We start from the raw sequence: 143,533 nt of genomic DNA, 5'->3' as shown, positions 1-143,533 counted from the left end.
GTACTACTGGAGCCCTAGGATGGTACCTCCCCATTCCCTTCTCTGGAGGTACTCCCCACCCCTTGAAGTCCCAGCATCTCACTGTGTTCCAGGATGCTGCATCTTCTCTCCAGATGTCACAATGACCTAGTACTCACTGCAAACCTTCCTGGTCTCCATCACCTGATTTTCCTTCTCTTGTAATTCCTCTTCTTTCAACTCTCTACTCTCCTGGGTCCCTCTGACTTTTTTTTTCTACATCTTGCATCTCTCTGGCCTAGCATCCTTTGGTACTTCCCTTCCCCCAACGTGGACCTCATACCTGAGAACTTCTCATTCCCCAAATGATGACAGGTATAAGTACATCTGTACTTTAGCTATTATTCCTGGTCTCCTACTTGACTCTGGCTGGCCACTGTTACAGACATACTGCATTTCACGTGGAACAAGAAGACTGGCTGTGGCCTTTTATACAGTTCCCTTGTCATCCCAGGGCTCCTCCCCAGGGGCTCAGCCCCCCCCTCATTCCCAGTGTTATACATTAAGCCTTTGCAGTGTCCCCAAGAACAGAGGACAATTAGCTAGGCTAATCCATCCTATAGTAAGCATATATTTTACAACATCATGTTGCATACCTCAGGTATATATAGTTTTAGTCAGTTTTAAAAAAAATGATAAAAAAATTAGGTGGGGGGGGGACTGTAATGGTGAAAATGAGAGATGTCTCTGTTCCTGTCTGAGTCCAGAGATAAGCAGGCAAGGAATGGCCTCAGGGCACTCTGGAACCGATTCCAATTATCCAGGGCTAAGGGCAGCAGGCTCTTACAGTAAGGAGCCAGATAGAAATGGACTCTACATAGTAAAGGAAGATCTGTAGCCACTTTTGTGGGTCCCATGGTCTGTCATAACGATTTGACTCTAAAACTACAGTGTGAAAACAGGTACGTCCTTCCAAATTTGTTTGTTGAAGTCTTGTTTGAGTATTTCAGAATGTACCTATATGCAGACAGAGCCTTCAGTGAGGCAATTAAGTTGAAATGAGGTCACTATGCCAGACCCTAATCCAAAGTGACTGGTGTCCTTATGGGGAGAGGATGGTACTGTAGGCATGCACAGAAGTAGGACCATGTAAAGACACAGACAAGAAGAGAGACCTGGCGGGGGTGGAGGATGGGGAGGAACATTTCTGATGACATTTTAACCCTAGACTATCAGCCTCCAGAACTTTGAGGAAATACCTTTCTAGTCTTCCAACTTCTTAGCCTATAGCATTTTGTTATAGTAGCTCAAGTCTGTAAACAAGTGAGAACAGCTGTACTCATGAGCACTGAGATTTGAGTTTTGTATTATTTTTACATATCATCCATTCGAACACTTAAAAATGCACACGAAACAAAAAAGCAGACCCACCCACCCCCAAAGAGCTAGTGAATGCTGTGACAGAAAAAAAAAAAAAAAAAAAAAAAAAAAAGAGTTCCAGGGCAAAGCTCACTGTTGCTACTGGAGTCAGGGGCTTAGCTTCTGCTCCTGTTTCCCTTCAGAAGCTGCAGAGCTGTGGGTGCAGCTGAAATTGTGAATGTTTTCCTCAGATATCTCAGTGTTTCTCCCGGCCAGAACACCTTGCAATCGTATCACGAGACTCTTGTCTCCAGGAATTGCGACTCCTTGGTCACTGACTATCTCTCCTGTATGGACACAGGACTGGAGCCCTTTTCTCTAAATGCCTAGAAATTAGGCTTCCTGATGTCTGCTGCTACCTCTTCGGGGTGCGTAGAACTCTAAGACCCCATCTGTCCCTGGATGATGCCATTCCCAAGATGTTCCTCTTGGTAGACAGAATGCAGCCTATGCAGGTTGCTGCATTTCTTAGCTCCTAATCATCTGGGCCTGAGGTTGTGAGTCCTGGGAAGAGAGAGGAGTCTGTTCCCTTTCTGGCCCTTACGTGTTTGAGTGCCCTTCCTAGGCCGGGCTTGGGGTCTGCATGAGGAAGCCCAGCTTTGCTTCTATGTCTTGAGGCCTGTGAAGGAAACCAGCATCCAGGACAGACCTTAGCCTCTTGAACCATTCATCTGGTCAGATAAAAAAGGCTTGTGGGAATCAGGGACCACATACATCCTTTCCCACTTTATGAAAGACAGGAAAACCTGACCAGAGAAGCCCACGATTCATTGGCTGCATAGTCAGAAGCTTGTGGTCCAACTTTGAGGCACGGTTGCTTGGTTGCCCAATGCCTTGCATCCTGAAGTGCTCTCAGGAGATCTTCCCACAGGAGGAAAGGCAGACTACACAGTCAGTCACAGCCTCCTGGGAGCACCAAGTGTCCATACCATTTCTTGGCTCTCTATTTTGGGCAGAAAAGGTTTACTTCTTGTTCCTAGACCTTTACAGATGCTATTCATGCTGCTTCTGGTGTTTCTTCTCTTCTTCCTTCTGGACATTGGGTAGTTGAGGCCCAATGTGAGTTCTGGTTCTCAGAGGCCTTTCTCACCACCACGTCTCTTCTTGGCCTCAGATTTTTTTATTTCCACACTTTTGGTCACTGCACGTGGTCTTACTGTATCTGATGAACATGTTTAACATCACATGGATCCCTGGGGAAGAGCACAGGGCAGGAGCTGTGGGGACTGTGTGGTGAGCTCTGCAGGCTGTCAGGACAGAGGGAAGGAGAGAAAGAAGGAAGGAAAGAAGGAAGAGGAAAAAGAGAGGTAAGAGGAAAGGAAGGAGGTGGGAAAGAATGGAAGGGGAAATAAGAAGGAAATGGAAAGCAGAAAGAGAAGGAAGGAAAAAAGGAAGTGGAAAGAAAGGAAAAGAAGAATAGAGGGGAGGAGAAGAAGGAGGAACAAAAGAGGGAAGGAAGGAAAGAGGGAAGGAAGGGAAGAGGAAGGAAGGAAAGAGGAAGGAAGGAAGAAAAGGGGAAAGAAGGAAAGGGGAAGTAAGAAAAGATAGAAGGAAGGAAGGAGGAAGGAAGAAAGGAAGGAAAGAGGAAAGATGGAAAAAGGGAAGGAAGAAAAGACATGTGAGGCAGGCAGAGGGCAAGAGAGAAAGGGAGGGCTCAATGCTAAGAGTTTATGTTTCTTAGCAGGGCATAAGTTTAGTCTCAGTGAGTAGCATGTGTGTGTGTGCGCGCGCGCGCACATGCGCGCGTGCGCGTGCGCGTGCGCGTGCGCGAACCTGTGTCGTGTGCAGCCTGAGGGACACTAGCTCTGGGCAGCTTGTCCTGGGAAGGCTAGTCCATTCTGGCAGTGCTGGCACTGGAGTATGTGTGATAGGTGAGGAAGGGCAGGGGAGTCAGCCTGTCCCCAGTCCCACTGCTGTCCTTCTCCCGTATTCTCCTGTGTCTCTCAGTGATGTTGAGTGGAGACTCTGGGGTAGGGTAGGTGATGGCAGGGCTGCTGTTGATGCCTGTGGTGACAGGAGATAAATGAAGCCATTGCAAAGAGCAGCTCCCTTTCTAGAGCCGGAGCTCTCAACTCTTGACTTCACTGCCTGGGGGTTTTAATTAAATGTCAAATATAATTTAGAGCTGGCGTGCTGATGGGTGTGTGAACACCGAGTCCACAGTCTTATCTTTGTGGGGTTCCCCTGTACTTGAGGAACTTGGGGAGGTTAGTTGGTGCCCCATGAGGCATTTGGTTTCCTCTCTCTCTCTCTTTATCCTTAGTTTTGAAGTGATAGTTGGAAGAGTTTTTTTTTTTTTTAATCGTAATTTACATGTCTGTTATATATAGAGAAAGAGCCAGATTGGGATCTAGGTAATTTGGGACATACAAAAGTGTGTATATTTATCTTCAGTTTTTCTTCCCATATCTGGCTTATGGTGGCAAGGCTATTGATTCATATTCTCTGCAGCACCTGCTCTTAGGGCCTGGGACCAAGCTGATCCATTCTCTAACTTCATGTTGGGCATTTTGTGGGACTGAAGAGGAGGGTGCCAGGACAACCTCTGAGGTGATGAGGGCAACCAGAGGCTGAGCTTCTATGGCTCACTGAGGCTGGTGACCAAGGGCACTGAGCTGAGGATATAAACTGCCCTGCCATTTTTTTCTGAGTGGTGGTTGATTGAAAAATTAATTGCAGCCCTCGTGAAAATAACAATGTGACTTCCTTTCAATTTAATCCAGTAACTCGTAAATAATGACTTTATTAGATGATGTAGATACTACAAAATAGCGTGAGGTCCTACTTACTGGACACTATTTAAATCATCAATGGGGTCTTCCAGTCTTTTCTTTATCTGATTGACACAATTATTTTCTAAATGGGAATAGGAACATATAACTTCCTTGCTGAAAACCTGGAAACTTCTCCTTTGAACTGCCTTCTGACTCTGCTCCTCTCTTCTGGGGAAATCCCTTTCCCTCTACTCTGAAGTGCATATTACAGCATCCCCTCTGTGGAACCTGGCATGGGCCACAGGCATGATGGTACCACGCAGCCATCACCTGTGTGGAACCTGGCATGGGCCACAGGCATGATGTATTGTGCAAACCTCTTTCTGCCTGAAATCCTCCCTGTGGGCTGGTCAGGACTGCACTAAGCTTCAAGGACAAGCCATTGTAGCAAACAGAGTTTAAACCTTACATGCCCTATGTGATAAGAAGGCAGAAGTATGTTTGGCTATTTGGGAATCTGTCAGAATTCAAAGTCTGCTCTGCCTTTGCAGGTCACAGTGCATTGGCTTTTCAGCCTTGTGTTCAGTACATGACGGTTGTGAGATGACTATCCTGACTTGAGGTCTCTTACATCTAATGCAGAAGCAAAGGAAAGGGTGGAGGTGGGATGGGAGAGGGAGGCATGGTGGGTGAAGGGGATAAAGTGAACCCATCAATGCTGCTTCAGAACTCCCCAGAAACAGGTCCCCTCTTAGTTCTCATAGGTTGGGCTACCATGTTCACTGCTAGGTTAAGAGTGGATAGAAAACTAACACTCTGGCAAATGGGCATAAGGATTCTATGATGGACACAGGCTGGCCCTGGAGAACCACTTGTACCCTAAGCAACTGTATGAGTTGCTTCTCTCACAGCTGTGATAACACTGTGGAAAAGAGCAACTTAAGGAGGGAATTTTATGTTGTTAGATTTTGAGGTAAGGTCTCATAGCCTAGGCTGGCCTTAAACTCCCCATGTGGTTGAGACTGGCCTTGAACTCTTGCTCTCCCCCTGCCTCTACCTCATAAGTACTGGAGTTCTAATTTTTTTTTCCCACAACACACTGGCCAAAGAAGTAATTCCGTATTCTGGCTTGTTATCCTAGAGCAGTGGCCCTCAGTCTTCCTAACACTGGACCTTTTAATATAGTTCCTCATGCTGGGGTAACCCCCAACCATGAAGTTATTTTTGTTGCTGCTTCACAATTGCAATTTTGCTACAGTTATGGATTATAATTTAAATATCTTTAATGCAAGATCTCTGATATGTGACCCTTGTGGAAAGGTCATTTGACTTCCCCCGTGTGTGTGTGTGTGTGTGTGTGTGTGTGTGTGTGTGTATGTACTCCTGATGTTGGTTGTGTCTATCAGCAGTCAGGAAGCAATGACTGACCTTCAGGATGCAGCCCTAGAGTGACTACAGTTACCCTGAGAACCTCTTTGAATCTTCCAGGGAACAAGGCTCCCCTTGCTCCATAGAAAGCAAGAGGAACACTCTCTTTCAAGCTCAGCGGCAGTGTTCTTATCTTGACGGACATTTCCCTGTGTGTTGGTTGCTTCCTTTTCCTGCCTGGTATCTAGAACTGATTGTCTGAGGGCAATCCATCAGTTCCTGTTGTTGCCCTCAGACCTTCCTCTCACTGCAAACTTTCCTCTGGGAGCTAGTCAGTCATGATTTGCATCTCTGTGTCGGAGTGAATTTTCTGGAAGCTTCCTCTGCCAGCATTAGCCAATGCTAATGAGAGTGGGTTGGTAAAGACTTCAGCTCCCTCAACTCTGTGGTGGAGGCCATTTCTAGGCATGCTTTACCCTGTTCCCCAGAGAGGCTCTATGAAAGTGTCTTTTAGACAGCCGCTGAAGTAGGTAGCTTGATAACACACATCTCTGAGACCCTTGTCCTTGTTTCTGGCTGGTGCTCCTTGTCTCTCCCACGTGAGTCCTGCACACTCTGACCTTTGGCTCATCTCTGTTTCTAGTGTGACCCCAACTGAGACAGGATCTCCGTCCCTTCTGTATCTACAGAGATCAGCATGGTGTCCTCTGTAGAGCAGACTCCCCCTACCTCCCAAAGCCCTATAGAACACTCATTCAAGTGGTTGGAAAGAAAAGACATGTGCAGAGTTTAAGAGAGCTAGGAGTGGTATTGAAGAAGTTGGTTCCCACTGACCAAACGCCAGCTTGAGCCCTTGAATTTGCTATTCTCCTCATAGGCAAGATTTAGATGAGTAGATCTGACTGGAGGCTGGGAGTTAAGAGTGACATATGTTATCATGGGCAGTTGCCACACTTCTCTTTCCTGCCACAGTTCATGTGACAGGATGCAAGCAGGCTAGATTTCTAAGCCCTTGCATGAAGGACAAGCGCTTTTTAAACATTATCAGATCGTCATGGACGTCATATGAGAGGAAAAATAAGTTGTGTAAGATGGCGATTGCTCTGTTATCACAGGGTGATCTATTGCAACCTGCAATAGATCTGCAGAGAAGTCACTGTTCCTGTGCTCTGCCCAGCACTGGGCAGTTCCGCTGCTGTGTAACCATTTTCTGTGTCTTCACCCAGGCAGCAGTGGCAGTTCCATTTTGGCTTCTCTCCTTTGGTGGAGCAGTTAAGCAGACTACAGGTTCATGATACTGTTTGGGGTGGAGGGCATCAAGATCAAAACCCTTTGTTTTTCAATACATAGTTATGAATATATTTTCCACTGCATTAGCATGCAACACACACATATATGAACATGGGCATGTTGCAATTAATATTTATCACTGGCAATATATTCTGGTATCTTGTACTTTGTTTTGTTAAAGAACACTCATTATGAGCCATTGAACTGATTTACATGACCCTCCAATGATATACACCCTCCAGTGATACATCCTCCACCTTGAAAAAAGCCAGTTCAGACATTAAATGCTTTAAGGAGTTAGAAAATGCAGGTAAATACTGTAGGCTATGGTAAAAGGTTTCCAGGAGGAAGGAGCCTTTGACCAGCATTCTGGAGGATGGGGAAGGACTGGATCCACTAGGAAAAGCCATTGTAGAAGAGAGGACCATGAACAGGCTTTAGAGGACATTCATAGATGTTTGAGTCTCTGTGTAGGAACAGCCAAATGAGGGGGTCATGGGAAATTCAGAGACAGGCAGGGGTGATATTTGAAATAGGCAACACCTAGAACAGCTTGTGTGTTTGGAAATAGAGTGGCTTCTGACTAATCAAAACACACACCCAAGTGACCCCCTAGAGCAGTAGACAGCATTAACAGCCTGACTTTGGAGAGCGGACAAGAAAGAGGAGAGGCTAATGTGTGACTAGAGGTGGGTATAGGGAGGGGAGGAGGAGAGAATGACATCGTTGGGTGAAGTCCATGGATGATGGGAACATTGCTCTGCTACATGCTCCTTTAAAGGTATAGCCATAGGCCGGTGGGATGGCTCAGTGGGTTAGGGCACTTTCCTTCAAGCCTGATGATCTGAGTTTGAGCCATGGAACCACATCAAGGAAGGAAATCAACTCCACAAGTTGTCCTTTGCCTTCCACACCCTCACTGTTGCCATATCAATGCACAGCTCGGGTCCCAGAAACTTGACTAGGAGCAGCAAGGAATGAAGAAAAGACAGTCACAGGGACAAAGCAAAGTTGAGATTAGGTGGACTGGGCTCTCTGATGGAGAAGTCTCAGCTTGGGAGCTGAGTGTGTTTGTGTGTGTTTGTTCTATACAGCTGAACAAGGAGGCGGGGCTATTACATACAGCTGAACAAGGAGGCGGGGCTATTACATACAGCTGAACAAGGAGGCGGGGCTATTACATACAGCTGAGCAAGGAGGAGAGGCTATTACATACAGCTGAGCAAGGAGGAGAGGCTATTACATACAGCTGAGCAAGGAAGCAGTTTTTTTTTTTTTTAAATGGATATTTTATTTACACTTCAGGTGCCATCCCCTTTCCCATCCCGCCCCCCCCTTAGAAAACTCCTATCCCATGCCCCCTTTTCTTTTTTGCACTTATACATTTTTTTTAAAAAAAATGTTAATCAAAGGCTTTATAAGTTTGGTATTGCTCAATCAGAGGTGTAACCCACTACCCAACCTAGATATATCAACTATCTTTGACTGGTGGAGATACATGAACATCTGCCTCCCTCTCTCCCCCCTCTTTCTCTTTCTCATCACCTAGCTTCTCCTCTCCTTCTTCTGGAGGCAGGATTATTACATACAGCTGAACAAGGAGGCAGGATACATATAAATATAAATATACATATGCATACAGTTAAAAAAGGAGCTGGGGTTGAACAAGGAGGCAGATTCAGCTAATCTTGGTAAGGAGTCTCTGTAGGGGAACAGTCTTTAGTCTCTCACTGTGCTGGTGGGAGAAAGCTACATAGGACATTTGCTTCACACACCATCAATAGTCACACTCAGACCTGAGGAAGGCTTTGAAGTCAGTCCCTCTGAGCCTCACCTGAGGAAGGCTTTGCCATTCCCTTGGGGCTGAGTCATTAGTTTTTGACATGGCCGTGCCCGTGTCAAACTTTATACATTAACTCAGGACTTTACCTGCTGCACACACTGCCAGTGAAATGTGATAAAAATGGCAAACCTACAGTCTATCACACACAGGCGTGCATGGCAAGACTTGTGGCCAACAATGAGTCTCATACACGGGGACAGTCTTACGAGATTATAGTAAGATTATAGTAAGGCTGGGGCATTTCCTTCACCAGGAAATGCCAGTCTTATATGTTGTAGCACAATCTGTTACATTCATGTTGGTGGTAATGCTGTATCAACAGATGTGTTGCCATTGAGACAGTCTCACAATTATGAACAACTCAGGATACTTGATCATGCTAACAAGTAGCTATGCTGCTGGCTTGTGCATTTACCACACTCCTCTTTTCATTGTAGCGATTTATTGTCGTACTCCTTATTTAAAAAGTTTACTGTTAAAAATAGCTTGTGGCCTTAAGCCAGCAGCAGCCCCACAGATCTTATGCTTACTGTGTCTTGATTGCCTCAAGAGGCAATGTAGAGAGATTGACCTGGGCCGTGCGGGTTTGTGTGTGCACTCTTGGCAATGCTCCCACAGGGATGAAATTGCTGAGTGACACACTTCTCAGAAGGCATCCTTGTTGGCAAGTGATACTTCGCTGTAATTTCCAGCTCCTTAAGATTCTGAACATCTCAGCCTCAGCTGAGGGTCCTGCCAACACAAGGCAGGAGAGAGATACAGTAGCCAGCAATGGGAAGTGATGGGTGACAGAGGACCCACTGTGTGTTCCAGGGAGCACACAGGCTGACAGCCTGCTTAGCCAGATATGCTCAGTGTTGGAGCAAGGGCTTTGAGGACAGTCAGGACCTGGGTCTTTGTATATTCCTACAGAGTTCTTTTTCTCTGTGTTTTAAAACCTAATGTAGTACTGGGCTGGGGAAGATAACTCAGTTGACAAAGTACCAAGCATGAGGACCCGGGTTCAATTCTCAGTGCCGTGTTTATATAAAAACAAGGTTGATGTGGTGGTGTACATGTGTAATCCCAGCGGTAGGAAGATGGAGCTCACTGGTCAGCTTGCCTAGCTTACTTGGTGAGTTCCAAGCTAGTGAGAGACAAAGGGCACATGAGGAATGATAGCTAAGGTTGTCTTCTACCCTCTAAACGCATGAGCACACATGTACACATGTGTACACACAGAAGCTAATGGAGGAGCTATAATGATGTCCTCTTCTGTCACAGTGGAATCACACCATAAGCTCAGGTTATGGGAGGAGGGATGTCTTCATTAGATGTCTACTGTTGTGATAAACGGCTTGGCCGAAATAAAGCTGGAGGAGAGTGTTCACTTGGCTCACAGACCACAGTACATCATCAGGGTGAGTCAGGCCTGGGACCTGGGGGCAGGAACTGAGGAAGAAGCCACAGTTTACTGGCTTGCTCCCCAAGCCAGCTTGCTCAGCTTGCTTATGTACACAACCCAGGACCACCTGCTGGAACTGGCACCACCCACAGTCAGTGAGAACCCACCTACTTCAATCGATTACCCAAGGAAATGCCCTGCAGACTTGTCTAGAGGCCAATCTTATGAAAGTGTTTTCTCAACTGGAATTCCCTCTTTCCACAGGAATCTAGATTGTGTCAAGTTGACAAAAACAAACAAACAAACAGCACCCCACTCCCCATCCTGCCTGCAAAACACAACAACAAAATAACCAGCACATAGTGAGCACCGCGTTGGCCTAGAAACTTGTACATGAGTGTGAGCACCATTTGGGGTACATTAGGGAATGTGTTTCTCCCATCTTTCCTAAGAAGGCACATTTTAATTTAAATAACACCAATATAATGGAACAGTCCGAAGGACATGATCTAAGCAATGAAATTTGTGGAATCTAACTCATAGCTCTCTCAGTTTTACAATAGTGTAAAAATAAAAATTTTCATCAAGTAGAAATAAAAACAATATAATTGTAACATTTACTGTGTGCTGATTACCTGCCAGAAACTCTTCGAGGTACTTCCCATCTCTTTTAATTCCCGCAAGCATCCCGTGTGTGGTGCATCCTATTATCATCCTCATTTTGCAGAGAAAAGTAATGAGAGAGTGAGCATAACTCAGCTGGCGATGACACTGCAATTGTTCCACCACACGGAAAGAGCAACTGTTATAATGGCACCCCTCCTCCCTGAAATCATGATTGTGTTATTCCCAAGTCCATAATAGCGAAGCATTATGGAACAGGGCAGCTCTGCTAGCCTTGTGTTGGTCAGCTTTTCATTACTATAACAGAATACTCGTGGCGAGATACTTAAGAAGCAAAGAGGCTTATCTAGCTTAGTTTTAGAGGTTTCAAAAATCAAGGTTTGGCTGCCCATTGGCTTGGTGTGGTTTCATATCATGGTCGGAGTATGTGCAGGAGCAAGTGGCTTAGTTTCAAACTAGGAAGCAGAAAGTAGAAAGGCAGGCTTACTTTTTAAAATAGCCACCCTTTCTTGAATACCAAGGGGTCATGTAAGAACTACCTTAATCCTTTTTAAGGGCCCAATGACCTAACTTCCTTTCAGCAGGCTCCTCCTTTTAAGGGACCCACTACCTCCCAACACTGTTATTCTGGGGATAAAGTGAACAGATAGGCCTTAGGGGAACACTCAAATTATATTTAAACCCTAGAAACACTAATCTCAATTGGTGGACGACCCTCTTCCCTACAAGTGCATATTTTCTTATCTTACTCCATACTCCTTTCCCCTGATTGGACTCTGCCAAAGCTTCCTACCACTTAAAAAGCCTTAGTAGAGGGACACTGAGTGAAGCTAGTATTTAGGAGTAAAATAATCCCATCACTTCCTGTCTTCACCCATTTTCCATTGCTATTACTGCATACTTGACACTACATGATCTATAAAGAAAAAAGGTTTATTTTGGCTTGTGGTCCTTGAGGCTGAATAATTCAAGTACTGACATCTGTTCAGTTTCATGAGGAGCTCACACTGTTTCACATCTTGACAGAAAAAATGAAAGGGCAAATGGGGCTTGTGAAGAAGAGAAAGGGGCTCAAAGTCCTGAGAGAGCTAATGTATTATCATAAGAAAACATTGAAGAGGCTGGAGAGATACTGTAGTCAGTAAGGTGCTTGCTGTGCAAGCATGAGGACCTGAGTTCCATCCCCAACACGAACATAAAGAAGCCAGGTATGATGCCATTCTCTTGTAATCCCAGCACTGGAGAGGTTAAGACAGGGTGTGCTAGCCAGTGGAGGCTAATCAGTGAGCCCTGGGTTCCAGTGAGAGACCCTATTCAATAAATAAGGTAGATGGCTCCCATGTAATGATATACCTGAGGGTGACTTCTGGTTTCCACAGGATCCTACACACACATGCACATGTTCCTTGCATGCACTTGTATGCATGAAAGCATGCACCCCACCCAACAACACACACACACACACACACACACACACACACACACACACAAGCAAATCACTGATATTCACAGGAGGACTCTTCCCAATGACCAAATGCTGCCCCCAAGGGCCCTAACACTACAGAGCAAATAAATGTTTACATAAGTTTGGAGGAGACGATAAACTTTGAAATTTAGTGTTCTTCTCTTAAGTCTGATCAATTCCCTCTTTGGTCCAGAACACAGATGGAAGATGGGAGAAGAATGTGGGCAGACATTAGGAGGCTGGAGTGGGCATCTGGGTTCTTTTTGTTCTCACATGAAGAGCCACCAGTACTCAAGGGAAGTTGTGATTTGAAGGAGAAGTGTCCCTGATAGTCCTAGGCATTTAAATCTTTAGTGCCTGGTTGGTGGTGGTATTTGGGGAGCTTCAGGAGGTGCCGCCTGCCTGGAAGAAGTCTATCACTTTGGACGAGCTTTCAGAGTGTTCTCGTTTGCTTTCTATTGCTGTAATAAAGGTCGTGACTGAAAGCATCTCGAGGAGAAAACAGTTTATTTTTGCTTATAGTTGCAATCTGTCAGGAAGGGCAGTCAGGGTAGGAACTCAAGGCAGGAACTGAAGCAGAGGGCATGGAAGAACATTGCTTACTGGCTTCTTCCCCCTGGCTTGCTCAGTTTGCTTTCTTATGTAACCCAGGACAACCTGCACATGGGTGGAACTGCTCACAGTGGGCTGGGCTGTTCCCACATCAATTATTAAGAAAATGCTAATTTAATGGAGGCATATTCTCAGTTAGAGTTTCCTCTTTCCAGATGATTCTGGTGTGTGTCAAATTGACAAAACCAACCAACCAACCAACCAACCAAACAAACAAACAAACAAACAAAAAATTAACCAGTACAGAGCCAACACAGCTTTGCCTCTCTCCAGTTTATTCCTGCTTGCAGGGGCATGCTTCCTTCTCTGGCCACCATGCCTGCCTGCTGCCATGCCTTCTTGCCATGGTGGTTGCTTATCCCTCTGGAATGGTAAGCTTTTAGTCATTGTGTTTTATCACAGCAACCTAAAAGTAACTAATGCAGAAGCTTATGTGTCTTGCTATCTTCACCTTGAGATTCTGTGAAAGCCAAGTCCTCCACGCCCCCACCAGCTTTTCTAGTCTCCCCTGCAGGCTCAGCTCAAGGCACTGCACTTGACGTTCCTTTCCTTCTCCGTCCTAGTTCGTTGATAGCTGTGCAAATCTGGACTTCACTCTGGATTGCACTCTTTTAATGGGATGTAATGATAGAGACCTCACTCGGGGCCCTTCCTGTCGGCAGCTTGAAGGGCCTCTCTAATGCAACATGTTCTCAAGACTCTACCTGTCTTACTTTCATATTGCTGTGAAGAGACACCACTAACAAGGCAACTCATAAAAGAAAACATTTAGTTGGGGGCTTGCTTACAGTTTCAGAGGGTGAGTTCCTGGCCATCATGAGAGGGAACACAGCACAGGCAGGCAGGTAGGCAGAGATGGTGCTAGAACAATAGCTTACATCTTATCTGGAAATTGGAGGTAGAGGTGAGGAGGGGGATTTCTGGGCCTGATGTGGGCTTTTGAAACTTCAAAATCCACTCCCAGTGATGTACCTCCTCCCACCAGGTCGCAATTCCTAATCCTTTCTAAACAGTTCCATCAACTAGGGACTAAGCATTCAAACATATGAGCCACGGGGGTGGGGGGGTGGGGGGGCATTCTCATTCAAACCACCCTAGCCACCAGTCTGGGATAGGTGCAAGTCCCTTATTGCCAGTTCTTGACCTGGTGCAAGTCCCTCCACTGTCTCAACCCAAACTGCAGATATTGATGTCTCAGACAATTGTTATGAAAATTAGACATGGTTTATGTAAAATGTATAGTACCACACCTGGCTTCAGTAAATGACCCTGCTGTAGTGCAATAAACATATGGACAGGAGAACTGAGTTCCTATCCTGACTTGGGACCTTTTGGCTGAAAGGAAGGTTCAACCTCATGTTGTCTGGAGTCTCAGTTTTCTCATACATGGAATTAGTAGATAGATCTGGATGGGATTTGAGTCCCAGGGCTGCTGTTGTCCCCACAAGTCTGGATGAAAACACTTCCTTGTACTCCGTCCCAGACTCAGATTGAAATGATAAGAACTAGAGTTCCCCAGTGCTCATGTTTCTAAGGGGCTCTAATGAGTAGGGCACTCCACATTTGCGAATGGGAAAACAAGAGCCCTGAGCTCTCTACGTCCAGAGAAGAAGAGGAGAAGGGGGGAAAGAGGGAGGCACATTAAAAGCAGGACAGAGTGACCTTGAAGTTGGACCTCCTCGGCTGCCAGCCTAGTAATGATGCCTGGCCCCGGTGTTCTGCTCTTCTCAATTTTAATTACTATAATTCTGAGAAGATTCAAGTCAAAGTTTTAGAATTCCTCCCTGAGGGGCTGTGTCTTCACTGCAGCCACAGGCAAGGACACTAGGAAACCAGCAGTCAACACTCCATCAACTCACCATGCAGGGAGGGCCACGCTGACAGATGGAGGTGTGTTCACTGCGTGACTCTGAGCCTACATGAGCACCTTCTCTAGTGCCAGGCTCCTCTTTGCTGCTTAGCCACAGTCACAATTGCATAGCTGTGGAGATGTCTATTACTGCTGTGGATGTGGGGAGAGCAGGAGGGAGGAGGGAAGGTTGATTTTGAAAGAGGCACAAAGAAGGCAGATTGGAAAATACTGGGGATGTTGGCTTTGGTCATTTCTGTGTCCATGTTAGAGGGGGCTTGGAAGTTGTCTGACTGTAATCTCTAGGGGTAGTGTGCATGTGTGTGTGTGTGTGTGTGTGTGTGTGTGTGTGTGTGTGACAGAGAGAGCATGACTTCAAGCAAGAGGGACAGGCAGGTCTCACTGGTAAGATCGAGAGATGCCTGGTGTGATGGCTTATCTTGGTTGTCAACTTGACATATCTTGGAAGACAGATCCTCAGTTGAAGATTTGCCTCCATTAGATTGGCCTGTGGACATGGCTGTTGAGGGTTCTTGACTGATGACTGGTGGTAGTGTGAGTACTAGGATCCCTAGGCAGGAGGACCTGGGCTGTAGAACAAAGGTATCTGAATGTGAGCCTGGAGCAAGTCAGTAAGTAGCATTCTGTTCCTTTGTAGTCTCTGCTTCAGTTTCCTGCCTCCAGGATTCCCCCTGAGCACCTGCCCTGGCTTCCCTGGATGCTGAACTGGAACACATAAGTTGAAATAAACCTTTCCTCCCTGGGTGTTTTTTGTCAGTGTTGTATCTCAGCAACGAAAAGCAAACTAGGGTATCTGGCTGCCACTTAATAAGACCCTTACCTACCCACTGGCCCAGATAGCCTGCTACCTCTTTGACTCTGCAAGTGATTATGCAGTAATTTCAATGTGGATTCTTGGCGAAATTCCAAACCAGGGTTGAAACGAATGATTTGTGAGTTCTTGGAAAAGAAAGATGATTGCTAGAAGCCAGCACGAGTTACTTAGAACAAAACAGATCAACCCAGTGCCTTTTCTTCCTTCTGATGGCTGCTTGATTGGTAAATCAGTGAGACAGGAACTTGTACTCTGCAGGGGCTGCTGCGGGTGGATGCTGAAGACTTGGCCGTCTCTGGCTGCTATCCATGTACTTCAGAATCACAGGTGGTCTTGTGGGCCATCCCTCCCTTATTTTTCTATTTTTATTCTGAACTTAGTTGGGAGCAGATGGGGGTCTCTGGAAAACAAGTAGGCTCTATCCTTACACTGGGCAACTACCATTTTAGTGGTTGTGGCTGAAGTTTTATAGCAGGAAAGAGCTGTGTCCTCCCTATAAGGTAGCTTAGAGTGGGAAGAGGGGAGTTGGTTCTTAGCACCAGGCAGAGAGAAATGTGACCCAGTGCTAATGTGGAACTCCACCTGGGTCTGAGGGTTGGGGGAAGGGAGCTATATATATCCAATTAAAAGCACATATAATATTTGGGTCCTGGGCAGACTTAATGTCCAAAGTTTCCCACCTTTGAAAGTCATTCTGATCCCCAAGTTGAGCAGGAATCTATAAAAAAGTCAAGCAGTGAGGCTGACCTCTGAACGTCTTCTTTCTCTGTGGCTAGGATTCAGGAAGTATTGAGGAACGGTGTACAACCCCGGGGATTCCTCAGAATATCTGTGAATCAGGTCATCAGTGAAACATGGCAACCCAAAGCCACTGTGACTTGGATATGAGAGGACAGGAGAGTTCCTTTGTAAGCTTCCCAAGCTTACAAAGCCTATCTGGGTTTGTCTGTCCATGAGCAGGCAGTGTAAAAATTACTCCTGGCAGCCTTGTGGATAAGTGAAAACGTGAAGCAAGTTGGCAGCATGTTCTAGTGGATAGAGAGCTACAGAGTAATTCTCTCTAAAGGTTGCACCTCAAACCTCAATCTCCTCCACCGAGAAGGGCCCATCGCCCTGTAGCTCTCTGCCCTGACCCTATTCAATTTCTTGATTTCATCTGTGACGTGGATGGAGGCACAGAGAGCAGGATTATTAAATTTTTAGATGACAGTTAGAAGGGATAATTGAAGTCCAGAGAGATAGCTGAGTGTTTGAAAACATCCTGACAAGCCGAAATGAAGCCTGAAACAAACAAGATGAAATTTAACAGGGACCAATATTAAGCCCTATATTTAGGTAATAAAAATGAATTATGTAGGTACACTATCGGGGGGGGGGGGGGGGGGAGTATGACTTGGGAGAATTTCAAATTAAAATTCTATGGCTGGGCTGTTTGTAGTGTAGATTGCCTGATGGGGGCACCAGAGAGAGTGAGCTGATTTCAGTAGTGCAGGATTGCTGGAATATGAGGAACGATACAGGACATCGAGGGACAAGGAATCTGAGTGGCACAGGTGATCTGACAGACCTGAGATGGGTAGGCAAGGACTGGGTTGTGGCACTTGAGTATGTGGGTGACTGCTTCCAAGTGAGACCAGGATCCCTACACTGTGGGTCACTCTGTTCCAGACAGCCTGGATTCACCCAGGCTGTGAGATCACTTTCGATGGCCACAAGCTCCATGGGGGCAGAAAATGATGCAGTGACAGAGGCAGGAAAAACAGATTGGGGAGGGTGGAAGGAAGGATGTGGGGAATCTTTGACAGTTTTGAATTTGATTCATGAATGAGCATGGGAAGTACGCTGGTGCAGACCTACACATATACATTGTATCATTGCTAATTCCTGGTTCTGATGCTATAGTTTAGTTATGTAAATTGTTTCTATTCCAGGAATGTGTTCAAAGGGTCCATGAGATGGCTTTGTACTATTTTTACAACTTCTTGGGGATCTGTATAGTTTTTAATGTTCAGTTTAAAAAGCTAAGCTCTCCTTTGCAATGAGTGTGGGGGTGGGGATGGGGACAGACTTCCATTCTCTCCTGGGGGAAACTAGCTATCAGGGCAGTCTGGAATCTGGGGGGAGGTTTGTATCCAGGGCCCCTGGCTCCTAAGTATTTGAAGTACTGTGAAAAGGGGTCCTGGGCCTAAGGACTCTGAAGGTTCACTAAGAAAGTTGGGCATGGTAGCCGATGTTTGTTAACTGCTAGTATTCTGGATACGGTGGGAGGTTTTCATGTACAAGCCCAGCCAGAGCACAGTGAGTTCCAAGTGATGTAGACTATAATGGTGAAACCTGCCACAAACAAACACCTCTTTTCAAGCTCCTGGTTTGAATAAAAATGGTCCCCATAGGATTATAGGGAGTGGCACTATTAGGAGGTGTGGCCTTGTTGGAGTGGGTGTGGCTTTGTTGGAGGAAATGCCATTGGGGTCCTGGCTCTGAGGTCTCAAATGCTCAAACCAGGTCTATGGTGACATTCACTTTCTGCTGCATAAAACTCTCAGCTAACGTCTCCAGCATCATGTCTGCCTGTATCCCTCCATGCTTTCTGCCAAAAAACCGATAGTGGACTAGACCTCTGAAACTGCAAGCCAGCCCCAATTAAATGCTTTTTTTCATAAGAGTTGCCAGCGGCCATGGTGTCTCTTCACAGCAATAAAAATCCTAACTAAGACACCCACTCCATCCTAAACCCAAGACAATGGTATCAGCAAACAAACAAACAAACAAACAACAAAGTAAGGAGGCAAGCACTGTTTTCAAAAAAGACCCGGCAGGTAGAACACATTCTTGGGCTTCTGGCTGCTGGTGGGTTTTGAAGAGGTGCTTTGAGAGCGATTCCTAGGAGTGATTGATTCAGTCTGGACAAACATTGCAGATATTCTCTAAGAGCTGTTAAGACAAAGCCCAAGTTTAGGCTTGGGAACCCAGGAGGGTTCAGTGTCCAGGCAAGCAGCTCCTGTCAGTCTTAGTCTCCACTGTATGGGCTGAGGTAAATCAGCTAGGAGGTCTCCCTGCAGGGAGGCCAGGCCTTGCTTCTGTTTCTGTTTGGCAGAAGATAGAAAGTATAGAGAGAGGCTGGCCATGAATGAATGAATGAACGAATGGTGCCTGTTTATGCTCGGACCCGGCTGGATGTGGGTTTCTATCTGCAGACAGTTGTTTCCCTTCTTTCCTCAGCCCTGGAAAGGAACATCTATAGGCCTGTTTGCCAAATGAGTACAATTAGAAAGTATGTTTCCTGGAGGGAACTGAAGTGCAAACTTCTGCAGGTGATGGAGAGGCGGCCCACCCCTAATGTCCTGGCTGTGAGCCAGGCTGCTTTCCAGTTCCTCTTCTCTCAGGGCTCGTTGGCTAGAGGACCAGAAGAGCGGCTTCTCCTGGGTGTTCTAGCTTTGGTCTGGGGCTAGAATCTTACTTATGTATCCCTCACCACATTTTGGGGGCCTTCACCCTGTCTATTTTTATCAAGTGAAGATACACCTATGTGTGCCTGTGCCTGTACACATGTGTGGGTATGAGTGTGTATGTCCCAGGCCGACTTTGGGATTCTTCCTCCACGAACCTCTCTCTCCACTTTATTCTTTGAGGTAGACTCTCTCAGTTGACCTAGAGCTTATGAATGCACTCTGTGCAGCCAGGCAGCTTACTTAAGGGCTCATTTGTTTCTGTCTCCTTAGCACTGGAATTAACACCAACCTGACATTTTCTTGGGCTCTGAAGGTCCAAATTCCAGTTCTTATACTTGTGTGGCAAGTGCTTTAACCATTGGGATATCTCTCCACAATTCACTGCCCGCCCGACCCCCCTCCCCCATTGTCCTTTGCTACAGAGTCCCTGAAAGTTCAGGTTCCACAGCTGACATCCCGGTTACCATGCTACCCTTCATGGTGAGTTCACGATCCACTCTGTAGTTGCATTCTCCTGGGCTTGCACTCTTCTTTCAATCATGCTGAGACTGAGTCCATGTGACAGTTCCCTTGACACTTCCATTTCTCTTAGTTCTAGCTGAGACCTGCTGTGTCCTATTGTCCCAGCTGTTTTGAATGCTCAGAATGCCAAGGAGCTGATCCCATGTGCTGGTATATTTTGATCTCTCCTGGCAGTGAATGTCCAGAAAGGATTCTGTCAGGGGAAAGGAGGGACTTGTTGGCAGATCAAGTATGTGGGTACCAATCCTGGGCATGACACAGAGGTCCTGGAAGGAACTGGGTGAGTGTGTGTCACCTGGAATTGTTCAGGAACAAATTGTTCCAAAACCTGGTGTCTTCCCAAAGAAGAACACATATAGATACAGCCTGCCTTCTTCTCCCGTGACCTTGAAGGAATCTCTCCTGGTCCAGGTCTTCAGGGTCCTTCTAGTCTCTGAATCTGGGAATGAAGAGGAAAGAATACGTTGAGCATCCCTGAATAGTGCTGGAGAAATACTGACTCCTCCCTGTCTCCTTTCACTCATCTGCCAAATGGGTATAATGTCTTCCTTAACCACTTTGAAGCTTCTCTCTGAGGGGGAAGCAAGATAGTGCCTTTTTAAAATTCATACACGGCTTCATTCCACAATGCATTTGAGGCAGCTTCTAAAAATACCTGTGATAGAAAGAGATAAAAATAAATACTATATGAAATCACCCACAATTGTACTCTAAGCACGTTTTTCTTATTGTCACTCATAGCCGTGTGGAAGCGATAACAGGAAGATACCCAAACTCATTTCCAACTTAACCTTGGCCTCTGGGGCTCTAACTGAAGAGCAGGCCTTTGGGAATCTCAGACCCCAAAGCTGACTAGCTATGAGGCCTGAGGTCTGGTGTTGCCTCCTAGAGGTTTGGGTGGCTGACTGGGGGGTGGTCAATTGTGACACTTAGCAGCTCTAGGTGAAAGCTTTCCTTCAGTTTCCGTTATCAGCAATGTCCAGTCTCTTCTGCCTATGACCTTTCTACCTGGCCCTGGGCTAGGCGCTTGTATGCTGATAATTAAAATGTCTGAGTCTCTTCTATAGGGGATCAAAGGAGTCTTGGGGGTGAAGGCCACTGACCAGACTTGGTTTGACTTGAGGAACTTCACTTGTCCCTTCTTGCTTCAATGCTTAGTTCATAAGATGGGCATAAAGATCCCAACTTTCCCCCCCTCCCTAGCAGAGCTGGAAGGATCTGCTCAGACAAATTGCTATGCAAATGCGTGGAATCACCAGCAAGCTTCAGCGCAATTGAAAAGTGATTTCTAAAATACCCAGGGCCATTAGGATTTGGAGTGGACATGACCCAGAGGCTTTTTCTTAAATACCCCACCAGGGGTTTTCAGTTTCTTTACAGAGACTGGAAATCCAGAGCACAATGTTTGGATCTTCTCTATGGAGAACATGGAGTGCCTGTCACTTTCAGAGCAAGGAATGAGCCTAGCACTGAGACTGACAGTATAGGCTAAGAGTCCATTACAGGCTGAATTATGCAACTCACATATAAGCAGAGAAGTTGGGCTATGACTGTGCTTGAAGATAAAAGCTTTAAAGATGTGGCTGAATGGAAATGAGAATGAAACTGGAGTTACAGGTGGGCCACTAAGTCAGTGTGGCTGTTGTCCTCACAAGATCAGAAATTTTGGATACATCAAGAGACAGCAGGACTCTATGTACATAGAGAAGGAGCATGTGAGACCAGGCGTGCTGACACATGCCTGTGATTCTAGCATCCAGGAGACAGAGTCAGGGATGCTTTTTTAATATTTCACGCAACAGGGGATCAAGAGTCGAAGGCCACCCTCTGCTTACAGACTGAGTTCCAGGCCAGCCTGAATTACACAGTGAGACCCTGTCTCCCAAGCAACTACTATAACTACTGCTACTGCTACAGCTGTGGCTGCTGCTGCTGCTGCTGCTGCTGCTGCTACTACGGAGCACATATGGATACAGAGAAGATGGCATTGAAAAGCCATGGAGAGAGATCTGAAGAAAAAGCAACTCTAGTCACACCTTACACTTCTAGCCTCCAAAAGTTCAAGAAAATAAATGCTTACTGTTAAAACTCTGCAGTTGGTGGTATTATTTTGTCTTGGCAGTTTGGGTAGACTAATACAGACATATGGGAAAGTATGAATGTCTCCTTTGCTCCTCTAATAACTAGTTAGGACACAGAAAAGTCAAGGGCATACAGAATGATGTGGTGTCTGCTCTCAGGAAGCCTGGAGTCCAGGGAAGACAGCAGTTTCCTTCCAGATGTGGGGCTGGGATTAATACCATAATGGAACAGGATAGCCCCTGATTATGTGTCCATGTGCAATACAAAATGACTTTATATTGCATAGAGTAGTATTGATGGAAGCTTAGGAAAAATATGAGGCAAAGACCATGGAAGGAGCAGAGCTGGTGAGAGAGGGTCAGAGGACTAGGAGAGACTCAGGCTTCAGGGCAGTGAAAGTCCGGTAAGCAGTGGCTTCAGGGAAGATGCCCACTCTAGGGCACTTGGCCATGCACCAGGAGACTGTCTTCAATGTACTTTCATTCTAGGGAGCAGCCACTCTGTGCTGTTGTGCAGTCACTGGGGCTTGGCTGGCCCTTCTGTGGTTATTTGCTGCTGTTTTTGCAGGCAGATGGGGACTGCTGGCTGTTCATCAAGTTAGCAATTAACAAGTAATTCATTAGACACCTAATAAACAAATTATTAACCTGGCAAGCCATGTCCAGCCTCTGACTGGGGAGAGAAATGGCTATTAATAAGGTCTTGGAGTGGCAGTTGTGGTTTAGTGGTTAAGGTACTGGGCAGGGCGACAGGCGATGTGGGTTCTGGTCTCTTGGGCCAAGAAGCTTTCCCTTTCCAGTTCTTATTTGACTGCTCATGCAGTAGGGCTAATAAAACTCAATTAGTGGGCAAATGAAGTGTCAGGAACAGTCTGTATGAATGTAGGACATTGGATTATATAAACCCAAAGTCCTCAGCCCACTGTATGCTATTTCTGAGCCATCTTCATATCTCCCCATCTTGCAAGCATAGTCAGACCTTTATGTCCTTGGTTTCCACAGCCACTGATTTTGAGAGACACATAAAATGTGTGCGTGTGATGCAATATGATGTGATGTATATGTGTGAGCATATGTGTATATGTGATGTGTGTATATGTGTGTATGTATGTGTGTTAATGTAAGTGCATGTGTGCACGGAGGCCATTGGGCCTTGAGTGTTATTCCTCAGGAGCCATTCCACTATATCTATATCTATATCTATATCTATATCTATATCTATATCTATATCTATATCTATATCTATATCTATATCTATATCTATATCATCTGCTTGTGTGTGTTTAATACAAGGTTTATTATATATATATGTTTAATACAGGTTTATATATATAAATATATATATGTTTAATAATATATATGTATATATATGTGTGTATATGTGTGTATATATGTATATATGTATATATGTATATATGTATATAATGTATGTGTATATGTATATATGTATGTGTATATATGTATATATGTATATATGTATATATGTGTATATGTGTATATGTATATATGTATATATGTATATATGTATATATGTATATATGTATATATGTATATATGTATGTATGTATGTATATATGTAATTTATATGTGTGCATGTGTGTATGTGTATATATATGTATATGTGTGTGTGTATCTGTGTGTGTCTGTGTGTATATGAATACAAGCATGTATGTACCATGGTATATGTGTAGAAGTCAGAGGACAACTTTTGGGAGTTGGCAATTTTCTTCCACCTTATAGGTTCTAGGGAATCAAACTTAGGTTGTCAGACTTGGTGGCATACACCTTTACCTGCTGCTCCATCCCAGCAGCCCTTGTTTGTTCTTTTGAGAAATGGTCTTTCACTGGCTGGCTGGTCAGTGAGCCTCTGCTTTCTTTCTCTCCTGAGCACTGGGATTACGAGTGTGTGTGTGCCAGTATGCCTGAGTTTGTGCTTTCTCAGTTTGTTTGTTTGTTTGTTTATTGTATGCATTCTGGTTACTGTCCCTCCACTCCCATCAGTCCCCTCTTCTGCCAACCTGTCTCTTTTCCAGATGTGTGACTTTTGTTGTGTGACCCATGGGTGTGACCACTAAGCTAAATCCATTGGTGCCTGGTAGAGTCACTGGTGGGTACACAACGGAAGGCAATGCCTCCTCTCCCTGCATCTATCACTAGTAAATAACCTAGGAGTGAGGGGTAGGACCCTTGAGCCCCTCCTCCATCCACTCCTGGCTAATAACAGCCCAATTCTTGTGAATACCAATCCAGGCCTCCACAGCTGTGTTCATGATTGTAAGGGCTGTATTCCTCTCTATCTTCCAGCTCTGACATCTTCTCCTCCCTCTCTTTCATAGCTTTCCTTGAGCCTTAGTGAGTGGTATAAATGTCTTCTTTAGGGATGGACACTCATCTGTCACTTATTCTTAGCATCTTGTTGCAGCCACTGCATCCAACACCATTCACTAGAAAGAGAAAGTCGGCTGATTAAGTCTGAGCGTAGCATTTGTCTGTGAGTATAAAGGTAAGCATTGAGAAGTCAGCTCAGTGCTGTCATTTTAGTTTAAAAACAAACAAACAAACAATGTTCAGTTGTTTGCCTTCTCAGGTCTGTGACTTCCAAACCATTGTTTTTTTTTTTTTTTTTTTTTTTTTTTTTTTTTGACTAGGTTTACAGTAGCAGGCATGGATTCTTACCTGTGGCCTCAGATCCAAACCACAGAGTGGTTGGTTACTCACGTAACAGCAGCACCGTTATTACAAGTGGGTACATCTTGCCTGGTAGACTGCTCTTGTTGGGTTTATAGCTGGATAAAATCGTTGCGTTTATCTCTTCAGCCCTGGAATAGCAAGTACATCCCACCACACCCCACTTGCTTTTAATGTGAGTTCTATGGATTGAACTCAAGTCTCACGCTTGCAAGACAAGTGTGTTACTGACTGAGCTATCTCCCTGGTCTCTTGCAAATAGTATTTTTTTTTCCAAAATAATTTGTTGTTGTTGTTGTTCCAGAATGTGCTATGAAGACTGCTGGGGGTGGGAGTAAAGACATTGTTTGATCACTTCCCATCTTGCTTTTTGATGGTCTCTCATTGAACCTGGAGTTCATTGATTTGGCAAGTCTAGTTGGCCTGTAAGACCCAGGGATCCCTTTGCTTTTGACTCCCTTGTTCCAGGACTGCAGCTATCTTTTAATGTGGACTTTGAGAGTTTGAACCCAAGTATTCATGTTTTCTTGAAAGCATTTTACTGATGAAATCATCTCCTCAGTCCCTCACAGTGTAAAGCAGTCAGTGATGGGGCTGGGAGTTTTAGCATTTCTCAATAGAAAGAGGACTGTCAGCTAGGATGGGGGAGAGGGGCCCACAGGAAGGCATGGACTTAAAGGGTGACTTTATTTTGTTTTTCTGATAATAGAAATAACATGTGCTCATCCCCCCAGTTCTGCAAAAAGATTGGAAAGATGAACATAGAGATAATCTATAATCCTATCACCCTCCGATAACTGCTGTTGACATTGTCATGTGTGCCTGGGGAGGGTTTTGATAGATACAGGTAATGGGAGGCTATTCTAGGTGGAATGGAGTCACAAGTGCAGCATTGTGGGAGCCTAAGGAAGGTGATGGTCACTTTGGGGCACAGATCTACAGACTAGGCAGACTGGGTTGAGGTTGTGCAGCAGAATGTGATTAAAAAACTGGAAGAAAAGAGAAAGTGCTGGAAGTGGTGCCAAGGGTCAGACCGCAGGAATAGGAGAGCAGAAGGGAATGAGAGAGACTGGGGGCCTCAGCCCCAGCCCCAGCCCCAGCCCCAGCCCCAGCCCCAGCCCCAGCCCCAGCCCCAGCCCCAGCCCCAGCCCCAGCCTCAGCCTCAGCCTCAGCCTACCCTCAGCCTCAGCCTCAGCCTCAGCCTCAGCACCAGCCTCAGCCTCAGCCTCAGCCTCAGCCTCAGCCTCAGCCTCAGCCTCAGCCTCAGCCTCAGCCTCAGCCTCAGCCTCAGCACCAGCCTCAGCCTCAGCCTCAGCCTCAACCTCAGCCTACCCTCAGCCTGGGCACTTCTCTCTTCAATAACACCCATGGTATGATGGAACTTATTGACATATAGCTGTCCCTCTGAGAGATGCTCTAAAAACCTTTTTAGGGAAAACAGACAGGTGGAGGCCAAGAGGGCAGGGGTCCATTCAGGTGTGTCTCAGGAGACCCGAGACCTGTCCTGCCTTGATTCCTACTTAATAGCTGTTAGATAGGCCTTCAGATCCGTGCTTCCTCTCTAGGGGATATGTGACCCACAGGCATTGCTTTTGTGTCATGTAATAAATAGCAGGGGAGTTTAAGCAACAAAACCTTTTTCCTTATAAGCCAGCAAAGGGAAGGAATAATAGACATTTCAAGTGCTCATGTTTAACGGATGAGGAAATTTAGGTTCAGGGGGGTAACATGACTTACACAAGGTCATGACTCTAGTGACAGATCCAGGTTGAGATCTTGGATTTGTAAACTGTGTGTAATTAGTGAACCAGTTCCATGGGGAATAGTATAGCTTGGGATATATGCATATGTTTTTGGGAACAGTATTTCTGTATAGAATCTCATGTATGTATGTATATATATGCTAATTGAAGACTATGAAGAACCTGACACTTGTCCTCTAGTATCTCCACAGATCAGATGACTTCCTATCTGCACAACATTGTTGGTCTCCCCAGGCTATTGTCAGGCTAAAAATGAACAAATGCAGGTGGTATGGATCTGTCACAGTAAATGTACAATTAGTGTTAGATATGATTCTGTGGTAACTCTCAGAAGTAACTGGAATCTGGTGGTTCCTCTTCAGTTCTTTGCCATAATCAGTTGCTCTGGAGTTAGCAAGAATGTATATTCAGTCCAAGGTCCTGGCAATTTTTTGGCTCCAAAAGAGTCAGACTCAGATGCCCTTAAATGTTCCTCTGCTTAACCAAATACCCAAGTTCTGCAGGCCATAGAATACCCTTCTCTGGTCCCCTGTGATGCTTCCCCCATCAGATATCCTCTAATATCCTCATATCTACTGGTGTTACTGGATGGGCCTATGTAGTGGGTCCTGACTGATGGTTTGTCAAGCATATGTACCACCTCTGACCTGCTATCTGTCCCCTAGGCTCTTCTCTGCCTCAGTGATTGAGGAGGCCATGTACTTCTGTAGACAAGCACTCATGACCATGCATAAGTCAGCCTAAATGTTTGAGTGACTACCTAGATCAGAGGTGTCTGCCAATATACACCGAACATGATACACATGCAGAAAACCCTGAGACTGCACGAATTTGCTATAACAAACCTAACCTAAATTAGTATAACCAACCTAACAACTTGGCCAGAGATAGATATTTTACATGAATACTGTCTTAGTTAGGGTTTTATTGCTGTGAAGAGACACCATGACCATGGCAACTCTTATAAAGAAAAACATTTGATTGGGGCTGGCTTCCAGTTTCAGAGATTTAGTCTATTATCATCATGGTGGGACACATGGCAGTTTACAGGCAGACACGGTTCTGGAGCTGAGAGTCCTTCATCTTGATCCATAGGCAGCAGAAGGGAAAGACTGTGTGCCACAAGCTGTGAGCATAGCTTGAGCATAGGAGACCTCAAAGCCTGCCTCCACAGGGACACACAGAAAGGCCACACCTCCTAATAGTGCTACTCCCTATGGCCACGCATCCAAGCACATGAGTCTATGGGGCCATATATATTTAAACCGCCACAAATACTTTGTTCTGTTATATCTCTCTTCAGCTTATTATAGAGTAGCTTCACACCTTTATCTTTTTCTGTGTTCAGAATAACTATTTTTAAAACCAAAATGTCCCCTAAGTGTAGAGATTAGTGAGGTTTGTTTGTTTATAAAAAGATGTCTCTAAAGCTCTCATTTCTATGTCTAGCCATTCTCTGGGCGGCTTCTTTCCTTGTTGGACCCTTGTTCAAGCATTGGAGCTTACACATTGGATTGCACTTGCTTATTTGTATATCTGCATCTCCTTTCCAAGCCTCTGCATCCTGTCATATTGAACACAGAGGCAATGTCTTCCAGGTTTTGTCTCTCAGTGTGTCTGGAGTTGAGCAAGTAGGCAGTACACTGCTCCATTGGATACACTTAGAGGAGAGGCAGCTGGGAGGGAGGCTTTAATTTGACCTCTGATGAGACTGAGAAGGATGAGGATGGCAGTGGAGAACACACTCAGGTCCCCTTCCTAAGGTCTGTGGATCTCCTGGGTCCTATTCTGTCTTGGAGCTCTTCAATAATAGTAAGGCTGGGCTGGCTACTAAACAGGTGATATTGTTCAGGGAGGCTTCTGGCACACCTGTGTCTCCTTAAGCACTCCCAGAGTACATATCAGGAGTATAGTATCAGCCAGCATGTCTTTCTGCCTCCCACTTCTGGCTGTTCCCTGTGGTCAGAGGGACCACAGATCTCGTTTCCTTATCTGAGTTCAACAGAATAGTGAATGAACTACCTGGTGTGGACGTTGTGACCAGAGCCCCGAGTGACAACCTTGTGAAGAAACAGCTGCTCCCTCAAACTTCTTAGCAGGGATTTCTTTTAATGAGTAGTGAGAATCCAATAGGGGTGGTCTCTGCCCACAAACCCCTTACCTCCTATCCCTAAAGGATGTGGGAGAGTGCCTCCCTTCTGAAATGCATTGTAGAACCCCACTGCTCTTTTATGTAGATGGGCAGGTATGATGCAGGCTAGCTTGAGTACCATTTGAACTGCTGTACGGTCACCTCACAGCAAGTCCCAGATGGATGGCGACTCAGGATTCATGGAACTGGCACTCAAACAAAGAAAGTGAAGGAAGAAAGCTCCAAGTGTCTAATGCAGCTGTTTTATGAGCTGCTATGAGCAGTCTCAGCTTGAGCAATGAACCTCAAGTGTGTGGTAAGGGAGGGAGTGGCTCAAGAAGGCTGTGCATTCGCTTCTTCCTCTCATACCAACCCTTTTCTTCTGGTGACTGACTTTGCCTGTTAGAGAGCCATTAGCTTGCATTAAGGCTCCGACTCTGTTAACATTTCTTCCAAGTGCGCATGTTTCAGGGAGAGAAGTAATAAGAAGGCATTGAGGAATCCAGTGATTGATTGCTATTGATGGCAAAAAAAAAAAAAAAAAAAAAAAAAAAAAAAAGGCCCAGATCAGCTTTGCAGGTTCTGGACCATATGCCGCATGGACAACTTGAACTAAATAGATTATCCCTTCACCCCTTCACTTAGGATCTGTTTACCAGACTCACTAGCAAAGCTGCAGCTGGCGGAGAAGAAACAGGCAGTGGTCAGTGTGACAGAAGGTGAGGAATACACTCAAGATGTCCCTGGCCAAGTTGTCTCTGCAATGGGGTCACCAGGGGGCTATCAGATGAATGAGATACTGATGCCATTAACTCTTGCTTTCTCTTATGCCCCATTGCTGTGGTCACTCAGCAATGTGTGTGGAAGGAGGGGAATTCTTTTATAGAAAACAATAGTTCTGTGCAATTTGCTTATTGCCAGTTTTTCGTGTCCTGTATCCTTCTCATCCATGTTGGTTGGTGGGGGGGTCTCTCGGGCCCAGAATTTACATTGCTGCTTCTTTTTCCTTCTTCCAACTTAAAAGAACAATTATTGAAGTCCCTGGGTCAGAGCACAGGGGCTGGAGGATTACACCCACTAACATGTAAGAAAGAGGAGGCTCACTGGGTCAAGCAGGAATTCTAAAGGGTTTGACTCCCATTAATGTGCTAAATCTTTATAGAATTAGACTTTAAAGTCAAGAGCATAAGCCAATCTAGTTGGAGTTAAAGGTATTTAAACAGTAAAAGGAAAAAATTTCTCTGGTTAGGTTTATCATTTTTTCCTATGAAAAACAGAACAGGGGGAAAGCAAATACATTTATTGTATGAGTCACTTAGATCCCAGAGACACCTAGGACAGGAAAGAGGAAGTAGTACCCGGCCCAGAAGAGGCGTCATATGTCCATCTATCTATCTGTCCATCTTTCTGTTGGACCATACATCGAGCACTTCTTGAATATTTATGTACCAGCCTCTGAAGGTATGGTGATGATGAAGATACAGGCCCTGCCTACGTTGAGCTTTGGGTTGAAGAGGTACAGACAAAACAGTGAACCGTTTCAACATGATGTAGGGTGTACTAAGAGGGTGTCACCCACGGTGGGACCAGAAAGCCTCTGTCTCTCCACCTATGAAAGGAGAATCTCTTCTTTTCTGCAGAGACCCACGTGCAGTGGGCATGGGAAACTCATTCCTGAAACAGATGCTGGAAGGTGAGCCCCAGGACTCACTGCTCAAAGATGTGGACTGCCTAAGCAGCCCCCCCCCTCCCCCAGCTGCTTGCCCCTGCAGGGTGTCTCATACACTTCAAAGTGATGTCTGCATTCAGCATCTCCCTTGATCATCCTGCCTTAGGTTGACAGGGTAGGCAACTGCAATCCCAGAGGACTTAAGGTCACATGATCAACTGGGACCAGAGCTGGCTGCTGATGTACTTTGCTGGCTCATTTCACAGGTGAATTAGATGGAAGGTGAGTGGAGGAACTCAAGTTGGAGCACAGATAGGCAAGAGGACAGAGGTCCTTTGTACACAAACCCTCCTCCATTGTTGTGACAGAAACAACTTGATTGGAACAAGAAAGGATTCCTTACAGCTCCTGGGTTTCAGGGCAGGGTATCAGTCCATTATGGCAGGGGAGGTGTGTTTGGGGTAGGTTTGGCTGTGGTGGCAGTTACTCGTGGTAAACGTTGTTTGCATCTTGCTGGGTCAAGAAGCAGAGGGTGCTGTGCTAGAATGACAGCTTCGTATCATCTCTGGAGCCCACCCCACACATTTCTTCTGGTTAGATCCACAGTCTCAAGGCTCCACAGCCTCCCAAATAGAGCTGCTAGTTGATAGGTACTCAAACATATAGACCCAAAGGGAACATTTCAGTCTCACCCTGTCCCTTTCCTGGGAAATTCTTCTGAGGACTCCCCATACTACTGTGCTGTGAGCATCGTGCTGCCCTTATACAGTACCAACATCCTCGCTGGGCTGGAAGCAAGGAAGAACTCAGGCCTTAATCTAGGAATTTTCCAACGATGCTACACCAGCTGGCTAGGTGTTGTCTCAGGAAGAGGAAGGGGCTGGAGCCAACTCAGCATAAAGCATTTTACTTGGAAGACTTCAGGATGCTGAGCTTCCATTGGTATCAGAGTGAAGGCCATGGCCCAGTCAGTCCCTTCTCCTTCCAGGAGTAGGGGGACATCAGGAGGACTTACAGTGCTGACATTGTCATCCTGGGGCCTACCTGACGAATGTGGTAACTTCCTTATAGTGACTACAGCCTGGAATGGGAGGTGATGAGGCAGCCTTTGTTGACAACAAATGGTATATACATCAGACAGGCACCAGGCAGCTGGCTGCCACAGGTGTGTACAATCTGAGGGATGCCTTCCATGTCTCCTGATCACAGAGGATGTTGTTATTGTTTCTTGTTATTGTTTCTAAGAGCCTTGGGCCTGAAAGCAGGTGGTGGCCATGATTCTGCTATTAATGATCCATTCTTTTGTGTTTAAACACTCGTTCTCACGTCTCTGTACCATAAGAAATCCAATAGGATAGCAGGAAAACACTCGTTAAGAGAAATAGTGGCATATGGAGAAAAAATTCTGAATCATGGGAAAAGAAACCCTCAGAACAAGAGGCCAGGGTGATAGGACAGATATGCAGACAAATGTGCACATTTGATGGACCTCTACTCTGGGCAGAGGGAAGATGCCTCTAGGAAGCAGAACTCTTGTTCTCATTTTGTGTCCAAAAGCCCTTGTAGCTGTGTTTCAGGCTCTGAATACAGAGCTAGGGCCTTTGAGTGACAGTCCATCCCAGACCTAGTGCTGATGCTCCACCTACCTTGCCAGGCTTGGCTAAATAAAGACCTGGTCCCAGTGGGGAGCCACTGGGGTTGAGAGCTCTCCTGGGGGTGCCAGGAAGCAAGAGCTGTTCAGGAGTCTTGGCAGAAGCAGCTACTGCCCCTATCAGTCTTAGCCGAGTAGCCTGGCAGATGGCCAGTGACTGAGAGAAGCTGAGGGGTTGTTCCAGGCAGCTGGGGGCTGTCAAATACAGCATTGGTCCCAGCCCAAGGCTGGGTGTGGTAAATACATGCCATCCACAGGCAGCGGAGCAGTGAAGGCAACCGGCAAGGCAAGTCAATGGCTGGGGTTTTGTCTTGCCTGCCATAGCTCTGCCGAAGAGCTGTTTCCTGGCTTATTTGTCCTGTGATGGGTAAGCCTGCAGGCAGTAAGGAAGGACTGGGGTGCAGCCTTTTTTTGGAAGTCTGGTGAAAGGAGTTCAGATCAACACCAGCTGTGCCCAGCTTGTCTCGGATGACATTAAGACATGTCCCAAAGTGCCTTGGGTACTTTTTCTGTGTCCACTTCCCCCAACAGCCACCTGTCCTGGGAAAAGTCTTGAATGATGTAGCACATCAGCAGGCTAGATTTTTTTTCTTTAGTGAGAGTTCATTCCTTACCATAGGGTGAGAAGGACCTGCTTTCTGATCCCAGCTCTGAAGCTTGCTGGCATATGTCATGACCTTGAGTGGGCCGTGATCTTAGCTATGTTGTAGACAGTCTTCAACCCAAGTTGGTCCATTTAGAAGGGAGGCTAGTTTTGGTCATGTCTTCCTTAGGGATGCCATAAAACCTGGATGGGGTGAGTGTTTGTGCTGTGTGAGGCATTGCATCTCCATCAGAGGGTACATGAATTAAGGCTGCAGCTCCATCCTGCCCCTTCTTTCTCCAAACAAGCAGGTTTTGCTTTCTCCAATGGGTTATGCTGGAGCTTGAGGAGCTCCTCGGGCTGGGTGAGGTCACAGAACAGTCCCTGGGTCTTGGGAAGAGGCTTAGCAGAGAGATCCCACCTCTTGCGAAAGATCCTACCTCTACAGGGAAAGGGAAGCACCAGAACACTGACTGACATCAATTAGAGAAATCAATATCCTGGAGTGCTGTATGCCTCTCTCTGCCTATTCTGGTCTCCTTCACCCTGCTGTGAAGCCTTGCTCACTCTGAGAGAACTGGAAGGTTTAGCTAACCCCCAGGCTAGCACCTTTTTTTATTCAGGGCTGTGCCTTGGGATACTAGTTGGGGTTGTGCATCATGAGAAAGCAAAAGGGACTGGAAGAGAGCTGGGTAAACTCAGGGATAATCCAGGTGCAAGACACAAGACTAGATATCATAAGAGCTGTTTTATGAGGACAAGTTCCTTCCTAGCCTCGAGCCTTGAGCTCCAAGGATGAAGCCAGACAGGTCCAAAGTATAAATAACAAAAAGGGTTTTAATTCTCATGATTCTTTTTTTTCCAGACAGGGCAGGGAGAAAGGGATTATCTCAGATGTCCTTAATGCAGGCACAGAATTTATAGACTCGGGGCTGCTGTCATTTTGTTTATTCACATGGTACCCAGATTGACTAACACAGGACCCTAGAGCCCCGCTGCCTGACTACTTTGTATAAGTTAAACCACCAACCTGACCCATGGATTTATCATAAGAATTAACAGAGTGTTAAGTTATATCGCACCATCAAGTTAACTACTAATTTTTTTTTTCTTCCCAGGACAGAGCCCACAAAATGAGAGCTGCTGTCTTTATTTCAGACTGGTGATTCTTGGGTAGATGGCAATTTCCCTCCTCTTCTCCACGGTAGTCCAAGCTGTCACCAACATCCTGCTGATTCATCTTAGAGTGCACTGCCTCTGACAGCCATCTCCTGCCCATGCCCACTGCCATCTCCTGTTAGGGGCCCTCATTACCTCAGGCCAAGACTGTCACAACTGCCTTCCAACTGGTCTCCATCTTTCATACACTTGTCATATCAGTATCACTAAAATTATGATGTCACATACCTGCTTAGTCCTTTAGTGGCTCCCAGAGGGCTCAAGTCGAAAGCCTGTGATATGTGGTCCTCTACCATATCTCCCAGTTGGATCTATTAGATCACCTCCCACCAAGCTTCTTCCACTTGTGCCCTTGGTTCCTCTCAGTGACTGGATGTCTCAGTCCTTCCTCACCACAGTAGCCTCCTGCATAACTACCATGTCCAAAATGTCCTTAGCCAAATCTGTTCAAGTCTCCAGAAGCAATCTCACTTTGGTGAACAGTGAGATCCCTTTGGACAGCGATCCCAAAATCAAGGGGGATTTTCTTTCCTCCCCTCACTGGGATCCAGTTTGCCTTTGGCTTGTTCCCTTTCTTTTCATAGAGACATGACTAACTCTGTCTCCAAATGTTTCCCTGGTAGACACCCTGGCTCTGTTCCCACAGACTTTGAAACAGTTTTGAGGAAGGATAAGGTAAGCTTGCTCTGGGTGGCTAATGGTGACTATCCTGACTTAGGCTGCTGCCCTATGGAGTTCTGCTTTCCTGGACCCCACCTTGCTGCACCTGTGCTCACACAGAGGCAACAACCCCCCCTGGACACAGATGGACACAGTACCCTTCTGTGGTTCCTTTTGTGTCTTAGCATGATGGGAGTGCTATCTTATTATTTTTAAAGTTTTGATTGGTTTCCCTTTGGAGGGCAAGAGAGCCCCAGCCTTCTTCCTTATACTAAAGGAAGAAATTGTGGACTATGTGTGGGGGTTACTCTGTGTTTCCTTATTCCACGATGTTCTTGCTCTTGAGGGAATCTTCTTCACAAGACAAAGGAGAGAAGGCAGTAAGTTTCATGTGTCCTTTTCCCCACCCCTGCACGTTATAGTGCTCCATCTGTGTCCAGGGGATAGCCCCTGTGTGAGCACAGGTGCAGCAAGGTGGGGCCCAGGAAAGCAGAAAAGAACACAGAATTCTGTGCCTGTATCTTAGGTTCTAAAGTGCATCATGTCTCATCTCCCAGAGGGCACCACACTCCCCTGTAACTTACTCTTGCAAGAGTGTCTCCAATCTTCTAGAAAGCACTTTCTGCTTCTCTTGAAACCTCACTATTTGTCTAATCTTTGCTTCTCATTGCTCTAAGCTCCTGTAACCTCGTTCACACTTCGGACCCAGTAGGAAAGGGGTGAGCCAGGCATTCTGTCAGCAGCTTTGGGTGCAGTGTCCTGTCTAATCTCTACAAACCCAGTTTGAAGAAACATCCCCACTTTCTACATGAGCTAATTGAGGCCCAGAGAGATTAAATGGCCCTCTGCCTAATATGTTCTCCTCAGCAGATCCTGGCAAATGGACAGTGTGTGCCCTATCGAACAGCGCCTTGGCAGTTGGCAGCCGGTGGTGGATCTTGGCGCAGAGAGGAGGGAAGAGGGCTCAAAGTAAATATGTCCCATAGTGAAAACAGGGCGGATGGTGGTGGTGAATATTTCCCACTGTCCTTTTGTGAGGCCTGGGTGATCCTGAAGGCTGATGCACCACAAGTAACTCACCTCCTGCTCCCAGAATCCCCTGATTCTGTTCCCATGGGAACTCAGCAAAGCTCATCCTTGGCTGTCTTCTATGGCTTTCTCAGCCCACTTAGCTAGTTTTCAGAACCCTCTCCCCCTAGTACTCAACTGGGGCTAAATGAAGGTAAGGTCTGAGCAAAGGAGGGATTTCTGAGCGGTGATTTTGAAGCCTCTAGGGAATCCTTGAAGGAGAGGCCTTTAAGGGTGGTGGGGTCAACACCTGGATCATCAGAAGGGTCTGGAAGTAGATGAGCCAGCTAGAAAGAGGCTTAATTTATTTAGTGGTGAAGCTTCCAGCCTCTGGCTTCTGGGCTAAGAGTCCCTAGAGGTATATCTCATTGCTTTTCATCTTTTAACCCACACTTGGCTGACATCAGATCGGTAAGTTCCCCAATTTTGGAAAGAACCTAGGAGACTCAGGGAAGTAAGATACAGCAGCGGCCTGGAGGAGAGACAGAGAGAAACCAGCCTTCTGCTGCTTCAGTACTTAATGCTGGAACTCTTCCCTACCCAGCTATCACAGTGGTGTTATTATTGGATGTAGGGTCTAGGACCATTGTCTCTCAATGGCCAGATGAGATGCCTGTTCTGTGCCTTCCCGCCTAAATCCACAAGATGGAAGTTGCTCCCTCTAGCTTTCTCACTAGCAGCTAAGGCTGCTGGTTTTGTGAGTGACCCCTCTCTTCACACTAAGAGCACTAAGTAAAATTCTAGCACCTCGTCTGTTCCATCGCCTTAATAATTAACAATGTATTTTAAAAGACACTCCCAAATAAGCTTGGGATGTTGACCACTTTTTTTTTTTTCAACGTGGAAAGTTGACGAAGCATATACTAAACCTGGCCCCAGGGGTCGCGTGCAAGATATAGGAGTGCAAAATGCCAGGGCAGCTGAGGGTGTGCCAGAGAGGAGCAAGGAGCTAGGGTGCCCGGTGTGCGTGGACTGTGTGATCCCGAGAGCGCTGCGGCGTGTGCACCGCCTGTCTGCTGCCCTGCCACCTCGGTCAGCAACCTCACTTCGCCTTCAACCCTTTTCCAGCCAGACGCTTCTTTTTCGGTGCTTCTGGGCTTTTATTGTAAATTCTATGACTAAAATATGCCGGTGAGCTGGGCCCAAAGACAGATGGATCAGTTGTCCCCCTTCCCGGTTTGGGGAGGAGTCTCCATCCGGAAGGGTCCCCACCCGCAGCTTCGGGAACCGGGAGTGGCCATAGTTCCCTGACTGGCTCTAGGGAGTCCAGGAGATCTTTGTGTGTGGGATGAGAGTGGGAAGCGAAGGCCTGGGTGCCCCTTGTCTTGGGGCGCCCCAATAGGGTGGGGTGTCAACCCGGGCTGGATACTTCACGCGCGGTTGTGGCTGGTTCACTGGCCTTGGAGGAGGTAGTTGGGACCCCTAGACAATCTTCTCTCTGGTCTGGGGAAAGGAGAGACCAACCGAGGAAGAGGTGTCTGGAATGGCTGCAAAGCTGATGTGTGTGTGCGCGTGTGTTGGGGAGAGCGCGCGGGGTGGGGTGGCAAGCGAGGCACCAGTGTGCGGTAAAAGTTCCTGAGCTCCGCATGCAGAACACACGTGTAGGAGCGCGGGGTTAGACCCAGGGAGACAGGACTGGCCTACAAGGGCGTCTTTGGGTTCCATAGTGCTTTTGGGGAGACGCTCAGATCGGCTCCCCACGAGGAATACATCAGCTTGCAGAGAGTGATGCTCTCTCTCTCTCTTCCAGACCTGGACCACCGCGCCAGGGTTTTTTCTACCGCCCTGCCCCCACGCCTCCAGGATGGCTTCAGCACCTCAGTGTCCCCTAGCCTCGCTCAGGCTTCCGAAACCTCATGGCCCTGGTGGTCTAGTGCGGGGGCAGTGGCAGTTGGAGAACGCAAGCCTTCGCCTAGCCAGGATGAGACATTGCATGAAGAGGTGGGGGCGGGAGGCTTCGTTGGTTTGAGCGTGGACACTGGCCGGGGGATCTAGTCGGTTTCCGGCCAAGGCAGCAGGCTGGTCCCAGGAAGGGCAGGCAGTTGAGCCGAGGGAGCCAGCGGTGGAGCTCACCCCTAGGCCAATGTTCCCGGGCGCCAGCGCCACTCCGGTGTTGCTTCCATCGCCGCCGAGTCGCTACTACCGCTGCTGCAGAGTGTAGCTGCTCCGCCGCGCTCCCGCGCTCCGCGCCGCCAGCCGCCAGGGAGCCGGGGCGCTGAGCCCCGAGCAGAGGAGAGGGGCGAGGCGCGAGAGCCTAGGCGAGGGAGCCGCGAAGGGGGAGGGAGCGGGCGGAGGGAGGAGCAGGGAGAGAGGGAGTAGGGAGAGAGAGTAGGGAGGGGAAGAGAGAGTGAGGGAGAGCGGAGATCGAGAGCAAAGAGCGAGAGCGAGGGAGAGGAGAGGGAGAGAGGGAGGGAGGAAAGACACACGCAAGCACAGGCACACCGGCACTGGAATTCCATTAGAAAAAAGTGAGCCGAGCAAGGGTTAGCGGGAGAAGATTTTTTTTTTTTTGAATCTTTTTCTTCTTCTTGGTGCCAAAGAAGCGACTCTGGTCTCCCGTCCTAGAAGCTCCTACCGGATTGCTCCTATTCCGTCGGTGGATTTCTTTCCTATTTGCATTTATTCTGACCCCCCTCCCTCGCTGCTTTCTTCCAGCCCTTCACTTTCAGATCGCCTCGCCCCCACCTCTCCAGTCCCCTCCTGGGAAGTGCAGGGGAATTGGACCCACGGGGACTCACGCCTTCCCGGACGCGCGAGCGAAGGGCTGGGCTGACCTCAGGACCAGGCTGTTGGCTTAGAAGGCAGCCAGACACATAGCTACGTGTGTTTGATTTCAGTGGCAAGGGGGGACGTCAAGAGGCAGCCCACCGCCCGCCTCCCACCCCTCCCCCTCCAGCCAGCAGCGAGAATCCCAGGACTCGGGATCTTCAACCGGCGGTCGCCTGGCGGGATCTCCGCATTGGATTTGGGGGTCGTTATCATTGCTTGGCTGTTATTATTATCGTTATTTTATTTTTTAAACCTAAGGGAGAAAGACACATACACACAAAACTGTGGGATTTATTTAACATGATCTTGGCAAACGCCTTCTGCCTCTTCTTCTTTTTAGGTGAGTACCTGCAGGTGGCGAGTCTGGGGGCCACAAGGGGCTGCGCGCATTCAGTCGCCCACTGGAAGCTGGGCATGCGGGGGGGTGGGATTGGGGGCTGCGAGCAAGGCGCCGCAGGAGACACCGGGAGAGCGCGCCGAGCTGGGAGCCGGGGCCTGGGGCTCCGGGGAGACGAATTGCCCGGGAGGCTTTGGAGGAGGGAGCTGTGCAGTGGCTGGCTGGTTGCGCGGAGGACTGAGAAGGAGACTTCCAACATTCAAACCATCTCAGCACGCACTCCCGCGCCGCGCGCACACACGAACACACACTCTTACTTGCAGGCCTTGATAAGGCTCATTTCCCTCAAAATTAAGGGTTCAATTTGCAACAACTTAGAAAGGAAAAAAATGGAACTTTTGGTGTAAAAGAAAGGAGGGGTAGAGGCTGGCGGGGAGCTATTGAGTCGGTGGGTTTCTGCCGGAGGTCCTGGTTTGGACGTCTGCGGGGAGCCCTCATAGTCACCTCCTACCCGCCAATCAGTCTCAGGAACGCACCCTTTCTCTCCACTCTCGGTAGCACTTTGCAAGTTTCTTCCTACCCACTGCCTCCCTTTCCAAGCCAGATGGGTGGGTGGAGCTCATGCTTGCAAATGGGTGTTCAAGGCCTTAAGAGCAACCACCCTGGGGCCTAGGGTTAGTCGCATGGGAAAGAAGAGGCCAAAGTTTGCTCCTTGGAAAGAAGAAGAGGGTGTGGGGAAAGCAGGAAGGGGGGGGGGCAGATCTTAACAAAGACCACATACTGCTCATCCCGTAAGCTCCCTCCCTCTGTGACAGGGAAGAGTGGCTGTCCAGTGTTTCTGAGCTCCGACAGCGCCTCCTCCCTCCTCTTATACTTTGCAAAATCTCAGCTGCTTGGGAAGCAAGGTCTAGGGATAGATAGCGATTTCCTCTCACACAGGTTAAGAAAAGATGTTTGCAAGGCTATGTGTGGACACAGGGTCCCCAGGCAAGATTACTGTTAGGGAATTCTAGAAAGTGTGTGTGTGTGTGTGTGTGTATGCGCGTGCGTGTGTGTGCAGTGGTGTGTGTGTATGTGTGTGTGTGTGTGTGTGTGTGTGTGAGACATCTGCTTTCAATATAGGTGCTGTTCTGCTTGCTGGCAGTCCAGAGTGAGCGGGCTACCAAGCAGGGATCAAGAGCTCATCTTTACCTTCAGCAGAAAGGGGCTCTGGATAGCCCAGACAGGGAGGTTGACTTTGCTTGTGGAAGAAGAGCACGGGCTAGGAAGTGCCCTCCAGACTGGCCCTGTGGATTTGTAGTCAGGGAGAGTCAACATTGCCTGTATGTTGGGCCCTTTGCCTGCTCACAGACTTTCTACCTCCCAGCTATGCATTCCCAGGGGACATAGCCCTGCCCTGGGGTGTGGCCTTCACCATTCTTGCTTTCTCCACGTGTCAGTAACCCTGTGGGTAGGAGGGTAGAAGATGCTCTGGGCTCACTTTCATCCTGCAGCCGTTTCCAGCAGCCTTGGGGAAGTGAACTCATTCTGAATGAATTGTCACAAAATTTGACCTTTTCTTCATTAATGGTCTGAAAACACGGCTTTCTAGGGTCTTAGAATGATCAGAGCCAAGAAGAAAACATTGCATTTCAGTAAAACCAGCCAGATTGCCTGCTGTTTAGTTGCACCCCTCCCTCATAAAGGATGCATGCTTCCAGGTATAGGGGTTCCCTCTGAGAGGCCTTGGTAGATGATCACATCCTTTCAAGGACTGTCCCTATCTCTGGGACCAAGTTGCACATCAGGTGCTCCTAGCTGAGGAGTCAGCTCTCTTCAGAGGTGGCAATGGGCATCCTGCTCATAGTGGGTGTGTACAGGTATGTGCCCGTATGTGTGTAGAGAGTATGAGCAGAGAGCAGAGATGTCCACCACTGCCTGCTCCCCAGGGCTGAGATGGCAAGTGAAGGAGAGGGTTGCCTGGCACCTCCTTGAGTTATGACCCTTCAGTTCTCTATCCCTTGATAAGTCCCTCTCCAAAGCTGGACAAAAGGCTCAAGGGAATGATAGACCAGGGGATTCTGGAAAGCTCTGATGGGGTGGGGTGAATGGCATGAAGGAAACTTAAATCCGAAGGCCTTTTCCTGGCTAGAAGACTATATAGTTGGGAACCACTTGGGAAGTCTGTTTAGCGTGGAGGTTTCTTAGCAGTTTGGGATTTCAGTCTCAAGTCAGCAGTTTGGCTGGAGCCATGGTGAATAGTGCCCCGCCCCCTTCAGATGCCTTTCCCAAAGGTTCTGAGTGAGATCTAGTGTCAGAGGAACTGCAGTGGTGAGAAAGGGCTTTTTAGCCCAACCATCCAGATTTCCAATGTTGCCATAGGATGCAATGGAGAGAGGGAACAGAGTGAGCAGAGGACCAAGTCCCCAGTGGTATTCTAGCACACATTGTGGCTGTTGAGGGGCCTGTAGATACAGGAGGGCAATCTGGACCTCTACCTTCCCCCCACCCCCAGCACTCCCTGGAACTGTTCCATACTGACTGTCTATTCTTGATAAATCCAAATTTTTCTCTCTCCAGGCCACGAAGGTAGCCTTTTCTTCTGATTCTTGGCTAACCTCTCCAGGTTACTGTGATTTCCTTCTCTGGTTGGGTTGGTTACTTCTGGGAGTTTTGAAAGCGGGTCCCAGAGATAGAGACAGTCCTTGAAAGGATGTCCTGGTCCTCTGTAGAACATATCCTTGCCCTTCATGAACACCAGTTGACAGGATGAGGAAGCCCTTGATACTGGCATGTGAGCCAATAGAGGCTTGTGTTAAGAACATCAAGGGCGCTCTGGGGTCCAACTGCAGGGCAGGCCGAAGGAGTTGCTTTGTTTCTGCATTCCCTGGAATGCAGACTGACTTTCAACTTGTGTAAATTCTGAGTGTGTAGAAGGCCCAAGGTGCCCGCATGTCCCATTCTGAGCCTCCATGTCCCATTCTGTGCTCCCCTTGGACGGTTAAACCTTTAGCTCAGTCAGGTGGAAGGTGAAGCCCTATGAAACCCTGGGACAAAGTCAGTGAGAATGCAGAGCTGGCTGGCTGACCAGGAGCAGCTGACAGGTGCAAGTTGGGGGTGTGGTAGTTCAGCTGTTCCTGGGTGGCCCAGAGGCACTAGAGTCCTGTAAAGGGATGCAGGAATCTGCTGAAGCCTTGAAAGAAAGCTGCTACCTCAGCTGTTGTGGAGGACACATCTCAGGCTAGTGCCTGAGCAGACCTTGCTTTCAGCAACTCCCACTTTGTACAGTTTTCTACCACTTGTCTTATTTCAGTGGTTACATTCTTCTGCTTTTTCTGTTCTGAGGCAGGGGTATGGTCAGCGAGAGAAGAAATTTTCCTTTGCTGTAACTGAAGCCTTCTCCATCGGGAGTCCAACTCCCTTCCATCTCCTTTGCTGTTTCCTACTGGGAATGATCCCCTCACCCCCACAGCTCTGGGGAGTGACAGGCTTGCTGTGTACAGCTCTACCTGTAGGTGTCACTGTCTTCCTGCAGTAGCTCCCCCATGAGCAGGGCCTCCTAGGGAGAAGGCCTGAGCCCGGCAGCTCTGGATGAGGATGGGGTAGGGGGATTATGCAGTATTCCCAGGAAGGGATGACTGGCCTAGAATTTTATTCTGTTTTGGGGTGGGAAGGAGTGGAGGAAGCCTCTCAAATTATTCTTTGGGTCTTGCAGAAGGCAGTCTTTGCTCTGGCAGAGATATGTGGCTTTTTGAGGGGCAGGGTCTGGAGTTAGGGTTTTAGGAAGGACTGGGAGACAGGAAGATGCTGTCTGTATCTGGAGGAAACCATTTTGGAAGCTTGGCTTTGAAAGGATCTGGCCAGCTTCTCTCTGCCCTTGATGTCCAGTCCTCAGGCCCCTCCCTTCTGGGGACACTGTGGGAGGCAGATAAGAGGGGGTGGGCTGAAGTCGGACTCAGGCTAGAAGGCAGGGCCTGAAGGAGGAAAATTCTTTCCTTTCTAAAGTTGATTTATTATTTTGCTTTTTGGAAGGAAGAAAATAAACAGAAAGGAATTTCAGAATAGTGTAGGAAGAAAAGGAAGAGAGAGAGAGAGAAAAAGAGGGAGAGAGAGAGAGAGAGAGAGAGAGAAAGAGAGAGAAAGAGAGAGAGAGAGAGAGCACATTTAAAAGGAAAAGGTGGTGAGGTATGTTGAGAACAGAATCCTTGAGAGACAGGAAGCAGGAGATGATGAGAGGTGGAGGTGGGAGAGGCAAGTCATGATGGGGAAGGAGCACAGGGGAGCAGATTTGCCCCTCAGCTCTGGCTCTGGCTAAGGCTGTCTCTTTTGCAGGGGCCTGGGGAGGAACTTGACCGTGCATACACTTTGTCAGGCCTCTGTCTGATGTGAAGTTGGCAGATACAGAAAGGCAAGGCCTGAAAGGGGTCTCTGCTTTCCTCTTCTCCCTCCTGGGCCTCCTGGATTGAGTTAGGCTTGTTTCTGGTTGTCTTCTAAAGGCCCGATGATACAGAATTATGAGACTAGGCTGGAGGGGGCTTTCTGCTTCTCTGTATGTGACCTTGAGTTATCTCCTTTCGTTGGACCCGAACCTCCCTGGAATATGATGTTGATTGAGTTCTGCCTAAGGTCCAGACAGACTCTGAGGGTTAACTGACTTTTGGAGCCTTTAAACCAATACCTTGGATGGAGCGGAGATTTGCCCAATGGGAGTCGAGGCAAGCAAGATCCCTCTGCATAACCCTTGCCACTCTGGGTTGAGGCCATGTCATTCTGTCTGGACTATTGGCATCTTAGCCCTCGGGCAGTTTCAGTGAAGGCCTTCCTGGATTTATCATGCTGTGTTCTGTTGCCTAGGATTGTGCTCAAGAGGAAATGAATGTGAACCACGGTTGTAGGGGAGCATGGCTGACTAGGTTGGGTCTGCGTTGACCTTGGTCTTGGTGTACTTTGATATGAAGTGGGTGAGAAGTTCCTTCAAACCTTAGGCCTACATTGGGGTCAGAGATTGTGGTGGCCCTCATTCATGCTTGTCTTCCCTCCCCACTACCCAGACGAAACCCTCCGCTCTTTGGCCAGCCCTTCCTCCCTGCAGGGCTCTGAGCTCCACGGCTGGCGCCCCCAAGTGGACTGTGTCCGGGCCAATGAGCTGTGTGCGGCTGAATCCAACTGCAGCTCCAGGTACCGCACCCTTCGGCAGTGCCTGGCAGGCCGGGATCGCAATACCATGCTGGCCAATAAGGAGTGCCAGGCGGCCCTGGAGGTCTTACAGGAAAGCCCACTGTATGACTGCCGCTGCAAGCGGGGCATGAAGAAGGAGCTGCAGTGTCTGCAGATCTACTGGAGCATCCATCTGGGGCTGACAGAGGGTAAGCCTGGGTGGGCTCCAAGGAAGGGTGGTGATGGGTAAGGGAATGGATGTATCTGGCCAGGGGTTCAGAAGGAAGGAAGAACTTGGTAAAAGGGTTACCTGATTTGCTCTCTATTTTGAATCCAGAGAAAGTAGCTACCCCTCCTAGGAGGTCAGTGGTGATGGAGAAAGGGAGATAACAAGGGTGGAGGATGAGCTGGATGAAGGGATGCAAGCAAGGGCAGCAGGAAATTGTGACCACGAGAGGAGAGAGACACCAGGCAGACATACAAGTGAGAACAGGAGTTATCAGGTCCTGCCACTCTGATGCTCTGTTCCCTGGAGCAGAGCCCAGAGTCTTGCTTCCTTCATATGGTCTCTGGGTCTAATGGCTGACCTAGGCACTTTATACAGAGCTTAGGATCTCAGGACTGGACATGCGCAACAGGTTCTATGACTCTAGGCAATCTCTCTTGAAGCCTGCCCAAGGCAGAACCTGAGAGCCCCTCTCCCAATGACACCTCCTCAATCCTCCTCAGTCCAGACAGGGGCTTGAGATTGCATAGACTTCAGGATGCTGGATCAGCTTGGCAACATGTTCATTTACTAATTCAGCAAATATGTATTGAGAATACACTGTTGCTGTGTGTTACTGTGTAGTCTAGAATCTAGTGTAGCCTTTGCCTTCATGGAACTTAAAGCCTGGGGTTCAGTAAGTAAGGTGGTACTTACCATTTGAAGGCATAAGTGTTATGATGGAAAGACTCAGGGCATAGTAGGGACATCTCAGAGGAACAGCTAAGTGTTTGTTAAAAAGTCTAAAGAGCCTTCTGGGGTTGGGGTTGGGGTGGGGGCAGGGAGATACTGTCTCCAGGCTGGAATGGAATCACACCACCCAGGGGAAGGGCACACTGAGAGTGGGCAGGTGGAGGGAGAGGCACATCAGGATCAGGCCTGAGAGTTAAATCTTCATGAAGAACTGTAAGTAACTGGACAATCTAGAGCATGGATCAGAAGGGTTGGAGGCTAGGAAGAAGATCTGGTGGGCAAGAGGAAGCCTGCATGGTTTTAATTCAGATTTCAAGGGATCTGATTAGACTGATGCTTCAGAAGAGTGTCCATGTAGTTCTGGGGACAATGGCCAGTTGTAGGGATTGTGACCCCAGGCAGGAATCATGGTGGGAGGAACAGGACAGGGCAACCAAGGGGAGGATAGATCTAAGTGCTTTTTAACAAGGTAGAACCAGCAGGTTTTGGCAGCTACTGCCTATGAGATAGGAAGGAGGAGTGTGGCTAAGAGAAGTGGCTACCAGTGCCCGCAAGGTAGAAGAGGGCAGAGGTCTTGCTGTTTCTCTGGGGATCCCTATCTGTCATTGGTCAAGCCCTGCAGACATGCATGCATGGAGCTCAGGGGAGGATATGGTTCTAGAGAGATTCTGGGTGTACATCAGCCCGTATTTGGAAGCTGGAGCTAAGACAGTGGATACAGTCAGATCAGTGGGCAGTGAAAGTGCCCCTGGACCACTGTCATTCAAGGACAGGCTGGAGAAGGGAATGTGCAAAGAAGGCTCTGGAAGAGGATTAGGAGGACCATCAAGGAAACAGAAAAGACTCTCAGCAGCAGCTCACACACTTCAGGTAAAGCAGGAGAAAGACCGAGGCATCCCTGCTGCCACTCAGGTAAGCCTCCTAGGTGGCTTCTAGGGGCAGGGCCCTGGTTAGAGAAATTGCAGAGGCAGAGGATTGGACATGAAGACCATGGATACCTTTTCCCAGATTGTGTGTGTGTGTGTGAAGATTACAGAAGGATGACCTATTTTCTCTTTTAAAGATGTCTAAAACCCAAAGGAGGATGGATGGAGAGGCTAGGGTAAGATGATAGGAAGGTTCTCTGTGCATTTGTGCCTCTGGGGATGAGGACAGGAGGTGGGTCCAGAGCCTGAGCTGGGCCACTAACCTAAGATGAGAGTTTCTTTGCAGAGTACCAGAAGGGAAGAATGAAAGGAGGGAGTAGAGTCCTGAGAGAGAGCTCTCCGGCAGTCACCAAGTTGGGTCAGATATGCTCTGAACATAAGAAAAGAAAGTATATGCATTTAGTGATGGTGTTAGGTGGTCACGTCTCCCTAGAAACTCCATTCTGAAAGCTAGAAGCACCGAGGAAGGTAAAACTGTCCTAACACATATGTACTTCTCCATACATGACACGAGGAACCATTTACCTAATGGTCTGCCTCCAGCACACATGTCTTAAAACCTCCTGCTTCTGGAGATGGATAGTTCTGCCTTTTGTTTTCATTTTCAGAGCTTTTAAGATGTATTTATTTTTCATTATTTTTAATTACGTGCAGGTGTGTATGTCTGCATATGATTATGAGCACGTGAGTGCAGGTGCCCATGGAAGCCAGATTCTCTGGAGTTAAAAGAGTTTCAGACAGTTGTGAGCCGGCTGGGAACTGAACTTATGTCTTCAGTCTGCCAGTAGAGGTGGTCTAGCTTGGGCTACATAACAGGAGACAGGGCAGGTGATAGAAGAGCTGACTAGAGGTGCCCCAGGCTGATTTGGCTTTCTTAGCAGGAACAGTGCTATCACCTTGGTGGCTTCCTTTGGCATTTTTCAGGACAACCTGTGACCAGAAGCAGGGGAGATGAGGCATTTCTCTGTGGTGGCAGCACTGAGCTCTGTGGTGGCAGCAGTGAGCACAGGCTTGTCTATTTGGTTGTCACTACCCTGAGGTCTTCAAGGCCCCTTTGGACTTGGAATACCTCACTGTACTTCTCTCTCTCTCTCTCTCTCTCTCTCTCTCTCTCTCTCTCTCTCTCTCTCTGGTTCCATGTCTTGAGATGATTTTTGGGTTAACTCTCTCAATGACCAGGGTGTTAACACTACTTACTGTATGCCCCATACTTTATTGGCCCCACAGAACTTGCAGTACCTATGTTCTCCAGTGAGGGTTCCAGAAATACATCCTATCTTGCCCCTTTCTACAGAAGAGTGTCTCTTCTCTCTAAGAGGTTACTTCTCTTAGATCTCAGGGATGGAGATTCTCTATCAGGAGAAGCCAGGAGGCCTTTGAACATGTCAGTGATAAGGTCTACCCGAGAGTTAGATATTCATGGTAAGGTTGAGCCATTTCCCTAGAGGAGGCTATGGGTACCTTCTCCCTGCACATTAATAATACTTAGTAGTTGGGCTAGATCTGGGGTCAAGGGGAGGGCAAGAGCCACTGAGATAGGAGAGATGATTGGAGGGACCTTCTTCCAATTCTTGGTTCTTCTCTGACCCTGAGGTCGATGAGACTTGCCCAGGTTTTTGCTTCCTCCACCCAAGGCCAGGACCTACACCCATAGTAGTAGCTGAGGTTGCACTGGAGGAAGGGGAGCCAGTATATTAGGCATATGGCCTCTGAAGAGGTGGCCACTGAGTTTAGGGAGTCAGAAGTATAATACATTAGCCTTGGTTGTAGGGGAAACTGAGGCACAGGGGTAGTTCAGGGCATGGCTGTCCAGGGCATACCAGCAAATTGGTAGCTGAATTCAGGGCCCTTACACTTTATCAAGGTTTTTTTTTCAGTTGTGCTGAGGGTGATCCTGTGGTTGGGACAGTGGTGTGTGTGTGTGTGTCTGTGTGTGTGTGTGGTCTCTTTTCTCCTGTCATTACAACTGTGTATGGTCATGGTGGATTTCACCAATGGCGGCTCCACAGTTGACTCTGAAGTTCAGGGCCCCTAATCTTTAGACCACAAAGAGCAAAAGCCTGCCCCAAGTGACAGTTCCCAGGATCTACATCTTGGATCTGGCTTCAGTGGCACAGGCCTGACCTCCTGGTGCACCCAGCTACAGGACCAGACCATTTAAATGACGGTACATTTAGAGCGGACGAACCCCTGGTTAGCTAAGGGTGTGGGTTGCCCTAAAACCAGACATATGGCTGTGTTTCCTGCAGTCGGGCAAGATGGCAGTTGGACAGTGCTGGGGAGCAGTCCAAGGACAGCAGAGCTCTAACCATAGGGTCTATTGAAGGGCCACCCAGTATTTTGGAAAGCAGCATAAAGTGAGAGAGCACTGTGCTCTAGGGCCACCACCCTGGGTTTAAAGCCAGGCTCTGCTGCTTACTTGGTGATGAAACTAAATCATTTGGAGAAAGTTACTTTTCTCTGTGTTCCTTGATCTTTGTCAGCACAGTAGGTGAGCAATAGTGCCTAGCTCGCAGGGTGGCAAAGAAGAGAGTAAGTTAGTGTGTCTGAAGTATGTTTGGTGTGCAGAAAGTACAGCACAACTTTATTTTTTTTTCTCCTTACAACAACTCTCAAGCTCTTAGTAAGCTTTACTACAAAGCAGTGCCTGGGGGCCCCCAGGGTCTCCCGGGGGAGAGTAAGTTAAGCCTCAGTGGGTACAATGGACAGTAGACACTTAGACCTCAAAAGGCAATGGATCAACTTTCGATTCTAGTGGGGCACACACTGTTTGTGCTGGGTGCTGCCTGGCACCCAGCATTTCACATAAGGCAAAAATGCAGGCTAGAGGTTCTTTAACAGGAGGGAGGAAGCTTCTTCCCTGTGCTTTGGATGTCTGTGGCCAAGGTTGTACACACCTTCTGTAGTGAGGAAAGAACTTAGCAGCTATGAAGTATTCCAGAGCTAGCTGGATCTCCAGTCCTGGTTCTCTGTGGCCTCTGAGGCTAGATGAAGGAACCTCTTGCAGAGGTAGTCTCTGCTCCGTCTGGTAGGGACATCCCCCATAGATGCTGCTCACTCAGGCTCTCTGTAGGCAAGGGTGCCTGCCCGTGGCGCCAGGCCCTGCTGGATAGAAAATCAATGTGTGAGGCTGTGGGTCACCCCCTGTCTGCCCCTCCCCATCACCACACACACAGTCTGAGTGAGTTTGCATTGATTTCTCCTCACTGGTCAGGTCTCCTGAGGATATTTCCCTTTCTTGCAAGGTGTTTGCAGAGGGCGTGGGATTCTTGATAATGTGGTGGTGGGGTCTCCTGGGCATCCTGGGCCATTTATTTCCTGTCATTCACTTGCTTTTCTACTACAGGCCTCCAATGTCCTCTGAAGCTCTGAGGAGGTGCATGAGCTAACAGGTAGAGGATAGGTTAGAAGCGTGTGTGTTAGAGGCCAGGTGGATAGGAGCGTGGGGTCAGACCCTTTACCTAGTGACTTTCAGTGTCCCCAGCTAGACTCTTTCTGATGATATGGTGTGAGGCAAAGGGGAAATTATGAGTGTGAATCCCCAGGAGACCAGTTTAGTCCTGGATCTGCCACATGAAGCTGTGGGACACTTCCACCCCTAGGCAAACGTTGCTGGGCTACCCCAGAGCCTTCTCTTGCGAAACAAGGAAATTGAACTAAAACATCTTAGTAAGACCCCTGTCTCCAGATTCTGTGATGTATACTTGACCTTCTGAGAGTTATTGTTCTTCCCAGACTCCTTTAAAGAGAGTTGGCCCTGCAGGGAGGTCACATGGCAGGCAGTCATACCTGCTCTAACTGGTGAGAAATAACTTGTCTCTACAAAATGAACTCTCACCCCTAACTTGCCAGCAAAGCATTTGTTTTCCATCTTGGCAAGGGCTGCCCTCCTTCACATCCTGGGGTATGCTAATGGAACTTCCTTAGGCAGAGTCGCTGTCTGATTGAGTGCTTTGCCTGAGGGAAGCCTGTATCTCATGCCCACCTTTCTTCCAGGTGAGGAGTTCTACGAGGCTTCCCCCTATGAGCCTGTGACCTCGCGCCTCTCCGACATCTTCAGGCTCGCTTCAATCTTCTCAGGTAAGTGACCTTTGCTGGTGTTTGTCCCATTTCTTCTCCTTCCTGGGGTGTGACCCATTCATCTCTTTTCCTAGTCTTCTGTTGGCTCTATGCTTCACCTGCCTGCTCCTCACCATTTTTTAGCTTTAGCTCCTGGCTTCTCGGAAGCCGTGTGGCCTTCTTCCTGCAGCCATGCCTGGAGTTAAAAGCATTTGCCTGGTTCCTTGGTGGTCGTGGATAGGCCTTGAATCTGAAGCCCAATGCTGTTCTGATCACTTGTCGGCCATCTGACCCCTGCTTCCGTTTCTGCTTCTTTGGCTCCTCGGTTTGGCACTTTCTTCGGCTATGTTGCTCACCAACCTCTTTGTGCCTCAGTTTCCTCATTTGTGACCTGAGGAAGCCACCATCTGCTTGGGTTAGCAGTGAGTCAGCGGACTGACTGTAAAGCACATGGCAGGCAGAAGGACTCAGTGTTCTGGAAATACTGGTCGTGCTTCTTGGTATAGATTTAGGGTGTTTCATCTTAAGCATCCGGATCTGAAATGCTCTAAAATTTACAGTTTATGTTGAGTACTGAGACCATGCCACAGGGGCAAACTCTACAACTGACCTGATGTGATGGGACATAGTGAAAAGGCAGGCATACTGAAGTTGTAATGTAAGAGTCTCTTCCAGTTGTGTGTATCAAGTATGGATGAAATAGTATCACTTTGTGTTTGGGTTCCATCTCTATGACATAACATTATGTATAAGCAAATATTCCCAACCGGTGACCATCAGAAATACTGAGCATGCCTGGTCCTTAGCAGCTTACGAAAGGGATCCTCTGTTATCTTTGTGTCACCACTATCTAGTCTGCTCTGGGTTTTCTTTCCATTGTGTGAGCCATCAGAGAGGCATCTGAGGTAGAAATCTCCAACTCTGGGTGATTCCCTTGAGGAATGAGAAAGACTATGCTGGGCTCTCGCTTTACCTTCTTGTGTCCATGCTTTAGAACGAGAGGAGAGATTTAGCCAATAAAGCATGAGGCCAACAATGTCCTCATCCTGCAAGCATGAGGACCTGTGTCTGATTCCCAGCACCTGTGTGAAACTGCTGAGCATGGACAGTTGTGCAAACTTCTAATCCCAGTGCTGGAGAGGTGGAGGCAGGAGGATCCCTGGGGCTTGCTGTCCTGCCAGCTTAGCCTGTTTGGTGAGCTCCAGTCCAGTAACAGACCCTGTTCCATCCTGTCCCCAAGAAGGCTGTTAGGATTCCTGAGGATGGTGTCTAATGTTATCCTCTGGCCTCTATATGCATGTATATACCTGTACATACATGAATACACATGTACATACCTGTACATACACAAATGTCCATGTGCACACATACACATTAAAAATATTAGAAAAAAGAGCTGTATGAGGTTTGTGGCTCTTTCTTCTTGACATTCCCTCTGGCATTTGGGAGGTACTGGGGCTGGCATGCTCCATCTTAGAACTGTACTCTCTGTCTCTGTGTGATTGTGTGTGTGTGTATGTGTGTATGTGTGTGTGTGTGAGTGTGTGTATGGTCAAGTCTTACAGGCTGTGCGTGTGTGTGTATGTAATTGTGTGTATGTGTTCAGCTCAGTTCTTATAGGTTCTCTCTCTCTCTCTCTCTCTGGTCTCTTACAGGCTGTGTGTGTGTGTGTGTGTTTGATTGTGTGTATGTGTTCAGCTCAGTTCTTACAGGTTCTATCTCTCTGTTTCTGTGTATCTGTCTCTGTCTGACTCTCTTGTCTCTGTCTCTGTCTCTCTCTCTCTCTCTCGTGTGTGTGTGTGTGTGTGTGTGTGTGTGTGTGTGTGTGTGTCTTATAGGCTCCAGTGGCCAGCCTAGAGCTTGTTCCCTGAGTTGCTGATCACAGGATCTGAGCTTTGGAAAGCTAAGGCTCCTGTTATTCTGAACCCTGGTTCTTAATGGCAGCAATAGGGACATTTTGGCTTTGCCAGCATCATCTTGTGCATTGTAGAATGTTTAGCATTGTCCCCAGAGTTGTCTATGGATGCACTTATACATCCCCGAGGTGTGAAAAGCACAAGTGTCTCCAGACTCCATCAAATGTTCCCCGTGGGGCAGAGCCATTGCTTGTTAAAAATCACTGCTCTAAACTGTGAGGCAAGGTTTCCTAGTCTCTAGAACAGTGCTTCTCAATTATCTTTATTGTTTCCTCCCTAAGGAGGCAAGAATAATTCCTTCAGGTAGAGAAATTAAGTTTGTGTCACAGGACTGAGTTTTGGATGACCAGCAGCCACTTGGAATGTCTGTTTACTTTGTTCATCTGAGGATCAAATTGTTCTACTTTGACATGTCCCCTTCCCTCCCACTGAAGATGCCTCCTTTAGATGATCCTGAGGGTGGTGTTGTGTTCCAGGTGAGAGAGATCCTGGATTCTCACAAGAAAGGAGGTCCCAGTAGGTGTGTCAGTTGAGTCCCATCACTATACAAAATGCTGATGTCACCAGCTCACAGAGCAAAAGTTCACTCCATCTCACAGGTTCTGAGGTTTCAGATCACAACTGGTTCACTTGCTGCTGGGCACCCATTGTAGTATATTGGGATGCATGTGGCTGTGGCAAGGAGCCAAACCGCTCCCATCATGCCTGGGAAATGAAATAGAAAAAGGAGAAAGAGACCAGGACCCCATAGTCCCTCTGAGGGCACACTCTCAATGGTCTAAAGACCTCCCACTAGGTCCCACCTGGTAATGTTTCTACTCCTTCTCATAGTGCCAACCCAGGGAGCAGGCCCTTCATATATAAGCATTTGGGGCTACTTAAGGTTAAAAACTATATGACTAGGCACAGTGACACATGCCTTTAATCCTAACACTCAGAAGACAGGTAGAAGAATTATTAGTTCGAGGCCAGCCTGATCTACATAGTAGGTTTAAGAACATTCTGGGCTAACAGATTGAGAACCATCTCAACAAACCAAACCAAACAAAATATTCAAGCTGTAGTAGCTAGAGAGTGGCCATCTGGACATAGCCTTGAGTCTTCATGGTGGTGGGGGATGGTAGAAGTAGATGGGGACCTTAAAGCTGGACAGTCACATCGCCCTGCCTTTAGTTTCCACTACTAGAGGCGCCTATAGTACCTATCAGTAGCTTTGGGCTCAGAGCACGCTTCCTTCTGGCTTTGCCTGTGGGTGATAGTGATAACTGTAGTATAATTTTGCCCATTCTAGGTGGCTGGATTATATGACTGGCTGACCAAAGCTCCTTCCAACTGACATTTTTAGTCTTGGTTTCTGATTAGTTTGGAACATAAATCCTCTGTGGGTTGGTCCTTCTGAGACTGTGCTCTGAGGCCCAGATGCAGGGTGAGGACATCGTTGGTCTATGTCTGCTGCATTGGGAGAATATTGGGGGTCTAAATGCATCCAGTGTGCCTGCTACCCAGTGGTCAGATGCCAGCTGATTTCTACAGTGTAGACAGGTGCTTTTGGGTTTGATCTGTGAATGCCGGAGGTCTGTGGTCCTCACCTTAACCCCAGCTCCTCTTTCTTCCTGGATTCAACCCTTAAGTATTTTCAAGCAGACAAATCTTTATGTAATAGACACTTGGCACTCTGTGGGGCAAGGCTGTTGACAAGACAAACAAGAAGATCACTGGATGTGCAGTTTGCAGAGACAGAAGCTTGCTAGTGGCTCTGCTGCTTAGTGATAACTGAGTCATATATGGCTCTGGAACTCTGTGTTTCAGTCCACTGCCCACCATTAGGACCAGGCATAGAGGCTGTGGTACTGCATTTGAGTTTGGGTGTGACATGTTTCCCGTAGGATAATGTGTTTGAAGCCTGGTGGTGCTTTTGGGGAGGGGGTTGCAGAGCCTTCTGGATAGCATGACTGGTGAAGGTAGGTTACTCTAAGTAAACCTTAAAATCTAGTCCTGCTTCTAGTCCTGGCTTCCAGATTCCTGACCCATGCTATGTGGAACGTGCTCCTTCAAGCTTCTACTTTCATTGATCAACCTATTCAAGCCCCCATACATCCCCCATGATGGATCATATCCCTTTAAACCACAAGCTAAAAGAAACTTGTCTTCCTTTGTGTGACTGCTGTCAGGTATTTGGTCACGATGACAAGAAACTAATGCACAGTTCTGTTGACTATTTCGGCGGACAGCAGAAGTGACACAGGGCTCTAGAGTCATATCTGGTTCAGTTATCCCCTGATGCTGGCAAGATGCTGGCTCTGTAATCTGCACATCCATTGATCTCTTCATTTGTATTGTCAACACCTTTGAGGAAGGATCACTGAGACTAACCCTGAAGTTGTTTGAGGGAGCAGCACTCTCTGGAGAGGCAGCTAAGGAGGGGAGGCCCTGGCCAAAAGACCCTACTCCACACTGGCCCTACTCCAAAAGACCAAGGAAGCCCTTATGGGGCGGGGCATTCAGCAGAAAGAAGATGGGAATCAGAATCAGGAAGCCAGATGCTAATGTGATGTGTCCCAAATCCCCCATAGGGCTTTGGATACTCAGCTTCCCAGCTCCAGATCTGAGATTTTTTTTTCCCCCTGAGAGACCAAGACACGAATTTGAGCTCCCTCATCCTTTGTCCCACAAGCTTGGACCTCTGGATGTCACAGGTCCCTGCCTGGGTCTCCATGGATTGGTGAGTCTTTGGGCAGGGAGACCTGAGATCCTGTATCCGAGCACTGGGTCTTAGTGTGTGCCGCCCTCTAGGATGACATGTAGTTGACAGGAAGTGGCTCCCCACTTCCACATGTCTTTGCTTGGCTGTGTGCAGTCCTTCTACCATTTTTCTGAGGAGCCTGTGTTGGGGAGTATGCCCTATTGGTTTACCATTACTAGCTGGGGCCCTTGGAAAGAGGGAGGCTGTTGTGTTAGGGGTCCTCTTGCCTTGATCTTTTTACTGTTCCTCTCTGAGGTTTGAGGCTGTGTTTGTTATAGGGATCCCTGGAGCATGAACTCTTCATCTCTGTTGGGGTTCTTGGAAAGTTCTTCTGGGATTCAGTTGACAAGGAAGGCTGCCAGAATTCTTACAACATCCTCTGCATGCCTGAGGTCTTGGGGGAGGGCACAGCCTAATCCCTACCCTCCTTTCTCTATGGTCTTACTTGACACATCCTGGGTTCAATGATGGATCAGCCAGTTCCATCCCAAGGCCAGCTAGGGGCAGTGTGACTGTGACAGACTGACCAATAGCAATAGAGATGTTGAAGCATCTAATGCTGGGAGCCTTTACGTTAATACGCGAAGAGAGATTTCATGAAGATGTTGGGCTTTCTTTGTTCTTTGAATTTAAACTGTCCTTGAAAGCATACGCCAGAGCATTTGAAGAGGTATCTGACATAGGGATCATGGGCATGTGGGTTGGGGGATGGGGCAATAGTCTTGGGAGCAAATCTTGTCTTGGTTGCTGAGTGTGTTAATCAGTTTTCTATCCTTAAGCCAAAAGACCTGAGGTAAAGACTGAGGTACATTTTGGAAGGCGGGAAAGTTTATTTGGGCTCATGGTTTCAGTCCATGGTTGCTTGGCCCTGTTGCATTGGGCCTGTGTAAACAGTAGCACACCATGGTGGAAGTGTGTTGGTGGAGGGAAGCTCTTTGTCTGATGGTAGCTGGAAAGGGCCACAGTCCTAAAACTCACTCTGTGGGCATGTTCTCTGGCCTGACTTCCTCCCTCTGGGCCCTATCATCTCAAGGTTTTATCAGCTCCAAAGCATTGTCATCAACCAGAGGCTCAATATCTGGGCTTTCGGAGGGCTTTCAACGTGTAGATCATAACAGACTGTGTGTTCTTGGGCCTCCCCAGGGTCTTTTTGCACCTAGGTGGCTACATCTGTAAACTGGGCATATTTCATATTCCTTCAGGGGTGGCAAAGAGGCTTTAGTGAGAATAGGTTAGGGGATGTAACTTTTACACTTGAAGACCAAATGGGCTTGCTAGTTAGTCATCTTCTCTCAGCTGAATCTGGGCAATGCGGGTAAGAGGTTGTTTAGGTGGGATACAGGGTGTGGAAATTACGTGATCATCTTGTCCCAGGCTTCTGTGATCCCCTAAGAAGCTGAGAAGGCAGGCGGGGGGGGGGGGGGGATAGAAAAGGTAGAAAAGAGAACAAAAGCTTTTAAGCAGAGAGTTCCTCTGGAGAAGATTCTAAGAAGATGACCTGGAGCTAGCAGGTGTGTGGGCCCAGTGGAGGATGGAGGATGTGGCTGGTATCAGTGAACAAGGAGGACTAGTTTGGGCAGGCAAGGGTGTCTCTCACAGCTATGGGGCTATGACACTAAGGAGCACAGAGAAGCAATAGGTAGAAGGTACTATGTCATTAGGCTCTGCCTCTGAATTTTGGGTGAGATCCCTGGGGGAATCTCCAGGGTCTACATCCCATAAAAGCATTGCTTAAGACATAGGTTCGAAGCATGTTTGTAAATCAACCACACTCTCTGTTTTATGTAAAGAAAATTGAGGTTCAGAGAGAAGGGATAGACAACAGACTGGGTTTAATTTCAACTTTGAGCTCTGTCTAGCATCTCCTTAGAAATGTGCATGAGCCAGCAGAAACATCCATTTTCTGGGATTTTTACAAGGACCAAATGAAATAACGTAGGTAAGCACTTTGCCTGGCATGTTGCATGGAAATATGTTAGCTATGTAGAAACGATCGGGGAGTAGCTTCTCCAAGGTCAGATGGTAGATGGTGGCAGGCTCAATCTAGATAGCATTTGAGAAATTGCTATGGACCTCTTGTTGGCTTGACATGACTTGTAACGGCAAACAGAGCTTGTGGGAGCTGAAGTATGGAGGTGACAGGGTGATTTCTTTAGAGGACCCTCTTTAGTGGATTTCTTTAGTGGCACCCTAAGGCTTAGTCGAAGTCTTATACAATGATCGCCGTCCAGTCACTAGTTGGGACGGGTAGTGGCTTGTGAGAGACCTGAGCTCAGGGGCTTTCTGTGGCTCGAGGGTAGAAGGTTGGATGTTCTACTCTAACTGGTCATCTAGCTTGGATGGATCATAAGGAGGGCTAGGGACTTTCTCTTGGGTGGCCCTTGTGGTCTCCTTTGGAGTTGTGGAATAGGAGAGAACTCATGCCCAGGAAGCCTTGCATGTGGCTTCTGAGAGGGATTGCTGTCCTGTTCTTGATTCCATGGCACAATACTTCATCTTGGTGCTCATCCTTAGGTTTCAAGCACTTGTGCATGTCTGTCTCCCGTGTGTGCATTCCTCTCCATACCTCCTGGTACATACTTCTGTGCTTTACACCCATTATACAACTCCTGAGAGCCTAGAATGAAGGATGACACGTGGACTTTGTGGTCCGCTAGTTTTAGCATGGAATCCTGGCCTTGCTCTACTAACCGTGGGACCTCTGGCCTATTTGGGTCTCCTGAATCTCATTTTTCTCATCTGTGGATAAGATAGGTCAGTTGACTTGTGTAGGGTAATGACATAAGGACAGCTTCTCATGTGGTACGTGGCACACTGGAGCACCCTAGATGGTGACCACTGGGGTCACTGTCTGGGTATTGAAGGGAGAAAATGATTTAGTCTGAGTGCTAGACCTGCCCAGGAAAAGGTAACCGAGGTTTCCAAACAACTCTGAGTGTTCCATGTGTGCTGGATCTTTTGAGTTCTGAGGTGCAGAGATGAGGTGTGCCTTGCTGGGGCACAAGAAATGTTCACAGAGAAGATGGTCAAGGTGGGCCATGAAATGAATATCATTTTATTCAGTCCATGTGGAGTGTGTACTGGAGAGACATGGAGTCCACTACTGCACAAGGTGAGACCTGTGCCCTCTGTGTACAAGGGAGTGTACACTCAGCTGAGATATCCTACAGGTAGCTCATTGTCCATGTGGTTCAAACCAAATGCTGTCCCAGGATTTCAGGGGAAGCAGAAATCAGCAGTGTCTGGGGGGCTATCATGGAAGTCTTAGTAGATGAGAAAGGGGATCCTGGGAGTGACATTTCTTTTCTGTGTGCATGTGTGTGTGTGTGCGCATGCGTGTGTATGAGTGTGTGTGTGGTGTTTATGTGTATTTACACTTGTATATACTTGTGTATCAAGGTCAATCTCAGGTGTTACTCCATAGGTACAAGGACCTTGCTTTTTGAGATAGGGTCTTCTCATTGTTCTGGAGCTTGCTGAGTAGGTGAGACTGCGGGGCCAGTGAGCCCAGGGAGCTGTTTGTCTGTGCCTCCTCTCGCACTGAGATTACAAGTATGTACCACTATGCCTGGATTTTTCACAGCTGTCCTGTGGTTTGAACTCAGGTCCTCATTCCTGTGTAGCAAGGACTGCTGACTGGTCTCTCTCTCTCTAGCTCGGGCATCTCTGATTGCATTATGGCTGGGAAGCCTGGCTAAGCTTGTGAATAAGGGAGAGCCTATGTTTTCTGAGCCTGATGGGCTCAGGGAACATTGGATACTGAGTGTTGTGGCATAGCAGTACTTGAGGTAACAGCTTGGACAAGAAAGCTCAGCTCAAGGGAGGTAGGCTGGGCTATCCTTGGGAGAAGGAATTTATCTTTAGGCCCCAGAGTCAATACACTTTGAAGAGCACCCCAGCGGCTCTGGAGGGAAGGTTGGGCCCTGCTGTATGCCTAGAGAAGCCCCTGTCATGCCAGCCTGCTTCTTCTAGCTCCTTGGCCCACTGGGGCAGGTATGGATGGGCCTTACAGTCTGGGGTATGCAAAGTGATGAGAGGCTCAGCTTTAGCGTCCAGCAGCCAGGCTGTGTGATCTAGAGATTCCCGTGAGACAGTCACAGAATGGAGGATGTCAGCAGGTGGGTGGGCTGGAGGAGCTGGAAGAGGCCCTCCCTGCCCCCTTCATGGCGGCTCAGGCGATAAACTGCTTATCCTCAGGTTGTCTCCCTGAGCCGAATGCAGAAGTGTGTTATTTAAATTTTAAAATCCCATTCTTCTTCTAACAGCTGTCAGGGACTCTGAGTGTCAACAGAAATTGGGTTCTAACTGTAGCTGTCACCCTTTCTGTCCCCCCCACCCCACCCCACTTTCACAGAGAAATCTGCTCGGCAGGGAGAGGAAGTGTGGCTTGGTGGGAGTGAGTGACCCATGGCTGTGGCCATGCTGATGGGCGACTAGGACCATCAGAGTGTGAGCCAGCATCTCCACCTAGGAGTCCCGGAGCTGTAGAGATCCGGATGCCTCTCTTCTCTTTCCATTTTCTCATTTCTGTAAAAGGTGGGGGACTTCAGTCTCCTGTCAGCGAGTGAAGGGATTTGCTCGCACTGAGGTGTGATTAGGGTGTTGGTGACTTCATCTCTGGTTGCCTTTGTGTTCAAGGAAGAAATTTCTGGGGGGAAAAAAGCATCACCAGAGAAGAAGTTTAACCTAAAGGCATGCTTTTTAATGGTAGACCTTCAGGTGTCTGGCTTGGGTGGGTCTTTTTGCAGGTAAAGGTATTTTTCTTTTGGTCTGTCATTGCGTAGACAGCCACCTGATTGCTTCTTTTGTGTGTGATGAGCTCTGCTGGCATGGGAGGAGGCTCTTGGCTGGACACTTTCTGCCATCATCAGCTCCTGAGCTGGCTTTCTTGGGATTCTGTACTCCGCGGTTGGCCCCTGCTTCAGCCACTAACTGTACCAACTCCAGTTTATCCTGATAGAAGTCAGGTGTGAGTGACGTGAGTTCCCACACTGGATACACTCCTCCCCACCCCATCCATCCAACCATATGATCCCGGGACAGCAGGGAGTACAGAGAAAGAACCATAGCAGGGTGAGAGGTCCATGTGGGGACACAGAGTGGAGTGAGAACAGGGATGTGTACATACATGAGGTGGTGTATCTGGGCCGATGTATATTGATTCAGGCTGTGTGTGTATGTGAATATTTGTGTGGTGGTGTGTGCATGGATTAGCCTTTAGTATGTATATAGATATGTGTGTCAGGATGCATGAATGGCATGTACCTAATGGGTATGTGTATGTAAGTGTGTGCAGTAGTAAGTATGTGTGGTGATATGTGTTTATGGTGGTTTTGTGTATATGTTTATTATATATGTGTGTGTGTTGACATCTATGTGTGGTGATAGGTGTTTATGGGATGGCTTGTGTGTGTGTGTACTATATATGTGTATAGGCTGTGTAAGTTAGTATGTGGTTGTGGTATGTGGGGTGGCATGCATGTAATGTATGCTAGCATGTGTGTGTATGTGTAGTGAGTAGATTGTATGTGCAGGTATGTGTATGGAATGTGTTTAATGTGTATACATGTGAGTTAATATGTTGGGTTGTTTGTGTGGTTTTATGTGGCTAGTATAATTGTGTCATGTCTTTGTGTGGTGATGTGTATGAGGTGTTGAGTGTGTTTAACATAGTGTGTCAGTATGTGTGTAGTGGTGTGTGTGGGAATGGCTGTGAATTTGAGGCAGTGGCTTTCTGCCTGCAGATAGAAAAGGAAGGAGAGGGATGGGCTGTAGCCAGGGTAGTAGAAGGATAGAGGCTGGAGATGTGGCTCTCCCCAGGTCAGAACAGAATCCAAACTGCTGCCCCTCAGGGAGTGGCCACTCTTCCCAGCCCCTCCAGAACTTTCTTTCTGGAAAGTTCTGAGAACATGGCTTAGGAATGAATACTGAGGTGACTTAGAAGATAGGAAGGCATTTTGATCTGGCTTACAACATCAACAACAAAAACAAAGAACAACAACAACAACAACAACAACAACAAAACCAACAACAAAACCAACTAGCATTAAGAGCGTGTATAATTTAGGGCATTCTTACCTGGGGGCTGTTTTCCATGAGCCTTCTTCAGGAAGCATTTGTTCCCAAATATTCCCAGAAACCCCTGGTGTCCCATGCCCTTATTTAGGTGTAGAGGATTCAGCAATAACTTGAACCAAAGACTCTCTTTTCTTATGTAACTGAGGTGCTATAGATAGGGAAAAACAGAAACAGGCAAAGGAGCAAATTAACAGGATAAATATAATTGTGACAATTGCTAAGCAGACACTAAAGTCAGATGTTGAATGAGATTATTATGAACACCCAGTCATGAACCTAGCATGGGGGATTTTGGGGGAATGGCAGGCTTGTGACAAGTAGGGAAAGACCCCAGTGGGGAACGCATGTGTGTGAGTTGGACCTGCAAAAGGCCATGTAGCTACAGCCCTGAGTGAGGTGGAGAGTGGTGTTATGGGAGGGGATGCTGGGGTAGGTGGCACTGTAAGTCATACAGATCAGATAGGAGTTGGAGGTTTAATTGAAAAGTAATGGGGAGCCATCAGGAGGATTTTAGATGCTTGAACAAACAACACATTACAATGCGTGCATTTGAAAGCTACTCTTGCTCAATGGGAGAGTGGATGGTGAGGAGAAAGCAGGCCTGTGAGCAAGTGTGGAACCAGTCAAGGTGTTACTGCAGAAGTCCAGGTCCCGGACAGACAGACAGAGGAGAGTGGAGCAAACACATGGACTTTCGATAGAGTGTGTGGGTATATGGAGTTAGAATTATGGCTCAACCACATTTTAAGCTTGCACGTCAGTGATGCTGCCACTTATTAGGATGATAATGATGAAGGAAAGGATAAAGTGGGTGGAGTGGGTAGAAATAAAGAATTCTGTTTAGTCTATATCAGGATTGAGATGTCTGGTAGACCTGCACTGAAAAATGCCAAAATCAGGGGCAATGTGTAGGGAGATATTGGTATACAAATGGCATTTGGAATGGTGGAAGTAATAAAGCTTAGTCAGAGAGAGAGAGAGAGAGAGAGAGAGAGAGAGAGAGAGAGAGAGAGAGAGAGAGAGTAAGATCTAACAAGCAGAGGGCTATAGAGAAGGCGAATCATCATCTGGGAGTGGGGGCTGGGGCGAGTGGGAGCTATTAGAGAAGGGAAGTGTGTTGTACCAGCTGTGGCCCAAGTCAAGCAAAAGAGGCTTGGAGACATGGCCACTTCCCTTGGCCACATGGAGTTACTGCAGTCTACTACTGAACCCACAGGGAGGGTGAGATGGGTTGATGGATTTGTTGGGCGGGGGGACTTTACCTTCTCAGGTTTTATTATGAAGAAGAACAGCTTAAGCAGAGGACTGGTGGGCCAAAGTGAGTTGTTCTGTTTGGGGATGGGTAGTAATGGCCATGTGATTGTCCTCTGCACTGGATGGAACATGACCAGGAGAACTTGGAGGGCACAAGAGGGGAGTGAAGGGTGGCAAGAGGGATGTCCTTGAGTGGTGAGGAGGGATGTGAGCCACATGGCACACATGAGCACAGGAGGCCAGGTGGCCTCTGGCAGGGACACTTCTGCCTCCGTAGTAACAGAAGGCAGAGCTGGGTTGCCAGTGAGATAGGCTGGCTTTTGCCAGGGAAGGAAGGTGAGGGAGTTTCAGCTCTTTTGTTTCCTTATAAAATAGGAGGCAACGTGTTCTGTGCTCTGAATGTTCATGTATGCCCCACCTCCCACCCAGATCACGTGCTGAAATCTCAATTCTGAAGGCAATGATATTAAGAGGGCTTTCACTTATTATTTTATGTTTGTGTGTATGTGTGCCTGCATGAGTTTATGTGTGTGTGAAGGTACCCGTGGAAGCCAGAAGAGGTCATAGGATTCAGAGGAAACTGGGTAATGAGGGGTAGGTCCCCTTGACTTGAACTAATGCTCTTGTAAAAGATTGCCCAGAGAACTAACTCCCTTGTGCCATTGGACAAACAGTGGCATAAGAAGTCATGATTGTCTGTGAGCTGAAAGTGAGTGCTTGCTAGACAGCTTAGACTTCCCAGCCTTCAGAGGGGAATTCTGTTACTTACTGGCCACCTGATCTGTATTGTTTTTCCTTTGTAGCAGCCTGAACACACAAAAAAACACAGTGTTGTCAGCTTAGAATAAAGAGAGAAGAAACAACAGCCCAGGGAGACCGAGTCAGGAGAAGCTGTGAGGTAGATTTTTTTTTAAAAAATAGGATATTTGAGACTTGAATACAGGAATTTCAAGTGAGAACAGTCATTTTGGATGGTTTGTCTCTGAGTGACACTTGGTTGCTGAGCCAGCACGGAAAAAGGAAGGTGGCTTTGCTTCCTTCCAGATAAGTGTGTCAGAGGAGGAGCCGATGAGGTAATGTGTTTGCCCGGAGGCTTGAAAGTTTAGCCTGTAAAAGGAATGTTTGAGGATGGGGTGGGTTGGTGGATGGGGTCGTCAGGACAATGAGCAAGTCTCAGGGTGGGTGACAAATTTTGCTAGAGTAGGAATTCCTGAGAGAAAGCTGTGGAGGTGGGAAGAAGATGGTTGGTTCAAGGTTGGGATGTTGGTACGGATACAGAAAAGAAGCCGGGGCATGGCTGTGGCAATGGGGAGTTGAGGAGTGGGAAGAGGTAACATGATCTTCCAAAGCATTCAAGTAGATTCTTCTTGTTGATTTCCACTGCTTTTTGCCATTCATCAAGTTGACTTCTGGTGGCCTAGCCTGCTTTCAAAATGTCTGCCTCCTCTAAAGAGTACTTGGGTGATTTTGTGTTGGGGTTACTGGGCTTGCATTAGGACTCTCAGAGCATGTCTGGGGAGGGCAGTGCTCTGGACATACAGAGTAGTGTAGGATGGGGCTTCAGGTCCTCTCAGGTCTCTGAGCTTTGGATGACAATGGAAAAGGATGGGAGGTGGAATGTTGGAATTGGTCCTGTTGTCTCTTGGGAGCAAACTAAGGTACCATTTTTCTGTAGATTGAATAGGAACTTCAGGGGTGGGGGACAGATATGAGAAAGGCTCTGAGGTCCTGCTTTGGCATATTTTCTGTATGGAGAGGAGGAGCTCTAGAGATGGCCTTTTGTTCATGGAGTGGGAGACCAAGGGGCCGTCTTTTCTTTGAGCATAGTGTATAAAGGCAGGAGCACATGTATCTGACCTTTTCCATTGGCAAGATGTGATGGATGTTATCAAAATGGAAAGATGGGAAGAAGTACTTTCCAGCTGGGGATCTTATTTTTAAGCAGGCCCTTGTTGCTTACATGCTATGAATTGGAGACTCTGAGGGCCATTAGTAATGAGCTTTTCATTACTATAAGAAAAACACTAGCAGCGGACAATTATACAAGAAAAAAAAATCTCATTTAGTTCAGAGTTTGGGTGGGTCCAAGTCCAGGACTGGAGAGCAGTAGTTCTTTGTGAGGGGCACGAATGGGAACAAATGGTTACATCTTGGACCTGAGTCGAGAGGCTAAGGCCAAACTCAGGCTTTTATGACAGTCCTTCCTCTCTCTAGAACCACTAATCCATGTGTGCTTCCTTCCAAAAGCACATACTCAACAAAGAAGAGACCTCCCCATAACCTCCATCTCCAAAGGTTCTGCCATCTCCTAGTAGCAGGGGATTAACCAAAATTTTAACCCATGAGCCCTTAGAGGACATGCAAGTTACATTCAAACCACAGTGAATATTTTAGTTGTCATCATTCTGTTTCACCTTGGACATTTCCTGGATGTATAAAGGATTGTGGTCCCATCTCACAGACGAGACAAATGAGGTGCAGAGAGGTTCCTATAACCTCTACACACCTTTTCTGCTTGTCAGTAGCCTATGTTCAGCTAGGTTCCCCTCCCACACTACTTCTGAGCCAGAGTGCCCACTCAACAAGAACCAGAGACAGACAATGAAACCTGGGAAGGCCAGGAAAGTGTTTGTCTGTCTATGGTTCTCATCTCCTCTGCTCTAGACTTTGAGCTCCAGGCAGCTGGGAGCCATCTCAGGTTAGTGTTGTTACGTCTCCAGCAGTCCATGACCAGTGGTGGGAGAGAGTTCAGAGACTGATGGCTGCAAACCAGAAGCTGCAGTTGGGTGGCCTCTTGAGGACAAGAGATGACAGTTAGGTTATAGCTTGGGCTCCCTGCTTCTTTCTATTCTCCTGCCCCTCTCCTTCCCCCTCTGTCTTTCCAGTCAATCATCCTGCTCTGTAGTTTGTTTTTTCTTTATCTTCTTGTTAGCACACAATGCTATTTGCTTGAGGTCTGTTGATTATCTACTTGACTCTCCTTCATCTCTTTTATGTTTGAAACTCTTGGCTTCATGAAACGAGACCCTTTTGACTTCTTCCAACTCGGGTTCCATTGCTTCTCAGCCTGTACTAAACATGGGCACCCATGGTTCTGGACACCTCCCCTTTAATCTCTATTCTCCTGCTCAACCTAGGCAGTCTCGTTGAGTCAGGCTTTCCCCATGTTAGTTATGACTAGTTTGGTGGCTCTAGCCCAAGATCTTTCCGTCTTGTCACCATTTCTATTTGGGCACTTACAAATTCTCTCATACCAACCAGGTTTCATCCTGAAACAATTAATTCTGCCCTCCTCCTTTCTCCCTAGTATTCTTTGTCTAATGAATCATCGCTATCGACCCGAAAACGCTCGTCTTCTCTCTCCTCCCACTCGAAATCCAGCCAGTCCTGTTTTGCTGTTATCTGCACTTAACATACAGAATGAAAGTGGGCTACAGTGACCACCCTCTCAAGCCTTCCTCTCTCTGGAGTGCGCCTCAAACAGCCTGGCACTCATCTCTTTAGTCCGTTTCACCCATGTCCTTTCTTAGTGTACCAAAAGTATACTTAGTATAGCTCATTCATCATTCTCAGATTGACATCACCTCCAGGCAAACATTCTGCGTCTCATCTCCTTATCATTCTTTTCTCTATCCGTTGGTACACTTGCCAATCCATTAAATTGTGTTATGTGTCTGTGTCTTATTACCAGTTTTCCTGTCACTAGAATGGAAGCCCCTGGAGGGCAGGGACTCCATCTTTCATGGTGTGTAGCCAGTTCCTGAAAATATTTGTTTGTTTCAGTGACTGCTGACAGTCAGCTCATGGTGCCGTCGGTGGAGAGCATTTGTGTGCAGATGTGTATAAATGAGGCTGGGCGAAGATGACCCATGGGCAAGAAGGGAAGTTGTATCTAGGTCCCTGTGACTTGTAATATCTCAGAAGGCTGAGACTCTTGTTTCTGCCACCTGTTTGTGGTTGGAAAGTCTGCCTTGATGGTTGGGGCTAGGGAGGCGATAGGAGGAACAAAACCTGTCTGAGAATTGTCCTCAGGTGACAACAGAGCCATATGCTACCTTCTGCTCAGGTGGCACTGCTCAGTGGTGAGCTAGGGGTATTAGGTGCGTGTGTCTGCATGTCCATGAATATGTGTTTGGGGCTAGTGGTCACTACCTGGACCTTGTCTCTAGTTTGGGCTGAAACTTTGGAAAACAGCTTAGAATCATGGGGTAGGTACAAAATCCAAGTGCCAGTCATAAAGCTTGTGACTCAGTGGGTCTTTGGAATCCTGAGATTATGGAGTCTGTTCACCTCTGCTCACAGCTAGTCTCCTGCTTCTGAGTGCAAACAAGTGCAGCTGGAATATGAGTTGTGTATGATACACAATTAAGATTGAAAAGTAATGCCTTTACTATGTCAGCTCTAGAACTAATGGAGACAGTACTAAGAAAGGTATATCTGTAAGAATTGAAGACTGAATCAGTTAAAGAAAAACTTAAAAAATTCACTTAAGAATTAGGGGAGTAAGGCAGGTTTAGTAGTTTAGGACTGTAATTCCAACTGTGTGGGAGGCTGAGGCAGGAGGATCACATGATCAAGGGGTCTTTGGACCATAAAATGAGTTCAAGGCCAGTTTGAATAACTTAGTAAAAATGGCTGGGTGAGTAGCTCCGTGGTAGAACACTCACTCAACTCACCGTACTCCCCTCCCCCCGCCCCAACATCCTTAAAGAAAAAGAAACAAGAAATATTCACTGAAGCTATACTGTCAACAGGGCTAAAATTTGGTGGGCTGGGGCTGGTGACTGGTTTGGCAAACTCAACTCTATATTAAATACAGAAGAGCTATTTAGAGAATGTCATGACATGAAGGGTGCTATGTTATCTGGGGACAGCCTGGTGCTGCAGACAGACCAGCTCAAGAGAGTGCTCGTGGCAAGAAAAGAGAACCGAGGCTGGGGTGTGGGAGGCTGGCGTTGGACCTTTTGTGGTGAGGCTCATTACCCATCTTTTCTTGTTCCTTGCAGAGGGAGGAACAAGAAAAGGAATAAAGAAGCCAAGATAAGTCTCTGGGGGCTCAAGCTGCTGTAGGAGGGATTTATTGAGGTTTTGGAAAGTGCCAAGTTCAATTGAATCCTGCCTCCCTCTCCCCTGGGCAGCTGTGCACCATGTACATCTTGGCCCGTCTCTGCTCCTCTCTCTACAGGCCCAGGGGACCCATAGAGGACATCAGTGGCAACATCTGTCAGGGATGACCAGTCCTGGGTCAGAGGGCCTGGCGTTCATTTTTAGTTTCCAAGTCTCTGATGAGGTCTGTGAAGTCTAAGCTATGTGCACAGTGGAATGGGCGGAGACTGAGCGGGCCTAAGCTTCCAGAATCTTCATCTCTGTCTACTGTACTTTTTTTTTTTTTAGCTGTAGGCTGAGGTTGAGGGACTCAGGAGGAACAAATGTGTGTGTGTAATCCTTCCACTTCTTCCTTGGTGGGAACTTAACTTTCTAGGCACTGGGAGAAAGGCCATGGGGTGGGATGAAATATAGTAGGCAGGAAAGAGGCAGTCTGTGCCACAAACGTGTCACCTAGGCCTGCATGCACCTGGCTGTGTGCTGAGCCCCATTCTTTGCGCATGACAAATGCTCAAGTAGGCAGCTAGGCTAGTTCTGAGGGGGTGGCTTTCTCTACAGTGGAGCATCCACCATCCCTTCGCCCCCTGCGGACTCAGGCAGGGGGCATCTTCCTCATCTAGGCAGTTGTTGTTCACACTGCTGCATTTCTTGATTTTTTTTTTCTAGGAAATTTACCAAGTTGAGGCCCAGGGGTTTACATGTCCCACTCCAGAGCAAACACTTTGACTATTCAAGCTCCAAATGGAAGCCACTGGAGCTATAATTACACTGGCATTAGCTACGAACACTTCTGTGAGGAGGGGAACAGAGCACCTGGGGGGAACCTAGATGCAGCCACAGGCCTAAATTAGCGGTTGCTCTGTTAGCAGTTGTCAACTGCTTCTCTGCAGCAACCCCCCCCCTCCTCCCTGGCCCCAGGCTACTCTCTCTCTGCTCCTGCCAGCCAGCAGGCATCTAACAAGTGCAGGGAGGACTGTCTGGTACAGGAAAACACCCCCACAGAGACAGGCCACACCAGCCTTTGTGCTCACAGGCATCCTTGGGTCCTTGCACAGCCTGCTGAATGGCCGAAACAGCTTGGAGGTCAAGGCTCCACCATGGCCGAGTCCATTGCCCGGTGGATCAGCTTTCCCTTTCCCGTTTCCTTGCTCCTTTTCCCATTTCTAGGCATGATTTTTCTTCTGTTCTTCTCAGCCTTCATTTGACTGTCCCCTCTGCTTGAGACCCCTTCTCCTACTTCCTCCGACACACTTTGTCAGTTCTGGCAAAGAAAATCAGTATGTCCATGTCCCCCCACCTTCAGACAGCTCCTTTTCTCTGTACTCTAACCTCTTCCAGAACTCAGTATTAACATTTACACAGATGGGCAGAACTTGTGTCCAGCTGGTGGCTGGAGAAGTACCTGGTATGTATGTATGTATGTATGTATGTATGTATGTATGTATGTATGTATGTATGTTTGTATGCCTGTATGCATTATGCATGAATTTATTTAGATTTGTATGTAGTGTATGTGCGTGAGTGGTGTATATGTTCTCTCTCTCTGTGTGTGTACACATGTATACACAAGTGCGTGTGCATATAAAGGCTGGATCAATATCCAGAGTCTTCCTCAATCACTTCTCCACTTTACTTTTTTAAGACAGGATCTCTCTTGGACCCTGGAACTCATTTAGACTGTCTGGCAATATGCATCAGGACTCTTCCTCCCTCCCTCCAGTGGTCCTGGGCATCCAAACTCAGGTCCTCATGTTTGTGTAGCAGACAGTTTACCTATTCTATTTGCATCTCCTCAGCCAAAAGCTGTTCGTTTTTTTCTTTGAAATAAAATAGGAAAATGAATCATGATTCCTTTCTGCCTTAAGTTCACCGCTACCTATTTCTTTTTTCTCTTTTAAAATCTCCCCTCTTTTCCTTCCTTCTTCTCCCTATACCCCTGCCTTTTTTTGAGACACAGTATCCCTCTGTAACCCCTGAGGGCATGGAACTTACTATATAGCTGAGGTTGACCTTGAACTCATGGCAATCATTCTGCCTCAACCTCCTGAGTGCTGAGACACAGAAGTGAGCCATCATACCTTCAGTTTTTATTTTAAAGGGATTCATTGTTTTTAGGGCAGGTTCACCCTCAGGCATGATTGAGGGAAGTCATAAGGTCCCCATACTCTCCTGCTCCCCACTCTCCCCACTGCCAACACCCTACTCCAGATGGTGCTCTGTTACAGCCAACAGCAGTGATACTGTTTCCACCGGAGTTTATAGTTACTGGTATCAGGATCCACTCTTGGTATATTCCTTGGGTTTGGATACATGTGTTGTACCTGCTGACCATTGCAGTATCATGTAGAGTATTTCATTGCCTTGAAAATACCCTGTGTTTTGCCTACTCATTGCTCCCTCCCCCAACCTCTGATAGCCACTGATCTTTTCACAGTCTCTATTGTTTTCCTTCTCCCAAAATGTCATGTTCCTGGTATCTTATGCCCTGCTGCTTTCGTGAGTTTCTCATGGTGTGACAGCTCATTTCCTTTTATCACCAAATAATCTTCTGTTGCCTGTACTCCTTTCCCCTTTATTTCACCACGAAGAGAGGGAACATTGCTCTTCTCAGTATTACAAGGTTGCTGATGGCAAAGCAGTGCTAAAGTGGATGGCTCACCTCTGAGCTGTTCCACTCCGGCCTTCTGGACCCTTCTTGCCCAGGACACCATTAATACTTGAATAAATGCAGTCTTGTCCACTGTTACCTGGTTTATGCCAGTTTTGCTTCCTTCAAAATATAAACAAACTTTGACGCATTTACTGTAAACAGAGCATTGTTCTTGTTAGAGTTATTCCTTATATGGAATACTTACTGAGTATTCATGTATCAAACTTTTGATACACGGAGGGTAACATGACATCTGCTTTAATTTGATACAAGAAATGAGTTAAGTATCTACACTGTGGCTGATGTGTGCTGTGGGGAAAACACCATTTTGGGGGTAAATTCAGTCCAGGGAGTGCTTTGGATTGGTAGGTGAGAACTTACAGATCAGCTAACTTTTGAGCAGAGACCTGATCCAACCAATCCACATTGCTCTATGATCATTGAGGGGAGAGTCTTGTAGTTCAAGGACACACCAAGGACAGAGATCCCAAGGCCAGGCCACCATTGGTCTGTCCCAGGAAGATCAAGGCAACTAGTACTGGAATAGAGTGACCAATAGGGAGGAGGAGGAGGAGGAAGAGGAAGAGGAGGAGAAGCAAGGTTAGACAGACCAATGCTTCTTAAAAGAAACATAACATGCTAGGCACATGGAATTCTGAATGTTCTAGTGCCCACATTAAAAAAAAAGATAGGTGAAATTAATTTTGATATTATGTTTAATACTTCACATCCAAAATATTATCCATTCGACATGTAATCAAACCAAAGAAATTATTACTGAGATACGTATTTTGACTAATAAGCTTTTAGAATCTGGTCTGTGTGTTCTAATCTTCTGGTTCAATGTCCAGTGGTTACCGTTCTAAACGGTGTAAATATAGAACCTTGTAGCTCATCCTAAAGCCACAGAGTGAAGCCAGTAGATATCCTGGAACACTGGTATCACATCTCTGTGCTTTAGGTTCTTAAAATTCACACCAGTTGTGATGAGAGATGATTATTGTGGGGTGCTATGAAAGCTGGGGGGCGGGGCATGGTGCTTTGGAGAAAGCTGGCAGTGGCAGTGAGAAATGTATTCTGGGCATGTTTGGAACAGAGACTTCCTGGTTTTCCTAATGTGCTTTGTGAATGAGAGAGGAGTTAAGGATTGAGTAAAGGCATTGATGGAGCTGTGTTGTATGACCACTTACAGAAGGATTAGGTTGGTGGTCAGTTGAGCCCACGGAGGTCTGGGTTTGACACAAGGGTGTTGGGTTTTTAGGTAGTAGTGTTAAGTAGAGGCAAACAGATGAGTCTGGGGTTTTCAACAAGGGTCTCAGGATCTAGAAGCTGTTTGATGGTTTTTATGGCATGGGATGAAATGATAGCCTCAGGTGGCCAGAGAGGAGGGATGAGTCCTGGGGACCACAGACAAGAACCAACAGAGCAACCTGAGCAGAGAGGTGTCAGGGAGGTCAGAATGAAGACAAGTGAGGAAGGAAGTTCAGGTAGATACGAGTGAGATGCTGGGAAAGGCTAGGCCAGTGGGGTCCTATCAGTGATGAGAGAGAAGAGCAGCTGCCAGGTTAATGTAGGTCTGAGAGAAAAATGCAGAATGAGGCACAGATGAAGGAGACAAATAGTGGTTTGTTTTAAAGGGGAACAGAAAATGGGGCAACTGATTAAGGGAATAACATGACCATGAAGAGACCATTCCCCCACCGTCCCCAATTAATGATATCCACTCATACAGCCAATGCGAATGTTCTAGAAGACAGGGCAAAGTCATGATGCACAGGAGAGTCAACTATGAGTAATTTCTCATGTTTGCAAAATTGCTTGGTGATAGGTCCTATTTTGCAGATAAGAAAACTGAGACAAAAAATGTTTGTCCACACACCTGATGAGTAGCTGAGCCAGGACTTGAAGGCGGGCTCAGTTCTACAAGGCCTAGTCCTCGGCCTGGTTCTGTCTCTTGCTTTCCTCCATGGAGTGGTCAGCTCTTTAGCTGGGGTTTCTTCTTAATACTTTTATGTGCAGTGTGGCTCTCAGCAGAGGACTGTGCAGAACTGGGACTTTATAGATGTTTAGTGAACAAGCAATCAGAGGACCAGGGACTGCATATGCAAATGTGGAGTCACCAGGGATAGCCAGAGAGGGGTCATAGTCTCTACAAGTCTGGTTTTGATTCTTCTATACCCCATGGCAGGTTCTTGTATATAGAGAGATACACAGGGAAGACTGAACATGGCCGGGGGTGGGGTGGGGTGGGAAGAGATCACCTCTGGCCTAGACTGATTGTTCTCCCTGGCTTGTGATGGTGCTGAGTACCCGGCTTCTGGCTCTAGTGTCCTGTCAGTGTTCTGGATGGCTGCGGCAGCGCCAGGACTCACCCAGCATTCATTTTCGTTACCTGTAAAACACAGGTTAGGTTGGATGATCACCCGCCTGACTCCCCAGAAGATCTCAGCTGGGCATGTGCAGATTGGGGTTCTACTCTTCCCTATGGCCATTATCAAGTGGGACAAGAGAATCTCTCTAGGTGGGAACTGGCTGGTTATGGAGTCAGATAGTTTCTGTGATAGTTATCACCATAGTACAGCTAAGGTCTGTAGGGTTGGGACAGCCACTATAGAGGTGCCTTGTGATTCCTACTGTGAACCTCAGACATTTCCTCACAATGTAGTCAATAAAAATCCATAACACTAGGGCAAGAGACCCAGCCTGTCTGCCTCATGGTTGGTCATACATCCAGCAGGTTCAGAGTTCAACTTGGGGCAGCCTTTCCTTCATACTTAGAGGACTAATGCTTTCCTTTAGGTGGCAGTGACAGCTACACCCCTCTGGATACAGAAGAACAGTTTTGGTGGTTATAGGGGTTGGGAGTACATTCTTGTTGACAACACTCAATGATGAATGTTCCTCACTCTGAATGCCAGTGGTGCCACTTCCCCGAAGTCCTGCTGAACTGCTGGGGAACAAGCGACATGGGCTCTAAGTTATGTGACTCAGAGCCAGACACATTATTTCTTGCCCCCCCACCCCCGCCCTCGCCAAACAGGGCCATGACACTCACTTCCATGTTTTTGAAGTAAACAGCCATTTCCAAGTGTATGAAGCTGGGGTTAGTTTAAGACTCTGGATCAAGGGTCTCCTTCTGAGTCACTCCTTGTCCTTGCCATGAACTCCTTGCCTGCAACTCTCATGTATGTTGTGCATATCAACATCTTTAATGCTCCCTACAGTCGTATGTTCTTGGAAATGGTTCTTATCCCAAGACAAGAAAATCGAGGCACAGAGTGGGCATATGGGAACATACCAACCTTGAATGGTCATGCATGTCCTTCTCCTGTGTCCATGTGTATCTCTGACTCATGTTCCCCTTTGCCCTCCAGGGACAGGGGCGGACCCGGTGGTCAGTGCCAAGAGCAACCACTGCCTGGATGCTGCCAAGGCTTGCAATCTGAACGACAACTGCAAGAAGCTTCGCTCCTCCTACATCTCCATCTGCAACCGCGAGATCTCTCCCACTGAACGCTGCAACCGCCGCAAGTGCCACAAGGCCCTGCGCCAGTTCTTTGACCGTGTGCCCAGCGAGTATACCTACCGCATGCTCTTCTGCTCCTGTCAGGACCACGCATGTGCTGAGCGTCGCCGGCAAACCATCCTGCCCAGTTGCTCCTATGAGGACAAAGAGAAGCCCAATTGCCTGGACCTGCGCAGCCTGTGTCGTACAGACCACTTGTGCCGGTAAGAGCTGCTGAAGCTACAGATGTCTACGAGGGGTGTTCATGTGGTTGGCCTCTGTTACAGGGTCACGTGGATTATGACCATGAATGAGCCCAGCCGAAGGTGTTGAAAAGGTTAACATTGATTGATAATGGGCAAAATCATTTCACGTATCCATTCATCTGTTCATTTATAGAGCATTTATCTATCTGTCTCTCACCCAGTTATTTCATTCAGCATGGGTTTATTATTTGTCTACTGTGCTTAGCTTCATGCTAAGTAATTCAAGGGAAGACAAAACAAAGTACCCAAGGAATTCATAATTTCAAATCATGGATTTCTAACAGAGGAAAGGACCATCAGAGGTTTTTGTTTCACTTTTAAAGGGAGATATGTGGCTCAGTCCCAGCAGAGGAATGTGACCTGAAAGTCAGTTCATTGAACACTGAGAGTAAGACCAAGCTAGTGTTGGGTGAGGAGTATGTTCTGGAGTCTGACAATGCTAGGTTCTCGACTTTGACACTTACAAGTTGTTTGACTTTAAGGAGATGTGGTCCCAATTCAGGGGAACATGGCTGGGGCTCCCAGAAAAGGGAGAACAGGGGAGGGCCATCTGCCTGAGTCTGAAGTCCTGAGGAAGGCCATTGAGTTGATGGAGCCTTGAAAACTGTGGAGAGGGTCCAGGAATGAGTCAGTCGGGAGAGACCTGAGGGAGAGCTGGGACTTATGGGGAAATTAAGCAGTTGGTGACGGGGGCTGCTGGAGAAGGGATGATTGCAGTTGTCTCATTGTCTACTGTGTTCTGGACACTGTTCTGAAGGCTTCGTGCTTGTAGCCCACTAACTCTGCAGAAAGTCTCTGATGTAGGCATTGTTGCCATTTTTGAAGGGAAGGAAACAGACTGCTCCAGGTCATATGACACAGACATTTTATAGTTGTGATTGTTTTAGACTCTTTCTTGCTATTATGGCTGTTGAAGTGTGCAGCATGAATGACAGCAGGCCTATCACCTTGGACTAAGGTAGTGGCTGTAGGGATAAAATGGATTGCTTCACTAAAGATGGTAAGAAGACTGGCCTCTGCGCCTATTTCTGCATTCAGAGCGTGGCCATGGGGAATTCTCAGCAACACACCAATTGGATGGCTGTGTGGTTGGCAATTGCTTCTTTCCTAGTTGAATAATGATGGGACATTGTAATTATTCTCTGGGGATGGTGTTGTAAATGCAGTGCTTGAGGGATCAGGGCAACCATTACTGTCCAGTCCTGGCAGCATCTGGGGTTGTTTGCATTGATGATTCCTGAACTCAGCCAAGAAGCTGGAGAGAAGGGATAGATATAGGTATTCTTGGGTGCTTGGTTGTGATTAAAGCCCAATCATGTAATGAAGGGGGTTAATGGAGCCCATGAAAGAGTCCAGGCTGGAGGTGTCCACTGACTGGGGCATCCTCAATGGTCAGGAGAAAAGGGAAACCATTGGTGTGGGAAGCAAGCTTGACTCTACAAGGAACACCCATGCATACTCAAGAGAGGGACAAACTGTATAGCAAAGACAGGGAGGTTGAGGAAGTCACATTAAAACAAGGAAGTAGTGGCTCAGAATCCAGGAGAAAGGGGGCTCAAAAGTGTGGGATCTGCCAAGCCAGGTTGCCTCAGATTGTGTGCATGCATGTGTTGGTGTATGTTGAACGTCAAATGCTTGGTGGGGCACTAGAAGGAAAGGCTCTGGGTCCAAATGGTTATTCAGAAAGCAGAAGGCTGAAGCCAGAGTCTTCAGGCGGGCATAGGATGGAAGAGAGTATCTTTTGGACCCTGGAGCTCTGGGCCAGTGTACAGCTGGAACGGGAGGTTTTACTTTTGTTTGATTTGGAAAACAAGCTCTCACAGCGTTTAGAGAAGGGATTGAGCATAAAGCTAGCTGTAGGCTCGGGGAAAGCCTTGTGAAGAAATGCCTTGTGGAGACTTTTTGCATCTGCTTTTTCAAAAAGCATGCATTTAGATACAACCAATGAAGCAATTTGAAATAGGCCTGTGTCTACTACAATAGAGAGGTTGGCAGGGGCAATCGAGAGCCCTAGAAGGCAGGAGCAAGCAAAAGCCTCTGCTGCATAGGCTGGCAGAGCTCTGAACGTTAGTTCTGAGCTTCCTGGTGACTTGGATTAAGGGGAAGCTGGATGGACCATATAATTCCTAAACCACCGTGGAAGAGAGCATGCTAATTCTTGGGTGGAGACATAGTCTCCCCTGTGGGCTAAATGCTAACCTGAGCTTGCCAGACTGTTATACATAGCAACTTATAACAACAGAACAGATGAGCCTTGAAAGAGCTGGTCAGAGCTGCATGAATCCAGGTTCAGGACCCTGGGCCTATACACAAAGCCAGCAGGCTGTGGGGTTTCTATGCAGGTAGGTGTTTAGGGTCAAGCTACTCAGATGTCTTGAGTTAGGAGTTTCTAGCAGACAAGTGACAGGACTTCGAGCCCACTTGTCAGTATTATTTATATTTATTTATTTATTTATTTATTTATTTATTTATTTATTTATTGAGGAAGGATGGGTATCCATAGGATATTTGGCTCCAGTGATTAAAGTCATATGTGACTGGAGTGTTTTGGTGGCTTCTTAAGGAAATAGAAAAAATTTTGTTTGCTTATTTTTCTGGAGATGGGGCAGCCATGATCAGGAGAATTTTGTGGGAAACAGGACACTGTAGAGTCAGAACAGATGTTTAGCCACCATTAGGCATTGTGAAGGTCCGGCTGGAGGACTCTGAAGAATGAAGGACTGACCAAGAAGATAAGCTCCTTGCATTGAGACGTGGACTTCAAGGATCTATCTATAGGGATCCATAGACAATGCTACACCAAGATTATTGACTTAGGGGACATGGCCTGATTTGCCAGGCTTCAGCTGGGAAGTTCATCTTGCCCCAAGATGAGGTTGTGCGAGCTCCTTTTTCCAACCAGGATGTTTCTTGAGCCTGTTTTTTCCTGTCTTATCACCATATCCTCCAGTATGCAGATGTCACATGGGCTCCCAGAGAAAGAAGGGCAGGAATGAGGGAAAAGCTTGCATCGTGGGTGGGTCTGACAGAGTGAGTTGGGCGATGTCAGAGAACAGTCAATTTCCCTGCATGGGAAAATGACTTGGCCCTCAAGTCAGAGCTGAAGCTTTAGGTGTGCTGGGAGACATGTGCTGAGGAGAACCCAGGGACGGAGATGTAGAATGACAGGTGGGTGGCACTCCAAGTTGGAGGCCCTCGTGCAGTCTTCTGGAATAGCTTTCTCGTGGGCTATGTTTTTCTTGGGCCCTTGGTTTCTACACTGATCAAGCAAAGACACTTACTTACCTAAGACATCTCTTGGGATCTTTTCTTATTGCCTGTATCTGTGGGCTAGAGTCTTCCCAGTTGGTTTCCAGGCATTTCTTGTTGCTCCTGGGACCAGCCTCAATGGCTTTCCAGGGTCCTCCCAGAATGGACCTATAAGGAAAGAGGGCATTATCTTCTATTTAGTTCCTGCGGGTCCGACCTCTGACCCATGTATCACTGCCCAGCAGACCCTGGTGGTCCTGTTGGTGCTAATCACAGCTATGAGGTTAAAGATGGCTTCAAAGAGCATCTAGAGAATATCAAGTTGGGCTTTGACTCCGCACTGTGCCCATGAAGGCATTCAGTACCCTTCCTTCCTCTGGCTTGGTCTTTTCCAGGTTTCTGCCTTCCAGAATGGGCACACAGGTAGAAATCTTATGAAAATAGTGGTGACAAATGTCATGGGGGTTTAGAACAGGAAGTGAAGACCCTCTCTTTCTTGGGTATGTTAATTAAGCTGGCTAGAGGGGACAATGGAAAAACACCTGTGGGGATTGAATCTTTGGGAATGGAGTTTCTGTCCTTAGGAATCCCCTGCAGCCTCCCTTCATGGTCCACTTCCAACATGTTCTGCTTCCACAGAATTCAGTCCCTACTTAGCCAGTTCTGCCTCTTCTTCTGTGGAGGGGGCCCAGGTATCTCCAGGCTTTTTGCTGAGTGAATCTTGGCCCAGGAGTTCTAGAGTAGAAGGAAGCAGCTTTGCCAAAGCCTAGGTGGCATGACATGAGAGTTGGTGTGTTGATTTGCTGGGAGGCTGGACTAGTAGCAGCCTGGAACTTCACCTGTGTGAGTTATGGTAGATCCTGCTGTACTGTCATGTTAAATGAGGCTTTTGATCTAGCATTTGGAGAAGCATTGGCTAATCAGGGCTATCTGCTAGCTGTGCCTTGGAGTCACTGGGTGCGCTTCTGAATCCTCCCGCTGCTCTTCTGACCTAGGTAGATGAACCTTGTGAGTAGAAACTTCCTGCTATCCTCACAGTGTATCTGGCTGGGAGGTCATCCTTAAGATTCCAGGCTCTGCTTTTGTCCCATGCTCACCCTAGGCCTCAGGGTGTGGACTTAACTGAAGATCTAAAGATGAGCAGGGGAGACATTTCCTCGAGAAGCATCTGATAGGGAGCCTTCGGAGCTGGGTGCTCTTTGGAACAGGTCTGTGGAATCTGACTGGATTTTCTCCAGGTTCCAGTGGGTCATGAGCTACTCTTACATTTTCGAACACAACTGTTTATATCTTCTCAGTTTGCATCCATTGTAAGGATGTGCTCAGTTGCATGCATTTGTGTGTGTTCATGAATGTGAGTACATGTTGTGTGCGTTTGTATGTGCGCACACATGTGTATCTGTGTGCGTATGGTGTGGTGGCTGTGTGTGTTTATGTATGTGTATGTGTTTGGGTGTGTGGTATCTGTATGTGTATGTGGTGTGGTGAATGTGTGTGTGTGGTGTGTGCACACATGTGTGTACATTTCTCTGTGTGTGTGCATGTGCATGTATGTGTGTGCATGTGTGAGCATTTATGTGTATGTGCTCACACATGCATGCGTGCATGTGTGTGTGTGTGTGGTGACTGTGTGTGTGGTGACTATGTGTGCGTGTGTGTGTGTGTGTTGTAGTGGCTGTAAAGTTGTTGGGAGGACAACTGCTGTCTTACTATCTCTTGTAGGCTGCATTTGGAAATGGCTCCTGAAGTTCTCTGTTCCTCCTGGTCTGCCAGGACTATAAATAACCTCTTTCTGGACCCATGCCATCTACAGAGCTGTGATTTAACCTCTGGGTGCTGAGGATGCACACAAATAGACTCCAGCCTGGGGCTATCCCAGTAGTCCTGGGCCACTCTTGTGCTGTGGCTGCTGTCTTTGTCCTAAAGGAGAAGACGGCTGGGGTTTGAAGTGGAGGGAGGTAGCCTCCTTCTCTCAGGCTGTCCTGAACTGGGGTTTGATTCTTGACCTCTTGGAATGTGCTTCTCTTTGACTCTATAGGATCTGTTGGCTGGTGTTTTCAGCAGACCATCCCTAAACAGGAACAAAAGACTTATTTCCAAATGTTAGGGGAGGCTAAGGACTTCCAAACATTTACTTTTTTTTTTTTTTTTAGAAGCCCTTGTGTATCTTGATATAATATACCAAGTTTTGGGAGCGCATTTTGAGAGAACTAGAAAGGTTCTTAGGCCTTCTAGAGCTTAAGAATCTCTCTCTTCTCTGGTAATACCATCAATTCCCTGGGAATGAATGGTGAGTTTCCCCCTTGATATGATAGTATAGAGAGTTGTTACTGACTAGCGATGTCTGCCACTGGCCTGGGAAGTTAGGATAGGTCTTGGCTGGAACCCAGCCAGTCATTCTTAAGGCAATCAATTGCCTCTAGCAGGAAGAATGGGGGTCTTGTGAACAGTCTACATCCATTTTATAATACTCTGTTGATCATCTATGTGGGCCTGGCATTGTGGTAGAGTTGGAGAGTTCATGACCAGGGAACTGGCAGTCCTTGGAGTCTCATGGAGCCACTGTATTGGCTGGTTCTGCAGTGACAGTGGGACCTCCATCCTTAGATGAAGGCATTTTTCACTTGGCTTTTCTGGAAGCCCCCGTTTTTTGCTGCTACCTTGTAGGTCCACTCTGGTGGTACTGGAGAGCACCCCTCTTAGGGAAGGTGGGATCTAGCCTCATTTGAGGGCCTTCCTGGCCGGGATCAGAGAATAGCTTCACTGCTGAGATTTCCTGAGGAGGGAGAAGCTGTGGGCTTGCAGTGTGTGTGTCTCCTTTGCCCAGAAGCTTTCTTCCCACATGACCCATGTTGGCTCTCACAGAGCCCCTGCTCGTCTTCATTCCAGGTCAAGGGAAGGGCTCTTCCTGGAACTTCCTCTGATATGTTGACACAGGGCAGAAATGTTGAGTATTACTTTCCAAAGGCCTGGGGATATCAAGTCACAGATGCTCCGGCTTAGATACCTAGATTATATGAGAGTCGGTGTGACTTCCTGCTCTGGCTGCTTTTGGCAAAGAAGCATGGAGGAGGGGGTACCTTCCCCATCAATCCCATATTCCAGACACCTGGGCCCCACAAAACTCACACCTGGCAGTGATGAGGTATGGTCCCTGGGTGGGGGAGGTGCCCACTGGAGAGCTGTGACTAAGGACCTGCTCATCTCAGTGGGTGGAGGAAGAGGATCTACTTGGGGATGCTCGTGATGCAGGGAGTGTCACGATACAAGCCCACATGGTCTGTTCTTACCAGAGCCTCTGCTATAAGGTGTGTGTGTGTGTCTGCTTGTGCACTCATGTATATGTGCCTGTCTGTGTCTACTCACAGTGGACCAGACAGCCTAAGCCTTTAGCTACCTTGGCTTTAATTGTATCTATGATTGTTTCTACTCTCATTTGGTGTGAGCACCCTGCCTGGTGTTTTAGTCACTTTTGGATGCTATCAGAGTACCACAGACTGCATGACTTAAAACTATGCTGTTTTCTACCAGTTTGGGAGGCTGGAAGTCTCTGATCAGGATGCCTGTGTGTTATATTCCTAGTGAGACAGTCTTCTTGGTTATGTTCTCCTGTAGTCTTGTCTTGTGTGTGTGTGTGTGTGTGTGTGTGTGTGTGTGTGTGTGTGCGTCTGAGAGAGAGAGAGAGAGAGAGAGAGAGAGAGAGAGAATTTTCTTGTCTCTTGGATCACTAATCCTATCATGATCAGTGTCACTCTAACACTACTCATCCCCAAATGCTCTCTCTGCAAAGTGCACATTGGGGTTTAGGGTTTGCGCTTCAACTCACCCTTTGTCAAGCTTGTCTCATCCGCACCTCTTAACTCCCTTCTGGCAGCTGTCTCCTTGTGTTAGGTTTTCTCTCGAGCCTCTCTGTATCCTTCACTTGGTACTTGGTGTTTTCCTTCTTGATTAGATCCCCCTTTTCATATCCCTATGTTACCACTGTGTTGATTTACTTATTTAACGAGTGTGTGTGTGGCACCCCTGCTCTGCCCTAGGAACCATGCTAGACACTGGAGGTACCTTGGCGATCACAGTAGGGATGACCATACCTCCTTGGAATGGTCTGATGGAGGAGACAGTGGATAAATAAGCAGACAGGCTTATCCAGGTTGAGCATCCCATATCTGGAAATCTGAATTGCCAGATGCTCCATAATTGAGACCTCTCTGAATAGCAATGTGACTGTACAAGCAGAACATTCCATCCTTGACCTCAGGAGATGGGCTGCAGTCCAAACGCAAGTGTGCTAAAAATACTACAAAAATATCTCCAGGATGTCTGTTTAACATGCACATGGACTTGAGTCCTTTCCTCATTATCTCTTAGTAGCTACATGCAAATATTCCCAGATCTGAAAGCTGAAACACTCTGGTCCCAGGCATTTTGGATAAGGTATACCCAACCTTAATAGAATGCTTACAGTGAGCAGGGTGATGAGTGGATAAGGTAGGTAGGGAGGTTTTGGAGATGGATTTGGGAGTGTGACGGAGACACACTGGGATGACTCAAGGGGTACATATATGCAGTGGCATGGAGCCACTTTTTCAGATGGGCAAGAGCTTGGGTTGAAGGTAGATCAGGAATTCTGTTTGTGACATGGTAGAACTTTGGCGCTTCAGGACAGCTCTGGTTCTTGACTGGGTTGGTAAGTTGGTGGGGGGTGTCATTAGCAGCATGGTGGTATTTTAACTGAGGGATGATGAGTTCCTCTTGAGAAGACTCTGGTAGGAGAAGAGGCACTGAAGATATGATTTGAAATATGGTTTGACTTCTGAAATTTCTGTCCTATGATAGGCTTATGGGGATAGAACTACATTTTAAGTTGAAGAACATGCATGTTACAATTCAGATTCTGACACAACCCCACCTGGCTCTGAAGGTCCTTGATATGGGCATTGATGACTTTGCCTCTCCAGCTCCAGGCCCGAGTCCTTCAACCATGGAAGACATCTGTCCCTGGGTCACAGCTTCAGGAGCATCATAGGAGGCAGTCTCTGCTTTTTAGCACTTCTAGTCTCCCAGAAGGAGGCATTTAGTGTTTTATTGAAGGGCTTTGAGGGGTGCTTAGGGCTCCTGTGGTGGGATTTTCTCCAAAGACTCTCCTGTGCCCAACATCAGGAGGCTTTGCCTTTCTGTTCAGTAGAGTTTAGGTAGCCTTCATGAGTACTGTGAGCCCTGTTGTCATTGAGCTATGTGCCAGCCTCATGGCTTCTGCCAGTTGCTTTCACATTGTCATGATGTAATACTTGACAGAAGCAGGAGAATGACTTATTTGGCTCGTGGTCCACCATTGTGAGGATGGCGCGACAGACTAGTTCATGACAGTGGGAACATGTGGCACAGGCTGTTTAACCTCATGGTAAATCGGTAAGTGGAGTGCGGCAGGAACCAGAGAATATAATGTTACCCTCAAAGTCCTACCCCACATGACCCAGAGCCACCCAAAAGAACACTAACAATTGGTGAAAAAGCTTTAAAAAATATGGGCTTATGGAAGTAGCTTCAGATTTAAACCATGACAGAGTCCTTTGAGGTGCTGTCCTGCAAGACTCAGAGGCCTGTCACAGTAGAGCTACTATGGGAAGTTCTCTGATCTGGCTGACCATCTTAGACTGCTAGTGACGCCCACCTGCCTACTGATAAATAGGGACTCTATATGAGTTTATACGAGTCCCCATTCATATGGCTGCTCATACAGAGAAGTTCGTTCCCATCCTGTCTGGCTCATGTCTTCCTGAGCCAGTGAATCCTTCTTTCTATCCTTAGGGGGCTGGACTTTGGGCACCAAGGTATGCTTAAGAAAAGAATCAGAGAGATGCATCCTGAGTGGGTCAGACAGCCCTGGGTCTTGATCATGAACCGCATAAGTATGCAGACTTTTTTTTTTTTTTTTTTTTTTTTTTTAAATTGATTGAAGAGCCTCCGTTTGTAAGTACAGTGGCTTGGTAGCCCATTTAGGAAACGGATTCGAGTATTTGGATTATTTCTCTCTGGGTATTCAGAGGTGCCGCCAGGCTTGTTAGGGCTATAGGTGGAAGGCTAGCCCTCACAGCTGGCAGGGTCACGAGAGAAACCCTCTTGGAAGTGATTTACCTCCTTAGTTTGAAGGAGAAGTAGTTTTGTATTCTGAGGTGACCCTTCTGTTTCTTGTTGAAGAGGCAAGGGGACCAGCTTATCCCAGCCCATCTGGACTTTGCTAGCAAGTTTGATTTTTCTCTGGAAGACAATGAGGACTCATGAAGTAGTTAAGCGGGAGGACAACATGACCCAAACTGCTTTTAGAAAGTTGCTTCTGTGGATAAAATAGTTCGAGGCTGGAGACATAGAGTCCAATAGGAGGCCTTACAGTAGTGGGTTTGTGATACGGGAAAGGCAGGGTTGTGAACAAAGAGAAACTGGTCATAGCGATGACGTAGTGTCCTTCGAGGGCCAGTTTCTGAGGACTTACTGGAGGCAGACAGTGAAAGGGAATCCAGGAGGCTATCAAGGTCTCTAGCGTGGCCATTGACTGGTTGGTAAAGCCATTGCCTTGAGAAGGGAGGAAGAGAAAAAAAGAGTTTGCTAAGAGATGGTGCGTGCAGGGGTGGAGGGTGTTTGGGTTTCAGAGCTGTTGTTTGAAAACCTTTGAATGTGCAAGTGTCAATGTCAAATACAAAAGGTTTTTGTTATCTGGGAGTTCAGTGGAGAGGCAAGCGCTTGGGTGGAGATGGTGGGATTAAGGGAAATAACTCATGAAAGGCTGTGAGCAGCAGCCCCGGCGCATGGGCACGTAGAGAACATGAGCTCCTTCAAAGAGCTCTAAGCTCATTTGGGGAGGCCGGGCTTGCCCCTGTGAACTAGCAGCCATGAAGAGGAGGCCTGGTCTAATTAAGAGTTGTGAGGCTTAAACTGCATGCTGCAGGCAAGCCCTGGAGAGCCAAGGAGGGCGGGTGCTGAGGAGAGTGGGCCCAGTAGCAGGGCCAGGAAGGAGGGAGGATGCTTTAGGGCAGAGGCTTCAGGGAGAGAGGGGCCTGAGGAGGAAGAAGGGCGTGGCTAGTGTGCACCTATGCCTCTATGCCTCTGTGTATGTCACATGCTTTCCTGCACAGAGGAGAAAGGGCCAACAGAATGAGGAGAACTTGCTGTGGAGAAAGGGAAGGTTTGAGGCTGTGGCTTTGAGATGACCTGCAGGGCCTTTGAAAAATGTGAGCTCCCTTTCCCCAATGTTAGGCCTCTTATCTGTCAGCACCCAAGTTCAGCAGGTTAATGATACCCTCAACTTGTTGCCTGATAGAAGGTCAAAGGAGTCAGGTGGAACAGGCCCTAGTATAACTTGGGAGTTATACTAAATCCTAATTAGTTAATTCGGCACTCTGTGTTTACATCTAAATTCCATAGCCATTGATTGATTCAGTCACTCACAGATGGAATGAATATACATACATACATACATACATACATACATACTCACTCATGTATGTATGTATATGTTCATTCTATCTATGATATATAGGAGGATTATATAGATTAAATGCAGAATCGATACCATTTTATATAAATGACTTGAGTAGTTTTTTGATATCCTTGGATATCCTGGAGCTGATCTCCTGGGAACACTGAGGGACACCTATGGGGACCCTCTTAAGCTGACGTGGTGACATGGAGAAATTAGAACAAGTAACTTTTTTAGGTGTTCAGTTCCTGTCCTCAGAGATGCAGAAAAGGAGACAGAGGCCCCTCTCAGCTTTAGATGAAAGTGGGGTCAGAGGCATGCTCTAGTCCGTTCCAAGGTAGTCTGTAATACTCCTATCTCCTGTCTTTCTGGGCAGTGGCAAAAAGCCAACTGTGTGTTCCAGGCTGGTGCCTGCTTCTCTCCTCTCACCTATTTTTTTCTGTTTAATTCCTAAAAGGAGATTTAGTTAGTTTTTTTAAAAATAAATGTACTATGAATTCATTGTAAGAAATAATTAAAAACTGGATGTTGGTGACTCACATCTGTAAATCCAGCACTTACAGGGTGGAGGCAGGGGGATCATGAGTTCCAGGCCAGCTAGTGTAGACTATCTAGAGATCTTGTCTCAAAACTAAAAATAGCAAACAGGCAAACAGACATCATCATCATCATCATCATCATCATCATCATCATCATCATCATCATGAAAGATCATTCAGGCCAGACACAAGTATAAATTATCCTTAATACAAATGTCCTGAAATAAACTTGGGATGCAACTTTGGGAGAATGCATACTTTCAAACTATTCTTAAAAGTACGTTCATACATTAAAAAAAAAATGATGTCACATGTGCTGTTCTGTAAGCTATTTTGTGTTCTCTAAATATGTGGTCCACATTTTCTGCTGTCAGTACAGTATGCTGTTTTTCCCGTGTGAACTGTGTCTTCATGAATGGCTTTCACAGATTGTCTGTCTCCTTGTTTGTACACTGCTAGCATCTAAGGAATGTGTATCTGGGTTAGACAGTAGGGGACAGCCATATTCTAGGTCCTCTGGGGAGAGGGGATGCTCAGAATATCCTCAGAGAATTCTTGAGACTGGTGTGCTACTTTCCCTAGGTGAAGGAAGGGGAGCCAGGAGCTAGAATCAAGCAGCTGTTACTGTCTTTACAGCAGGCAGGAGGTTTTCCTGTTTGTTGCTGGGACTGCTCTCTCTGCTCAGTGACATTATGGAGGGCAGAGTTTGCTTCCCTCTGACTACGGCAGGGCACTGCCGTAAGAAAGATGCAGAGACCTTCTTAGCCATCATCCTGAGAGATGATACTCAAAGCAGAATAGTTGAGAAATACACCTTTGTGTTGATACCATTAAATCACCAACTGGCTAGCTGTGTCAGAAAGGGGCTGTTGAGAGACATATTCAAAGGCATGAGAGTGTGTTGATTATACTGGGCCTCTGAGGTCTGAGGTATACAATTTTTTGGCTCTGTTTCCTTAAGGATTTTTCTTCCCTGGGGGTGTCTTATTTATTTAAAAAATAATAATAATGATAATTATAATGATAATAATAGTTATTATTATTATTATTATTATTATTATTATTATTATTATTATGCCTTTTGAATGTCTCACTTTGCAACCAAAGCTAGCCTGGAACATACTGTGTGGTCCAGGCTAGCCTTGAACTTATGACAGTACTCCTACTTCAGCTTTCCAAGAGTTAAAATTAAAATTATGGTACGAGGCCCCTGTGACTCCCATCTCCTGTCACCTACACTGGGGGGATTTTATATGAGTGAGGATGATTGCCTGCTTTTGGATAATTCTCCCCTAGTTTCTTCAGGCACAACTTGAAATCCCCAAGATACTACCAAGTGGTAGCCACCAAGCATGATAAACCCTGAGCTTGGAAGACTCCAGGCGAGAGTTGTAGTCATTAAGCTATGGCTTCCGCTTTCCTGTGCCCCATCCCCTCCATGTACCCTCCTTGCTCCTTCTCAAAACTCATGGTGTCTTTTTCTTTAATGCATACACGCATACATGTAGATGCCTAAATACATAAATACAACTTGCTTAGTTCATTAATATCATTTGTGTGTGCATTACCTCAGCTCTGTCCCTTTGGTATTGCGTAATAAGCAAGGTGGCACACCCCCGAGGAAGACAGTGTCCCCCACTCTCTCAACATTACTCCGTTGCCTGTATTTCTTTGTCTGTGGGTGATATTTCATGAGTTTTCCCTCTTCCCTGTTATCCTGTCTATTGATGCTATCATTGTTTGGTTTTGGCCTAGGCAGCCATACTGTTGAGGTATGAATGTAGCTTCCCCACCATTTCCAGGAGACACATTCCCACTGCAGATTTCTTGGTCCTCTGGCTTTTAAAATCTTTCTGCCCCATCTTCTGCTATGTTCCCTGAGCCTTAGGTGTAGAAGTTGCGTTGCAGGTGTATCAACTGGGACCGTGTTGTGGTTTTCTGTAATGGTATGCTGTAAAGAGAAGTTTCTTTTATGAGCGGCAAGAGCTACAGTTCTCTATGGCTGTAAGGATATGGTTTAGGATGCAGTTATGGATCATGCTGGTTTAGTATAGTGGGTATGGCAGGCTCTACTCTAAGCTCCATGGCCTCACCACCCCCAGGTAGTTGGCTATGTTTCTAGTCTCAGGAATGATTTCCCTTCTATTGAGTGGATCCTAAGTGTAATTACAGAGCTGCTGGCCACTGCCAAGTTATGAGTGCCATCATTGTACCCTAAGGGTTATCGTGCTTCAGTGGTCATTGTTCTTGTTCGTAGGTATTATAGCTGGGAAGTACTTATCAGTTGTCCTCCCTAGGAAGCTTATGTAGCATCTTCCAAATTACAGCACTCCCCCATTTTGCCCATTTCCTGTTTTAAGTCTCTTGTATCCCACTATTCTGCTGTGTAGTGCTCCACCCCATGGGCCCCTTTACCTTCCTGTTTCTGTGGTTACCAGAATGCAAGCCTTCTACACGTGTGCTGTGGATCCCAACTCTGGTCCTCACGCTTGTCCAGTGAGCACGCACGGAACTGTCTCTCCAGGTTAGAGTGCTGCAGAGTTTAAGAATGTAATGTGCCCAACCCTACTGCTGGTTTGCAGACCCTGCGCTGTCCTAGTGGGAATGGGAATGGGGGCAGAGGGCAGCAGGCTGGGTAGAAGAGGGCAGAGAAGAAAGACAGGGAACACTTGATGTTTGTCTACACACAGAGCTCTCGAGATGGCATTTGGCTTTTAGCTGTGGGCAGAAGGTCGAAGACCAGGTGGACCTCAGGTCAGCCAGAGCCTGGCAAAGGGAAAACCTCTTCTTTGACCTCTAGCCAAGTGAATCTGCCAGACCTTGCCAAGTCCCCACAATACTGTTAGAAGCCACCAACTCATTAGGGGTGCTGAAGACTGGGTGGGGAGAGCTGGGAATATCAAGGAACCCATCATCCAGGGGTTTCCAGCCTCAGTCCCCTTCCTTTCTCCATGAGGGCTCAGGCCTCTTTTAGTCCCCACCCACTCCTCTCCCCCTTGGATCAAACTCCAGAGGTCAGTGGCAGAAGGGGGGGGGGAGCGAAATGATGATGACTTAGATTTTTCCCTTCTTGTGTCGGAGCCTGGGGAGGGCGGTTGTTTTGCTTCCTGGACCTCAGTGGCGAATTCTCTGCCAGACAATCATCGCAGCGCTTTCATTGCTTTCTGATGCTCCTCTAACTGCGCAGGGTCGGCTATTAAATGGTCATCAAACCTCAGCCTCTATCCCATCAATAGTCATAAAGTTGGGGAGATAAAAGCCATCAGTTTTCCATTATAGCTGAAAGCAATACTGTAGATGGCTATTTTCTGAATGCTGCAGATAGATGTATTTTAACTTGAGCATGGTTTCCAGTGGGCCCAGCTCAGCTGTGGGCCCAGCTGGACCTGGGATAACCTGCCAGGTGCACAAAATGCAGGCGTGGCTGGGCTGTTTCTTGATCAGTTATCTCTCCTTGGAAATTCAGATGGGCAGATCCACAGGGTGGGGGTGGTGGGCAGAGGCTATATTGGTGACACTATGTACTTCCACTCTCCATATTAATGAGATATAGTGGGTAGGTGTGGAAAGTTGTGATAATGTCCAGTTGGGAGTGGAAAACAGCCCCCCCCCCCCGCAGGATCCTGGGCTTCTGAGAGGTCAGGGGAAGGTACGCTAAAGTACCTGCTTACCTGTGTGGAGCCTGGTGGAGAAGGTATGACCTACAGGCTGCATCCAGTCTGGGGAAGCTGGCACCTGGGATGGGAGCACCAGAGCTCCTTCAGGGTACATGGTGCCTATAGTGTATCAGACAACCATGCCATCTGGAAATGGATTTTGCAATTACATAGTCTGGCAGTGAGCAACCCATTGGCCATGTTTGTTGAATGGATTTTTACTCCCCCATCACGCTCCAATCCCAGGGCCTTCGAAGGAAGTTCCAGAAGAATCTGGGCCCTGGCAACCCCTCATGCCTACTGCTGTCTGTTTCTCCCTGAATATGTAACCCACTTCACTTCCTGTCTCCGGACTCTTGCAGGTGCAGGACCCCTTGTCTGGATTCCCTGCTGGTGCAGTAAAAAGTGCTGAATCATCTTAGAGGTTCTTTGTCACCCCCTCTTTGTGCATTTCTGTCTTTTCCAGGAAGTTGCCTTCTTCATCTCCTGCACTGCTGTACTGATGTGCTCTGGTCCCTTCAGAGCTGTTCTTAGAGACTTTACAGTTGTTGAGTGTGTAGACTTTGCTCTACCATGCTCTGGGGACAGCTCATGTTTCCTGGTAGTTTTGACTCTACTGTGGCTGGCTCACTCTTCCGCCTGGCTGTAGGCATGCAGACCCATATGCTGCTGAAGCTGTGGGTCTGGGGCCTGTAGGACTCTTCTAAATAGGTGTCAGATTTCCTATTCCTCCTTTCTGTTCCTCTGGCCAGCCTCATGGGCTTGGTTTTTTTCTCCCTATGGAACTGTCAGTATTGTTGAATATTCTCCTCTAGGTGGCTTCAATGTGCCATGTCTGTGACAACTACTGGCATCAAATTTGCCTAGGGATAGTCCCTTCTACCTCTCCCCTAGGGAGTACTCTTAGGACTGCAAGCCCCCTGTGACGTAGTACCATTTCATCTTTATCCTATGGCAGTGGGACTCAGGACAGTACAACCTTGAGCTTCCTGCCCCACATCGCGGACCGGTCAGTCCACTTAACAAGCCCTGTTTATATCTAGCTTTTGACCTGCCTTCTTGGAGTCTTCAAAAAATTATCCTTTGTTTCTAGCATTATGGACACCCAAGCCTTTTAGTTTCAAAATCTTATATGCCTCCCGGAATGGCTATGTGATGAGGGTGGGGCAGAGTGGGGGATGGGAAGAAAGAAAAATTGCTTTTTCCACACTCCGCCCTCTGCTGTACCCTCAGGATGGGAAGAGTCAATTGTTTTTGCCATGTTGTCTGCCCACATGGGACTCTCCTCATGGTGTCACTGAGAGCTCTGGACCTGGTAGCATGGTGGCCTGGTGGTCTGGTGTGACATGGGTTCAGTGAACACCCATGGAGCTCTTCAGAGCAGCAGGCGTCCTAAGCTTTTCCTGACAACATGGGATCAGCTCGGTTGACCAGGCAAGGTGAACGGATGGTGAGCAGTGCATTTGGTGCATCTGATGTCTATAGAATATTATAGACATACTATAGATTACATATTATAAGTTACTCTGATTATTGCCAGAGCTGGAGCTGCTCAGTTGTTTGCTTTTCCGTTGATTTCTGTCCTCTCTGTGCTTGTCACCTTTTTTTCTTGGAGGTTTTGCACCCCCTGTGTGCTTCCTTCTGTCACCTTTCCCCTTTGTACATTTTCTAAGGAACAGAGAACCAGATATCGGAGGATGTGGGAACTGAGTATGCACCGAGGGCTTGAGGATTTCAGTGGAGGGAGAACCAGTTTTCTTAGGAGCAAAAGATCTCTTTTAGTGGACAAACTTCATCTTGCCTATTCAGGCGACTTCCTTGTCCTTGGAAAGCTGCCAGATGAGTGACCTACAAATGTGCTGTACGGTAGAGCCCTTTTCTATTAAAAAAAAAAAAAACATATTTTAAGATGACTTTGGAAAAGGGGCTAGAGAGATCCCTGGAAGGTTTGTGAGAGGGAAGCAGATTTGGCCATTAAGATGGATCAGGTTAGTTGACCCCTCAGATTCCTTTCACATCTCTGTAGGATGACATTGCCCTTAGTGTCCCCACATGGCCAGTGCTAGAATAATTTACTCTGTTCTTTGCTCACCCTGTGTGGGTCCAGGAGTCAGGGAGGATAGTTTTGATCTCATTGTGTGGAATGGTGACATCAGCACAGATCATTGATGGTTGCCATGCCAATGAGGTTGCCTTGCCAAATGATGCCTGGGCTGTTGGTGATAGTTACAATAACAACCATTCTACCTAAGAATGCCAGGGTGTCAGGCAGAGATGCTGCACCATGAAACTTCCCATTGTGATGGCAGAAGTGTAGGCAGAGTGAGGGCTGGCAGCATTGGAAGGGAAGAGGCTGGGTCAGAACTGTCAGATCCTATCTGAGCCTAAACCTGGCCATCTGAAGCCTTAAAATATTTTTTAAAAATAGACTTTATTATAATGTTTTTTTAAATAAATAAAAACATCACAGACCAAAATTTATCAGACCCAAAGTCTTTGTGACTCAATACAGTTAGAATAGGCCTTCTGAATGGAAGTTGTGGAAGCTCACACTAAATTTTACACTTTCAGTGTTGAATAAAATACTGTATGTACTCTGCTATTACCCAGAACAAAAATCCCATGACAGAATCAGAACAAGAAAAACAAGTAGCTTATATTCTCTTTATAAGTCATGTCCTTCCTCATCTGTTGACTTTAACCTCTCCTGGCTTGTTTTCTTCGTGTTATGCTGTATTCACATGTACATTTGTTTAACTATGTACTCATATTATTGGCTAGATTCTGCATGTGTTGAGAGAGCATGCAGTTTTTTCTTTCTGAGGCTGCATGGCCCCACTTGACATGATATATTCTAAGTCTATCTATTTCCTGCATGTTTACAAACCTTATTCTTTAGAGATGAGTAGTATCCCATTTTATATACAAAATTTTCATTATCTGATCATCAATGGGCACCTCAGTTGAACATCGTAGGGAATGAACACAGACAGCGTCTCAGTCTTTGTTTAACAACAGAGAGTTGGAATCAGATAATACCCTCTACAAATTTGTTGTCTCCTGAATAAAGACTTGCCTTCATTTCTGTGACTAAATAGCTGGCGGAAGAGCAACTTATAGGACGAGTGTCTATTGAGTTCATGGCTTGTGAGAGTAGTGTCTACCATGGAGGGAAAGACAGTGGAACACGAGGCTGGGCTCCTCACATCCTGGTGGATCAGGACAGAGAATAAAGAGAATATTGGTGTTCAGTTGACTTTCTCCTTTCCTCTTTCTTACTCAGTCTGGAACTCCATATCATGGAATGATGCCACTTACATGCAGATTGGGTCCTTTTCCCCCCAGTTGAATCCAGAGGTGTGTCTCCAGGTGATTCTCAAGCCAGTCAAGTGGACAGTAAAGATTGATGGTAATCATCCCAGAATCTGAGGAGAATCATGAGTTTAGAACTTAAGTAATAAGATTTTTTTTCCCTCTTGCCCAGCCAGGTAGAAAAGTGAGGACTTCTGCATCTCATCACTATTCTGTATGCTTTGTGATTCTGTGGATGGCATGTATTTGTGAATACTGTGTGTATGTGTGTCTGTCTCTCTGTGTCTCTGTGTATGTGTGTATATGTGTGTGTGCATTTGTGTATGGCTGTGTGTGTATGTGTGTCGGTGTATGTATGTATGTATGTATGTATGTATGTATGTATGTATATATGTATCTGTGTGTGTGTGTGCCTGTTTGTGTGTGTATTTCTCTCTGTGTGTATTGGTGTGTGTGTGCATGTGTGTGTGTTGGGGTGTGTGCATGTTGTATGTGTGTTCCTATTGTGTGTGTCTGTGTGTCGGTATATCGGTGTGTGTGCATATGTGTGTGCATGTTGTGTGTGTCTGTGTGAGAAATGCCAAAGGAGACATGGATATAGGGACAATGCTTCAGGGGACAAACTGAGGAAAAGACGTCTTACTCAGCTTTAATGCAGGCTCTTGCCCTTGCTCTGTCTGACTCAAGTGCAGGGCAGAAATGAAAAGGAGACCTTGGGTTGGCTACTTCCCTTCTGGACACAGATTCTTCATTAATGGGGTGAGGGACTGGGCTCACTGATCTCATATGTCCCTTCTTAAGCTGTAACACTGAGGACCCCAAGAAACTCCTTTGTATCCCATCTCTCTTGTGGCTGGGGGTGTATCTGCAGTTCTTCCTCGTCTTTAGACTTTCTGGGTTAACTTAGTCATGGCAGGTAACATTTCTAGGTCATCCTGGGTTTTGCATTTCTGAGTTAACTAGAGTTCACATATTTAACAACAGGTACTGGGGCCACCTTCTGTGTAAGCCCCAAAACATAGGACCTTGTAGGTTAGGGAGAGATGTGGTCCTAAGGCTTTTGGGCTGGAAGATCAGAGAGAGGTTTTCTGGTGACCCCACTTACATTAATGAAGCTCATTGTAAGGTCACTGTCCTAAGTGAGTCAGAGTGTAGAGCTGGTGAGAGAGGTTATCTGTGCAAGTATGTCTGTAGATTTGCCAGTGTGTCTTCCCAAAGTGTCTATGAATTATAGGTATTACCTGTAAGGAAATGGCCATGTATTTAATAATCACACTCACATTCCACTTAATGATGAGAATACTCCTGAAAAGTGTGGTACTAGGCAATTTTGTTGTCATGTGAACATCTTGGAGCACAGTCATGCAAAGATGCTATGATGTCACTGAGTAATGGAATCTTGTTGGGATTAAGTGCTGTCAAGTATTGACTCAAACATTGTTATAAAATGCATCGCTGTACTGAAGCTGTGATCCTCTTTGGTTATAGAAAGAGAAAATCTGGAAGGAGTCATAAGGGTAGTGGTTTCTTAGACTCCAGTTTTATCTTCTAGAATCTTTCCTCAACTTAAGAATTGCTTACAGATAACCATAGGAGCTCCCCATGGATCTGAAGTGGAGGGGCAACCCTGGCTCCCCTTAGCATGTAAGCATCTGTGAAGGAGTGCCTGTCCAAAATGTCCCAGGGTATAACCGGAATAGGCTGAGAGGTTAATTTATTGCTATATTAAGGTGCAAGAGATGAAGTAATAAACAGAAAGTGGCTGCCATATCCTGATTGGGCCCTGTCACAAGGTCTGACTTGCTCCCTGGGGCTGGCCTATCTACACTTTGGGTCTTGATCTGCTCCAAGTGCTGGGCAATGTGGGAATCTGCCAGCTGGCTACTGACCACTTTCAAGGTACAAGGTAGAAAAGAGATCTGAACAGGCAGATCCTCATAACCTTCACTGATTCCCTGGGCAAAGGCCATTGACTTCACACATCAGTAACCTGTGGTGCTTAATAAATCCCTGATTTCAGCCTCTCCTAAAACTTATGGAAACAAAATCTTGGGTTGTGGGGCTTAGGAACCCACTTTTCCCCCCTGTGCTTTCCTGACATTTTTTTCTTTTCTTTTTTTTTCTTTTTCTCTTCTTTCTTTCCTTCTTTCTTTCCTTCTTTCTTTCTTTCTTTCTTTCTTTCTTTCTTTCTTTCTTTCTTTCTCTCTTTCTTTCTTTCTTTCTCTCTTTCTTTCTTTCTTTCTTTAAGAGGGCTGAGAACCATTATAGGTTCCGGGGCTTGTTTCTGGCTTCAGTTCTGTACCCGGGCTGGGAAGGAAGTTCCCACGGGGTTAGAGAACCCAGGCTAGTTCACTTCCCTCGATCTGCTTGTGATTAACTCCATCATGTCTGAATTTTCTTCAAGTGAACCCATGGTAGATGTAGTGTACCTGCGTTGTAGGGTGGCCCAGATCCACCAACCATCTACCTTTATGCACTCTCCAGATGTGTTTTAATCATCCAGTTTGAATTTTTCTTATTGTTCAAGTAACCTCATTAGCATATCCCTGGGAAAACAAATCAAAATATTTTCTGTGAGTCTAGACAGACCTTGGAAATGGAATGTCACTGCGATTAACTGTGTTGTATTCAGAACAGATGGGTTCTTAAAGACTGAGCAAGAAGCAGCGTGGAGGCTTTAGTCTGTGGCCAGGAAGGCTTTAGCAGTATCTGCCTTTCTCCCCTGGCTGACCATTACTTTTGTCCTGTGTGAGAACAAACATTCCTAACCTTGGGGGGTTAGGGTGGTAGTAGAGGAACATGAGAAATATACCCATTTCCTTTTTGTCCTGTCTCTTCAGGTGTTGTGAAGGGAGTCCAAAGGCCAGATTCTCAACACAGTCTTCCTGGAAGATCTCAGAGAAGTAGGGGATCAAACTAGAATTCACTCCCCAGGATATCACCAAGAACTGTTAAGATGGCCCTTCTCAGGGCAAATGGGCAGTAGAGACTTGGACCCTTGGAGAATTGAGACTCTGGTCTTGATGGAGGCTCAGCACACAGAAGGCTGAACTTAGATCTGATCCAAGATGGGTTGGGAGTAGGATGTCAAAGGTCTGCTGAGATTAGGAGGGGATCCATGAAGGTGGCAGGTTGGGTAGCCTCTCCCCAAATTCATGTCTACCCAGAACTTCAGAACTTGCCTTATCTGTAAACAAACTTTCAGACAGAATCAGTTGGAGTGAGGGTATCCTGTTGTAGAATGGGCTTCAAATCCAATGGCTGGTGTCATTGTTGGGAGAAGGGAGGATGTAGGGACTCAGGAGAAAAGTCTGTGGCAACAGACCCAGAGATTGGAGAGATGACACTAAAAACCAAGGAGTGCTGTATCACCTGCAGCTGGAGACAGGAAGGATCCACCGTGGAACCATCAAAAGGGACCTGACCTTCAAAAGGAGCTTGAGCATCTGGTCTCCCAAGTTAAGAGAGGACTAGGAACTGTCACCTCAAGCCTCACACTTGGTGGTAATGTTTTAGGTTTGTTCCAGGAAGGTGATACAGTGGGGTAGGTGGTCCCATACTTCATGGGAGTCACCAGCCAGTTTTCTTTCTCTTAAGATGGAACATGGCAGGTCTAATAACGAATGTGTCCCTGAGGGGCTCTTGGGAGGGGTGTAGATGGGGGTAGGTACTGCTAGAGAGCTGGGGAAGACTCCCACGAAGGGGTGCTGGAGAGGAGGGGTTCCTGAGTATCCTAGGTGGAGGAGATGGCTAGAGGAAACATCGATTTTGAGGGGTGAGAGCTAGAGAATGTTTGTGGGCTGTCACTGTAAGTCACTTTCTTCATGATAAGAAAGTCTCAAAAGACCCTGGGTGGAGTCCAGATGTGGCCCAAGGGAACTTCTGTGATGGTCAAGGTCAGGTAGCTGCCCAAGGTTCTGCCTTTGTGACTATTAGCCCCACCCTGGTATCTCAGTAGGATTCTGTTACCACTACCCTGTTTCCCACCTCAAAGGAGATGCTCAATGGATGTTGAACAGCAGCCAACCCTGCCCATCCCCCTGATGGAGCAAACAACCGTATCCCTGCTCTGCTCATAGACCAGGGTTCTAGTTCAGCTCCTGCACTTTGCAGTGGATCTATGAGTCAGTGAGCAACTGTGAGTTTTACCTCTCTTCTCTGTCAGCTGGGGCACTTTGCAATGCCTGTCTATCTCAGGGTGTTTACTAGTATTAAACATATTAATGCTTTTAGAAGTGCTTAGCCGAACATAGTAAACACTCAAAATTGTTAGCTATGATTATTTATTATTAGTTTGGTAGGTTTCTCAGCAAATGTTAAGGCAGGGCTAAAAAGAAATAATTATAGAAAACACAAATAGCATAAAAGTGTCAGTGTGCAAAGTACAGGTTTTAGTTCAAGTGCCTGGGCTGGCTCCGCCTGGCCCTATCCCCTGCCTGGCATTGGGCACTGGACTTCCCTGTAGGGCTTCTACTCTGGCTTCCTTCTCGCTTGAAACCACTCTGCCTGTTCAATCTCCTGTCATTGAACCCAGCATCCCATTGGTTTATAGTTAGAGTTGAATTTTGTGAGGAACTCTAGAATTTTCTTGGCTATAGGCGGATACTAATCTCTATCTGGTGACATCTTTAGATTGGCTGGATAAGCTAGTGGATGTTCAGCCCCTCTTCTGTTCTCTTCTGGACTAGAACCAGTCAGGAATGATGAATTTTCAAAGGTTTGAGGTATGACAATATGATATTAATACTCTCTATTGTCAACTTGAAATCTATAGCACCCCAGGAGACAGGCCTCTGGACATGTCTGGTGGGGATTGTTTTGAGGGGGGTTAATTGAGGCAGGAAGACCCATTCATTGGGAGGGGCATTGTTTGCTGGGATTAAATCTTGAGCTGTACAAAAAAGAGAAAGTGAGTTCAACAGAGCATCCATGGCCAACCCCATCCATGTTTCCTGACATGGATGCGTTGTGACCAGCTGCCTCAAGCACCTCAGTCATAGCATTCCACCAAGATGGACTGTACCCTGGAATTGTGGGCCAAAATAAACTCTTCTTTAAGTTGCTTCATTGAAGCCATCTTACCACAGCAACAGAAATGTAACTAATGCAGACTTGTGTGAAAGCAAATCTTACTTTGGAAAGCCAGTGGTCTAGGGTTATGCTTGGGCCATGCGGTATCATCATAGCCTTGTTGAGACATGGAAGGTATCCTACAGCCTCTCTCTCTCTCTCTCTCTCTCTCTCTCTCTCTCTCTCTCTCTCTCTCTCTGCTATCATACATCCATTGGTATTTGAGTCACAGTTAGGGGTGTGTTTTGAGTAAGGGTAAGCAATTCCTAAGTGCCCAGACACCATTATTCTTGATTTCATTTATGTTCCTTTCTGTGCACATAGATCCACTTTGACACCAGACTGACCCCTTACAGATCTTTTTCCTGCAGATCAGCAGCTACCTGGTCTTGACATGTTATGCTAGGTTTGTCTTACAGTTCAGAAGGGCTCTGTTTAAGGCTTCTGGCAATATGTTCATCAACCCATTATTTGCAGATGGACCACGACTGCAGAGGATTGTATCAGCTATTCAAAGACTAGCCCTCCTGTCAGCCATGTGGTGGGCTACCTTCCTCATTGCTGTAGTGTAGGTAAAAATCTGCTGGGGAACCCAGGGTTCCTCAGGCCACACTGTGTGTAGTTGGCTGGGAATGCCCTGGGTTCCTCCAGCTGGAAGTTAGGCCCGGCTGCTCACTAACTAAAGGCTTCTCCATGGTTCCTCACGGCACTGCCCCAACACACCGGGTTTCCAAAACCGGTTTATTGACATGGCGGATGGTGGATGGATCTGGATGCACACCCCATAAAACCCAGGGTGGACCTGAGTTAAATAGGGAGGGGAAGAGGGGGAGGGGCTGGGGAGGAATGCTTAATTGACTCCACCCTCTGGCCTTCAGGTATCTCATTAGTATGTAAATTTCTCTAGAGCCTGGGGCCTGTTCATCAACACCCTCCACCTGTATGCGTGACTGAAGGGAGATTAGACCTTGTGACAGGAGCCTGGGTTCTGGGGGCATGGCCGAACCCACAACCCAAGAATCAGGATACCCTTCCATGGCCCAAACCTGTAGATTTTTGCATATCAGAGGTCATTGCCCTCCAAGCCAGAATAATGATCACTCAGTTCTACTCTTGCTTTCCTACATGACCACTTCCAGAAATGTCTGTATAAATGCAGACTTCCTATTAGAACATACACAGAAGGCTTAGTCAGGGGCAGTAAGAGGGAACTTTAAGAAATGCTTAGGTCCTATAGAGGACCATCTGCAGGGTCAGGCTCACTTCCTGTGTAGGAGGTAGGAGGATTCTTCCCTGGGGCCCGAGGTCAGAGGTTATCAGCATGATTTACTCCCCGCACCCACCCCTTGCCCCTGTGATGTTGAGGATGTAGTTCATCCCTGTAGGACACCCTCTCATTTCCCAGGCCTGGGAAGTGCTTTCTACCCATTTCTCTCCACCCACATATGTTTTTTTTTTTCTGCCTTGTTTGGCATTCTCTGCTGGGGCTGTTTGTTGAGTCAGCTCCTGCCTTCTGCCCCGTGTCAGGGACTTCACCCTGGATTACACACTAAGATGCCATTTCTTATCTCAGATCCCTTTTCAGAGGTGGGATGAAGGAACTGCTTGGTTTTACAGGAAGTGCCAATGTCCATTTAGTTTCGAGGCTTGACCTTTGGTCAGATGACAGAGAAGAGCATGAAGTGAGCAGTCTTGGATGTACGTTCTGAGTGAAAGTTTCTATTGGGGCCCAAGGCTTTCCAGGTTGGTCCAGAGATTCCCTATGACTTACATTCTTGGAGACAATGAAAGGCTGTTGCTGGCCACTCAGAGGCTTCTTTCTTCCCTATGTTGGAGCCTAGCTGTCCTGGAAAGGCTTCTGTATCCTGATATTCTGGGACATCTTCTGATCCTCGTTTTCAGGACCCACTCAACTTACCCATTTCCTGATCAATTTCCAATTCTCTCTAGTACCTTTGGCCTTGCTGGGGCCCCACCCCACTCGTGCCTCACTCTGGATTTTCTTTCATTTGTACCTTGTTCTTGTATCCTGCATCTATCCCTTGAGCCTTTGCCATGTCAGGGTCCTATGTAACTTGTATGAAGGACGTCAGTAGACGTGAGAATGGTACTTGAATATGAAAGCATTAAGATAAATGTATGAAAATATTTAATAGGCTAAGGAATTGCCTCCTTGCTTGGCCTTGCATATGTTATGTCATCATATAGCTTTCAACATCTTTGGTTGAAGCCTGCTTGGATGAAGCTAGATGTTTTAGTTCAGGTCCTCAGAAGCTCCAGGGACCTGATGCTTAGTTTTGCATGGTAGAAGTTTCTAGAAGACAAAGGTTTTAGTTTGAATGTGAAATGTCCTCCAGATGTGTTTGAATCATTGGTCTCCAACTAGAGGAATAGCTGGGAGAAGTTGCAAAATCTTATGTATCCTGATGGACTCAGGGCCAAAGATGTGGACTTTGGGGATTATAGGTCTGCCCAGCTTCTGGTCCAGTTCTCTGCTTCCTGTTTAATAACATATGGGCAAAGCCAGGCCATAATTTTTTTGATGTCATGGATTGACACATTCCAGCCACCATACTATCCCTGCTATGATTGACTATATTTCCTGAATTGTGGGTCAAATAAATCCTTTGTCCCCTAATATGATTCTGTCAGGGATTCATCACACAAGAAAACTAACAGCAATTTTATTGGGTCTTAGTGACTACTTGCTGTCCTGGCCTGAGTCGTCTGCTGTGTCCTCTCTCATCTGCATCTGATCTACTCTCTGATGGGAGCTGACTGTCAGTTTCCAGATTCTCTATAGTTCTATTCAGTCATCACTATGCACACAGCCCATGGTGTTTCCTGTGACATCAGAGGGAGAGTTAAAGGGAGAGATGGAGAGAGAACTTGAGATGCAGGGCTTAGGGAAAGGGTTTCTGATTGTTGTGGGGTATAGTATGGTGGAGGTGGGGTGGGATGAAGGCTTTTGATCTAAGAGTTAATGACCTTAGGTCTCTAAGGAGTTGGTAGCAGGGCACGTGTTGCATGTGTGCGTGTCTCTGTCTCTCTGTCTCTCTCTGTCTCTCTGTGTCTCTGTATCTCTGTCTCTGAGAGAGAGAACACTTCCTGTGTGCAGGTAAGCTGAAGGGCCTGTACCCTATCCTGAATGTCTGTGTGCTGACCTTATGCTGACAGGTTGAAAACCCCTAGTTTATAGATTTTATTTTTGTTTCAAAGCCCTCCCCTTTTTAAAACACTAACCTCAGCGAAGGAGAAAGAAGGAAGAAAAAGAAAAAAAAGCTGAGTTCAGCAATGGCAGTTTGCTGTATTTTTCTTCTTGCATCAGCAAGTTGGGACCACAAATAATCTGGTCTTCTATGCTCCAGCGCTACTGCTTCAGACTTTGCCCTCCGAAAAGGCAGCGCTCTCCCAGAAGGGAGCAACACTCCCTTTCTCAGACTCTGGCTTTTAGGTGCCTGGAGGTGGATGGACAGGGTAGGGGGTCCAAGGCAGAAAATGGCACAGAGAGGAGAAAGTACTGGCCAGCAAAGGGACTGGTAATTAATTTCTAAATGGTTTCTGGAATCAGCTAAACATTTCCTTTTAACCAGTTTCTCTAGCCTCGTATCCTTTGTTAGTTCAGGAAAAAAATGTCATTTATAATGGATGTTGCCTTGATAAATTGCTCCCAGAGAAGCACAGTGTTCTCATTAGTCTATATAATGAGAAGGACGCCTAGCGGTGGCATAGCTGCCCGGATATATGCCTGATCGGAAAATATTTGTTTATGCCGTCCATTTTAAAAGGCCTGAATGGAGGTCCAAGAGGAGGGGGTTGAAGGTCTAAGGGTTCCTGTACTTTCTCAGACCAGATCCCAGCCATACCTGTTCTTTCCTGCTTCCTAGTGGCGCCATGCTGCGGCACACTATGCTCTGCCCTCACCTGTCCCTTCTCCTCCCTCCAGCTCCTGCACAGGGATCTTGTCTGTTCAGCTAAGACGAGAATTGAACTGAATGTTCCCTTTTTAGTGCTCCTAGAAGGGAAGTGTGATCCGTGTGTACACAGTACATTTCACTTTGTAGAAGTATTTTAGTATCTGGTTGTGTCTTGTCCCCCCAGTGTATCTTCTGGGCATTTGTGTCCCAGCTACTAGGCACTAAGAGGGTGCAATAATGCTTTGAGGGTTTGTGGTATGTAAGCGCAGGTGTTTGACCCCAATACTCTGCTCCATCAGTGGCCCCTTAGCTCTTCTGCTCGTTGGAGAATGGATACTTTAACTAGCCATTCTTCCCCACAGGGACACATTGGCTTCTCTTCTGTAGGTCCCCAAGGCACTTCTTCATGTTAAAAGCGGTGCTTAAGGATGCATGTTAATTCTTGTAGGCCACCGGGGTCTCCTTTAGTGGATGGCTATTACCAGAGATGGCAGAGAGACATTTCTAAGTCTTAACAACCACCAGGCAGGATCCCAGGAAGGTGAAAAGACAGAACTCAATGTAGGAAGTGTTTGGGTCCTAAGCTATGCTGGTACCCAAGTAAATGCAGCACTGACACACTTTGCTATGCTGACAGCTAGGATCTGCCTGCAATTTTATTTCTCAAGGGAAGCAGGGTTCTCAGGTTTCTTGCTGCTTAGAGGAAAGCTCTCCATTCTTTCAAGCATAGCCCTCATTAATCAATCCATCTTCCACCGACTCACTCACCCACCATCTATCTGCTCACATCTATATACCTACCTACTCATCCTCCTGTCTACCCATCCATCTGTTCATCAAGCCCTCCATCCAGTGGCTAATGAGTCATTGTGCAGCAGATATACCTCTGGGCACTGAAGATTCAAACATGGATGAAACAGTTTCTGTTCAGAAAAAACTCATAGTTTAGTAAGTGAAACATTGCAAAAAAACATCTGCTATTACTTGTGAAGTTGAGGCAGGAGGGTCAGGAGTTTGAGGGCAGCCTTGGGTACATAGGAAAAAGTGTAAATTATGATAGATGATACAAGCCATGACTGGAGTTTATGGAACATGTTCAGAGATACATAAAGGTATTCAGGCTTTTTGGAAGAAATGGTATGTGGCTGACCTGAATTTAGAATTTTTTGGAACTAGAAGAGTTTTAAAAGAGGACATGGCTGGAGGAAAGTATTTTTAGCAAGTAGAGTGATAAAGGAGATTTACGAAACAAGGTTGGGAAGTGGACCACTATGTTGCTATTGCTACTTGGCTTTGGGGTGGGAGGAGGGAGAGCTGGGGATAGATAATATGATGGAGATTACTCCAGTTATGATTGGGGGTCAGTGGTGCATCGGTGGGCTATAGAAGTCCAGGGATTTCTCCTATATGGGGATGTTACTCTCAATACACAGAGGGCTACTCTTGAAAGCTGGGGCCAGCATGCTAAGCATTAGTCCCAGTTGCTCTGTGGTAATCTCTGTTACTCTTCCCAGAATCCACTAGCATCCTTTTATGGATGTGGTGCTTACTGAAAGGTGTATGAGTGCAGAATCCAAGGATGCACCTTTGTGACTGAGAGCTGGGGTTTGAACCAAGGTGACTTGGCTTCAAGCCACTTCTAGTGACTGTATTCTTCTGCATCTCTAGTTGGTCTGAAGTTGAGGTGAAGTTTCCACTCTGGATTTGCCTTCCCATGTTAAGTTTGCTGTAAGAACATGTCTGAATCTTTATACCTTTAGGACAATGTGCTGTGGAGTGATGCCATTGTTTGGAATGCAAAGATGGAGAAACACATTCTGAGAGAGGGAAAATGCTGGGAAAACAAGGCAGGTGAAAGTTTTGGGGCTTTGAGTAAGAGGCCCTCAGAGTCAGAAATGGGAAGAATAAAGGCTGGGATTACTGTGCTAAGGAGAGAGAAATTGATTGGGCGAGAATTCCAATGTTACGTTCTTAGGGCAAATTACCCATCCTAGAAAGACCATTTGAAAGGTCAACCATGCAGGATCACCTGCTGCCCCCAACTGAAGAGTGATGGACTTGAAGTGCCTTGCTCCGAGGCTCGAGGGAGGCAGGGGTGGGGAGGAAGAAAGAATGAAACCTAAACTCACACCACTAGCAAGAACCATATCAGCATTCAGACAAAGTTGAAAGAAATCTTTCAGCTGGCTGGCTACCTAGCTCAAGGCTAACCACACTCTTAACACAATAATAAGTCAATCCTCACTGAATAATTAAATAGTGAGCCTTCATAAGTATTGACTTAATGTGACAGCAAGTCTATAGTGACTTGGGGTTTGCTTATGTAAACACAATCTCCTGTTCAGCTTACTTAGCAGTTCAATGAAATAGAACAGTCCTTCAATTAAAATCAAATGATGCATACATTTAATTCCTTTCTCCTCTTACCCAGTAATAATAGATTTGGAACACAGGTGAAGGGATGGAGAAGAAGTGGAAAAACAAGAATATGTTTTGGGAGGACATGAAGGGGTGTATCCAGTGACAATCTCTTGGAGAAAGAAGCAGCCTGAGGATTGTACTTGGGCATCTCCTTGTGGAGATCCAGGTGGGTTGGGTTTGCCTTTGCCCTACCTTGGTCCTGATGGCTCTTTCCAAGAGAAGGTGTGGGTCCCTCACTGGGGTTAGCATACAGGTCTTCAGACTAGTTCTGATCGATTGCTTCTGGTTAGCTGGGATCCAGTGGCTGTAACCACAACCACTTCCAGGGCATTATTTGCCATGGGCACCATCTTGGCTCACCCGGAGAAGAGATGGTGTGCACTTCAGACTGGATGATGGGAAAGGAGGAAGGTGGTACCTAGTTATTTTCTGGTTTGGCCCCAGAGGAGAATTATGTCTCCTTGGCTTGAGTATCTCTGTCATAGGGTAGAAGTGAGGGGCTGAGAAAAGTGGGAGAGTTCTGGCCTGCACAGCAGAGAAAACCTACTGGATTTGGAGCTTAGATCTGAACTTAAGTCTCCTGGCTTGGTGCTGTGCTATTCAGTGAGTTAATCTGTCTTTCTAGGCCTCCTCATCTGTAAAACACTGATAATGATGCTGATTTTGGAGCAATGTTGTCAGAGTACCATGTGGCGAGGTTAATGAAGTATGTGCTACCTATTGGTCAGGGGTATAGTGACTCTGGCATGGAGGAACAGAGCTCCTGCCCTGGTTATGGCACCCATCACATTCATCCTCATAAGAGCAAACCCTGGCAGGGTACCAGCTGAGCCAGAATCTGTTCAGACACTTCCATGTCCACATCAGATAGCCCACTGACTCCTCCTAAGGGCCACATAAGCTCAGTGCCATTGCTACCTCCATTTAGTGGGCAAGGAAAACGGCCTCATTGAATGACCTGAGTTGCTCATTCAGACCAAGCTGAGCCAAGGTTCAAACCCAGCAGATGTCTTGGGAGAGACTGGGTGCCTGACTGGATTCTTCCACAGAGGATATGGAGGACAAGAGGGAGGTTCTTGGCAGTTCCATGCTCCAAATGTTTAGCAGCCTTTCTCAGGCCATCACCAAGTCTCTCCCCAACATGGCCACTCCCAGGAACTGGGGCTGCCAGAGTGAAGAGCAGGCCTTCTTAAGACTGGGGCTTCTCTCTGTCTCTTCATCACAGGATAGAATGGGCTGAATCTGCTGATACTTTCAGAACTGAAGACATTTTCTCTAATAGAAGGCCTAGAGAAGTTATTGTTTATAATAAGGCAGGATTCCCAAGGCTTCTTTCAATTAAACTTCAAGAAATAATTAAAACTTCTAAGCAAGTTTAGTAAAAGAGAACACAAAGAATAGTGTCTTTTGAAATTTCCTTATGAGTTTCCTCAGTGTTTACTGTAACATTTTCCCTGTTTGTAACCAGGGGGCATAAACCCTGCTGACTGTTCCTTTTTAATCCCTTAACATGATTTCATATTAAAATTTTTAGATATAGACACAACTCACATCGTTGTCATTTTTGATAGTGATGCATCTTTCCTCAGTATTCAGGGCTTTCTAGGTAGCTCTTCCCTAAATAAGCTGGCCAGAGAGTCCATAGGCCAATCTGATCTGGTCAATCCTTCAGTTGAGTCTCTCTCTTTCAGATGACTCTAGGCTATGTGAAGTTACAATTAAGGCTAACAAAAAGAGTATTAAAATCTCGTTTAGGGCTGAGCCCTTAACCAGTTTTTATTATCAACATCTTGTGCAGCCAAGGGTCTTTGCATTCACCTCCGTTCTCTGCAAAGGAAGGCTTCTCTGATAAGGACACGGGTATCCATTGACTGTGGGTACACACATATTACATTTAGAAAGTGATTGGCTGCTATGTCAGTCTAGCTAAGCACCAGTAGATTCTTCCCTGGTGCCCAAGAGCTTCAGTCATAGTTTTGGATTGCAGTATTAGTGTGAATTCATATTTATTGATTTAGGGATGCTGACCTATCCCTGCATTACTGGAATGAACCCAATCAATCATGATGGGTGACGTTTTGAGGTGATCTAGAATTCTGTTTTTGAGTATTTTATTGAGAATTTTTGCAACTGTGTTTATCGGAGAGAGTATTGTGTACGTTATTGTTTATGATTGTGTCTTTGTCTGGTTTAATATTAGGGCAATACTGGCTTTATAAAAAGTGTTTGGAAGAAAAAGATTTGGAAGAGTTTTCTTCTTTTCTGCTTTGTGGAATAATTTGAGCAGCATTGGCTGGAGATCTTTTTTGGAGGTCTGGTAGAATTCTGCACTGGATTCAATTTGCTAGCATTTTATTGAGAACTTTTTGCATCTGTGTTAACAAGGGAGAAATCCTGGGGGCTTTCTGTTTGTTACTACTTCAGTTTATTGTTGGTTATAGCTCTCTTTAAACTTTATTTTAACTTGATATAATTTTGGTAGGTCGTATGCATCTAGAAATTTATTCATTTCTTTTATACTTTTCAATGTAAAAGTGGAATATATATGTATATTGTGGAATACATGTTTTTAAGATATGCCTTATGATTTTTCTTATGATTCTCATTGGTATCTGTTATGTCTCCTACTTCATCTCAATTTTGATAATTTGGGTATTCCTTTTGTCTCTTTAGTTAATTTGGCTAACGATTTGTTAGTCTTGCTTATCATTTTAAAGAGCCAGCTCTTTTCTACTCATTCTTTACACCTTTTATATAATTTATATTTCATCAATTTTTGCTCTAATCTTAATTATTTTCTCCTGTTTACTACTTGTGGATTTTGTTTATTCTTATTTTTCCAAGGTCTTACACCACACCGTTAAGTTTTATTTCACTTGAAATTGTTCAGAAGTTTTGATATAGGCAACTAGCACCATAAACTTTTCTTTTAGGATGGCCTTCATTATGTATCATAGGTTTTGGTATGTTGTGATTTCCTTTTCATTCAATTTTAGGGAAGTGTTTCTTTTCTTCTTGATATTTTTCAGCGACCCAATTATCATTTAATAGGGTCTTGTTTTAGTCTCATATGTCTATATACTTGGTGCAGTTTTTTTTTTCTCTTGATGTCTAGACATTGTGTTCAGACAGAATACAGGAAGTTATTCCAATTTTCTTATATTTGTTAAGGCTTGTTTTGTGTCCTAAATTGTGATCTGTTTTAGAGACCATTCTATGTGCCACTAAGAAAAACATGTGTTAGTTGCTGTTTTGGCGGAATATCTTAAAGGTCTATCAGGCCCATTTGATTATGGTGTCTCTTAATGCCATGTTTATGTATTTAAATTTTGTTTGAGTGACCTGTCGATGAGATTGTGGTATCCAATTCCCCACAGTTCCTGTGCTGGGTTAATTTGTTACTTTACATCTAGTAGCCCCTATTTTTATAAAATTGGGTGCACCTGTGTTTGGGCACATATTTTTAGAATTGATATCCCCATAATGAATTGACTGTCCCCTTGGTGAGTATGCAGTGTCTTTCTTTATTTCTTGTGACCAGTTTTGTTTAGAAGTTTATTTTCTAAGGTATCAGAATAACTATGTTTGCTTCTTCTCTAGTTTTTTTGTTTTTTTTTTTTTTTTGCTTGTAGTACCCTTTTCCATTCAATAACTTTATTCCAAGTGACGTCTCCCTTGATGGTAAGGTATATTTCTTGGAGCAGGAAGAAGATAGATCTTGGGGTTTAATCCAGTTTGCTAGTCAGTATTTTTTTTTTTATTGGGGAGCTGAGACCATTAATATTCAGAGTTATGACTGAACGGCGTATATTAATTTCTGTAGTTTTGGTGACTTTGTGATGTTTCCTTAGTTTCTGTGATGAATTGTCCTGGTATTGTATATTTTTTTCTATAGTTTCTTGGATGTATTTATTTTCCTCTTCAGTCCCAAGTGTTTGTTCCAGCATCCTCTGTAGAGCTGGCTTAATGGACATAAATTCCTTTAGTTTGTTTTTATCACAGAAAGTTTTTATTTCTCCTTTACTTATAAAAGATAGCTTTACTGAGTTTAATATTCTGAGTTGGTAGTTATGATCTTTCAGAGCTCGGAATATTTCTTCCCTAGATCTTCTGGCTTTAAAAGTTTCTATGAGTAATAATCAGGTGTTATTCAAATGATCTTGTCTTTTATGTGACTTGACCTTTCTTGGAGCTTCTTTCAATGTCCTTTTGTTGTTGTTGGGTTTTTAATATATTTTAATATACATTTTAACCATCACATGTAGATAAATATTCTTTTCTGGCCCTGCCTATTTGGAGTTCTCTGGGCTTCTTATACCTGTGTGGACATATTTTCTCAAGGTTGGAAACTTTATTTTATATTTTATTGAAAATACTTTCTAAGCTTTTGACCTGGAATTCTTTTTTTTTCTACACCTATAATTAATAGATTTGGTCTTTTATGGTGTCTCACAGACCCTGCATGATCTGTTTGTGCATTAAAATTTGATTTTTCCATTTTCTTTGGTTGAATGGTTCAGTTCCTCTAATTTGTCTTTAAGCCCTGATATTCTGTCTTCCATGTGCTCCATCTGGTCTGTGAAACTATCCACTGAACTTTTCATTGCACTAGTTGAGAATTTCATTTCTAGCTTTATTTCAGGTTGACTTTTCTTTGGTATTTCTGCTTTTTCATTGACTTCTATTTTCATATTGTGAATGAGCTTCCTTATTTCATTAAGATATTTTCTTGTGTTTACTTGGATTACATTCAGTTTATTCCTGTTTTGAGTTCATTCAACTGTTTGTATGTGAATGAATTTCCTTATTTCATTAAGATATTTTCTTGTGTTTATTTGGATTATATTCAGTTTATTTCTGTTTTGAGTTCATTCAACTGTTTGTACTCTCTTTAAATCCTCTGACCTCTTTGAAGTTATTTATAATTGTTCTTTTGAATTCTGTGTCTTTAATTTCATCTAAATAATTCTCCTTGTGGATCATGACTATCGGACTGTGTTTTATTGTTTTTTTTTTTTTTTTTTTTAATTTCATTTTACTGCTTGTGTTTTTCTGATGAGACCTGGACATCTGAGGTTAGGTTGTTCAATATGTCTTGCTAAGTGTTTTCTGCCCAAAAAGCTGGAGCCTGGGCGTGGGCAGAGGACTGGGGAACTTGGAGGAGACTAGGCAGAGAAGAGGCAGGTAATAAGATGGGGGCTTCACTGGTCTGTACCAGTACTACCCCACTGGTCAGTTGGGGTAGTACTTGCCATCTGGATCTGTGTCAGGCCAGTTAGTGTTGGTTCAGTTGCAGAGTACGCTAAGCAGGTGCTGGCAGTTGTACACAGTTGCAGGGTGTGGGGAGCTGTTTGTCTGAGTTCCTGTGGGCCTGTATCTTTTGTAGTAGTTTTGTTGGAGGAGGTTTCTTGGATAGGGGAGGGGTGGAGCTGCCTTAGATCATCCTTAAGCTGGGCTGTATTTGAATATTGGGTTGGAGAGTGCTTCTGAGGAAAAGTTGCAGATGTCTGGGGTTGAGGTGTTGCCAGTCTCGTGTGCCAGGTTGGGCTATGTGTGGTATTTTGCCAGGTGTGGGCTCCCAGGGCAGGTTTTTAAAATTTATTAATTAATATAACTTTTAATGTGTGTCTCTGGGGGGAGGGTGGCACGTGTTTGGGGGTGGTTGTGGGTGGAGCACATGTGTTTGGGATGGCTGGAGTGGAGCACATGTGTTTGGGGGTGGCAGTGGGCAGAGCACGTGTGTACATGTGGAAGTCAGAGCATGAGCTCAGGTGTCATTCTCAGGGATGCTGTTCCCTTCACCTGAGAAAGGGTTTCTCATTGGCCTGGAACTCCCCTATTAGGCTTGGCTGTCCAGTGAGCTCTAGGAATTCTCCTGCCTCTGTCTCCTCAGCCCTAGAATTACAAGCAGGTGACATCATGCCTAGTTTGTGTGTGTGTGTGTGTGTGCTGGGGATTGAAAGCAGGTCCTCCTTTGTGAGACAAGCACTTTGTCCACCGAGCCATCTCTGTGGGCTTCTGTGTAACCTTTTCATAGTGTGCTTTTTTTTTTTTTCTGATTGTTTCAAGCCTGGCTAGAGAAAGCCTTTTAATATCAGAGAGTGAAGTTAAGTAGTAGTCTTAGTAGTCTTTTTTTGTTTTTGTTTTTGTTTTTTGTTTGTTTGTTTGTTTGTTTGTTTGTTTTTCGAGACAGGGTTTCTCTGTGTAGCCCTGGCTGTCCTGGAACTAACACTGTAGACCAGGCTGTCCTCGAACTCAGAAATCCGCCTGCCTCTGCCTCCCAAGTGCTGGGATTAAAGGTGTGCACCACCACTGCCCAGCAATAGTCATTTTTTTTTATTTTAACTATCAGAGACCCAGCTAGGTTAAAAATAAATGATTGATTGGTTTATAAAATAAAACAGAGAAGTGATAGTGTATCACAGAGAGCAAGGGAGGAAACCGTTCCCCTTCTTTCTCTCTCCTTTCTCCTCTCTCTATCCCCCCCCCTTTCCATCTCCCTCTCCTCCTCCCTTTTTAAATTCAGATTGCTATGTAAGTGTTCTTAATGTGACCTCAAGGACAACTGTGGACCTGGTATGTCTGTGCTCAAGTCTGGATAACCAGGAAGCAAATGATGTTCTTTCTTGTCTGTTCCATTAGGAGAAGCTTAGTCAGGGGCCCTTTTTGGACCATAATGGCCAAGAGAAAGGCTTTTCCACTGGATCCAGTCTGGGCCAGGCATCTCCAGGTTCCGGAAGATGTTGTGTATACAGTCTCTCCTGAGCTGTCTTCTCTTCCTAGGAACACTTCACTATTCCATGAAATGTTCCAGTGAGGTGTCCTTGACAGTTACCAGTGCTAGTGATGGTAGCATTCTGACCAGCAGACCCCTGGCCATGGCTTACAACTACAAACTGGGACTCGTTGGCTTCCATTCTAGTCACATAGGAGCTACAGCTTGATAGCTGAAAGAATTGCAAACCAGACGCCTTGCATAGGACAGCATTGGAACAGTCTGGGTATCTGACTGAGAAATTCACCTCCTGGGTCAGTTTCTCTGCGATACTCAGACAAAATACCTGATAGAAGTAGCTGATGTGAAGAAAGCTTCATTTTCACTCATGAATTGTGAGGGTCTCTGCCTGTCTATCATGGCAGGAAGGGCGTGGCAGAATTTGTAGGGTGACTGCATGTGGTAGGGGCTTCTTATATCACTGATGGGCAGGAAGCAGAGGGTGGCCAAAATTAGGGACTAGGCTAAAAGCTTCAAAGTTCCACTCTTAATTGGCTGCTGGGTCCCATGTCCTAAGGCTTCCCAGCCCTTTTAGATAGCACCAGTAGCTGGAGAACATGCATTCAACACACAGGCCTGTGGGTATCCTTCAGATCCCAATGTAGCCCTCCTAAGCAGACTTGTAAAGGTGTGATAGCCTAGGCCAAGACAGAATGTCACTAATAAAGGATCTGTGTCCTTTCTGTTGGATAACACTACATACAAAGCAATCCTAAGGGCATGTCCCTATAACTGTGTACTGTGTGTTTCTTTGGATGCAGGAGTGTGCGTATATTTGAGTGTGTGTGTGTGTGTGTGTGTGTGTGTGTGTGTGCACGTATATACATGTGTATAGAAGCACGCATATTCTACATGCAACCACAATCCTCCTAGAGTTTTCTTTCTTCCATGTATGGGGCATAAAGCAGGAATATGTAAAGCTGAGGCCAGAAGCCAGGATCTGAAAGGCACCACAAGCCCACCTCTGCAGCCTGTGCAAATCGCCACACTTCAGACTCAACCTGCCATTCCAGCATCTGGAGGCCTGGTAGTGAGATTCCCAGTTCTGCTGCTGCAATTTTAGGCAGGGTATATTTGGGGCGGAGCCTAGAGAATTTGCATGCCTGGCAGTTTCTGGCCAATGACAGTGTTGGCAGTCTGTTTACTACATTTTGAGGATTACTTTGAGAAGTGTGCTATGGGGGTTGCTTTCTGCATCCCAGCACTTTCTCCTTTGGCCAGGGTACCTGTGATAACAGATTAAAAAGATAGGATGCCCAGTAAAATCTAAATTCCAGATTCAGAAAACTTTTTTTTTTTAGTATAAGTGTGTCTGAGATGTAAAATAATAATAATGATGATGATAATAATAATAATAACAACATTCATCTGAAATTCAAATGAAATGAGCATACTGCAACTAATATGGCCACCTTTTCATCAAATTAGGGTCAAGTGTCTCTCTCCTGCTGCTTCCATGTGATTGAATAGGCCACAGCTGTTGATGAACCAGGCTCAAAGAGGGCTTGTGATTTTAGGACAATCCACCTGCTCCCTTGAGCTCAGCTGAGAGGAATTTAGTTTGGTGCATTTCGGCTCTCTTGCTGGCTCTCTGCTCTTTTCTCTCTGTTCATCTGCCTGCTTTCTTCTCTCAATGATTTCTCTACATGATCTCTTTTCTGGGGGGGGGGGTTGTCTTGCTTCTGTGAAGTGGGGGACTGATCTGGTAAAGATGAGCTCTTGGCAATAGAAACAGAGACCAAGAGACTGGTGACATCCCAGGGTATGGGGGATGAGTGACATTTTGCCTAGAGGAGGTGGCGATCACCAGCTGGCACTCCACATAGAATGGTTTGGGCTGGAGTGCTCCTGTGGTTGGTTCTCATCGTGCTGGAGTCGGAGTATGTAAAGGGCCTGAAGGAAACTGACTCCACTTGGTCTCTTGTTCTGGCAGAGGAAGCTCGATGCTGTGGGTTTATCACAGATTGAGAGGCAGAGAGAAACTTGAGCAATCAAAGGCCTCCTGGAGACTTGGACTTGGCAACCTCCTAAATGGCCCCATTTGTCCCCTTTGCTTGCCAAGCTGCCTTGATGCTGAGAGTGGCGAAGATGACAGCAGAAGGCCTAGCTGCTTCCCTCCCTTCCTGTCCCCTCACCAACCGGCAGTCCAAATCCACGTCCTTTACTCTGAACAGTGTCACGTCTGAGGTTCCTGGCACTAACCACCAGACTTCTTTGAGGGCAGTAGGCTGGAGCCAAACCAGATTGAGATGCTGTTTTTCCTCTACATTACTCTGGGGCCTGGCTGGAGGGTGGGCTCTGTGCACAGTTCTTAGTTTTCAGAGGCTCTGCCTTTTCCCCTGTGTTCATCGTGGCATGGGAAGGATCAATGGTTTCAGGAGGGTGGAGTCTTCCTGGGTTCCAGCAAGCTGCCTCTGGAGCCCTCCCTTCCTGTGACATGCTCACATTGCCCACACAGGATAAAGTGGTGTGTTTCGGTTCTCTGTGTGTCATGAATAGTTATTTCCTGTTTGCACTTACCAGTTAGAGTGCTGAGGGAGGAGGCAGCAAAGATGATGATTTCTATCTATGTTGGGAACTGCTTTGTCCAGTATCTCTCACCGCGTTACTGAAGCTCTGGGCAAGCATAGCTTTCTATTTAAGTAGGGACACTGAGTACCAGAGATGTAGCCAGCGAGCCCCAGGTCACACAATAGAACAAGGGCTTGAGCACTATCATGTGGCAGATGGCTCTCCCAGCAGCTGGAATGGCATCCTTCTTGTCAGCTCAGGAGCCCCTCTGGCCACAATTCTTGGAGGGGTCTGTACTCTTTCACCTTCTGTTCTCTGGCTTGCATTCTCAACCCCACTTCTCCTGTAGGGCCTGGTTGATCTCTCGTTTGCTAGTGACATGTCCTAGATCTCTCAAACGACATTTTTCATTTCCTCCCATTTATGTTTCCCTCCTTCTCCAGCCTCTGAGTTGGTGATTTTCAGAGACTCATTGCACTTTGAAAACAGACAAAAGATATGCAGGGTTCCTAGCATCATTGTGTGATCTTGGAGCCAAACTTGTTAGAGAGGAGAAGGCTACTCTGGATGCTGGTGGCGATGGGAGCAGTTCAGGAGGCTTCCTACAGGTACAGGTCCAGCTGGATCCCTCAGCTCAGTTTTGGGCATATTTGCAAGGAACTGAGAAGATAGTACCATTTCACCAAAGCCCTGTGCCCTAATCAGTGGAGTGGGAGGCATGCTGCCTTGAACATGTCATTGGGGCTTTCTTCTAATTCCATATTGACATTCTTACCATTTCCATCTTGACTCTGTCAGTCACATGTCAGGGGATATGCTCCAAGTTGGAGCAAAGATGAGGGATAGCTACCATCCATATTAACAGGGTTTGGGAGAATATGGATGAAAAAAGAAATAAAGTCACCTTGTTAGCAATGGATGTTCTTATCGAGGAGACCAAACAAAGCAATGACAGAAAGTCTCTGTGCTGTTAAGTTGCCTGGTCTAGACTTTCTGTGTAGTTGCATTGAGAAAAAGGACAAATCCACATGACCATGTGAATATACCTGTGTCGAAGGTTTGTGGCTTTGGCGATGCAGGAAGTAGGAGATAGGTTCTGTACATGCCCACGCGGAATTGAAATGGACACTTGCATTTCAGTTAGAGGGTGTGTTTAAGCAACCCATAGAAAAGATATCTAAACAACTTCCTACAGAAGATGCTAAACAGTGGTTGCTCACAATATAGGATTCTGCAGGGTCTCCATTCTGCCTTTATCTTCTCCTATTGCTTCCTTCTGGAGGGAGATTTGGCCAAAGTGGAGTCTTTGAAAACCCTATAGTGTCTCCCAGGGATGTACCAGAGTACCAGAGACCAGGCAGCTTATGGCAGAAATAGACTCTATTACAGTTATATGAGCTAGAAGTCTGAGGTTGAAGTGTCAGTGGGACCATGCTCTTTCTCTGTGCTATCAGAGACTGAGAGGGGTTGATCAATGAGGTCACATGGGCAGGACACTCGCCTGTAGGAGGTGATGGTTGTCTTACACAGGATAAGGGGGAAGCATCCTCCTCAGTCCAGGATGATGGAAACTTCTGTGGCCAGAGCACTAGGGTGAGAGGGAGAAGGAAGGGAGCTAACCAAGGCTGTGACTTTGTGTCACACTCAGCTCTGAGGCTGGGGTTAAAGAACAGGCCTGGCTGGACCTGCTCCTGGCTGACTGAGCTGTGTATAGGTGGTTACAAAGCCATGTCACAGGTACTGATGGCAATGAGTGATGGCATGCTAGGTCTTGAAGAGAAACATTTAAAAGGTAGGCTATGCCTGGTGAGCTGGGGAGGCAGGGAGAGGGGCTGCCTGCTCAGTGACGATGCAGAAGAGTCCAGGTGACAAAGAGGAGGTGCCTCACCCTCAGGAGACTCTTCCTTCTCTCTGAGTTCTGGCTTCTTCCAGGTACAGGCTAGGGTAGGGATCAATAGATCCACTTTGAGTTGGGAAGAACAACGTTTTCCAGGATATGGCCATTCTTCAAGGTTGGAATTTTCTGATAGCAAAAACCATATAGAGAATGGTTCTTTAGTTTTGCTTTTTTTGAGACAGTCTCATGCTATGTTCCAGGCTGGCCTGGAACTCACTATGTAGCTCAGGTTGGCCTCAAACCCTCCTTCTTTAGCCTTCTAACTGCTGGTATTACAGGTACATGGCTTGGGCTTTTAAATTGCATTATGCCCAGCTCTATAGGCTTCCCTTCACTTTCTACTCCCCGCTTTGCTGGCTTCCTCAGGTTCTAGGATCTGCAGTGTGAAGCCCCAGGCAGTGTGGAGGAGGCTGGAGCAGGCTGCCAGACTAAATTGTTTCCTCCTTGGGTCTTTTCCCGACACCAGGTCCCGCCTGGCAGACTTCCACGCCAACTGTCGAGCCTCCTACCGGACAATCACCAGCTGCCCTGCGGACAACTACCAGGCATGTCTGGGCTCCTATGCTGGCATGATTGGTAAGCCCTGCTTACATTTTCTGTACTTTCAATAGTTTCCTCTCCCACCTCACACCCCCAATCTCACTGGGGTGGGGGTTGCTGCAGCCCAGCCCACGGCTGTTGGGAGACTGACAGCATAACCTTGCCTGCAACAGATTCAGACAGAATAGGGGAGAGGGAGGCTACCTCCTTATCAGGAGGGGCCCTGTGTCTTTGTTACAGGGCTTTGGAAATTAATCTACAGCCTTCTAGGTACTGGTAATGAGTCACTGTGGAGCTTCCACTAAAGAGTGGTTGATGTTTCTATTTCCCAGGCAAGAAAACTGATGCTCAAGAGAGACTGAGTTCCTTGACTAGGTTCAGTTAGTTGTCAAATGCTAGCACTGAGATCCAACCCAGGATGGGAGCCTTCAACTCCTTGGTTCTAGGAGAATCACTCTGAATGTCTGTGAGATAGAATGGAAGGAAGACTGAAGGCTGGGTGGGAGCTACTGGGATCTTTTCCCAATGACACAGAGTCTGGGTTCTCTGGGCCTCGGGCCTTTCTGTTCCTGCTGACCTCATAGTCACCAGAGGTAATTGTACTCAGAGTTAGGATTGTAAGTAGGGTATCTGCGGGTTTTTTTTTTTTTTTTTTTTTGCGTGGGGGTCAGGCGGGAAACCTTTGTCCTACTTTGCCTATATATCTTTTTTCCTTCCCTTTCACCCTCCCAGGGTTTGATATGACGCCCAACTATGTGGACTCCAGCCCCACAGGCATCGTGGTGTCTCCCTGGTGCAATTGTCGTGGCAGTGGGAACATGGAAGAAGAGTGTGAGAAGTTCCTGAAGGACTTTACAGAAAACCCATGCCTCCGTAAGTCTGAGAAAATTTTCCCATGCCTTCATGTCCCTTCTGTCCCCTACCCAGCATACATTTTTGCTACCTGGGAGGGAACCTAGAGCTGCCTGCCCTCGTCATTTTTCTTTCACTTTGTTAGGATGGCCAGTGATACCTGGGGGCTTTTGCATTGTATAGGGCTTTCTACACAGACCTGACATTTTGAGCTCTTAGAGATTTCATACTGGAACTGTTAGCGGGCTGCTCAAGTCTACCATCAGAGTTCCTTATCCCATACAGAAGGACTTTGGTTGCCTCTTCTGACATCATCAGCCAGTTTCTCTTGGGAGACTGAGTCTTCTCCTGAGGACCACGGGCACCTTCTCCATGTAGTGGCTTTCCTATTGGAATTGAGGACTTAAAAAAAAAAAAAAAAAAGGTTGTTTGACTACTGGTCTAAAGGGTGCAGGGAGAAGAGGTTTCAGTCAAATGTAGCCTGCCTTTGGTCTTCACAGCCTGATTATTCCACCTGCACATCTCCCCCCCACCCCCATCTGCCTCTCTCCTTTCTTCCTTCTGTTCATCTGTCTTTTTTTCCTTTCCTGTCTGTTCAGGAATTCAGAGATAGATCCCAGTACCTATCATTAAAGGATGTGTAGATAGATGGAGGTAAACTTAGGAGTCACCTGTGACCCCAGCACAGATGGAAGTTGTAGGGTACAGTTCTCTGTGGTGTCAGAGTTCAGATACCCAAGTCCTCCTGGACAAGGAAGGACTCAAGGCTTCTCAGAGGCTGTACCTCTTAAGGACAGCTGGGTCAGCTGAAAAGGCAAAGAGCAGCTAATGTTCTACTCTGACGGTTCCAGGGTCTCCTAGAAGAACAGAGACTGAGGAGACTGCAGAGCAGACAGCCCTGTCTAGCTGTCCTCTTCTATCTGAGAGATCATTTTAAGTCTGAAAGGTGCTTTAGCAAAGTCAAATTCTAATATCCTACCATTTTGTCTTCAGTTTCTGGGCCCCTTTGGGAGTGCAGTGATTAGGAATAAGTTCAACAAGGCATGATAAAGTGGGTTCTGATTTTGCTGTTTCTATCTGTCCTCTCTTCAGGGAATGCCATTCAGGCCTTCGGCAATGGCACAGATGTGAACATGTCTCCCAAAGGCCCCTCATTCCCAGCTACCCAGGCTCCTCGGGTGGAGAAGACTCCTTCACTGCCAGATGACCTCAGTGATAGCACCAGCCTGGGGACCAGTGTCATCACCACCTGCACGTCTATCCAGGTGAGGGGTGTGTCCCTAAAACTTGGGAGCTGGCTTAAGATCCAGAATACACCATGGTGTCAGACATGATATGGGGAACCACTCAACCTATGCCACTGAAGGAACATCGACGGTTCCTTGCATTTAGGAGCTCAAGGGGTAGGGAGTTAGGAAAGAACTTTCTTTACCTCTTTGTTAGTTTAGGCATTTTCTTTGCAAATATGAAAACACCTAACAGTATTGTATTAGACATACTTGGGCACAAGAGAAATATAATAGTTACTATATAGTTCCTGTCTGGTAACTATCAGCTGGTATGCTGATAATTCTCATCTTACTGAATTCACAATGAGGTGACAACATTCCTATTTAATATTCAGGGAAGTGATCCAGAGGTCTTATGTGACATACCTATGTTGACTGTTGGTGACCCGAATTTTCAAATCTTCATCTGACTTTAAGACTAATATTGTTTGTCTGTCCATCCATCCATCCATCCATGCACACATGCATGCAATGTGACTTATAGAGTCAGTACATACTAGATCTTATATGAGCTTATAGGGAAACATTGGTGAGTGAGGTTAATATTGTTTGGGTTGTATAGTGTACTGGCTAGATTTATGTCAACTTGGACACAAACTATAGTCACCTAAAAGGAAGAAACCTCTACTGAGAAAATGCTTCCACATGATCAGGATGTGGAGCGTTTTCTTAAATTAGTGATTGATGGAGGAAGGTGTAGTCCACTGTGGGTGGTACCATGCCTGGGCTGGTGGTTCTGGGTTCTATATAAAAGCAGGTTGAACAAACCATGGGAAGCAAGCTGATAGCAGTTCTCTTCCTGGCTTCTGCATCAGTTCATGCCTACATCAGGTTCCTGGCCTGTTTGAGTTCCTGTTCCTCTCCTGGCTTGATGGACTACAATATGGAAGCATAAGTCAAATAAACTCTTTGCTCCCCAACTTGCTTTTTGGTCATGCTGTTTCATCATAGTCATAGAAACTCTTAACTAAGACATACAGTCTTTATCACCTTGATGATCAAACAATGACATTCTTCACAGTAATAGCTTAGCTGCTAAAGACGTTGACCCTAAGGAGGAGAAGTTCAGTGCTGCGGCATGAGCCCTCACCCAAGACTCTTCAGTGCCTAGTAATTCCACATCTCATTATTTCTTCTTAGAAAAAATTCATTCTTTACATATTGATCAATCAATTAATTATTGTTATCTGTGACCCTGTTTGTGTATGATGTCTATACACAGGTGCACCCACCATGGCACATATGTAAAGGATTCTCTCCTTCCACCACTGTATGGGTTTCTGGTGCTTTATCTCAGGTTGCTAGGTTTGCCCCCTTACTGGCTCTGCCATCTTATGGACCCCCATTCATTGTTTGTTTGTGTTTTAGATTGCTAAAGCATCCTTACTTAGTTTTATTCCACCTAAAACATGGGCTTTCACGGGCTCTAGTCTGGGGGCTTGTCTTAATTCTGTTTTGATTCTGGGGGAGTTGATGGACAAGCTGTTTGGGAGATAATGTGAAAATGCATTGTATACTGAGGCTTGCTGCTCAAAGACAAGGATTAGGAAGCTCTGGGGCTGGGGTGGGGGTGGGAGGCTCATTAGTAGGTGGTTCTTTCAGGCACAGCCTCAGGGGTTGTCAACCTGGCACACACTAAGTCACTGAACAGGATACCAGGGACAGCCATTCTAGAAGACAAGGAAGAAAATAAGGTATGTAGAGACACCTGCACACCATCTCTCCCTAAACTCCTGCTCAGAAACGCAAGGGGGTACCTCTGAATCACTGATGAGCATTTATTTTAGGGAACCCCCTTCCTGCCTCAGCTGGGGGCTCTACTTCTCCTCATCTACACTCCTCTTCTGTCTGTCACTCTGCTAATGTGCGATATCTTTGATCTATGACTCTGGTGGTGGTCTTGATGAACTTGAGAGTTCAGTAACATGACTGTAGAAAGAGTCCCTGAATGGGGGCAGGACGCTCAGGTTAGGGTTGGGGAACCTATGTATTCCAAAATACAGCTTGGAAGAGGCAAGATTACATTTCTTATCTCCCCTCATCTATCTTTGCTTCCTTGGAGGAAATTCAAGGGACCCCTAGAGATAGCAGCCTGATGGGAACCCAAGGTGTGTCCTGGTGTTAAGCCTGCCTGGATCCTTTAACATTTTTCCCCCAAACTGGATGGTCCTAGGGTGGGCAATAACCTGTTTGTGACCTCATGGCCACTTGGTGGCTGAGCAGAGCCAGGGCCTCTGGGCCTCTAGTTGCCTTCTGCTTCCTCCCTCTCAAGTCTGCTCTGCACAAAAAGTGGATATGGGGTTGAGATGTCTTATTCTAATTGATGGCCTGCTGGATAGGGATGCAGGAATGTTACATAGCATAGGGACCCCTGAGTTGATACTTTGTCTAACATCTTTGACATAGCCTCAGGTTGTTTCTTAGAAACAACCCAATCCTGGCCCCGTTTATATGGCTCTCTGGCTCTGGAACTTTGAAAGCTTCTGATATGTTCTGAGGTGGTCCCCAGTCTCAAGATCTGTCCATATCTGAACCTAGTGTGAATGTCCTGGCCTTTTCCCCTACTCCACTGGTCTCTGGCTGGGAGGCAGGCCAGTCTTGGATAACCAAGGGCTTTGTTTCTGAATTCTGAGGCAGGAGGCTGCCCTATCACAATTATCTTGGACAATTGAATAAAGGACTAAAGGACTGTTGTAAGACCCTCACCTGATGCCTGAAGTGGGCCTTGCAGTGAGCAGCGACATTTCTGTAATTACTCATCCTATGCTCTTACTGTATAGCTTTCTTCCCCACGCCCATTAGCACTGGAGCGCAGGACTGGGGGGCCCATTAGCACATGTCTTCATCTGTTCAATAGAAACTCTAGCTCTATACTGACTCGAGATTGAGAACTTTAATCAGCCAGTACCTTGCTCCCCATAACAGTGGGATAGACAGGAGTCCCATTCAGATGAGTGATCTACTTGGGTTTAGGGTTGGAGGGCTTACTTTATGTAGCAGTGAAAGCCGGGAACTAACCAGTGAGGAAAACCTGCAGCCAGGGCTGGAGAAATTAGATGGGCATTGAGTCCATAGTTTAGAATAAACAAAGGTTTGGCAGGCAAGGGAAGAGCTGAGCTATGACTTCGGATGTTTGCATTTTGTCCCTGTGCCATAGGCAGCATTGCAGGAAGTTTGATAGTCATTCTGGCCACAAAGCCTAAAAGGATTGCCACTGGCCCTTTACTGATAAACATTTACAGACCCATGGCTTTGAGCTCGAAGAATTATAGTCTGTCAGGACAGGGAGTGCTGTGTTGGGAGGGGTGGGTCCTGTACTCATGGAATAGGCACAAAGTGGTGAACAGTGAGGTCTTGAGAAACCTTGGCCAAGGGAGTGTGTGGGATCTGCTTGGAGCCAAGATTATAGGAGTTAATCTGACAGCGGGTGGAGATCTTTGGCAAGGGAGAGATGCAGAGTCAGGGGGACCTGCTGGAGGACTTGTGTGACACTCTTTATTCACAGGCTTGAAAAGAGAGGTCGTATAAGAGAGAGAGAGAGAAGGGCTTGAGGTTGGGGGTGGGGCCTAGAACAGGAGTAAGGGTACAGGAGAGAGCTGGCTTGGTCTGCTAGCCCAGCAGACTGGCACTGGGCCTTAGTCACCAGTATCTGGGCCAAGCCAGAGAAACTCATGGGACTTCAAGACTTGGCTTTGGAGGTAGGGAGGTAGCCTGGGGTCTTCCTGGGCAAAAAGAACCTCCTTGGGAGAAATTTCTAGAAGGATGAAACTTGAAGGTGTATGACTCCTTCCCTGTGTCACTGGTGGGACCTGCTCCCCCCCTCCCCCCCAGTTTCTGGTGGCCTTCAGGAGTTAGCTTTCCCCACAAAGCCCCTTTGTCCCACCTTCATGTCATGAGGGTAGTTATTGGAAGTGCTATGTCTGCCTGTCCTAGCAACCTGCATGGGCCTGTGTCCTTTGGGATATTCAACATCCACAGGCCCTGATCCTGCCCTTTGAGAGGTTTTGAGCAGGGCCGGAGCAGGACTCAGAGCATCAGAGCAGCCTCAGTGGATAGAGCAATGGTGTGTGTGCCTGTGTGTGCCCGTGTGTGCGTGTGTGTGTGTGTGTGTGTGTGTGTGTGTGTATGATGGGCCCCCCCTCCTGGGATTAAGGCTACCCAAAGACCCTTGTGTATAAGCTTAGTTTTCTGATTTTGTATAAGCCCCTTGAGGCAGGAATGATATTCTCTTATATTTGCATATATATATGCAAATATATATATATATATATATATATATATATATATATATATATATGACACTGCATATATATATATATGCATATATATATATGCAGTGTCACAAATGTAGACATCAGAAGAAAACTTGTAAGAGTCAGTTCTCTTTCTACCATGGGGTTTGGGGGATCAAATTCAGGTTATTAGACTTTGTGGCAAGCATCCATACCTGCTGAACCATCTTGTCAGCCCTGGGGCTGAGATCCTTAAGAAGTGAAGGGAGCAGCTACAGCCAGTTAGGGAGGGAGGCAGTGAATCTGAGCCCCTGTGTTCTGGTGTTAGGTAGTAGAACTTCTATCTCTCTGCTCTTCCCCACCCATGTGCCACTTTTAGAAGAGCTAGGCTGCGACCCTCCCCGCTGCTGTTTTGTGTGACTAGAACTGGGTGGAGGGGCCTTGGGTTAGCTGTTGGAGGCTGTGGAACCACTTGCTCTCTACTGTTTCCTGTAATCAGGAGGGCAGAGGTTTTTCTAGCCTTTTGCCTCCAGCATTGTCATTGTGTGGAGAGGGTAGAGGAGTTCTTGGAGTGAGCAGGATGCCACCCTGAGGTACCCATCGCTCAGTGACTCCAGACTGCAGGCTTACTTGGGTTGCACCTGCTTACCTTAAGGCTCCTTCCCTGTCACTTGGGCACTTGGCTTGGGTTCTGCTCCTGGATACAAAACTACTTTGTTCTGCTTCATGCTCTGTGCTACAAACAGGCAACCTTTGAGATCTGTGGGGCACCCACATGTGCCTTACTTGTCTCGCCTGAATACCACAGTAGCTTTGTCAGGTGTGTACATATGGCTAGGTTATTTTATAGCTGGGGAAACTGGGCTCAGTAAGTTGGTCTTGGGCAGTGAGCAACCAAGTCTTGAGCCCAGGGCTCTGTCTGCTTGGGTTTCTGCTTCTTAGTCTGTTCCGGACCACCTTGGGCCAAGGATTTAGGTCCTGAAGTATAGAGAATGAATGGGACTAGGCAGGTAGAGAGTTCTAGAACTAGGTCTTGTAGCAGCATGGGCAGATCTGACAGATAATTCTCACTGCATGGGTGTGGCCTCCCACAGCCCTGGAATCTACAGTCCTTAAATTCTGAATGATTTTTCTCTCTGGTTGGGATAACCTGCTAGGCCCTGATCACTCTGGGGAGAAATGTAGGCTTAGTTCAGGGGCCCTAGAAAGCATGCATGTTCAAATCCTATCTCTGCATTTCTGGTAAAGCTGAGGAACAGGGTTCTGGCTTCATGCCTGGGAACATTTTTGCCTTTTCTTTGTGGCTTGATCTTGGTGTAGAATCCTGTATGGCCACCAGTGTCTAAGAGCTTGCATGGGTTACTGGAGCATCTGTGCAGTCACAGTGTTGTGACCTTACCAACTTTGGTAATTGTTCTCTCAGATTTAATTTTTCTTAAAGAAATAGACTATTTAAAAAAAATTTAAAATGTAACTCTAAAATGCAATAATGAAACAAACACAGGATGCCTTTAATTGGAATGAGATAAGGACCTTGAATCCTATGGGGATATCTGACTCTGATTTATATGGGTTCCATATTTAGTAAACATTGAAAGAGGGGAGAGGACACAGGACAGCCAGGGAAAAGGCAGGCCAGGCCTGTCACGCCTGGTAATTAAAATAGAAAGTGATGTGGGGTGCATGTGGATTCTTGGCGGCACACAGGAAGGACAGATGTGACATGGTGAGGATTGGAGTAGGGGAAGGTGCCAGGTGGGCGACTGTTCTCCCTGCAATGGCTGCCCAGAGCATGACTAGAGTGGCATTGTGCCTTGAAGAGGAGCAGCCCATCTTTGGGGATTCAAGAGCCTAGAGCCCAGGGACCGCTAAAGAGAACAGCAGTTGATGGTTTGACTGGGCCAGATCTTGTCACCTGGCGAGCCTGGTGCTGTGGTCTTAAGCAGGCTCTTCCTGGGTCTGGTTCCCTTTGCTCCTCCAGTCTGGATTATCATCACACTTTCTTGGCTTGGGTTTAAGTGACAGCTGGGGCTGCACTCCATTGACCAGATGCCCAGGATGATCAGTTGCCTATGGTATCCAAGGGATTATTGATAATTCTGGCCAGGAACAGTGACTTCTGCACAATTTCCTGGGCTGCCTAGGTGCTTCTAGTGGCCAGAGTGTCCCCACAATTGCTGTGAGAACCAAGCCTTTTGAAGCCAAAAAGATGTTCCATGTCCTCAGTTTGTTCTCTTGGGTCTCTATCGCAGTGTTGGTAACAGAGAACTGTTGATTGTGAATGCTGCCAAGTAGTTAAGTCAAGGTAGAGAATTCTGGGGCCTTACCAAACCTGCTTTTCTTCTCATCCCTCACCTCAACTGCATATTGCCCAGGTGCACACATCAGTTTGCGGGAGGAAATGACCAAGCACAGTTGCCAGATCCCTAACCTCAGTGACAGGCATCACTAATCAATCCCAGCTCTCTTCTCTACTGAACTCAGATGAGGGCTCATAACCTTTCTCACCACAGCTCTCCAACAGCAATGGCAAGTGATGAGCTGGCACCCGGCAGGCAGACATTCTTCTCTGTGGCATTTATTCATTTGCACTTGCACGCACTTAATAAAACATTTGCTGAGTTGCTGTTAGGAGCCAAACACTGCTCAGTGCAAGGCACAGGCATGCTCTCTGTCTTTGGGCAGCAGTGGGTAGTGCTCAGAGGTGTGGACCACAGAATGCTACACACTGGAGAGCAAAGTTCTCCACAGGAACCAGAATAAAAATGTGTTTCAGAGTGAGCAGGGTGCTTTGTGGTGCATGGGACCCAGTCATTTCCGTCTGGTATGGACCCTGTGCTTAAGGGTGCTGGCAGTAAATGACAACACTGGATAAAACCTGAACCCAAAACCCTGCTAACTTGTCCTTCCGTCTTTCCCTAGGAGCAAGGCCTGAAGGCTAACAACTCCAAAGAGTTAAGCATGTGCTTCACAGAGGTGAGTAGGGGCACAGGGGGGATGGGTACTTGAGGCTGGCCCAGAGGAACTGTTGTTTAGGTAAACTTTGAACTTAGAGCCCTTGGGTCAGCTGAACTTCTGACCCCACTTGGGCTGGAATGAGAACTCACTCTTCTGGGGTGGTGTGGGCGTCTCCTTGTGGCTAACAAGTAGCTACTCTTAAACTGCTTCCCCCACCCCCAGTTTCCTCTGAGACAAATGGGGTGAGTACTTGCTTGACTCTAGTTCAGTGGTGGTTACAGGACATAGAAGTAGAGAAAGACCCAGACCCTTAAAGGAGCCCTTACCCAGAGCATAGGAGTCACTCATATACCTAGGATAACAGGTGAGAAGACGGTGGTACAAGATTCTGCAGGAGGGTGAGGGAGAAGCTCTGTTGGGTGTGCAGGGTGAGGGAATTGTGGGGGAAGAGCATCCTAGCAGTCAGGAGCAGGGGGAAGGTGACCTTCTCCTTCTCTGTCAGGACCTTATGAACCCTGAAGGACATGATTATCTCTCTGGAATCTTTTTTGTTCATTTGCTGATTTTGAAATATAATCTTATCTTATGGTCCTTACTGACATTGAACTCACTTGGTACCCAAGGGTAGCCTTGAACTTATGATTTTTCTATCTCCATCTCCTGATTGCTGGGATTACAAGCTACCATGCCACCATTTTTCCTATTTTTCCCTTGGACACACACCCCTATTCCCAGTGTGTGTGTGTGTGTGTGTGTGTGTGTGTGTGTGTGTAGGGGGTGGGGGACTACCAGTCCATTTATTGAGATGACTGCCCATTGCCTTAAGGCTTAGAAGAGAAAGAACCCATCATTTGCTCCGTCCTTCCCTGGAGATACAGCTCTGACCTCAGAGTGCCAGGGAAAAGCAAGGGAGGGTCTCTGTGAGGCTAGAGAGGTAGGCTCAGAGAAGACAGGTTTCTGGTGTGTCTGTGTTTTTGTCTGAGCACAGCTCTACTGACAGGTTTCTGTTTTCTTTGTCCGTGTCTCCTCCTCTGCCTGCCATGGATCAGCTTACGACAAATATCAGCCCAGGGAGTAAAAAGGTGATCAAACTTTACTCAGGCTCCAGCAGAGCTAGACTGATGGCTGCCTTGACTGCTCTCCCGATCCTGATGCTGACGTTGGCTTTGTAGGCCTTTGGAACCCAGCACAAAAGTTCTTCAAGCAACCCAGATACGAACTCCCGCCTGACAAAATGGAAACACACACACACACACACACACACACACACACACACACACACTCCCCTTACAAATACACTTTTTTTCCTACATTATCTCTGAACCTGTCTCCTCCCAAGTTTCTTCTCTGGAGAAGTTTTTCTAAACCAAACAGACAAGCAGGCGGGCAGTCAGAAGCCTGCCCAGGGGTCCCTTACAAGGGACATCCAGCACCAACGGGGGCTCAAGGTTCTTGAGAGACTCTTTTTCTCTTTACTGGTGTTTTCTCTCTGGACCAGATGAGACCCTGCTGTGGAAGGGACTTTTCTGTGCTTGGTATGGACTAGGGAAAGGACACTTGCAGCTGCCTATTCTGGGGACCTGCCCAAGGGTTCACAGAGAGTCTCTGTCAGCAAGGAAGCAGGGCTGGCCACAAGGACCTTGTCACCTCTTCCTCTTGGCTTCAAAGATGGAAATGGTTTGCTGCCATCCCCAGCCCTTATATGGCCTAGTGGATCTGAGTCTGGAGTAGGAACCCCCATGGCTGCTCCAGGCCGAGGTGCCTGTAGTATGGGTGGGGTTGGGAGCTGTTATGGGAGGAAGCTTCTTTGGGGAACGAGTAAGCCTTGGTTGGGCACCAGCTCCAAGATGCACCTTCCTCCTTCATGCGAGGAATCTTGAAGTCAAAGAGAAATGATCCTCTGTTGGCTTTTTTGTTTGTTTGTTTTTGAATTTTTTTGTGGGTCCATTTGGCGGGTCTCTCTTGGGGAGAAGGGCTGTTGAGTAGGGCTGGGGAGACCCCAGCTGGATGTGTGTACGGAACACTCTGGTGGGCTCCCAAGCTTGCCCCTTCGCTCTTCTCCTTGTTTCTGCTTCTCTCTCCTCATTTCTGAGACATTCATGCACTGTCTGTACATACCGATCTCCTTTCTCCACATATGTGTATATCCATATACATATATCCTGTGATTTTTTTCTTTCATTTTTTTTTAAGAAACAAAACTATGGAAATAATACCCTACAGATGAGCGAAAATGTATTATTGTAAAGTTTATTTTTTTTAATAATGTTGTCTATGATGGGAAGAAAGGTACCAGGACCCCTGAGCTCTGGTCCAGTTGGGCTGATGGGGCTGTGGCCGGGGTCTCCCGATTGCATTCACTCTTAACCAAGCTCCAATAAACGTACTAGGAAGCGAGTTGCCCTGTGCTTCACTCCTGTGTGACTTCGCCTATGCTTTGTTCTTGGCCCAGCACCACCTACTGAGTGCTTACCTGAGGGTCTTGCTGTATATATATGTGTGTTTGTGTGTGCTGGCGTGTGTGCATGTACTGGTGTGTCTGGCCCACATGTCAGGGTGTGAATGGTGGATGGAACTCACATAAGAGATTTCTTTTACTTGGTGGGTCTGAGGTCCTTGGTTATATTGAGTCTGTGGGGTCTTGTCCCCTCCTGCCTTACCCTCCCAGTCAGCACTGCTGTCTGTTGCTGGGTGATTGGAAGAGAGACAGAAGTGGGGTGGGAGAACTGAGGGAGACCCTGACATCAGTCTTAGGTTATGTGTTTATTTTGAAGCAGCCTGTCTACCTTATATATAATGGAGTGATGTCTCCTTAGGATTTCTGATCTACCTGAAGTGTGTGACTGGAACTTTAATCCTTGAATCTTACCACACAAAGATAGTTCTTAGTGTTTGGGGATTGGAGTACAGAAGAACAAGCAGGCTTCCCCCCTTCTTTTTATTCCTTTCAACCATCGTTGTCCATTTGCCACAAGGATCCTAGTTGGATACTAGGATTGTGTGTGTGTGTATGTGTGTGTTTAAAAATATAAATATATATGTGTGTATCATATATATATATATATATATATACACACACACACACACACACACACACACGCGCGCGCGCGCGCGCGCGCGCGCGCGCGCACCTGTATATGCATGAGATCAGTAGGATGGATACAGAAAGACTAGCTTATGTCTTAAGGGCTGCCCGTGATCCTGCCCTGTCACCCTACTGGGTGACATCATTTTTCAGTTTCTCAGTCCTGGTTCTGCTCAAATGGCTCTTATTGATTGTACCCATGTTAGTACCATCTATTCACAATAGTGACACTGGCATGTTATGTTCCACCTTTATCCTGGAGGAAGGACAGTGGGCCAGCCAGCCCTCTTCCCAGCCACCCTCCGCCTTACTGTGATGGCCAGTTGAGAATACATGGTTCTTGTCAACAGCAAAGACTGAAAAGGTTTACAAGGGCTATCTTGAAGGTTCTGGGAGATGGGGCCTCACAGAATTGGAAGGGGATCCAAAGAAGGCTGGAACAGAAAGCAGAGAACATTTAAAGAATGTTGGAGCCTGAACATTGAGATAGAGGACAGGACCAGGAGCAGTCAGAAGGACCCAGAGAACAATTTTAAGTTGCTTTGAGGTTATCTGGTGTCCTAGATCCCTGTGTGCTCACCTCAGCCACCAGATGTTATGACATTAGATTCCTTAGCTACTGGTTCCTGAAACTCCTCATCCAGGGAGTGTGTCTGTCAGCAAGGCTAACACAGCTCATGCTCCCTATGCCAAGACCATGGAAAATCTGAAGCCACATCTCAATGCTTCTCCAATTGCTGGGGAAACATCTGTCACAGATGGTTATACTCAGACAAGAGCCCAGATATCAGCTTTCTGTTGGCTCTTGACTCATCAGGCCTCTGTTCCTGCAGTACCAGACCAGGCTGAAGGTCTGAGGAAGCCGGCAGTGTGGGTTTGAGGAGGTCTGTGTTCATGAGCTCAATGTTTTGGACATCAGGGAGCAATATTGCTTGTTATCATTATGACCTTGTGGTAATCTTCACAACCAGATCTCTGCCTTATGTTGAAACTAATCATAGTGGAATTGTCTTAGTTCCTGAGTCCCCAAATCCTGCCTTTGCAAGGAAAAATAGAACATTTTTTCCCCAGGGATGGGCTTAAACCTGATTTTACTCTTGATTTCTAGAAATAAGCTTTGTACATGATATTCATGCTCTGATGTGTCCATAAGGGTGGTGGCCTTATGTCATCACCAGGATCCCGCTAAGACTCCCCTGATTTCTGAGATGCTCACTAAAGAGTCCTACTTCAGCTGTCCAGTGCCAAGCCTACTGATCCCTGGCAATTGCTATGCCACTTGCTATAGCTTGACTTTATTCCAAAGCTGCTTCTTTGTGTGTGTACATGTGTGCATATGCATGTATGTATCTTAGTTTCTAGCTATGGACTGCGAAATGTTCAAATAAGGCAAACTTCCCTTTGCTCTCAGAAGAGCAAAGTTCCAGGGTTGCCTCCTGGCTGGAGAAATCCTTGGTCCAGAATTTTTCAATTTGTCAAGTGGATTTAAGTCAAGCCCTACCAAGTGGGCTAGGATGCCACGGGATCAAACCACACACTCCATGTTAATACAAGTAAATGTATTCATGGGCTGTTTCCCACTCTTATGGATCTCCATCGGGGTTGGTGTTTATCTTCTCAAAATAATTAAATTTTTAGGGAAAAGTCAAAGCCATTTGGAACCAAAAGTGACAAATAAGACAGGTGATATTCTTTGTGGTAGGTTTAAGTAGTGAAAAGCTACCTCTGGTCACTTATGGGAAATCTTGTCATCTCGCTCACCTTGGTAGCCTCACCTACAAAGTTCTATTAGACAAGCACTCGGTTGTACTTCTCAACTCTAAATGAGCCCTGAAAGAGAGAAAGGCACAGCAATGGGAAGCTATGGAAAAGCCAGCTCTCAGGCTGGCTTTAAGCAACCAGTTTTCTGACCATTGTGTCTACCACTCCTTAGACACACGTCCAATATTCTGGACAAGGACTGCATATCAAGTTTACTGAAGAATGGCTTAAGTTGTTTTTTCTGAGACAGGGTTTCTCTGTGTAGCCCCGGCTGTGCTGGAATTTACTTTGTAGACCAGGTTGGCCTCCAATTTGGAGATCTACTTCCCTCTACCTCCCAAGTGCTGGAATAAAGGAGTGTGCCACCACCACCCAGTGGCTTGAAAACTTTAAATGTTGATCTGAAACGCAGTCACACTGCATGGAGCATCTCCTACATTAAAACAAATAAATACACGGAAAGAGCCTTGCGATCTTCTTAAAGATATTAGCAAGGGGCGATGTGCATTAGAGAGATGGCTCACTGGTATAATGACAGCCATGCATGCATAAGAGCCTGGGTTTGGATCCCCAGCACCCACATTAACTGTTCGTGATGGTGCAAAGCAGTAACAAAGTGTTGAGGTTGAGAAGACTGGTGGATCCCTAGGGCTTGCTGGCTGGTTTGGTCAATTGGTGAGTACTGAGGGTAGTGAAAGACTCTGTTTTAAAAGAGAAGATGGAAAGTGATCAAGGAAGATACCACACTGACCTATGGCCTCCACACACATGCATACACATGTGCATGTACACAGCACACATATGAACACACACACATACTACCCACACATATACATAACAAAACACAAGCTGTGCAGAGCATCAACTCAAGAGAAGTCGTTCACCACATCCCGTTTTTAATGCAAAGTAGGGTTTTAGGCTCCACCTTCCATAGCAGAAAAAGACAGTCTTGTATTTTGAAAGGATCATAATAGGATTATTGAAAGTAAAACCCAACACAACGAGGAGGCTTTGGAATATGCATATCTAAGATTTTACAAATGCTCTTGTATTCCTGTGCAAGATGCTATTTTGGAATTGTGTAAATTCATCCCTCCATCCCTCCTCACTCCGGTAGGTTGATGCCACGTCCCTGTTGTATACATTGAATTAAAGATGTTTCTACCTTGTCTCAGATATTGAAGATGAGTGGACTCAGACTCAGATTCAGTGGCTAGCACCAGAAGTATGCTCCAATTGTCCCACCAGGCAGGCAGCTTGAATTGAATCACTGTAGAGATGACCTGCCTATGCTGGCCCCTAGCTTCCCAGGTAGGGACAGTCACTTGTCCTGGGCCTTGTTGCTGCACCCTTCTCTCCCTTTCCATCATTCCCATCATTTGCATAGCTATGGGTATCAGCCCATCAGAAGACAGAGGGCTGAGTATACCTTAAGGAGCCCGCAGGGCAGTGGGGAGGGAGTTCTACAGACAGTATCATACAATCAAGCATAATGTGTACTTGAAAGAAAAGAGAGGGGGAAGGAGGCTTCTCAGTGGCAAAGGACCTTGGCTTGAGGCTTGAGGGCTGGCGGGGGGGGGGGGGGGGGGGATGGAGATGGGTAATCCATATCAATATTACCATCCCAGGTTTCCTGGAATAGATTAATAATGTCCTTGTTGGGAAATATATTTTGTGGGAAGAAGAACCCTTTAGGAAAGAAACTGATGGTCTGAGATCCTGATTTCTTGACCTTAGACTGTTCATGTCCTGAGGGCTGATGCTTAAGAGGAGAGAGACTGAATTTGGGACTCAGAGAGATGTGATTTGAATTTTAAGTCTGCCACCAACCAACTAGGATAACATGTCCCTCATCCTTGATTTAACTTATCTAGAAAATCATGATATCAAGCTGGCTTTCTAGGAATGGTCAGGATTACTAGGGATATTCTGTGTGCCTGGCATATAATGGCCTCTAAGTCATGCACTATATCACCTGGGGGCCAATATCCTGGGCCTCCCTGGTTCCCTGAGCACCTGCCCTGATGTCCAGGCTCATTGCTTGAGATCACCTTTGGAGATTCTTCTCTCTCTCTCTCTCTCTCTCTCTCTCTCTCTCTCTCACTCTCTCTCTCTCCCCCTTTCTTTCTCTCTCCTTCCTTTCTTTCTTTCTTTCTTTCTTTCTTTCTTTCTTTCTTTCTTTCTTTCTTTCTTTCTTTCTTCATACTAAGAAGCTTTTGTGGATTCCCTGGAATAGACAGGGATACGACTGTCATTACGCTCCAGGGAACTGCTCTTGGAAGCCCTGCCAACTGGAGTTGGGAGGGCAGAGAGAGTGGGGAGAGCAGAGAGCAGAGAGCAGACATGCTTGTGTTATTTGTAAATTACAGTTGATTTGATCAGAGAGTCACCAGGGACAGTGGCTACAGAGCATCCAAATGTCACATTCTCTGGAGTCCTTTGATTGGCTGTTCCTTCTCCAAATATGAAGGCAGAGGACGTACTGCCCGGGCAAGTGTACCAGCTTAGAACTGACAACAGGAAGCATCGATTGGACACAAAATTGAGCTACTGGGAAGGTCAGTGCCTACTGAAGGCTGACTGCCACTAGTCCCTCATTAGGCCTAAGGCAAGAACAGAGATGTTTTTACAAGACTGTGGGCTTTCAGGAGCTTCCTGCAGGGAAGGAGCCCTGGGCTTCCAAATCCAGCTTCTCAGGGCTTGTCTGTGTGCCTTTCTCCAAGTCTGGTAAGAAGGTAAGGTCTAAATACATCAAAATATCAAAGGATATTTTGTCCTTTAGGAATCTAAGAAGATCTAGATTCAATCTTGAGTCAAATCCTGGCATCTAGGGACTAGTGCATGCTAGGTAGGCACTTTACCATCAAGTTATAGTTAATTGAAATTATTTTGAACCAGGCTAGGGACTCACTAAATTACCTAGGTTGGCCCTGAACTTTCTATCCACCTCAACTTCCCAAGGGGCTGGGATTACTGGTTCATGCCACTGAGCTTGGCTAGCATGTTTTTTTCTATGATGGGCCTGAAAGGAAATATAACAGACTCTGTAGACCATGCTATCTTGTCAGCTCTGCTGCTGTAGCCCAACAGCTGTCATAGGCACCGTGTCAAAACCAGACTAGGCTATGTGCCAATAAAACTTTATTTACAAAAACAGACACGGCTTCCCTTTGGTCCATGGGCTGTAGTTTGCCAATCCTCTCTCAAGACATTTTCAGAGTGCAAGCTGTCAATCCAAAGCAGCTGGAACACCACTCCCTGGTGGTAAGTAGTGACTGACAATCAATGGGGCTGAAATAAGCCTGGGGATGGGGAGGAGGAAGAGAAGTGGTGGGTCAGCTAGCATGGGAAGGGATGTGAGTTCATGGGCAAGCTGGTAATGAAGAAAGCAAGGAGGAATGGAGCTGTAGTGGGGCCAGGAGTGCAAATGAAGAAATGGGCACACGGGGGCCGGCTGAGCACAGCGCTGTGAGGCTGTGTCCCTACATTGGTCCAGCAGGGTGAATGGGGCTAAGATCCAGCCACACTCAACTCATCCATCTGTGCACCTGCTCTGAGCCTCATGATAGCAAGCCCATCATTTTCTAGTTTGCACAGAAGCTTCTATGTGTGCTGGCATAGGAATGGCTGCCTCCAGCAAGAACAGCTGCCAGTTAGGGATTGGAGGGGAGAAGATGATCAGAGATGGCTGGGTATGTCTTGCAAGGAAACAAAAATCATCTTTTTTTTTTTTTCAATAAATAGTGATAATCCGCTTGGTTTTGTCAATTTTTATTCCACGAGTCTTGAGGTCTGGATGGCTGCCCCAGTGTTTAAGGTAAGTATAGGTGACAAATTGTGTACTTCCTTCAATGGTTTCTCCCTCCTCCTTCAAGATGGCTTGTCTAAGGAGACCAGAGATGACGTCTCATGGTGCTGAGATCCACTGAAGGCTTCTGAGGCTTCTTTACCCTGGGGAGTACACACTTGAGTCTCTACCTTAGCCCATAAACTACCTAATAGTCACAAAGCCTCTTGCCTGTGGCTCACTGAGACAGAGAATGACCAAGCCCCCGGCACATCTCTGTAAGCAGGAGTTTGCACAACCACTTACGTGGATCTGTGAGTGTGAATCAAGGCGTTAGGGCACCTGCAGCCCAAAGGAGGCTTCCAGGAAAAGCACTCCTTTGCTTTGTCTTCAGCCTTCCTTCTCCTTGCTCACAATCCAAAGGAGGCTGACAGTGAAAGACCTGTTTTCACCTCTATCCTGTTCCTTCTGAAAACCTGTATCCAGGCTGGTTGCCTGAACAGATCTCGTGGGATGACACCTGCTGGCTCCATCTGTCTTTCACGTTTGTCCACCGAAGAAGATGAAAGGGCTTTTTGAGGGACCCAGTGACCTGAAATTACTCACAATTCTCATTTTGTTAGAAAGCTGGCGGATGGTGACACCACTGCAGCAAGGGATTGCACTACAGCACTGCCTCTGGGAAGTGTGTATAACATCTGGGCTGCTGATGCTTTCTTTGCAATGGAGGTTTGACCTTGTTGGCAGTTGGAAGTGGTCCAGGGATACTCTTTGATTATAACAGTGATGACCCCCTCCCCATCCCATTTAGCTTCTCAAACTTGCCTTTCTGTATCTCACTGCGTGGGCCTGGAGCAGAGACAGAAAAAGCCCAGGCAATTCAAGGAGCATTTGTACATAGCTATCCTCTTTAGGAGGCCTTGCTGTGAGTGGAAAGTTGGCTACAGTGAGCCCTGTGAGACTTGTGCCTCTTTGGGTCTTAGCTGGCAAGTCAGTAAGTCCATACTCCTTAGGATATGCCTCACTGAGGTTGCACTGTGCAATGGGCTCCACCCAGAGAGCCATGCAGCATTTGCACCCATGCCACAAGCTGGGGCAAAACTTCCCAGATTTAACTTGAATTAATTGGCAAGTTTTAAGGGAGAGTCACTTAAAGAGTGAAATGATCCCTGACATGAGAGTGAACCTTCACAACATACCATGATGCCCTCTCCGCTCTGGCTCCCTGTGACCTTGCTGACCTCTTCCCTAGCTGCCTTCCCTGTACACTCTGCTCCAACCATTGTCGCTTCTGTACTGGCTCCTGCACAAGCTGGGGATGTTACCCCCGGCCTTTGCTGTGGCTATGCCATTCAGCTAGTGTACTCTTCATAACAGTGACCCCCTCCCCCTTACTTCCTGCAGGTCTCATTCAACATCACCTACTTAAGAAGCCTTGTCTGTCCAGGACACCTCTCTTTCTTTTCTCTTTTTCAGAACTTCCTATTCTTCACCTGAGTAATAATCACCCTTTGATGTCTGTATGCACACCTGTTTACATGCAGGCATGCACTGCGTAATGACAGGGTTATGCTCCGAGAGATGCATTGAGAGGCCATTTCCTTGTGTGAATGTCACCAAATGCTGACACTAATCCTACACAGTCTGGGTTACTGGGGATCATGACCTCTTGACACAATCAAGAAGTATACTTAATTGGTTGCTGAGGGAGGCTGCTGCTAGAGCAACAGGGCTTGCTGATTTATAGTCAACCTTTTTGTTTATCAGAAGGATAGACTCTAAACTAGCAATAAAAGGACAGCAAACACATAAGGCAGGAACAGTTGTTTAGTCTTATTTATCAAATGTTATGTACTGTGCACAACTGTATGTTTTGCATTTTTATGTGAGTTTGTTTGTATCTCAACCACAAACAGGAGCAATGCACTGCCCTCTGGCATCATGACAGCTGTTATGAATAGGAAACAGGACTTTCCCAGCTCACTGGAGTCTCATGGTACCTTTATCATCACATATGTCATCTATCATTCACTAACATCACTATGCAGTGCAACCCCCACCCCGTACGCATGCCTTACCTTCTTGCACTAGAATATAAGTTCCAAGAGGTCATTCTTAATTTTTCTTTCTAAGATTTATGCTTAGCTCTAAACAGAGAGAGAGAAAGAGAGAGAGAGAGAGAGAGAGAGAGAGAGAGAGAGAGAGAGAGAGAGGTTTCTGCTAATATTTGTTGGATGACTGAAAGAAGTTTGGCACAAACTGGCAGGGAATTCTAGCATAGGGTTCAGGTAGCATGATGAGAGGACCGGGGATTCTAAACTAGCCCCTTTCTTACTATTGACACAAGTTCAGAGCCTCTGTCTCACTGCAGGCTAATACCAGGGTTAATCTAGGACTCTGTAGTTGATTTCTGTTTTCTCTCACCCTGAAAAATAGCTTTATCTCGTAGGTATCTGCATGAAGCTATGCAGTCTCATAGAAAATGATTAATGTGCTTAGGAAAGTTCTTGTATATCGGACAAGATGAAAGTTTAAATCTAGACAGCAGAGTCCCATCAGTTTAGACTCAGGATAGGAACAAGGTTGGACCAGATCCTACAGGGTGGGAGGATGTTCACTGGTTCAGTCTTTTTTAGGCAAGATCTGCTAAGTTCTGCTGCCAAGAGTCCACATTACTATCAGGTTCTCAGTCACCCCATTCCTTTATCCCATCCTTCTGTCCTAGCTTCCCCTTCCTACTAAACAAACAAACAAACAAACAAACAAACAAACATTGCATTCCAGGCCAAATACTGTGTCTCTGTGTGCATTCTGAATTTCTGAATTTATTTGTGCACTTGCCTTGAATCACAGTGACTTGATTCAGTAAATATACTGAGAGGTTAATGATGTGCCTGGGCCTACAAGGGTTAAGTTGCCAGTTGGGGAAGAAGGAAACAGTTGGGTATTATTTACTGATGAGAACAGGAGGGAAAAACCACATCTTACTCCGTGAGGTTGTCTGATTGAGGAAGGCCGTCACAGAGGGCCGAGGTACTTGTTAGAAATCACCAGGCCATTATAACAGATCAACAGCTGCCTCTTGAAATGGAAAGGAAATAGACACTATCTCTGGAGGATGATCAAAATGAAGGATTTCAATGTGTCTGGCGAACAAACAAAACTTCATAAATAGATTCGTCGGGTGAACAGTCTTCTTATGATAATGATGGCCCCCGACAGTTGATAATGGGACATACAGGTGTCATTTGGGGCTAAGGGTTGGGAATCAGAATTGAAGAGGCAAAACATCAGCTGAAGGAAATTTTGTGCTTCTTTCCGTGTTTTGGAGACAAAGGAGAAGGGAGGAAGCTCTCGGTCTGCAGTTTCCTATATTTGTTAACAGTTATGTTCTTGAATGTGTTCAGTGTGTGTGTATGATACTACGTTGTCCCCTTTCTGGGGAGGAGGATACTAAAAGTATTGCCTCCTATAAAAGGCCAGCTCCATGATGTCCGGATGACCATAAGGCTTTGTTTCAGCCTCCTGCACACTGAGTGTGCACTGAGGGAAGAGAGAAGGTTGTGCGTTTACCAGCTTGAATGTACATACACACAGTCAGAAGTCTCTTGGTGGCAAAGATTAGAGAGTGGGTAGAATCCTTTGCAATTCTCTGAACCAAAACTTGAGTTTCTTTGGGGAAAGTTGATGGGCCAATCGGCCAAAGAGAATGCAGCTGGAAAATGACTGGCTCATAGAATCCAGACCTGCTCCACCAGGCCATGCTATGACTCCGCTGGTAGCCTGAGGTGACCATGACGGCCACAATAGGGTCTGGCAGAGGTTGGGAGAAGCCACCCTGCAGATTGATGCTGCTGGATGTGCACTTGTCCTCCTGCTTCTGGGACAGTAGAGAGCCTGCTGGTCTGGGCCATCTCTCTTGATGGCCTCTGCAGTTAGTGGAGAATTTTACTAAGTCTCTTGTTGGCTTTAAAATGATGTCCTTAACTGCTTGACCATGAACTTGGAGAGAAATCAAAGGGAGAATGGTGGGAAAGACAGAAGCATCTCCAGAAACATCTTGAGGGAGGGCCCTAACCATCCTCCCACTCCAGTGGCTTTATATTCCCTCCTGTGCATGGCAGATACCTTCTAATAAAACATGGACAAGACTGGAGACACTACATTCTTTCAGATAAGGTTCAGTATGTGCCTACCCTTTGGGAACATTCTAGGTATTGCCCTTAGCTGTTTGAAATCAGCCATGTCTTTGAGGTGGGGACAGGAATAGGTCCCAACAAATTTCCCAGTAAAGCAACATTTGTGGAAATGACAAGAGCCACCACTCCTTAGAGACAAGACCTGCTGAGAGAGTTATCTTCCAGGGGCTTGAGAAAGCAGGGTCCTGGTCACCTAGCCTTTGTCGGCTTCAGTTTCCTCCTTTGTCAAATAAGTGGTTTGAGACAAAGAGTTCCAGGAAACTTGGAATGCATGGCAGGGATGAGAGCTGAGGGTGGCCAGCTCACCACATGGACCAACTCAGTGTTTAAGTGACCTTAAGGTCTCACTTTGTTACTTGTGACATGAACTTTGAAGAGCTGGCATGTAAATGAGAAGTACCTGCCGCAGGGCTTGCTGCACAGCAGGCTCTTAAAACATAGCTTTCCTTCTGATTTCCTTTGGCATTTAATCTTTCACTGCCCACTCCTCTCTGTTCTTCTGTTCAGTTGCTGAGTTAAGTCTGACCATTGAGAAGCTAAGCAGGGATTTATTAGCTGAACTCCCTCCATCAGTGTGTACTTGCAAATATCCCAGCTCCCACTCATGGTCCTGTTGGGAGATGATGTAAACCACGGCCATTTCCTGAGAGGCCGCATTCTGTAGGACACCTTCCATTCCAGGTAGTACCTGATATGTGTGATGGTGACCTAGCATGGGAAGAGCCAGCGTATTTGATGTGACACCAATTTGGACTGGATTGTGTTTTCCTTGTGTGTGTTGATGCCGGAAAACTCAAACTTTGGTTCTAGAACTATAATGCCCCACCCAACCTCTCTTCACACATCCTTCTAGCTATGTTCTCTGATTCCCCAGGACTGCAGGAAGATTGCTTCAGTGCCCTTGGATGACACAGGCTTGCCTCTAAACTGAAAACTACTAGGCTGATTGCTTTATTTTCTGTTCACCAATACAAAGAACTCTCTGCCTCTGTCATCTCTCTCTTACACACACACACACACACACACACACACACACACACATACACTTTAGGTTCCTTGAGGCTAAAGATTGTGTTTTCCACCTTATGACACCTATCATAAAACATGAAGTATCTGATATTTATGATGTGCTCAAGAAAGCTTGTTGCATCAAGGGATATATAAGTGAACAGATAGTTTAAAAAATGCATTTAGTTCAGCTTTCCCGTACAGTTCTCCATTCCTTTTTCTTCTGTGGGTTTTGATCTTTTATAATAAGTGTAGTGCCCAGCATGATGGTGTATGTCTGCAATTCCAGCACTTAAGAGATAGGGCAGGAGGATCAAGAGGTGGTTCTGGACTACGAAGCTACAGGCACTTACCTTCTATTATAAACACAACTTTAAAGCTGTTAGGAGCTATTCAGGGAGGGTGGTTCATCTTGACAACTTGGCAGGATTTAGAATCGCCTAAGGAAAAGAAAACCTGTGGGGATTTCTGGACAGGTCAACTTTGAAGGCTTTGGTTTGTTTGTAAGGCTAGGTTTGGAAGTCAATGACCTCAACAGGCAGGCGGGGAAATTCCAGAGGGAATTCTGAATCTGGATAGCACCATCCAGTGGACTGGGGTCTCAGAATGAATCGGTAGAAGAAAGAAAGTGACTGTAGTGCCAGAATGTACTGGTGTGCATTGATTGCAGATTCAATATGACCAGACACCTCACACCCCTGACACCATGCCCTCCCCACTGTGATGGACTGTACCTTTCTAGGAACAGAAATAAACCATCATCCTTATTTTAATTTTGTCAGACATCTTTGCATAGTAATAAGAAATGTTACTAATACAATAGGGTTCTGGGGGTCTACAGAAAGAAATAACTATGTATCTTTTGTGCAAAACCTTCTTGGCAACTTCCAGCCAGAAAGTCAATGAGGCTCAATAATTACACTTTAGAATAAACAGAATTTACAACTTTGTGTTGTTGTCTAATTTAATAGTCATTGGAACCTGGTCAAATCCTTCACCTCTCTGACTTTCAGTGGCCCAGTGTATAAGATATCAGTAATGATATTTTTCTCAGGTAGAAGATGTTACAAAAACAGGAGAGTAGAGGACAGAGTGCTTGGGCCTTAGGAAGTCCTCAGTGATTCGTTATGATGGAATGATTCCATCAGAGAGGTGCCCTGGGATTTTCAGCACTCTGATGTAAATGTTAGCTCCTTGGAGCCAGGCTGCTCCTTGTATGAAACTTTGGGCATCTTGTTTTTAGATTACAGAATAAATGATGCTTGCAAGGAGTCTTCCCTATTGACTTGGAGAGCAGAGCCACGGTAGCACCCATGACATGAAGGGTCTGACTTTGACTCTCTAAGTGTGTGAGACACTGAGTTGACACAGCTGGCTTTAGGCAAGAATACTTCTCCTCCTTTGTGTTGCCAGCCCTGTCTACCAGCAGAAACCCTCATCCAGCACATGGAGCCTGGCTCGATCCTCACAGCAATGGCTTCTGATCCTACCCAGAAGCAGCAAAGGCAATGGTGAAATTCAAGCCAGGTCTGGATAGTATATAGACTGATGAACCCTGTGTAGGTATGGGATGCTCTGCTTTCAAAATGCAGTTTCCTGTCTGATCTCATCTCATCCTTATGGGGATGATGTGAGACTGTCTGGGCAGCTGTTTTCCCGCTGGATTTTATGGGCGAAGCTTGAGAATCAGAAAGGTTAAATACTAGGATGGAGGTTTTTTTTGTTCCCTTCATGCAGTCAGTGGTAGAGCTGGGACAAGAACTGTAGCCTGGGGCCCAGTCAGTGCTCTCTACCCTGTGTCTGGAGGAAAGGTGCAAAGGGGTGCATGGAGCAGGTGGCGCCTCTCTGATGCTTGCTTTTAAGATAGTTTGTGTCTGACCTTAACTGGTCCTGCCCGTAGGAGCTGAAAGTGCCTTACTTTCTTCTGGTGAAGGCACCTTTGTCCTTGGTCTACATGATCTGATGGCTCCAGGGGAAGACTAGGGGTCAACTTTGAAGGCTTTGGTTTGTTTGTAAGGCTGCATTCAAAGTCAGAGACTCCAACAGGCAGGGGCAGAAAAACAGTATTAGTGATGGGAAGAGGACACACGCAGACAGGAAAGTCTGAAGTCAACCTCTGAAGCCCAAGCAGGTCCACACACAAACCTCCTCTCCCTCCCGAGTGCACCCTGGACATAGGCACCGATGGCATTTATCGGCCTTCAAATTGTGACTCTCAGTATAAAATTAAACCCATACTCAAGGGCTTTTAAAGCACAACCTATTTATTCAGCGTCTCTTTATGAAGCACTCACCAGTTTATTATCCAGCAGTAACTCACTCCACATGGCTGAGAGCTGGCCACCCACCCTTCCTAGTTAGGAGGAAGGCATCTTTTGCTGCACAGATGGAGCAAGTGTCAGCCTTCTAGAGCTCTGGGACAAAGGAGGTCAGGAGGCAGGTGGGCACACTGTATGCTGGGGGTGACCTGCCTGCCACCCCTCCTCAGACCTTGATGGCGAACTTCTTCCTGGTCCTTTGGGAATCCCTATTGGCCTGAGATACAGGGAGATATTTATTTATTCAGAATCTTTTATCCATAGCCTATGCGCTGACCCCTGTGGATCCCAAGGCAAGACTTCCTTAAAAGTACCTAAGAGGGCTGGGCGTGATGATGCATACCTATAATCACAACACTCAAAACACCTAGGCAGGGCGATCACATATTGGGACCTAGCCTGCTGTACACAGCAAATTTAAAGCCAGCATCCTCCTAGTGTTTGGGAATCTTACCCATAAAGCCCACAGAGAGCCTTTTCCTTGCCCCATATCCAGAGGATGAATCGGCTCAGGGAAGCCCCTCCCAGAAGAGTCCTGAACCCTGACTTTTTTTTTTTTTTTTTTTTTTTTTTTTCTTTCCTTTTGGTTAGCAGGCATTCTTCTGACACTTTCAAATTTTTTACAATCTAGGGAACAAAATCCTTGCCTGATACTTGGCCTAACACAGGAACTCTGCTGTGGTCTCCTTCTAGATGACAGAGCGGGGCCCGAGGGGCTGTTTTTTTCCTCTTCTTCTGGGGAGCAGTTGCACTAATTATCCGCCGCCTCACTTACATAACCAGGCCTTTGTCAGCAGTTTTCCGGTGGGACCTTATGTGAAGTTGGGGTTTGCTGTTCAGCAAGCATTTCTGATGAATGCTCTGGAAAGTTCTTGGCGCTGTGATGGTGTTTCTTCCCTGCGGGGTTTCCGGGGCTGCCGGGTGCTAACTCGCAGGGCAGAACCTTTGTGGTGTCTTCAGACTTTCTGTGAGTGGGCACCTGCTGGAAAGGGGCGGTGCACCAGGAAACCCTGAGTCAGCAGAGGCAGGAACTCTGCACATCTGGCTTGGCCACAGCTGGAGGGGGTATGATTTATTGGAAAGGAGCAGAGTACATCACTAAGTACCCGCCCCTGTCTGTAGCAAATGTCCCTGACACCTGAGCCCAGGCGCAGATCTTTTTGCTAAACGTAGTGCTCAAGCTTGGAACTCTATTAACTGGACTATCATTAGCTGCAGTGATAGCGGTAGCTACTAATTCAGTGCTTTTCGGGCACAGATAGCAGGCCAGGCATTTAACTTGTGTTATCTTATTCAATCATATAAACAGTGCTGAGGGTGCTTTATCATTATATGAATTGTACAGACATGGAAACTGAGGCTGAAACGTATTTAATATCATCAGATAACTTTTCTTGGGGAGATGGAGACAGAAATCTATTTACCCTGAATAGGGCACATAGACCAGAATAAAGAAATGATTCCATCCAAGTCCAGGTTAGTGAGCGATTAGGTTTAATTGGGATTACTTACAGGAACATGGGTGATTTAAGGGTTGCTCCATCACCCAAGAAGGATTTATCTCCCTACTCAGCGATTATTCGTCAACTGTATATCTGAGGATGTAGGGCTGCGTGCACCGTCTCATGAGCTGTCCCCTCTGTTTCCTTGATGGAATGTTAGCAGGCCCGATCTTGTGCGGATCTCATGCAAATAATCATAGTTGTTTTGCTTTTAAGTGTGCAATGGGCATGGCATGGCCAGAGGACAGAGTTCCACAGCAAACACCATGTCTAAGGTCACTTAATCATACTACGTGTATGGTGGTGGTGGAAAGGAAAGATTTACAACCAGGGACTTCTCCTCATCTGTTTGATTGCTTGTTTATTTATTTATTTATTTTTTTTACAAACATATATTGTGTATTTCCTATATGGCACCATTAGAATACAAATGACTCCTGTGTCTTGAGAAGCTCTGAGTTTAATGAAGGAGACTTCCTTTGATGAAGGCAACGTGGATAGAATACAAAGAGATGGACCCAGCACACAGCACGGGGTGCTCCAATGAGGTGGTGTATTAGGGTCCATCAGAGAAACAAGCAACAGGAAACATAGAAACTGGAATTTATTAGAAGAACTCACATGACCACGGAGCCTACGTCTCATGGTCTGCTATCTGGCAGTCGGACAACTAGGAAAGTCAGTGTCGTAATCTTAGTTTAAGTCCAAAGGCCTGAAATCCATGAGCATTTGGTATGTCTGTGCTCATAACCAGCGAAGCCTTGATGGCTCTGTTCCAGACATTCAGCAGAGAGAGTGCACTCCACCTTCCTCTACCGTTCTAGTCTTCGATGGTCCTCAGTGGGTCATATGATGTCAATCACATTGAAAAGGGCAGAATTCTCCTTGTTGGCTTAAACACCAAGGTCTTTTGGAGACAACCTCAAGGAAATAGACAGGCAACCCGGTGCTCTGTAGCCTAGTTAAGTTGAGACATAAAAGTAATTATTCCAACGGCTTAGTGTCAGTGAATTTTGGTGAAAGGGGAGACTCAAGTGGCTTCCCGAGGTTTGTTGAGTGCTGGATATGAAGCTGGGCCGATTAGCAGGAGACACTCAGCAGGTGTGGCATACCAGGAGCGAGACCAGGCACAAGTGAGGGGCAGGAGTGCAGCGAGCTGAAGGCAACTGCCACCCTTGGCCTGCAGGTAGAATCTGACGGTCTCTAAGCCAACAGGAAGCTTGTATGTCAGATGGGGGTCACAGTCTAAATGCAAAGACAAGGAGAAATTTAGTCCATGAGCTTCAATGTTGCGGTGAAACTCAAGTCTGCAGTTCAGGAATACCTTTCTGTCTAACCTTTACATCTCAAAGCCCATTTTGATATCATGTTCAATTCAATGTCAGTGTTACATATGGTCCCACTCTATAAGGAATCTTATGGGGGCCTGATATTAATACGTTCTCTTTCCATGTAAGAAGACACAGAAAGCACTCTTTTGAAGTTCAAACCCCATCAGATTTGCCATCGGTTGGCATCTTTTTGACCTCTATAATAATTAACAATACATTTTTTTATATATAAATTAGTTTGTGGTATTTTGTTATTGTGCTGAATGGATTTGAAGTCTGTGTTCTGCTACTATAACAGAATGCTACAGACTGGGTAAACTGTAACTACCAGCAGTCTGTCTCACTGGTGCTCCCTCCTCTCAGAGCTGGGCAAAGCATTTTAAAGTTTGTGCTGAAAAATAATCAGGCAATACATGTAAAACATCTGTGCAAAAGAAAGAGCGAGGAATATGGAGAGACTAGTCCTATGAGACAACCAGAACACATGGTGCAGGCTTACTCCTTAAGGCAGCCTGGTGTCAGCACCGAGAGATAGGCAGGCTAATGAGGTTGAACAGCAGAACCAAGATAGGTCCAGTTTATGTGTGTGATGGTCTGTATATGCTTGGCCCAGGGAGTGGCACTATTTGGAAGTGTGGCCTTATTGAAGTAGGTGTGTCACTGTGGGCATAGACTTTAATATCTAGTTGCCTGGAAGCCAATATTCTGCTAGCAGCCTTTAGATGAAGATGTAGAACTCTCAGCTCCTCCTGCACCATGACTGCCCAATCGATGCCATTTCTTGCCTGGATGATAATGGACTGAACCTCTGAACTTGTAAGCCAGCCGCAATTAAATGATGTTCTTTACAAGAGTTGCCTTGGTCACGGTGTCTGTTCACAGCAGTAAAACCCTAACTAAGACAATGTGTACTGATGATGCCTCGCCAGTGTGGGAAATGTGAGTATGTGTTGGGGGGGGGGTGGTGCTGGCGGGAGGGAGCACACACATGCTGCATGCGTGTGGAGGCCAGCTGTTGATCTTGAATGTCTTCTTAGACTGCTCTCCATTTTTGCTTTTGAGATAAGATCCCTGGTCAAACCTGGAGTTTGTGGGTTTGGCTAGACTGGCTGGCCAATTATTCCTAGGCATCCACCTATACCTACCTAGTGCTAAGTTCACAGCTTCTGGCTTTTAGGTGGGTACTGGAGAGACAAACTCAGGTCCTCATGCTGTGTGACTGGCATTTTATTCTGTCTCACCACAGATCCTGCAAATGAGAACCTTGGCCAAAGAAACTGGGACAGTAGAGAAGCCATTTCAGGTTCAAAAATAGTTTGCCTCCTTACTTCACCCGGTG

The 143,533-nt window shown here is 46.5% G+C and overlaps 1 protein-coding gene across 3 annotated transcripts; it reads left to right on the top strand.

Moving 5' to 3' along the window:
- The first annotated feature begins 36,200 nt into the window (after positions 1–36,200).
- Positions 36,201–125,600, top strand: Gfra2 (GDNF family receptor alpha 2). 3 transcript variants are annotated; one of them, XM_076930755.1, is made up of 9 exons: positions 36,201–36,217; positions 42,945–43,259; positions 48,931–49,014; positions 72,115–72,469; positions 113,799–113,908; positions 114,605–114,745; positions 115,817–115,989; positions 123,168–123,221; positions 124,253–125,600. In XM_076930755.1, exons 2-9 carry the CDS (start codon positions 43,118–43,120, stop codon positions 124,373–124,375), a joined length of 1,182 nt encoding a protein of 393 aa, XP_076786870.1. In that variant the 5' UTR covers positions 36,201–36,217; positions 42,945–43,117; the 3' UTR covers positions 124,376–125,600. The 3 variants fall into 3 exon arrangements, with proteins under 3 accessions (XP_076786870.1, XP_034354532.1, XP_034354533.1); XM_034498641.2 differs by lacking the exon at positions 36,201–36,217 and adding an exon at positions 37,098–37,917; XM_034498642.2 differs by lacking the exons at positions 36,201–36,217; positions 42,945–43,259; positions 48,931–49,014 and adding an exon at positions 37,098–37,917.
- The last annotated feature ends 17,933 nt before the right edge of the window (positions 125,601–143,533 follow it).

This window comes from Arvicanthis niloticus, chromosome 3 (genome assembly GCF_011762505.2).
Source record: "Arvicanthis niloticus isolate mArvNil1 chromosome 3, mArvNil1.pat.X, whole genome shotgun sequence".
NCBI lineage: Eukaryota > Metazoa > Chordata > Mammalia > Rodentia > Muridae > Arvicanthis > Arvicanthis niloticus.
This window is presented reverse-complemented; position numbering and strand designations above follow the sequence as displayed.

Coding starts and splice junctions, on each gene's coding strand:
- Gfra2 (XM_034498641.2), top strand. CDS start 37,878: ATGATCTTGGCAAACGCCTTCTGCCTCTTCTTCTTTTTAG. Junction 43,260..48,930: donor CCATCTGGGGCTGACAGAGG/GTAAGCCTGGGT, acceptor CCTTTCTTCCAG/GTGAGGAGTTCTACGAGGCT. Junction 115,990..123,167: donor CCACCTGCACGTCTATCCAG/GTGAGGGGTGTG, acceptor GTCTTTCCCTAG/GAGCAAGGCCTGAAGGCTAA.